Raw genomic sequence first — 101145 nt, forward strand, 5'->3', positions numbered from 1 at the left:
GAATTTACCCGTAATGTCTAAAAACATAAATATATTTCCTCACAACTTTCCATGATCTTTACCACACAGGTGGGCAGATTATCTTACAGAAAACTATGAAAGGTTTTCAAAGAAGGAAACTGACAAATTGTTGGGGAAACATTTTTAAGATTAAAAAAAACACAGCAGTAAATATAAGTATTTAGTTGAGGTCATAAAAATTGGATGGAAGCAGATTGTTTTGAGTATGAAGGGAAAGACTGAACGAAAAAAAAATAAGAATGATTTCGATCTTCGAGTCATGCAAAGCTACTCTATCAGAACCCAATCATCAAAATATGGAAATAAGCATAAGTGGACGCCTTTAAACTTCCGTAACTTCCAAAGCTAATTCACTCTCTCCAAAAACAAGCTGTTCAGAATGTGAAATTTAAATAAAGAGAATCCCATCATTTCAGTTTGTATCTTTATTTAAACAAAAACAATACAAAGACAACATATCAAATCTTTTTTAATAAACCTTAGATTTTATTTCAGCAACATGTTCCACAAAAGTCAAACCCAACTGCAGAAACATCCCACAGCTCGTTAAATGTATTAATGACATGATTCCCAAAGAAAATGAGGGTTTAAAAAGTAAATATGAGGAAGCTTTCACCACTGTGAAAGGATGTGTGAGTAGAGTTTCAAAGTTTTTCTCAATGTAAAATTTCTTTTTCCAACTAAAAACAAGGGTGTCACCACCTGTGTGATCTCATTTTATGCCCCTCCCCTTTTTTAAAGATATATTGTCTGATTTTTGCATTTTACTCTCGTTTGAAACATTTGGATTAACCACAGCTGAAGTTAAAAGACTGAGTGATTCTTTTCTTTTTCTTTTGGTTGTCTCATGTGAAAACCCGGCCTGCACTGCACAGAAGTCAGATTTTACTGTAGCCTTGTGTGACGACAACACTTGAACTAAACACAATCAGCCACAGCCTGAAAACCAGCTGAATGTTTGCTATGACATCAAGGAAGGACTTTAAAAGTGTGTGTTGGCAATAAAAGAAAAAAATCAAAGTGGGATGAGAGTGCTTCTTTTGAGTACTGCTTTGTTTTTGCTTGTTTTAAATATTTTTTTTAAAGTTGAACAATTTATTTACTGGCAAAATAAAGACAAATGTTTTCTTCCTACTTCCAGTTGCTGTAAAATTTAATGCATTTAAAGAAATTACTTGAGCTTATTGCTTCAAAAAAACAACCCAAATGACCTCAATTTAACACGAGTGGGTTATACTCGGGTGTTTATTTATCAAGAAGATAAATTACAAGGACTTGATGTAGTTTGCAGACTTATTCTGCAGTTCAATTTCCTGAATTTCCTGGAGGAACCCACCCGAGGGATTAATAAAGTTTCATCTAATCTAATCTTACTTCATATTAAGTTAATTAAGAAAATGGTAAATAAACAAATGCAATGTCACAGTGAATGACCTCGATTTTTTTATTTAAGTTTTTTTTTAAAATAAATCTATGAGAATTTATGCTGAATATTTACATTTTAAGAGATGGTGTATGGGCCACAATCATGTGCTCCATACACCACACAGTTACAGGAACACTGGGTTTATTAATGTTCCAACAACCCTCAGTATAAACACTAACTCTGAGTTAATAAACACTACACAAGTCTCAGGTCAAATGGTCTTTTGCTTACTAAACCTTTAAAAACAAAGACTAGAGACCAGCAGGGGGTCATATAATGACACCTGTTATATGCATATGTTTCTACTAAACTATATTTTGCACGTAGATTATACTTTTTATCCATAACATTTATTTTTAAACTTGTTATTTTGCAGATAAATTGTGTTATTAAAGGACAAGCTCTCACTGCAGGATTATCTGTGGATCAGCTGCCTCTATCCTGTCCATCCTGCTCACTCCCAACAAACATCAACTCCTCTGTCTTTGGCCTCACCTCCTGTCTCCAAACCATACATCACAGCAGGTTATGAGAGCTTCTCTTTTACTCTCGCTATCACTACCTTTCTGTCATAAATCACGTCACCCCTGACACCCGTCTACACCCAGTGCATCTAGCCTGCATCTCCTCTCCACATCTCCTGTGCACTGTCCATGACAGAGATTTTTTTTTTCATTTTACTTTTTTATTTGTAATTTCACTAGAATTAACCTACCTCAATGTTTCGTTTTAGTTAACTAGGATAACCTTCCTTGTCGTTAACTCAGAGTGATGGACGAGTTTTTGAACTGTGAACAGCTAAAATTAAATAAAAAGTTCAGAGGAAACTCTATTTTAGAAAAATAGCTGACAGAGATTTTACAGTTTTGTATAAATGTTAAAAATATTTTAAACTTTATTACACCCTGCCTCTCGCCCTATGACAGCTGGGATGAATGGATGCATGGACATGAGTACATGTGAGCATGTGAGCCAAAAATAAGGGACTATTTCTTTAAGAACTAAAACGATATATTCGGCTCTTCGGGGTGTACATTACAACCATCAGATGTTGTCGTTTGGATAACTGTTGCCTAAGACCATATATCCTTCTTGTAAATGAGGTTAAATGTCGTGTTTTATAAACATCCATTCTTAAAAAAGAGCGTTCGCGCACATTTCTCTGAAGAGGGAAACGCTAATTTCGTTTTGCACCCCCATAAAGCGGTGGTATCGTCCACTCTCGCGGAAACGCCGGCTCCAGCCAAAACTCCGGCATAAGAGAAGCAGGTGGAACTGAGACAGTAGTCTGAGTGTGACTGAAAGTGGTAAGTGTTTAAAACAGTGCCCTATCAATTACCAGGTGTTGCCCCAGGCATCTGTCTTATATTTGCGTCTAATTATGATGCGAGTGATTTAAAGACTTGATGCGTGTTTGGACACATTAGCAGACGTTAGCAGAGCAGCTCTGAAACCCGCGGTGCGCCACTAATGTTAGCTAGCAAACAAAAGAGGTTCCCTGTGAGTCAAGTCTGACTCTCTGAAGAAAATGAAGGAGATAAATGTGGAATTTGTAATACGAATCATGTTTTTGTGACATTTAAGTGGCGACAAAATGCGACATCCTGGCACGAAGTCTATTAGTCATTCTAGCCTGGTTAGCTAACGTTAGCATCAAAGGCGGAGACCCGCAGCAGTTTGGATTTTAGCCCAAAGTTTAAAGTTTAACAGAGTCCAGACCCTTAACAGACTTTTTATTCAATATGTACCTGTGTCTTGTGCTTTAGGTGTGTGTGGTGGAGGAATGGTGACGTGTGTTTCCCACAGAGCTTTTTAAACTGCTTCTGCAGCAGTGCTGTCGTTACCATGTTTATTTTTAACAGTTCAAACGCTGGAAAAAGTTCGCGTTTAACGTCGCAGACACTGCAGCTGCGCGACAGTTACGTTTGGTGGTTTTTGTTGAAATGCAAACGTGACAACGCCTGTTTTCTTCCGAGCAGTGTCCTCGTTTTTCTGGTGAGCTTTTATATCAAGTCTGAACACGAAAACGGAAATTTAGTGTGATGAGGCAGTCCCTGTTTGCTCCTTCCTTTTAACCAGCTATGCAGGCCGAACCGAACAAAAACAGTGTTTCCGAACTGGCCCATTTCAAACTCCAACAATGGCGTCACCATTCATTTTAACAGTACTCAAGTGAATTTTGTGCATTTATGAATCGTACTTGTGACAGCTGCTGCGATGGCACACTCTGCCTCTCCACACATCTCCAGGAATCACTTCATTGTTGTGTATGTGTCTGGGATCATGTCAACATGGGATCATGTCTACATATGATCCTAAACTTCCAATGGGTCCTATACTTAAAGGCTGTGGTTCCTCAGTGCTGCCCTGAGACAAGTCAAGGTGTCCCCTGAGATTTTTGCATCAACGAAACATTGTAACTGCACAAAGTACTAAATGTCATTTCAGTTGACCTCATTGGCCTGATTGATAGTGAGGAGATATAATTGAGCAGCTGGACTTGTGATGTCAGCAGCCTTCAGCCCGAGTTAATCTGTTAATGCTAATATAGTGAGCTAATGAGGGCCTTGGAAACTAAACATCCTTTTATAGAGAGACTTCACCTGCTTTAAAAGGGTAGAAGAGAGCTGCGTCTGAACCAGAGGCAGCAGGAATCTACACTACATAAACAAAATTTCTAGGCTGCCCACATAATACACCCACAGGAGCTGCTCTGCCATAGAAACCCATGTCATGAAGCTCCCAGTGTACAGTTTACATGCTGATCTTAATGTCAGAGGTTTTGAGGTCTGCAGTTACTGAGTCAGCAGAACATATGTGCTTTACACCTCAGCACGCAGCGATCGCACTCTAACTTTACATGATCTACCACTTTGTGGATTAATGATTCCTGAACACGTCCACTTTACAATAATACAGCTGACTGCAGAATATCTAAAAGGGAAGAAATTTCACCCACTGACCTGTTGCAACAGTGGCATCCTGTTTCAGTAGTACTCAATTTCTGTTAATTCTTTAGAACGACCCATTCTTTCACAAGTCATTCTAAAGGCTGACTGCATGGCTGGGTGCTTGATTTTATACACCTGTGGCTATGGAACTAAAAACACCTGAATTCAAAGACTAAGAGGTGTGTCCCCATATTTTTGACCATACAATGTATGTGTTCTTGTGTGATAAGAGGATTGATGCAAGTCATACTTTAGTGGTGCTCATTGTTCTTAAAATCAGCTAACATTGCAATCAAAAGAAGTGATGATATTTGAAATGAGAGAGTATGACATGGCATTCTGCACATATGAAGACAGCCAAGTCTTAATTTTTGGTTTGCTGTTTGTTTTGCTTTGGCACAAAGGCTTAAAATCACAGCTCTAAAGGCAGAAATCGGTTCTTTCCTTGAATTTCTGAACGTTCAGTTGACCGTAAGGCCAGGAGGGCAACTGCAATGAAACTTCAATTAACAACGACGCACAGATATGATCCGAATGCCTTGTCTTTGGAAATCTGCTGATACAAAGTACTCACATCATGCCAGTGTTAAATAAATTTTCTTCAATCTTCATTTAAATCTTGAAAGTAGTTGTAAAAAAAAAAAAAAAATTAATAATAATAATTCTAGTGTTGTTATTTTGATAATTTCATAAATATCTTGAAAATGACTCAAATTCATATTAGCAGAATGAGAGAACACCACACAAATCCAAATATTTTAGAGACTTCAAGCATCTATCATTCTGAATGAACCTGAGCTGCGCTCCTGAGACTCCATTCATAGTCACAGTATCAGATATTTACCCTAAACCGTTCTGGTTTACAGAAACTATAAAAAAAATTTGGATCTCATCTGAGGTCTTTGACCTATGATCAGATTTTTCCTCTTGGTTTCAAAGTGATGGTGGTGTTAGTAATGCCTCGCATGTGTTTTGGCTGATGCCTTCGGTCTTCCTTGGCTGACATTCCCTGAATGATGCTGAGTCAGTGCTTGTGTGCTTTCTCGTAGGAAAAGTCCTGGCAAACATCAGCACGCTGTCAGAAACGCTGGACAAGCTTGTGAGTTTTTGTGTTGATTTGTGTGTAGCAGACAACGCCGGTGTAGTCCGGCACGTTTACAGTGATAATACTGCTGGACTTTAGCGTACAGCATCCATCAGCTTATCGGGTGCTGTGCAGACTTTTTTTTTTTTTTTTTTTTTTTTTTTTTTTTAAACCAGTTTTCTGTTTTATTCCAGCATTGCTTAGATTTGAATGGACAAGGCAGGCAGAAGTATACAGGTACAACCTCTCACACATCTCATATATATCTGTGTGCTGTTATTTTTTATTTATTTTTTTAATCATAAAAACGTTTCACACCATGAATTTCAGTTTACTTCTATTTTAACAGGGAAGGGTAATAGAAAGATGTGTAGAAATAGAAGTATGTTTTTAAAAAACACAGGCGTTGATTTTTATTAAATTTTTTCACACCTACCACTGCAGAAGGCAGCTGCTTAAAGCCCAAAGATGTACTGATTTGCTACTGACGTTAAACTAATGAAAGAACACAGAACTTAAAAGTCCAGATTTTTGACCCAAGATTAGATTAACTGATTGTTACACTGCGTCAGCGCTCCTCCAATACTTGTTCCATAATTGGCCGTCTCATTTCAACAGTTACCCTTTCAGATAATTCAGTAATCAAAGTGTTTTGAATGTTTTGAATGTTAGAATACCCATCATAGATGGAGGAAATGTTTTGGGTATGAAGCATACAAAGTAAAGCATTTCTGTAAATGTACTTGAGTTGTTGTAGCTGCTAAGATGGCTCAGTCACTCCAGGGTCAAACGGATGTTTGACTGTTGTCTTTGCTCTGTAAATGTAGCCCAGCTAGTGAAGCCCAGTAAAGGTGCCGTGATGCCTGTGAAGAAGAGGAAGCTGCCTGATGCAGATGATCATGAGCAGAACTGTAAAATTACGAGGTAAACAGATCTATCTGCTCACACTGAGGGTGTCCTGTGTCTGCACCGCTAACCTTTGTCTTCTATCCATCCTATGTGCTTCTTGAACCTTTATTGATTACCTTGTGAGTTCGATGCTCTCTCAGCCGGGTGTAGGCTTTCTGAGCCCTTCACCTTCTCCTCTTCTTCTTCATTGTGTATTAAGAGTGTAGATGAATGCTCATGCTGCAGTCACAGTGAGGATGTAGCCAAAACGCATATCTTCACACATGTTGTGAGTTATGCTCCTTACTAATCGAGGCACTCAGCACATACTTGTCATCTTAATCAGCACTGCCTCAGTCTTCAGGACTGTAGGAGAGTATCTAAAGTGCCACTTTATTAGGTACCTTTGCTTTATTCTTGGATATAAATGAGGTGGATAATCCATCAGTGCCTCAGCTCTGTACATCATAAATGTCCGTGCAGACTTAATTTCAGGTTTTTAATGAAATATGGTGACAGTTTGAGTCTCATGTGAATAATCACCCGAGCCATTTGCATACAGCAGCATCTGATCTGACTTGGTAGCAGTTGATTCTAAACTGGCTGGCTGACTGGATACACCAATGTTCTTGGAGAACATCCAGCTGTGAGGCAGCTGTGGTAACCACTGAGCCACCGCGCTGCCATTAATCTGCAGGAAATACTGACAGGCTGTTTTCTGAGCCACTTTACCCTGTTCAGAGTCAGAGGTGCTGGAGCCTATCCCAGCTCTCACAGGGTGAAATCCTTTGTTGTATTTTTGCTTTGACTGTAGTCCAGCTGTTGTATAGCTGCCATGTAACAACCTCCTGAAGTTATGGCTGCACATTTATCTTTAAAATGTTTGGTCTGTGCTGAAGTTTTACCCGACCTCTGATCCGCGGTCCGAGGTCAATCAACACTGACAAGCCCTTTTCCAGTAAGAAGTGCCTGGCCTGGTTCCACAAGTACGCTGCCCCCGACAAGGTGTTCGGCCCAGAGGCCATGGAGAAGTTCTGTGAGGACATCGGCGTGGAACCAGAGAATGTAAGTCAGCAGCTTGACTCTTAGTCACTCTGCATGTCCCTTACCTGATGAACTCCTGACCATCAGGAGTCATAGGGTAACACTCAGAAAAGAGACTGTGAGGCACTCATGATGTGAGAATGTTTTATGGAGCTTTATTTTAGCAACAAATGTTTTTTTCTGTGAAAAATAAAGATGGTAGGAAACAAGCTTTCTTACACTTGTTTGAATCTCCTCTTTCTTTCCTGCAGATTATCATGTTAGTTTTAGCGTGGCATCTAGAAGCAGCAAACATGGGGTACTTCACAAAAGACGAGTGGCTCAGGGGAATGACGATATTACAGTAAGAAATCTTATTCTTTCAGTTTATTTGTGGTTGAGGTTACAAATACGCTTAAATGTGTTTTCGTCTACATGCAGGTGTGACTGCACAGAGAGATTACAAAGTAAACTTGATTACCTGCGCAGTGAGCTCAACGATGCTGCGACCTTTAAAAATATCTACAGATACGCCTTTGACTTTGCCAGAGTGAGTCTATTTATTTTTTGTTATTATTTGGAAGTTAAGCCTGTAAAAATCCTTGAGCATCATTTTGTAATATGTCTGCAGTGTTTGTGCTCCTGACTTTGTGATTGTTATGAGGAAAAGTTGGAATAAAAATAATAATTTAAAAGCGCCAAATTACCACAAAATAGTTCCCTATGGGGTGACCATGTTTTAACCGGGAGGAGCAGATGCTACATTTAAACTCTGAGCTTCTGAAAAGATTTGGTGTGGTGACCATAAATGAAGCTTAACTTCACCAACACAGGCTTTCAGATCAAGTCTCTGAATTCTGACTCTGAGCTTGATGCAGTGAATCTCCCTGCTGATGCAGCTGGATTTTTTTTTTTTTTTTTTTTTTTTTTTTTAAATAACCATAAATGAGGGAGTGTCTTTTCAATTTCAGTGCAGCAACCGTGCAGTTAGGTTTAACTGTTATGACTAATGGGATTGTGGGGGAAACACTCATCAGCGCATTCATGGGATCATAAGAGATATGAACTGCTGCACTTATTACTGAGCTCACTCACTGAGTTGCTTCTGTCCTCAGGATAAGAACCAGAGGAGTTTGGACATGGACACGGCAAAATTAATGCTGGCTCTGCTGCTGGGAAGGTCATGGCCGCTCTTCCCAGTCTTCAGCCAGTTCCTGGAGGTAAATCTCATTGCTCTGATAAAGGAGATGTGAAATCAGCTCATCTTCAAACAGCTCTTCACTCCTCTCTCTGGGTTGTTTCCTCACGGTCTCCCTCCCATTAATGTCTCCCACAGCAGTCCAAGTACAAGGGATTGAATAAAGACCAGTGGTATAATGTTCTGGAGTTCAGCCGGACCATCAACCCAGACCTCAGTAACTACGATGAGGATGGAGCTTGTGAGTACCACTTGTACTAGGAAAATAGTGCAGGCCTCTCTTACAGAGCTGCTTCAAGGCGGGAATATAAACCTGTATGAAATGTCCAAACATGGAATAGGATGTGTTGGCCAGTTATCGCCCCACCTGGACCATCCAGGGCTTTGGTTTGGGAATGGCCGCTGTCGCACAGTTTGTCATAATACACAAGAACACATCTGGATCGGTTCACACTCTTAGGACAGAAGGATGAGCATGTTATAATTCTGGGGGGTCTTCTGTGATGGCTCACTCATTTCTGTGAAAGGAAATCTAATATCTGTCCATCACTTGTAGTCCAAAATGCCACAGCAGTCCTGATGTTAATAAATTTACACCAGCTTCCCTCCATTTTTGTATTGATTTTAAGATTCTTTTATTTTCTAAGTTTTAAATGGCCAGCTGTTTAAGCAAACTTTTCAACATGTATAACTGCAAAAGAATGTTAAACAAGCATTTCAGTTTTAAACCTTAAAATGGCTTCATGTCTTCACTGAACAGTAATAACGTGCAGGCGCACCTTTGTCTATATTTACGGGTTTATTTGTTTTTTGCAGGGCCGGTGCTTCTAGACGAGTTCGTGGAATGGCGAAGAAGTTGGTCAGCTTCATAGCATTAACAGCCACAAAAACAAAAGGATGAAGAGGGAGAAAACTGAGAACCCGGGAAGGAGTCTGGAAAAAGGTTTCATCCACACATACACAGAAATATGGAGTACAACCTCGTCCCTGTGGACCTTCGAATCCCGTTAGAGGCGCCTGTGCACCATCGTCCAAATGCTAAGAGGCCTTCCTCCTGCTGAGAAGACTTTTTTTTTTTTTTTTTTTAAATGGTGTTAATTTCAAGAAAAGAAACTGTCAGAGGGAAAATGAACTGAGAAGAGCTGTGGAATTTATGTTAAATGTTATGGTTTTTTTTTTGGTTTTTTCCCCCCCATTTTTGTGTCTTGTTTATAGAAGTTTTGACAGTAATAAAAAGGAAATGGAAATTCATCAAGCTGCAGAGCCCAGGTTTCATTCGCCACTCCTGCACCGTGTTAACACACTAAGGCATGCAGAAACTGGTCAGCCTGAAGAAATTTACCATTTCTTTTTTAGGTGTCAGTCCAGCAACCCCTGAGCAGATACAGCAGTTATCCCTTTACCTCCTAATACTTCTTATTAGACCACATCCTGCCAGATAACCAGCACCTAACCTGCTAGAAGCAAGTCTCACCACTCTACAGCTATCCTGAAACCCCTCTGGGCAGTTAATTTAGTGAATGCTTTAAAAAAACAAACAAAAAAACAACAACAACTTTAAAGGTACTTTCTAAAATTACCAGCTGCAAATGTCAACTAAAACTGTGACCAGCAGGGGGAGTTGTTTCCCCAGAGCTCATAATGTTTCACATTTCTTCTTGGACTTCTCCACATTTACTCATGAGACTCTTTTACCGCTGTAAATAAGAATATATTCTTGGCTGGTTAACGCTTACTGTTCATGTTGTATGCCTTGCACGGTATAATCTGGGCCCTACAACAAATTTTGAACTGCACATCAATTTAGAATGTGTAAACCAGCGGTACCCAACCCCCGGGTCCATGAGTCGTTTGGTACCGGGGTTGTTGGGCTCGGGTGTGAAATTAATGGTTTTCAGGGTTTTTATTGTTAACTCTGTTTCCCTGGGTTTTTTCCCATGTTGTAGTTGTGTCTTATTTTGAAAGAATTATTTACGCTTTACCGTAGCGACCAGAGAGCGTTAAGGGGCAAAGAGGAGGATGTTACTCTCAATGTTGTTGGTGCATTTTAGGAGGATGCTGCTAATAAAGTTGCAAAATTACACAGTTAATTTGCGTTTATTATTATATTTACAAAATAACAGTTTTTGTCTTGATCGTATCATTTTATTTGTTGTATTTATCCGCGACACCTTAAAGGCCGGTCTGTGAAAATATTGTCTGACATTTAACCGGTCTGTGGCGCTAAAAAGTTCAGGGACTGCTGGAGTAAACGGCCTGCCTTAATAAGTGGAAGATTAATCCTTAATTAAGAGAGCAGGGAGAGTCAACTTATTTCCCCCCCAAACACAAACTAAATTTACTATCTGACATCATGTCCTGTTTTATACATGAAAGCATAATATCATAATGATTTAATCATTACAAGTAGCGAGGACATTCTCAGAAGCGGCAAGTAATTTACTCACATTTCATCCATACACAAGTCACAGTTTAACTGCTCACACTTAAAGGACTTCATCTACCTCACATACATGACCAGTTAACCTAACATGGATGTCTTTAAACCAGGCCGTGCTCTGAGGTAACAGCGTTAACCTCCATTCACGCCCATGCTGCCCTATTTCAGGTGTTGTGCCTGCACCTTGTGACCTCTGGTCCATATGCTCTGTCTTATGCTGTTTTACTTTTTCATAGTTTAGAGATTTGCCCCTATTGTCCTTCAAAAACCATCAGGTGTCAGTCTCTGCAGAAACCTGGGTGATGGGAACAAGCATTAGTGCAGGAAGGGTTCTCATTAGTTTCAGATGTCACCACAGTCCCAATAAAAATGCACACAGACATGGCACGTACCACTTCAGTTTCAAGATTCCTTAAAATACCTATTTTCCTTGACTTGACCCAGGCTGGTGGATCTAAACTTCATCTGAACAGATACACCCGTATGACGGCGTACAAGTTAAAATCATTGACCCGAGCCATATGTAAGATTAACTTACTTGTTGTGTCACCTTGTGGTACAAAGTGGTATTACAAAAGTGAAGCTTAGTTCAGCTTCAGCTGTAATCTCATCAGCAGGATGCAGAGATGATCCAGGATGAAGTCATAGCATTACTTTGATGATGGCTTTAGCTTTTTTTTTTTTTTTTTTAATTTATGCAAAAATTGATTCCCAGATATAAAAAGTGCGTGTGCAGATTCACCCGTCAGACCTCATAAAAATACAGTGTCCAGTCTTAGGGTATGTATACATCGATCCCACACCCAACATATCAGGTACAGGTGTTCATCATTTCAGTTCAGCCACTGGGAGATGGCTGTTCTGCTTCGTTCAGGTGTTTACAGCATAACTAATAACTTCAAAACATGAAAGTCCTTTTATATTGTACATTTTTGCAGATTTTCTGAGAAAATCAAATCAGTGCAACTCAGATCTGCAAGTAAGCATGAGTGGAAATTATAATATATATAGTTATAATGCAAATATAACTTATGACAAGTTATAAGTTTGTGGCGCTAAATGTGGCGACCCTTCCAAACAAAGTTTGTAGAGCTGGACTCGACTTGAGCCATGGTGTTGTCATTATTTTGTCCACTCTCTGTAGCATCTATCAAATGTCCATGTGGAAGTTTGACGTCTGCTCACTATCCTTCTTCCTGTTGACTCTGGTCCAGTGGCCCTGTTGAGGCTGCAGCCATGATGGCGGAGAGGCGCGTCAGAGAGACGGAGCGCTGTTTGAATCTGGGGGCGGGGAGAGGAGCGTCGGGGCCAGGGTCTGGAAGGTGGCCGTATCGCTGGCCGTCCTCGTCATACTGGTACAGGCGGATGACGCGGCTGCGGCGGGCTGGCCGTGGTGGGGAGGGCGGCAGCGCTCCTTGATCGGTCACCTCCTTGTTTTTGCCTCCTGTCGCCTCATCTTCACTTTCAAAAGTTGACTTTTCAGAATCTCTGGAAATCTCCGTCTCACCATCTTTCTCCTCACCGGCCGCCGCCGCCGCCTCCTCTTCCTCCTGCACCATACTCCTCTTCACCTCCCTGCTCTCGCTTCCATGTTTGTCCTCCTCATACTCATCTGTTTCACTTTGACTCTCTCCATCCTCTCCTATCAGATACAAGCGACCAAACCGGCTCTCTTTCTCCCCCTCTTCTAACTCCTTATCACTGCCTTTATTTCTGTTCTCTGTGCATCTTCCATCTTCTTCCTCCTCCTCCTTGTAGTCACATCCTTCCAGATATGCAGTGGTTTCTGGTGGCTCGTCTTCCTCTCGTTTGTGCCGGAAGCTTCTCTGAGGTTTGGCAGGAGGAGACAGGTTAGGCGCAGAGTTGTTGTGCACCACCTGGTCGTTTTCAGAGGCCGGGTTCTCGTTCGTGGGCGGCAGGGTTGTCATGCTGACCTCGGGGCCGTGGTCGGTTGTGTCGCTTTGGCGCTTTCGTCCTCGTTTTGGTGACCGCAGCTTTGCCCTGACTGCCCCTGAACACCTGAGAGGAAAAAACAGACCTTTAATGTAAAAAGGGTCAGTCCACATGTGGTGTTCTCATTGGCTCACACTGAGATTATCTAGTGTTTGCATCTTTCTCTATACTTGTTTAAAAATACATTGATTCCAATGCTGGTGATTTAGCTTGGGTTAAAACTTCTTCAAGAGGCACCAATAATGACGTAAGTCCCTGAACTCACCTCAGAACATGAGTCCTGCTCAAAGCTCCAATGCTGAATCCCAACACAAAGGTCAGCAGCACTGATGCAGCCACAGCTCCTGCAAACAGCTCGGCTGAAACACCTGCCTGCTTCGCCTCCTCAGACCCAGCATCCCTCCTGAACCTGAATGCAGCACAGCTGCTGCTTTGCTTGTATTCTCCCAGTTCCTGAAGGTTTTGACCATCGTGACCGACGTGGAGCTCATACGGCCACAGTGTAGTACCCTCTGTGTGCTGCAGGAGGCAGTAGTACAGGCCACTGTGGAGAGCACTGGTGTTGGGGACCAGCAGGCTCCCGTCATGGTGCATGACGACGGGGTCCAGTTTACCATGGGAACCAGGAGTGTGGAGGTCTCCAAAGGGGGTGTGCCAGTACTGGACCACACCTGCATATGAGAGAAGAAGCAGCTACAGGTGAGGAGTAATGATTTCATGAGTACCAAAAGAGAGAGAGTGTCACAAAAACCTTTCCTTTGTGTCTCACGTGGCAATGCTGCAGTTCCTCTTTCATCCACTCGAGACTGGTTCCAACATAAATAATAAATAGAATCCATCCATCTTTTATAAACAGTTATGGTTTATCGGTATTGAAATGGGCACAAAGCTATGGCTGTAAGCACAGAAGCTCCGCCCACCTGCTTTTCAAACCCTCTGTTTGTGAGGGGTAGCTGGTCAGAAGAAAGGCGCCTTGAAGGGGAGGAGCTAAACAGCTGCTTTTTTTTTTTTAAAGAAAAATTGAAATAAAGGCCTTTCTGTTTTAAAAATCATTGGTTACATTTCATAAACATGATAATCAACAGTAATAAGTGGGACACCACCAACGTTCAGTTCAGTGAAAGTTTTCTCTCATGTCAGAGCTGCTGGTGTCAGAGACCCAGAGAGACACAAATTTTCTGATTTATCAACCAAAAGAGACAAAAAACAGAGTAAACATCTTCAGGTGTGTTAGTTTGTGTTAGCAGCTGGATGCGTGTTCGAATGTTGGGTGTGTGGTGGAGACAACAGCTCTTATATGCTCCAGGGAGGCCGGCCAGGTGCACTAAATAACTCCACCTACTGAGAACCTGGAACACAACACAGAGGGACACACAGCAGGCGCAGTGGGCAACCCCATCCACCTACTACACCTGTGTTTTACAGTGAACATCTGTAAGCATTATCTGTGTTTTGTGTAGTTGCGTCTGATTCACAAACCAGCTATTTAGCAGCTATACTTGAATAATTAAAGTTTCATTGTTAGCCAAAATTATTATAAAGTGTTATCGCTTTAGATTCCTTTAGATTGGTTTCTATTAATGTACAGTCTGAAATATTTACAGCAGGAACGTGACCGCTTTCTACATTTAACAGAAGTCAGCGTTTGCCTTCAGAGAGCAGAGAGTGAGATGGAGTCTTCACTCACCTAAGTCCTTTCCATCTCCACAGTGTAAAGTCAACTCCACCTCTGGATGACCTTTGACCCGGCAGGTGGGGGCCACAGTCAGAGTGCCCTGGCCGGTAGCTCCTCTTCCTGGATTGGCTGGGACGGCGAGGAAGGCTGTGAAAGTTAACCACCTGGTTAACATTTTAAACCTGCAGAGGAAATAAAAGTCAGCTGGTTTTTACAGTTTGAGGGCAGTAAAATACACGAGTATGTGATCGCACATGAAATTAAATGTATGCTTCTTTAGTGTCCAAATTCAGTCTAAAAACAGCAGCCAGTAAAAGTACAACGATTCAAGTTAGGAAGAAAGTGGAGCTTGTAGATGCAGAACGGAGCTGAAAGAAAGTGACCTGCAAGTCAAAAGAAGAGCAGCTGAGAACATTCCCAGCTTGTGGTAAGAAGCTTTTAGTTTAGAAGGTAAATGCAAACAAGGGCGAAAAGCTAAAACAGCTTGTTACAGAAAACAGCCAGGATAAAATAAAGACTACTGTGAATCGTGTATCGTGCAAAGTTACTGTGGCAAGATCCAAAAAAAGAAGCAGTCCCATTACTTCCATCAAATTCCTGCTCTGACGAGTAAAATACTTGAGTGAGCTGTAAATTTAATTACAACAAGCATCTTGGCCGCACCATATAAGATGCATCAGGAGTATATCAAATTGTGAGTCATGCAAAACCACTCTGTTCTGTTAAAGGTGTAACAGGAGTGCTTGTAAAGGACTTTACTGTCATTTCTATTCAAAGTCAGCTGTTTAAAGTGATGATTCAGGTTTTTTACTCACAATAAAAGAGCACCTGAACACATCACAGGACCCCTACAGCTTTAGGAGAAACAAGTCAGTGCGAATAAATCAGATGACAAACCGTCCACAGTGAGACAGTATTTTAGAAAATACCTCAGTTCTGCTCTCAGCCTTTTTAAATTATTTTATGAGGTGAACTGTTGAGTGAGTTGGTTCACAGCAAACTAACTCAAACCAAAAAGAGTGAATCTATGAGTACAGTTTAAATAAAGCAGCTAAAGTAGAGCCCACGTGTTTCATATTTACCTGATGTGGTTCCTTCCTAATGTGGTCGTGTTATCCCTTTAAGTCTGATCTCGTGGCTCTGATGCTCGTGCTGCTGCTACAGTTTCCTCCAGCAAAGTGTAAAGTGCAGTTTCTCACATGACTCTGTGGATGTCTTCTGCTGTGATGGTGTTAAAGATTAATAACGTCACACTGACAGTGGCTTTGTTTTCACCTGCCTTCTGTACGACCTGCACTTCTCACACAACTTCAGAATAACAGTAAATGGACTGTGAGGTCAGGGAGTACCCTAACCCCTTTAACGCCATAGTGTTCTCTTTCTCTCGAATTTATGTTCCAAAGTAAGATAGTCCATTATGAGTTGGGCTTAAAGGTATATAGATATAGAATAAAGATGCAGTTTTAAATTGTAAACATTTTACATCTGGTAAGGTGTTGAACAGAGCTGCTTTAAACTGTTTTACTTGCTATAAACAAACACAGAAAACAGGTAATTATCTGCTTGTGTTATTTCTCCCTGTGCAGACAGGTATCTGCCTGTGGTTGATTACACTGATACAGTACATGTACGCACCACCTCCTCGGATATACAGAGTCTTGATTCTTTGTACCACTGACCTCTATTTTATAAACACAAATGGACGGCTCCCCAGAAAGTACTAAAAGTAAGCTGGGAGTACACCTAAACTCATAACAGTTCATTCTGGCCTTAGCAAAAGTGTCTTCAATCACAGATTAATTGCTGGTTATTCACATTTGAGTGTGGGATACTGGACCATGCTAAATAAGATGTGCTAATCTGAACGAGCTGGGCTGAGGGTACCTATGAAACATGAAATAGGCCAAGCAAAGCCTAAAACTGTATAGAAGTAAATCTGAAGAAAGTAATGGCAGCACAGAAGAGACTGTGATTTGAAACCTCTTTTAAAATAAAGGGTTTACTGAAGATGAATAGCACAAGCTGTGGAAACAAAGAAAAGCAACACCTGGATATGAGTTTGTAATGAATCCAGTGCCTCAGTGTGTGTGAAGCTGCAAGAACAATGCAACAACTTCAGGCAACACGCATCAACTTTCTCTTTTGTAAAATCACTGAGGTGACAGTACTCACAGGTGTTGTGGAAGAATGTAGCGATACATCTGAAACACAAAAGAGAGGTTTAAAAATGAAGGTGGAGCAGCGAATCCACCAGTTGGAGGAGTTTGTGGCAAAAAGAACGGAGAACCAGCAGCCTTGGAGAGAACACCAGGTGATGCCTGACTACACAGCTCAGGTGATCTGTCACACACACCTACACCAAGTCTATGGAAACTTCTCTTGAATTAAAAGATAAAAAGAATGTGGTAAAGGACTCACTAATGGTTTTTATGAGGAAGAAAGTTATGCATGGTCTTTGTAGGTCATATTACTTGCTAGTTCTTGCTTTATTTTATTTTATCTGTTTCTGTTGTGCTACCTTTTTCTGAAATAATTTGCTTAACCTTGTAGGGGTTTGTCTTTGTGGTCTCTATTCTTTTCATGAAGGCATTTTAATGACACGGGATTTATTGATTAAATAAAACTTCAATTAATATTGCTAAAATGTTCATGTTTATTATCAGCAATAGTAGTAGTAGCAGTAGAAGTAGTAAGTATGATGCATGTGTTTATGGTTCTCTCATGTCAATTACTGGAACAGACACCAGAGGTCAGCGTTGTTTAACAAAAAGCTCAGAAGGAACGCGTCTATGAATAACTTACAACTTAAAACACAGTAAGACGTTTTTCTTGTTTAAAATTTTAATTGTAAATAATTCCGTGATGAAAATCATCTGATCTTAATTAATTTATCACCTGCTGTTACTGAATTTGTTTTAATTTGATTTAATTTCACAGTTTTTAATGGTTATTTCTGTGTTTTGTTTACAGCGTTAAGATTTTTTGTGTAAAGTTAACAGGTTTTTTTTATTTGTTTGGTTAGTTTATTAGAATTAGGAGGGTATTCCTTATAATTTTTGTGTAAATTTTACAGTTTTTTTTTAAATATATTTGTACTTTTTTCTTAAAAATAAACATTTTTTCCAAAGTAAAGTTGACAAATTCTTTTTTTTTCTCTGTATTTTTTGTAAAATTGCTAGCTTTTTAAAAACAGTCTTTTTTTTCTTGTAACTTTGCTTGTAAAGTTTAATTTGTAAGTTTTTATCTCATAAATGTGCCACCCCTCCTCAATCTCTACTTCGATTTAGCGCTTTAATCCAAAAATGATTAAAGGAGAGAGGAGTGGTTTGTCTGAGCGGTACGTGAACGCATCTCCTCCCTCGGTGAAGGCGGGCTGGTCGGTGTGACAGCAGCAGCGCAGAAGCTCCTCCTGCCTGTTTCTGTGTGGTTTTTATTTTTAGGGTCGCAAAGTAACCAAAAGAAACGTCCTCACATCACCGAGCTGACAGCAGGGAGAACACGCCAAAACCACCCGTGAAAAGAGCGAGAGACGCGGAGTGAAGCAGCCAGGGAGCCCGAACCAAAACACAACCATTTCCAGGTGAATATAATTAGTTACAGCTAACTCGGTGCTGAAATGCAGTTACGTCTGCAGTCGTAAATCACTCTGGAACTCTTATTAAATAGTTTTTGGGTTGTTGTTTTTTCATGCAAATATATTTTATTAAATTTGCCGCTTTTTTCCTTAGCAAACGGGACGCAGAACTGTTGGAGTCTGCGTTAAAATAAGAAAACGCTGGAAAAAGATGAATATTGTGCTACAGAGCTGCCCTACAGCAAAGGGCTCTCTGTATTTGTTCACGCTTTCGATTTCCTCGCCTTCACTAAGATCACAAGATTTAGGAATAATAAAAAAAACTTCGAGCAAAACTTCATCTTTTAAGCTAGCTAGCTTTCACATACACATCCGGCGCGCCCTTCAAAATAAAGGCAACGATTAAAAATTGTTGCAAGATTTTGAATGGGTTTAGTAGTGTAGCTCGTGGTATAAGACTCGACTATAAACAAAAGATAAAATAGAATAGAAGTGTTTGCGTTGTGTAGTTTCAAGAATAACGAAAGAAACGTTTAGGGATATTGTAAGTCATTTTGATGGTTAACGTTTGAGTTTCCGGTTTGATTTTAATCTCTCTCCGGGTGTCTTTACAAAGCTGTAAACATCGAAAGTCTTCATTAATGTCATCTCATCTGAGGCAGAGTGAGGCAGGTGGACTGTGGTGCAGATTATTGTGAAAATTCTTCACCCCACACGCATTTTTGTGATGTCACATGATATCACACATCATGCGATGTTTCAACATCTGCTTTGGGCTGTTTGTGTCACACATCCGTTGTGTGTTCGTGCCCGCATAAAACCACACCCATGTCTGGCTGGTATTGGTCTTATTGCTCCATGGTTAAAGCTCTCTGTCTGTAGATACCAGGGGTTAATCCAGTCACGTCACAGCACAGTAGCTTTACAGCTGCTGGAAGGAGGAAGACGAGCAACCTGCAGCTGTTATTAGCAGACTGATGTAAACAGATGTGTTCGAGTCTTTAAGGTGTTTGTCCTGAAACGGCTGCAGACGCTACACCTAATGAAATATGTTGTCTTTCCTTCACCTCTTGCATAAACCTGTCAACAAATTGACTTCTTAAGTCTGAGTTTAATAAATTGCATTGGTTAGCAGATTCCATTGGGTGACAAATTAAAGGAAAAACCCCAAACCTCTAAACCAACTTTTTAATTTTTGGCTCTCCACTATAAAAGTCCTGAAAATGAGGGTTGATTTGTTAATAACTCACCTGTTTGAATTTCAATATATATATAGTTAGGAGCGTGGCTGTTTTGACTGACAGGTGTCCGATCAGTGTCTGTTAGACCTCACCTGAGTGACTCAAAGGCTCCTGTCGACTGTGTGAGTGTGTTTGAGAGGGTGTAATTGGTGACTTAGGGAGCATTTGTAAAGCTTTCCTTGCCTCCTGCAGTTATCTGATAAATATTGGGTTTTGTTATGAGGTACGGCCCACATTTTTATTCTTGGGCTCTTTTACAGTAGCTTTGCACTATTCGTAGTTCAAATGAATGCTTGTATGTGTTGCACTCAGTTTTTTTGCAGCCCTTCACTTCATCCTCTGTGTGAAACAAATAGTTTGACTCTTTCACCTGTTTATTACCACCTTTTTGTAAACAGGGTAGGTGATAAAGCCCAAGCCCTCTTTTAAATAGACGCCCTTATAGCAGTCTGAATAAAACAATAAAGGCACAAAGATGAAAGAGATGTAAAACAATAGAAAATAAATCCATTCAGATAAAAATAAATCCAAACAGGGCAAGTTGGGTTTTTTTTTTTTTTTTTTTTTTTTTTTTAAGATTTATTTTTAGCAATTTATCTTGAGGGGGAGTGACACTTGGGAAGTACTCTGGACCGAACTCCAGCTTTTGGTATATGGTGTCAGCTCAACCAGGTGAGCAATAGTGGCACCTCTGGGCTTGAATGTCTGTGTGGGATTGGGGGGCCTGCACAAAGATTAATCTGTGCACAGAGCCACAGTGATCTAATAAAACTCAGCCCGAAGTTGCACCGACTGGCCCAAAGTGGACGACCCCTCAAGCGTTATGAGCTCCATCTGCTGATTCATAAAGTCTTGCTATACTGGTTTTATTGGCGTGATCTAGGGCTGCCACAAACGATTATTTTGATAGTCACTAGTCACCGATTATTTTTGCGATTAGTCGACTAATCAGATCATCATCCATTGGATGTAAAACGTACAGCTTATTGCACCAGCAGCATCTGCTCTTATATAACTATCATTAGCTTACAGCTTTAAGTGTTTAAGGTGCTAACTAAAAATAAAGACAAGATGATAGTTTATTCAATTTTAATGAAATTTGCAGATTGTTTCGGTGAAGTTTAATAAACTCCTTGCTATCTAAAATATAACAGGACACCGGAGTATATTCTCCAGCATCTCACACTTCTGATAATCAGCTGTCTGCTTGACGTTTATTCAGCTGTGTAAAAACTATAACTTTAATCTCAGACAAACCGATTTACTCAGGAACAAATAAAATACTAAAAAAAACGCCAAACAATAACATTTTTAATTTATCTAAGTGACTTATATACGTTTAACCTGAGTAGTGAAAGATGGCGGTGGGTTTGAAAACGATTTGCCGGGAGTCCGGTGTTCTCACCGGCTCTAGTGACCTTGCCCCCGGCTAGCTATCGAGCTGGTGGGTAACAGACGTCTCTGAAAACGTCGGAGCGCTTTTGAAAATATGCGGTGTCCTGATAAACTGAGCAGATATTTGAGGTTTACACAGCTACATTCTCACCTGAAAATATGTTAAACGTTTAAGAATAATAAGAGTAATATTAACACTAACTAGCTGCCGCCATTGTTGGAAACTGATGTCCTCTTTTGACATCAACGTTATTTTAGAGGATTTATAAGCCAGCTTTCTTCTGATTGGATGCCACTTACAAAGGGTAAGTGTGAACAGCTGGTGGGTGGGGCTTCTGTAGGGGGGGAAAACGGTCTGAAACCGAGACTCTAAACTTTTGTTGCTCCTTTATGGCAGAAATCATAATAGGTTATTTCAATCAGCACTGAGATTAGTTATTTATCTTACACATGAAAAATTGTTCTTTTAATTAAGAGGATTTCCATTAATTCAAATTCTGCTGGGTTGAGATTTTTATGGAGGGACCAGGAAGAGGATGTGATGAAATGAGAGCATTACTACAATACCAACTGCAGCACGATAATTATTTATCTTTATTATCCTGTTTAATATAAATATTCAATGAAAGCCAAGGTTGTAAATCAAATTCACATTTAATTGCACAGCTGTACTGGTGTGTACTCTGCACTTCAGTGTGAATGTCTGCCACCGTAACAGGATATAAACGTACATCACCTCTGCTTTATATCATCACACCTTACATTTTAATGTCCTTAGAAACAACGTGCTGTCTCTTTAACACATTTACATTCATAAAATCTGAATAAACTTGATGAAGTCACGTAGGAAAACCACCTCAAAACAGGAACTTATATATAACTACATTCATTTTGAGGAACAATGACAGACCCCCAGAAACAAAAGTAGTATTGAAACATTTTTTACTTTCATCTTCAAGTCAAATAACTGCAAATCAACTGTTCATGCAAATCAGTGGAGACGCCATCTTATTGGTGATCAATCTGTTATTGGTGCCACTAAGTTGCCACGACTTATTAAAAATGGCTGTAAATACGAGACACAGAAAATCGCAGCGTCCCCCTCCTCCCATCAGGCAGTGAGTCATTGCTCAGTAATGCTGCTGAAGAAGGTCACAGTGGTTTCTTCTAAACAGACGCTCGCTCAGATCCACTCAGGGTCTGCGTGCTTCCCTTCAGAAATGTTTACTGGCTGTTCTTTTTCACTCTGTCGTACATTTGATGTTTATTCTTACGTTCGCTCAACCTTCAGATGTCTTACGAGCCGTTTTCTGTAGAAGCGCTTCTGAAATTTAAAAGCTCTGCAGATAAAACCCAAGTAATAAAGGTTCATTTCAGCTGCATTTAAAAAGCAATAAATAAGTTCATGTTAGAGGATCTAAAAATGTAAAGTTATTATTTGCATGATGTAAGTTCAGTATTTTTATATTTCTCAAACTTTATTCTTTTTGTCTTACTGGTCGTTTTACTGTTTTTTGTTTTTTGTCACGCGTCATGCGAACTTGGCTTAACTGTATGTTCATGTTTGTCCACATGAATATAAAGGTCTTCAGTTTAAATCTTGAAATATTTAAAGTGTTTTGAGATTTATCAAAGTCATTTTACATCCATAAGTGTGTCACGTTTAGTTTGTAGTTAGTAAATGTTGGCAGGAGGACTCTGTGTGCTGATGACGGGAGGAAACGGGGACGTTTAACAAAAGCTCCTGAGACACGGGAATGAACTCCGGTGAAATAATAGTTTGTAACAAACAAAAACGAGGGAGAGTAAGATAAAACGCCGGCCCTGACAGAGGCGCTAAGGCACAACAGAGTTTAGACTACATTTAGAAAAAAAAATTAGATTGCTTTTGTAGAATAAAGTCAAAAATAACGTTGAACATGTATTCTTAGGGGAAAAAATCTAAATGTGAAGATTTCTGTTGTTTTTTTCTCAAAGTAGAATTACGACTTTAATCCCGAGATTTCGACTTTAGTGTCAAAATGGTCGATAATATATTTTATTCTTAATCTGGCCCTAATACTCCATCGAGTGGGAAAAGCACAAAGGAGGAGCCAAGTTTCAAATAAAACAGGAAGTAAACTAAAACGGAGGCTGTGCACTTGTTCAGTGTTTTCTGCATCATTCGGGAAATCCGTTCTGTGGCTGTGTTTATTGAACCAGACCACCAAGCAGGAATCTAATTTGTTGGGGGAAACACACGCGCTCATTATTCTGCTCTGTTCAGCATCATCTCCGTGTTTATTGGCCTTATTTGACAGTGATATCATTACAAATGGGCCTGATGATTCCAGTGAAGAGTCTGCATGGGAGCTCAGTCTGAGCAGAGGTAGATTCATGTCAGTCCAGTAATTTTCATACATGCATGACATGCGCATGTCAGTTTTCATAACTGTGGCATTGTTTTGAAGGCTGATTGTCCTGCCTGTACGTGTTGTTTAGCGTCTGAGTCTTTTAATGCGACTCAGTTCTAATGACTTTATTTGTTGTTTTCAGTTTTATTGATTTTCTTATTGTATTCTTTTAGCTGTACAGCACAGTTGTTTCTGAGTGTCCTTATAAATAAGGTGACTGTCACAGTTTGATGCTTATCCCATGCCCCGGCTCGATGAGCTCCTGGGTTTCGGCACCACTGTGACACAAAAAGGACCCGAAGCACACAGCTGTGACCCTATGGAAATGGGGAAGGCATGACCAGGTGTTGAAGAGCACCTGTTTTGATCAGCCTGTCCTGACACCACACCCTGAACCCACTGATCCACCCCTCCCCTGCAACTGAGCCACAAACCACGCCCTGCCACAGTGACTTATTTTACCTGGTAGTCACTTTTTAAAAACAAAAAAAATCTGCCTTTAATGTATCCTGAATATCTGAACATCGCAGTACTAAGTGGCATCTGCAGCATCTGCAATGAATACAGTGTTTAATTGAGGAATGCTTTCAGCTGAAGTCCTGTGGTCAGTCCTTCTCTGTAGATCAGTGTGAGAAAACATGCTCTAACCTCAGTGAGTCACTCTGAATCTGGATGCAATCCCGTTCCTGGAAAACAAAATAAAAATATTCCTTTAGTGCTCAGCAGGCCTCTGGTTTCTCCACCTGGGAAACAAATCACAGCCCTTCCTCTTTTTGTCTCACTTTTTATTTATCTGACAGGAAGCTGAAGCTGCTGTTAGGACGTTTTTGGTCAGATCAGGCTTTAATGTCACTACACTTTCACACAGGCATGAAACTTTGATCGTGTATTTACTTTGCTGCCGATCCGTAGTCAAACATGACCGCCCGAGTTTCTGTTTGCTATCCTGTCACATGACTGGTGATGATCTGACTATCTTGTGTGTGTGTGTGTGTTGTGCATGTTTAAGGAGTTTTAAAGAAGTACTCCCTTGTTATTACTCCTCATCCACAGCTCTGTGTGCAGTGTGAGGCCTTGAACAGGATCAGGAGACACTGAGGCTTCTTAGAAATCTCTGACTGTTTTAATGGGAAATATAGAAGATTAATCAGTCGTTATGGCTTTTTATCATTAATAAGAGGTTTTTTGTTTTATTAAGAATACAGCCCTTCCTGCACACTCACACACCCTCCTAAAACATGACTCGTGATGCTAATCATGCTGCTGTTGGTTTAGGGTTGTATAGTGGCTAAATAGTTGGTTTTGCCTCAGATGGTAAATATATTGTCCATGTAATTAGATTATGGTGAAGTCTCTTCCTTTAGACTGACCTCTAAATTCAGACAGACTCATTTGATGTGTTGTGGTTGAAATGAAATTCAACATAGTCAGATATGTTTTTGATACTATCTGAATTCACTTACTGTAACATCAACAATCTGTCTGTGCAGTAAGTGAAGGCGGTTATTGATTGGATGTGTCAAGCTGCGATTCCCCATTCCACGGTCATATGGTGTGAACAGTCATTTCACATAAAACTGTAATATTAGAACAATATAAAGAGGTTCAGTACGCTACACAGACTGTGTGTGTGTGTGTGTGTGTGTGTGTGTGTGTGTGTGTGTGTGTGTGTGTGTGTGTGTGTGTGTGTGAGTGAGGAATAAGGTCAGTAAGACCAAAGCCTGCAAGGGAAGGGAGCAAACCTGTGAGTCAATACGACATGGCATAATTACAAGTGAATGCAATGGTGATACTGTTTTCCAGTCTTTTCATGTTTTGCATATGCTGATAAATTTCCCAACACTTCATAGGAGGCTAACTAATTAAACCCCTTATCCTTCCTCACAGCACAGCCCTCTGATAGTGAGGAGTCAGTAATTATATATCGTGTAAATGCTGTTTGTGCTTCATTGTAAAGCATTTTGTTTCTGTGCAGGAGGATGGCGGTGCCGTACGAGGGTCAGTCTTTCTCTGCTCTGAGGAGGCAGTGCCAGCATAAAGGAACTCTGTTTGAAGACCCTCTGTTCCCCACCTCCGACCAGTCTCTGTTCTACCAGCGAAATCAAATTGGGCGAGTCACCTGGAAAAGGCCAAATGTGAGTGAAAATAATGTTTTACCGAGAGGGGAAGTAGTAGTGCTGCACAATTATTCTGATACGTATTGTATACATGTGGAAAATAATAATAATGATGACAGATGATATTTTGCAAAGTGAAATCAGTCAGGTTAGCAGTATTTTAAAAAATATATTTTCTTTGATGGTTTGTATCACGTAACAGGCCAGAAATCAAACATGGTTGTGAGGTCTGTTTCAGTGTCTTTAAATATCAGCTACAGCTGCTCATATAACCCCGAGATGAGGTATAAAAGAGAATAAGCCCTCACAGAGTCGTTATAAAAGGGGAAACTATCCATAGAGGCCAGCCCTGCTTTTAGTCACACACTTTAAACATGTTTATTTCTGCTGAAAAGGTGGTCATTTTAACATGGGAGCTATGGGGACTGAGTTTCTTATAAAGGCAGCCTCAAGTGGCCACTAGAGGAACTGCAGTTCTCAGTGTTTGCTGCTTGTTTCCATCTTTTACAGCTCAGTGGGATCAGCTGCATAATCATCCGCGCTGGCGATCTTTTGTAGAGCTCTTATTTTATGCCTGTGTGAAAGAAGAACACAGTAAACTCAAAGAAGGTGGAGAGTTAGTGATACATCAGAGACGAAGGGTCAGCTGTTTATTCACGGTGGAGACGGACAGAGGCAGTAGGCTGGGAATGGCGGCGGTGATCATGAGACAAGGCTCCATATAAAGAGAGGAGAGGTTAAAGCGGCTGAATGGGAGAGGAATTCATGGAATTTCAAGCCAACAGCAAGGAGTTGTGTGTGTGTGTGTGTGTGCGTGTGTGTGTGTTCATGTTGTAAGCAGTTTCTGGTAGTTACTGAACAAAAGGAACTTGAATTTACTTTTGTATTGTGACCGGTGTGAAGTGCTTTACAACTGGTCGTCTTCACACTCACCCTGAGCAAAAAGCACCTTCTGTGAAGCTTTTGACTGAACTGTTCCTGTTAAATACAACTGTGACTAGGGCTGGGCCATATTATACCGTTCACGGTAATACCGGTACAATGATGGATTGGATTTACATGTATATAGCGCTTTTCAAGGCATCCAAAGCGCTTTACAATACCACTATTCATTCACTCTCACATTCATACACTGGTGGAGGCAAGCTACGGTTGTAGCCACAGCTGCCCTGGGGCAGACTGACAGAAGTGAGGCTGCCATATCGCGCCATCGGCCCCTCTGGCCAACACCAGTAGGCAAGTAGGGTAAAGTGTCTTGCCCAGGGACACAACGACCAGGAGAGAGCCCAGGGATCGAACTGGCGACCTTCCAGTTACAGATGCGATTCCCAACCCCCTGAGCCACGGTCGCCCGACAATGTTAGGCAACGATAAGAAAATGAAATATTGAGATAGAATATGGGTAAAACGTGCATGCGCAGTGCCTTTGTTTTCAAAGGGGAAAAGCAGATTGTTGAGTGAAACGGATGAACCAGAATTGGTTTTTAAAAATGGTGCAACTTCACTGGTTTGGTGTTTGTCCGTCAGATACAAAACAAAACACATTTTTTTTTGTAGAACATGCAAGCAGGCCGTCGTTATTACCGTATTTGTCGGACTAAGGTGCTCGTAAATCTGGGAGTAATCTGGGTCCTAAACTCTGTCTTCTTCAGGTCCCAAAGTCAAACGAACACACAGCTTCACTGAGAGTTAAAAACTGTCTACATTCTTTCATCTTTAATAAAACGATCAGCGTTGCTGCTTTACCAGGTGTAACTATGAAGTTTAACATCCAGGCATTCGTGAAAACAGAATTTATTACATTTAACGGAGTTAGAAGTTAGCAGGAAGTTAGCTCGCTAGTTTTGCTAGTTACCTAAACATGATGTAGCATGTTCTGACTGAGAGATTTCTGAAAAAATTCATACGTGCAGCTCTGCTGTCACTTCCAACATAAATGAAGACAGGAAACTAAACAGCAGTGACGTTTGTAGGGTTACTGAAGTTGGGCTAGCTGGTATATAATGATGTGCTACGTCAGACCTTCCCAAAGTGTGGGGCCTGCCCCCTAGGGGGGGCGCAGAGCCATTGCAGGGGGGGGCGCGGCATGAAAAGGGGAAAAAACAAAACGACGCTTGGACGCTGCTAGCACGGGGCGCCCACACAAACGCAAAGCAGGAGATGAAGCATCGCTGAATATGTTTCCAAACCAACTTCATTCTAAGCCAAAGACTAGAAAATATGGTGAAGCATGTCTTCCCTTTGGCTTCACCTGCACAGGTGCCGAGGTAGGTCTCCCTGCAGGATTGGTTTTCCCTGCATCGAGAGCACGCGCTGGGCTCTCCAAATCACGGACAAACAGCATCCCACATACTTGATTTTTAGTTCACAAACACTTGTTGTAATGACTAACTACTCCTGACATTTTGGAGATGTTAGCTCTTTATACAGTAAAGTTACAGCGGGATACGAATAATATCAGGCTGATCCTGCCACGATTTGTTCCCTCGGTTCAAATCACGGACAAACAGTATCCCAGCTGTTTATGTTTTTAAACCTATTTTGCAGAGGGATTGAAAAATGCATTGATAGCAATGTTGAATATTATTACACAGGAAAAAAACAACTACACGTAAAATAATCACACCGTGACGCCTCTGCCTTTCTAAATAGAGGGACAGTAACTGCGTGTGTGTATGTAAGCGTGTAAAACCTGAAGATAGTCAGATTGGCAGATAGAGACAAAATACTGTTATTCTGTAATTCATCTCCTGTAAACGATAACGTGGCGCACAGCGTGACGTGGAAAAAGGCACATACCTTTAACGTTACGTGACGAACTCTGTATTCCTCATCCACAGGCAGTTATTTGCAAACCTCCAACAACTTCTCTGCGTGACTGAAGTCAGTCCAGGTCACACTGCGACTGTTTGCAGGAAGGTTGAGTCCGATCAGGCAACCTGTGGAATCACCTTACGATCAGAAGTGACCGAGAGTGTTCAAAACGCTCAAGCTCTCCAGAATGTGAAAAAAATCAGTACAGCTTTCCTGTTTTTACTCGTGTGACTGAGACATTAGCTTGCTCTGATTTAGGAGGTAGCTTTATCAAGCTAAGTGTGCCAAGTGTCTGATGATTTTCTCTAGAGCCAATTTAATACAAGTTTACTCGGCTACCGTTATCTCAGGGTGGTTGTCTGCACCTCATCATTGGACCACGGTGGTGATTTGTGCGCAGCCATTTTACTCGTTGCAGGTTTCTGCTAATGAAGAAAAGGCGTAACCGTTAGCTTCATACAGTTTTTGCTTGTGAGAATTTATATTTCCTTATTTATGGTCATCTCACATATGTGACTGAGCACAGAAGCTCCACCCACCCATTGTTAAAACCTTCTGTTTTCAAGAAGCAGCAAATCAGAAGACAGTTGGCTTAAAGGGAAGGAGTTAAAACAGCTTGTTTCAGATTAAATGAACTGAGGGGCTTCACCAAGACAGAGTATGAGATAATGAGGATCATTTAAAAGTGAACAACGTTTTTTTATAGACCTATTATTACTTTTGTAATGTGGTGGATAAATGTCAAATGTTGCCTTAATTCCATGTTGGATTTGTTTAGGATCCTTAAACTGCAAAAGTGCCTCTTGTCAGAGGCTTTGAGTCAGCCCCACTGCACCTTAGGAAAGCTTTATGCAGTGGAACAGCAGCTGTTTAAGTTCAGATGCTGGCTGAACATCGTGCTCGTAATGGAATTGTTGCTTAACAGATTTCCAGCCTCGCTCTGCTGCTGTGTACAGAATCCGTGCTCGGCTTTTCACGTTAATAATGCTGAGTCAAAAGATTCATTTCTTTCTTGTCTTGTGATTTTTTTTTTTTTTTTTTTTTTTTTCCTTGACCTGCATAAAATCTAAATGCACTGCTCTTTAAGTGCTTCTCATTGAGTCTTATTTGATTAAATGTGTAATTTTCTGTCTTCCTCTAGGCTTGTAGTGTATATACACTATGAAAGAGTGATTTCTGTGTATTGCGTATGCTTTTACTGTTAATTATTCATGCTAAATTATTAAACAGAGCACTTAAAGCATTTGATCAATATTATTGATTTGTTCAGGGAGTGGAGAGATAAGGGAAATATTTCTTTGGTTACACCCTAAACTTAACCCTGACTTCTCTGTGGTGTCTCGTGAAACTTTAGCACTCAATATCAATGCTTCAGCTCCAGCACTCAAAAGACAGCTGTATATTTAAACCAGTGATCATATCAAGAGCTTATTATTTCAAGCTCTATAAGGCAGCAACCTCGAGGGTTAAAAAAAGTGAAGTGCCCCAGCCTGCAGTTCCTCTAACGTCCACTTGAGGCTGTGTTCAACAGAACGGGTCAGTCCCATATTAAAATGTCTCACTTCAGAGCAGAAATAAACAAGTTCACGACCTGGTACAAAAACTAGCTTTGGTTTCTGTGGATAGTTTTCAGCTTCAGCTCTGGGAGGGCTGAGCTGTCTGTCAAATCATCTGCTGTGGCTGCTTTGATAAAGGTGCTGATGCTAAGCAGGTATAACAAAGTGGATCTGTCGACTGAGTTTGTGCTGTTGGTGAAATTATTATTTTTGCTTCCTGTGTAAAAAGTTTGTGCATCAGTTTTAAATGATAATGAGTATTTATTTATTTATTTATTTATTTTTTGTTTGTTATTTATCACTAATCAACAGCTTTCTGTGTCTGTGCTTATGGGCTACGGATGCCACTCGTTAACCAAGCTAGCTAGTGCTTACGGCTCAGGTGTGGTCACATGGTGGTGACTAAATGTCGAGTTTGTGCCAAGTCATTTCCTGTTTACTGTTTTTGTCAGTCTGTTTGTTTCGGTCAGTTTGACTTGTTTCTTTTTGTAGTGTTATGTTCTCGCTGTTGTGTCCCCTCCCTGTTAGCTAACACCTGTTGACACCACCTCATCGTCATGTTTCCAGGCTTTGGTAAATGGATTGGTTCTTGTATAGTACTTTTCTACTTCTACCCAAGAATACTTTGGCATGCAGACTGGAACAGCCAGCGATCGAACCACCAAGCGTCCAAAGCTGTCTTTACATCCTTTAGATACAGTCTGTGGCTTTTACTGACCTTTCTACACTGGAGTTTACAGCACTATAATTTGCCAGCATTTTCTTTTTTCATAAACATTTCTGATGTGGATCTCTCATACTGCTTTTATTCATTGTGAGTATGTTAATGTCTTTAAAATGCCACTGAGAGGCTTATTGACTGATACTTGCTTCACTTTCCAAATTTCTGTTTAACAATTTAGCTTTGAACTAAAGAAATGTTAATAATGAGGTAATAAGTTAAATAAAAGAAATCATTAGTTTAAAATCAGAATAGTTCGCTTGTCCAGCATCCTGCATGTTACATGGTTGTAAGCTTTTTTTTTTTTTTTACCTCTAATTCTCCTGAATGCATGAAGTAAATGCACAAATACACAAGTTAAGATGGAGAAGCAGCGTTTGGTGGCTAGAGGTGAAACACGAATCAAAAATGGCTCCTGCACTGCTAACTTCTATAAACAGATGATACAGACGTAGGCAAGTGACCTGAAGGTTTCTGCTCACATTTCTAGTCCATGTTTGAACTCCACGTGGAGTCGAAAAGAAGCGCTGCAGCACTCAGGATTTAACAAGCAGTTTTAATTGAAAGCGTGTGGAAGTAAATTATTGTTCATGTAGGCGATGAGGTGTGTGGAATGATAAGGATGGCGAGGAGGTGGTTCATGGCGTGTTAATATTATGTTGACATGCAGATAATGATGGTCGCGGTCGTTGGGTAAGGCAGTTACATATCAAAGGTTATTTAGTGATTCAAAGTTCATCTTTGAATCGTAAATTAGAAATGTTTCCGTCTGCGTCAGTGATCGAATCGGGAGATACAGACGAGGAACACCGCCCAGATAATTTTGTACACGCCAGTATGTGTTGATGTTTCGGGCAAATCGGTATGATGTCATAGATTTACAGCTTAATGGAAAAATGCTAAAGCACGGCTCGTGCTGCAGTGGAAGAGCAGCAGAGTTCGTATAAAGATGAAGCTGTGGTGCATTAAAGCGTCAAAGTGAGGACTTTGATCCCTGAGACATTTTGTGTCCTGCAGTGATGCAAAAGTGAAGAAGGAACTATTTTTTCACTCTTTGAATTTCTCACAGTGCTCTTACTTTTAGAGTAAAGTTCATATTTGAAATTAACCATTTGACAGTGTTAACTGTGTATTAAAAGCACTTTTAGATTCATCATTAAAGAAAACTTCTCCCATTTTTCTTTTTCTTTTATCTCTCTTTTTTTTTTTTTTTTTTTTTTTTTTTTTTAAATTTCTGTGAGGGTTCTCAGTCATCCAGGTCATCGTAGTCTAAGGAGCTTGCAAAGAAAAGCGTCTGGACTTCTTTAAGTTGCTTGAAGATGTTTCACCTCTCATCTGAGAAGCTTCTTCAGTTCTAAGGTCAAATGGCGGAGAGTCCCAACCTCACATTACAAGAAAAGAAGGCCGTCGCTTCCCTGAGCAAAGACCACAACATCACTATTTTACCAGCTGATAAGGGAAGATGCACCGTGGTCCTAAACACTACAGATTACCACACAAAGATCACTACTCTCCTCAGTGACAACAATACCTATGAAACCTGAAAGTGAGACCCCACAAGCAGCTACAAAAAGAAAGTTATAGCTTGCCTTCAAGACCTTGAGAAGGACAAAATCACTGACCGGCTTACATATCACCGCCTTTACCCAGGGGATGCCATACCCTACATTTACGGACTTCCTAAAATCCACAAAGAAGCTGTCCCACTCAGACCCATGAGCAGCATAAACTCAGCCACTTACAACATTGCTAAACACCTTGCTACCATCCTTGCACCTCTCGTGGGGAACACCCCACACCACATCAAGAACTCCACCGACTTCACCGACAAGGTCCAGAAACTTACCCTGGATCCAGATGAAACCATGGTGTCCTTTGACGTAGTCTCTCTCTTCACTTGCATACCCACCACGGAGGCCGTGGAGACTGTCAGAAAACGACTACAAGAAGACAGCTCCTTGGAAGACAGGACCAACTTCACACCCGATCAGACCTGCACACTGTTAGACCTCTGCCTCACCACTACATATTCCAAATACAACGAGGGTTTCTACAGACAAAAACATGGCTGTGCCATGGGCTCCCCCGTGTCACCTATTGTAGCCAACCTTTACATGGAGGAAGTGGAAAGGAAGGCTCTTGGCTCTTTCAAAGGAAGAGTACCCAGCCACTGGTACAGATATGTAGACGACACCTGGGTCAAAATCAAGACACAAGAAGTGGAATCCTTCACTGCGCACATTAACGCTGTGGATAAGAACATCAAGTTCACCAGGGAAGACACAAAGGACGACTGTTTGCCTTTCCTGGACTGCGCTGTGCACATTGAAGAGAACGGCAACCTCTACATCGAAGTTTACCGGAAGCCCACACACACGGACCAGTACCTCCTCTTTGACTCCCATCACCCTCTGGAACACAAACTTGGGGTAATTAGGACCCTACACCACCGGGCAGAACATGTTCCCTCTAAGCCTGAAGGAAAAAAGAAGGAACACACACATGTAAAGGAAGCACTCAAAACGTGCGGCTATCCTAAATGGGCGTTTTTAAAGTCAGCAAAGAGGCACAGAAAAGAAGACCAGACACCAGCGAGGGAGGATAAGAAGGACAGACGCAACAACATTGTCATCCCCTATGTAGCCGGTGTATCAGAGAAACTCAGGAGAGTTTTCTCCAAGCATGACATCCCGGTGTATTTCAGACCCAGCAACACGCTCAGACAGAAACTGGTTCACCCGAAAGACAAAACGCCAAAACACAAACTTAACAATGTGGTGTATGCTGTACAGTGCAGCGAGGAATGCCCAAACCTCTACATCGGAGAGACCAAACAGCCACTTCACAAGCGCATGGCACAACACAGAAGAGCCACCTCCACAGGACAAGACTCAGCAGTCCATCTGCATCTTAAGGATAAAGGACACTCTTTCGAGGATGCCAATGTTCACATTTTGGACAGAGAGGACAGATGGTTTGAAAGAGGAGTGAAAGAAGCCATCTATGTCCACTGTGAGCGACCATCTTTGAACAGAAGCGGTGGTTTACGACACCAACTCTCTGCCATCTATAATCCAGTTTTGAGATCCCTTCCCAGACGCCTTAACGCCCACTCACATCCTGGGCCAGCTGACCTCAGGAATTCGCATGATAAGGTGGGGCCAGGTTTCACAATGAACACACCCGAAACTCTGGCTGATTGGGACCCACACCCAGTTTCCCACCTTGGCTCAGGCGATTAGAGGATCATCAGGGGGTCCTTTTGTCCCTCTGTGGGGGGAAACTCCCACTAGGTTTATTAAGAGGTGAAACGTCTTCAAGCAACTTAAAGAAGTCCAGACGCTTTTCTTTGCAAGCTCCTTTGACTCTTTTTTTTAATTTTTTTTTTTATTTTTAATTGATATTATCTCTTTTGAGTTTGTATGGATGACTCACCTGCTGCAGGTTAAATCCTCTTACGGGTACAAATAAAGGAACCTGATATCACACCGTGCCCTTTTATGAGAGTGTGGAGCGTTTTCAGCATCGCTATCTTGGTGTTTTGAAACCAGGCGCGACAGGGGAAGGCTAGCTCTGGCAGTGAATCCGAGGGACGTGCTCATTGGCTAACAAGCTATCAATCATAACTCTTGGTTTATAAACTCTGACTCTAATAATAATCATAATTAACTAAATGACCATCATGCTTTATTTAGTATGATCTCAAACTCCTCAGGATCGTGTTTACTGACGTCACAGAGAGAGAGGCAGCTGAGGCTCATTTCAACATCGACTTCAGCGCCACCAAAGTCTGTTGGGGACCAGAAGAGTCTCCCCCTGGTGGCCATTAAAAAGAATGCTGTTTTTTAAGGCACTTCTGCACTGGCTTCACTTTTCAGACCTGGAGGGCGACATTCATCTTTTATACTGTCTGTTTCCGGGAGAGGTTCTTACCTCTCTGTGACTGGATCTCTACCCAGCACCTGCAGAAGGTGGAGAGTTGCATTCAACTATGCTGAGGCTGCAAAGCAGACCAAGGACCACCATCTGTAGTCAAACTGCAGTCAGCCCACAGGATGGAGAGCTGACTGGAAATGGAGCTGAATATTAGACCTGTTATCTCTTGTCCCAGAGAGCAAACACATATACATCCTCCATCTTTCTCCTCTTCCATCATCTCAAATACAGTCTTAGGGAAACACTGGATCTTTACTGTCTGTGCATGTATAGTAGCTATATGCACTAAAAGTGGCCTTTAATTTGGAGAATGCACACAGTAAAGCTTTCTTCCTGCCGTGGGCTGGCTCTGCTCAGATCTGCAGTACACAAACATACTGTTTTTAATCCATTCTACACCAGATATAAGACCCTGAGAGGCTAACTTTGTGGAGCCATGTGTACATTTGTCTCTACATACAGTTAGTGGTCTTCCTGGGCGTGTGCTCTGGTTTATCCCACCTCTATCATTTGGCTGCCGTCCCGTTAGTCTGCCTCTGTGGTTTGTTTGGCTTTGAACCCTCAGAAGAGACTTGTAGTTAATCGGGGAGTGATTTTACTCTGTATTTACATTATGATGTTTGACCGAGTGCTCCGGGTAACGCCCCGCTTTACGTTCATCCACACCTGGCAGCTGTCCTGACCACATCCGCCTGCTGTTTTCCAGAGAGACACTGCAATAAAATAGACAGTATAAAAAGATTCAAACCTGGATTAAATTATAATACGGTTAGAAGTGGATTAATTGTGCCTGTAAATAAGAAGATGAGGATAAGTATTAACTTTACAGGGGCCGTGATGGTTCCTGTACAGCTGCCTGTGGGTCCGATTTTATGAGTAATCAGTTACAGAGTTTTGAGTGTATGTAATGCCTCTAAGGAAGAAAATTAGTTTATCAACAATGATTTGTCTCATCTTTGCTGTTCCAGGAGTTGACCAGCGACCCCCATCTGTTTGTGGACGGCATCAGCGCTCATGACCTGCACCAAGGTCAGCTGGGAAACTGCTGGTTCGTAGCCGCCTGCTCCAGTCTGGCCTCCAGAGAAGCTCTATGGCAGAAGGTGAGAGAAGGAAGAACAAAAGCTGCACTCATTCCAGAGATTTTTATAGACGTGGTGGGAAAGGCTTTATAGGAGAGAGAAGGCATTGGTCCCACACTCCTGTGGCATCCAACTCCCAGGATACAATGCAGCCGTGGCTGTTGTGAGGCACACGGGGGCTTTTCTAGAGGGCTCTTAAATAAAGGCCTAAACTGTTGCAACAACAAATAATAATAATCCAGAAGTCTGACATTTATTAATCCAAAGGGGAAATTTCATTTGTTAAAGGTGCTCAAGTGTGAGTGTGAAATATAGAAAAATATAAACTGCAGTATGTGCGAAACTAAACAGTGAGTGAGGATGATCCAGGTGTTACAGGTAGGAATGATTTGGTGCATCGTCGAGCACTGTGAAGACAGCATGCTCCTGTCTGACGCCATCCTCAGTCATAAAATGATGTTTCAGCTCTTATTTCCAGTCAGGTTGATTTTAATGAAGTTTTTACAGCAAAACTCACAAAAAAGCAGCTGCAGAATATTAATATTTATTTTAAACACGTTAGATACGAGGCCTGACATGGGATAAAAACATGCAGTTTTAAGTGTCCTGTATCATTAATGCACTTCTACAATTTGTAGCATATCAGAGTATTTTAAAATAGATTGAAAATTCAGAATTGTGAAGGAAAAAATGTGCTTGGTGATTTAAGTAAATGCTATATATAAAAAAAATAAATAAAGTAAAAGTAAATAATTAAACATTCATTATTGTAATGTCTAATAAAAATAGAGGGAAAAGGGAGAAAATGAAAATAACTGAATTAAATTTATCTCGATAGTTTATAACTTTGTTTTTTTTCATGTTATCTGAGCTGAACTGAGAGAAGGAGGCTCTAGTGTGTGTGTGTGTGTGTGTGTGTGTGTGTGTGTGTGTGTGTGTGTGTGTGTGGACATGTGTGGAGAAGCTTGTAAGATTATTGTGAGTGGGTGTGTTGCCTTTAGTTGTGTTTAAGCAGCACTTTGTGTAATCTGAGTGATTTTTCTTATCGATTAGCTGCTAATGGAAGTTCTCTGAAACTGAAACCTCCACACCAGCCATGAACTGAGTCTTGAAGAGGAAAGAGCTTACAAGACTAGGGCTGTTCCTGCTGACTAACATGCTCATCATTTAAACTGGAGAAAATCATCTGGCTTAACGCAGGTCCATAAGTGAGACAACGTGAAACGGTCTAAGATGAGCGATTAAGTGCTGTCCGTATAAATGTTTATGAAATAAGGGACGAGGGAAGCGATGTTTCATGACTTAATCGATTAAAGATTACATCTCCAGATGAAACTGTGCTCGTGAGATATCTTCAGTTCATAGTTTTATATCCTCGACCACACAAATATCCTCTGCTGTTGTGTTATCACCGGTTTACTGAGCACACGAACAGGACTGCACACGTCTCCCTGCTCCGGGATATGCCGATAGTTTCTGATATTTTTGAGAACATCAAACTGATTTCTCCCTTTGGGCATTAAACTAATCGGATACTTTTTCAAAGATTTGATCTAATACGCCCAATCTCGAACCATCTCGTGATAAAGATTCCTTCCAAAAATATTCCAGGATGCAGATCTGGATCAAACCCCATCTTTGGTAATGCTCGCATGCAGGTCCATCCATAACTGTTGGAGCTTCCTGCTAATAAATGCCAAACAAATCCAAATGCATGCAGCCTTTGGTGTCGGAGGTCACCGATGGAAGTAACATCTGTTGTCCATAAGATGGCGGTATAAACTGATGAACAGATTTGCTGTGGGTTGCAGACAAAATGACTTAGCCACATGCTTAAAATCCAAAATGTTGTCTTAAATATTGAGATATAAAGTGTGTTTACTTTCTGCTGCTTTGAGGGAAAGATCACCACTGTTCTAGAAGTATTTAATTAGGCTGCTTTTATTCTTTTTACCATTAAATCAACACTTTGTTACACATGAAAAACCTGTGTAACCACACACACACACACACACACACACACACACACACACACACACACACACACACACACACACTTGCTGCCTCCTGCTTCCTCTCTGCTCTCAAAGGGCCTCCTCTCAGCCTCCTAGTTTTCCATCAACTGGAGGGAAAGTGAAGTCTGTTTTAGGTGTAGTTGCCTCTGTGGAGCACCCAGTTGTCTTGACACCCTTCAAAGGTCCGAAAACAAACAAAACCGCTTCTGTGGTGACGACAGCAAAGCACACGGACGCTTATACAACAGTTACTGTTGTGTGAAATGATGTGTTTGTGTCGCACACAGAGCGTGGAAGTGTTTCAGTAACACTTAACATAAATAACACATTTATAATTAATAAAGTTAAGGTCTTAGTTTGGGAACTGTTAAATATCGCCAAATCTAAGACTGCCGCTAGCTGTTTAAATCTGAAACAATGTTTCCTTCTTTGTGTTTGATTGAAATGATTTATTTTCACTTTCTGATGATTTGCCTGTTGAGACAGATTCTCTAATAACAGCTTTGCTTCCAGGAGCTAACAGCCACACTCCCTTTCAGTTCTTTCTCCTTAATGTTGAAATCCTGTAAGACACGTTAAGGATTTAAAAATAAATAAAGGAGGGGAGGGCCTGAAAATGAAGATTAACTTTAACAGCTTAGCTTAATACTCCCGGAGACTCAAGTGGACAAAAGGCAAATAGACTTTTCCAGAGTTTTGCTGTAGTTTCAGCCACACGACCTGGATGGACTCCTGGCACCATTTACACAACTCTGTTCTCTTGCTATAGAATTTACACAAAATAGTACATAAAGAAAAAGCATCATATTTATCAGCTGTGCTTCTGTTTTTTAAAAAGGAAATTTCTTCAATCTATTTACTGTGGTACAATTTTCCTGTGTTTTGATTATAAATTGCACTTTTTAAAAAGTAAAATAAGAGGAAGAAGCTCTAAAGTTACTTAAAAGTTGTTCAACTTGATTTCTCTTTAATCATAAACAGAAAGTAAGAGCGAAACATTTTGAACCTAAATGCAGAGGTTGAAATCTTGAGGTAAAACTGTCGTTTTTCTTAGCTGCAAATGTTCACCCTGGAAGATTGTGACCATTTTTTAAAAGTAGCTGCCGTTATTTTTCAAATGAGTGAATCCAGAGGGCAAAATGTTCGAGTTATCTGCTACAATGTCCAGTTAAAAGGGTGCTTTTTTTTTTTTTTATTATCTTGTGATGCAAAGATTACAGTGGTTAGGAGGCATGAAAAGGAAATGTCAGAACTGTCAAAAGGAAAAACAACTCGACTCAACTTGCAAGCTTCTCCCAGCTCTTGTTGTTGGAATTGTTGGAGAGAAAGCCCCCATCATTTTATTGCTAAGCCTGTTTCAGTAATGTGGAAAGTTTGAGTGGAACCACAGTGGGAACTATTGTAAGCCAAGACCAGATACTGTAGAGCAAACCAAGACACGCTGGAGTTTTTCTAATCTGTTTCCATTCATTCGCAACAGAGAAACACAGAGAGGAGGAAGCAGGATCACACAAGTTACAACACAGACCTCTAACCTCTTCAAACAATTAAATATACTGTTATAATGGTGGATTTATAGACACACAGGTGTAGGAAAACTTGTAGGAAAATCAGCAGAACTGTAATAAAGATTATTTCTGATCATTTATAAGTAGGTTTAATTTACTTTTTTAGTAAACGTGGCAGAAGGTGACAGTCTAAAAGTCCAAAAATGTGTAGTGGGCACATATGGGAAGAAGATGGTGTGACAAACAATCTAAATGAGGTTCAGACGAACGAATGCAAGAACACAAATTCCTGTGTTCCTAGAAAGCTCGACTAGTCCTGACAAGCAGCACAGCTCAATCTGGCAGCGAGCAAAGAGAAGCTAAACGCAGAAAACACTAATGAGGGCGGAGCAATTATCAGGAAGGGAGGAAGTAGAGCTGACAGGAACAGACAAGTACCCACAATAACAAAATAAAACAGGAAATGACCTGATAGAAATTTAAAAATAAAATAGTTTGTTTATCAAGCGGCTAAACAGGTGTAGAGTGCAACATGTAAACAGTGGGTGTCTTAACTATGACCCATTGTGCTAACGTTAGTAGACTCCCTCAAGGGCCCATTTTGAGCAGGGAAAACACTGCTGACCATGGCCTGAGTTTCCAGTAATGCGGTCAGTGCACAATCCCTGTGAGTCCACACTGATCTAAAAGCTCTGTTTCATTTAGGTTTCTGATGCTGGATAAAGTTGTGGGCGGAGTTTTACTTATCTAAAGCCTTACTTGTAGATATGTCAATGCTAATTAGAAAACTCAAAAACCAGTTTTATTTTTCTCTCTCATCTACCTGACACTTTGAGTTTCTTTCTGATTTCTCAGACTTTTTATCTAATTTGGTGCTCAGCTAAAATAATTATTGTGAGCAATTTAATTTTAACATACACATAGATGCTGAAAATGACAGCCTCAACACAGCATTCAATCTATAATTAGACTCATTTGGCTTCTTTTAAAAAACTAAAGAGCCCACCCACACTTTGATCACACTCTGGAGCTTTATCTGAAGATCCAAAGAGTGTTTAAATTATAAACAACCACAACCCCTCCTTTGTCTGATCATTTGTTAAAAACATTTACATTTACAATAATGAATTGCAAAGCGTGGGGAATAAATTTCATTACAGTAGATGTCTTTCTGAAGTGCTGTAACTACGTTTAAGTTCCTCCACTGTTGCCTCCTTACATCCTCACTGTGTACGACTGTCCCCACCCTCGTTACTTCTTTCCTGCTCAGTAACACCAATAAAAACCAGCACCAATGAGAACACACACGGCTTTCAGTGGTTATTTAATTGGCGTCACACCATTGATCTCTGTTTCTATCAGCAGGCATGCAGTGGAAATATTTGGTTATCTATAGAAACAATGAAAGGAATAAGAAACAACGAAACAACAACTGCAGCAAGTCAACAGTCACAAAACAAAGTAATCGACATGTTGTTAAAACAGTCAGCTGATCATAAGTTGTTTTTGTTTTTTTTAGTGTTTTTATTCAAAGGTAAATAATTTCAGAAAATTTTAGAGGTTCTAAAAACTGTCAATATTTATTATATGAAACCTAATTAAATAATCTAGTAGATAGACCTGCGAGCATCAGTAACATTGTATTTAGCATAGTTTCAATAGCAAAACTTCTCAGATGTGATACATTGTAACAGAAACCAGCATTGATACACTGAATGTTTCTGATTGTTTACTGGAGAATGTTTGGAAACTCATATCACCACGTGGGCTTCAAACCAGTTAAAACATATGAAAAGTTTTCTTTGTACCTATACTTTGATACCAGGCTCTTCATCTTGCTTGATATCTTCTATAATTTTCTAATTTAGTTGTTTTTTACACACTGACAAATGGATCTTATGTCTGTGAAATAGAGAAACCGGACTGCATCCATTGGGGTGAACTGTCCCTTTAATTAGCACCAACATATATAAAAGCATATTAAGTGTTAATTCAGAGCATTTGTTTTCTTTCTCTTGTCATTGTGTTCGTTTCAGGTTTTATTTTCACAAAAAATGTTGCTTTTGTGTTGAAATACTTGCTTTAAAGCATGTTTTTGGTGTTTATGTAACTTTTGTTGTTAAAAAAAAATCAAACCGGCGTCTTACTTACACTCAAAGATAGAAAGAGAGTTACTGTTTAACTAGTTCGAGGGAGAATATTTAAGCTCATCTATCTCTGATTGGTTGAAACAGAGTTGTCAGGTTTTTCTAATCAACAGTAAAACAATGGCTGATAGAATAGAAATTTTTAAAGGCTTCTTCTAGACTCTATCAGGATTCTACTGGCACTAAATAAAAGTCATTTCTCTGTCGTGAACTCGATCGAGCAGTTGAGATTCGCCGCCTCGGCCCCGTCCTTGAGAGCAAGCAGGAAGTACATGACCTTCCTGACTTTGGCGAGCTCTGCAATCCTTTCGCCGAATTCCTGCATATCCGCCTCCAGGCACTTGAGCTGCGAGTCCTCGGGGTCGCCGGCATTACGCCAAAATGTTCCAATGGGCTCCAGCAGCTGCCGGGTCATCAGGTTGGTGAGGTCGGGGGTCCAGTGCTGGCAGATACCGGTGATGGTGACGCGGCCGTAGCCGGAGAGGGAGAAGTACCAGCGGGAGAAGTTCAGCTCCTGGATGGCGAAGTCCAGCCGATACACGGCCTCGTAGGGCAGAAGCAGACGCTCGCCGTCCTGACGCTTCTGCCCTGACCGCTGCAGGGAGGACACGCGAAGGCGCATCATCTGCACAGGAAAGAAGCACACAGGAAGTCAGTTCATGTTTGGTTTGGAGGAAACTTTCAGTCTGGGTGCCGGTATCAGTCTCTGATAAGACTCATAATGACGGGAAGGTGATGGGGCTCAAAGGTTTGTGCATTTGTGTCAGAATAAGCAGTGTTTTTAAAAGAAAAGCAGATGAATGGCACAAACGGATGATGTGCTCTCTGGGCTATTTTATACAAAGTGCCGTTCACACCTATAAAATTAAAATTATGAGTCTGCAGTTTTATCAACTATTATCATTTTTTTAAAATATTTTGTGCAACTCCACAGAGGAGATGATAGTTGAAGTGTCACAGGCACTGCTGCTCTATTTTTAAAATGTTTTAAAAAATGTTTAAAAAATAAATAAATTGTTGACTGTAAAGTTAGTGCGGCTGCTTTGATTGGCAGGCTTGCCGACACAGACTGTTACAGCTGATTGTTACACATCTGCTAATGAACACACGCACTGAACTGGACCTCTCAGCTGTGCCTTTTGGAGCATATTTAATGGAATTAGCCAACAAAAGATATGTCCTGTTGTGCTGTTTGAGGAGTTCACTGTGACAGCCACACAGCTGAGTGATCACACGTCAGTCTGATGGGACTTTTGTGCATCTTTGTTACCATCACACACTTGACCTTTTACATTTTGCCCCGCCACATTATAATAATTAAAAAGAGCTAAAGTTACACAGAAAATGAAACTTTATATGAAATAAACATTAAAAACCGTACTTGCTCTGATCCAGCTGCACTTTATTCTGAAATTTTCATCCACACATTGTGCCAACAGACTTTTCTGTTTTGCATCTGAAGTTGAGAAGTAAAAGCCTCACCTCTGTCAGCGCGGTGTCTTCTTTGAATTCCAGCACAATCGTGTTGGAGGGAGATTTGGCCTCATCAGCGTCCATCTCTAAGGTTTTATTCCTGGGATAAGCAGAAAGGAAGAGCCTGCCTGTGTGGATGGATGCTGTGAGAGATGAAGCTCTGATGGAGTTTCTAGTCTCAGCCTCTTTTCTTCTCTCACTCTATTCTCATAGGCTCCTCTCCCCCTCCTCCCTTCCCAACAGTTTCCATCACAGTGTACCACTTTCTCATTTTGTCCCATCTCCCCCCTGGAGCCCACTGGGTAGTTTGGTTGGGACGTATTGATTAGCACGAGGGGGCAGGAGAGATGAGATCGATGCAAACATCTGATTATTGTGACAGTAACGGTCACATTTGTTAGTCGTCTGGTTGTGCAGCCAACCCTGCTCGGGTTATTTCGGTTGTCCAGCCTGAGTCAGACGTTCCTGCAGAAACTGAACATTTCTGCAGAATCACACAGGTCAGCTGTTTGTAAAGCAGTTTATATTTGACATGAACGCTGAAGCTAACACAGAACAGCTGAGAGCATTTTCTGTAGATTCGTTTTTCTCTACAGACTGTACAAAATGTTTGAAAATACTTTTTGAGGTCTTTTTTTTTTTTTTTTTTTTTTAAGGTGTTAAGCAGGCAGGTGATGTGTGAAGGTGCTAAGCAACAGGAAACGCTGCTGACGTATGACAGGGAACGGTGGGAGTTTCCTGAGGGCTTCTGGGAGCCCGGCTCGTCTTAGCTCAATGGATCGCTTATTTATTTATATCACTCACTTCACTGGGGAGTGTGTGTGTGTATGGATTATGTCAACGTGTTGTCAGCTGGGGTTTCAGCGCAGGATGTGGATGGATGACGTTCGCTCGTTAAAAACTTTAATCCTGAGTTGCTCCTGTTAATCAGAGACGCTTAATGTCATTAATGGGAAACGAGTGAAAATCGCTCGTTTCAATCTTTTTCTGTACGTGTTTGTAGTGTGGAGCTGTTGTGTTTATCTACATTGTTTTTTTGTTTTTTTTTTTAATAGAAAGTAAAGATGAGAAAATATATTTTACATTAGAGAACCCACAATCGCTCCCTGTCTGCACCTGAACACGTTTTTAAACACTGTTATGTCCACATACTGTTTGTTTAATATGTGGCTTACATTTAAAACAGCCTTCAAGGACATCACCTGTAAAATAAATAACGCTGTAAGCAGCGATGGTCAGTCGCACCTTTGAGCTGCGGTCCTGGTGTTTCCTTTGGGCGTGATTGAGGTCTGGCCCTGGATTCTAATTGGCTGTTGAACAAACGAGTTATAAAACTCCCAATGTCACAAGGTGGCGCTGAACCTCATTTAACGTTGACGTGCAGATGTTTCCAGGCGTGTAAAAGGCCTGAAAATGACCAAAACGGCATCTGTGGGCGACTTCCTGTTGGATTCAGGGCGCAGATCCCCGGGAGGCTGCTCCCCAGATATGACACAGCTGAGCACACCGCGGTTACGTCTGAGCTCGAGTGGGGTGATGACCATGGTTTTTATGTTTTTTCTGGGGGGGGGGGTTTTTTTCAAAGGTGATTCCTGACTGGAAGGATCAGGAGTGGGACAAAGACAAACCGAACTCCTACGCCGGGATCTTCCACTTCCGCTTCTGGCGGTTTGGAGAGTGGGTGGACGTAGTGATCGATGACCGGCTCCCCACGGTGAATGGACAGCTGGTGTACTGCCACTCCAACGACAGCAATGAGTTTTGGAGCGCGCTGGTGGAGAAGGCCTACGCCAAGTAAGCACTTCCTCAGATCAGTAACTGAAAACAGCAGCTAATAAAAACAGAGGATATGAAGAGGCAGGAAGAAATAAAATCACTTAAATATTTTACAGCTGTGGAAAGAAAAGAAACACTCGAGGAAACTCATGTTGAAGAAATGACTCAGGAATACACAAATGCATTAGAAACTGACCCAAGGCTCTCCAGTGACATAAAAACAGGAACTGAAATTAAAGTAATTTAGCTCAGAACCAATAACGCGATACATGGAGGAATTTTAAGAACTCTGATTGGATGGGGTTTTTTTCCTGAAACATACAAACAGGTGAGGTTGTCCCAAAATAAGGACTGACACCTTAAACTCTGAAGGAAAGTGTTCCCACAAACTAACATAGGACAGGAAGTCTCTTTGCACAGCTGTCGCCATCTGGTGGACTTCAGATAGAACGCAGGTTTAAGCCACCTCCACAGTGGCTTCATTTTTCCCACTCGGAAGCTACGTTCATGTCTTACAAGTGCTGAAACCTTCTGATTACAAGGTGCAGCCAATCAGAAAAGGGTTAGTTTAAAGGGGGAGGAGCTAAAACAGCCCTTTTCAGATGAAAATGGGCTGAGGAGCCTCACAAAGGCAGCATAAGATAAAGGAGGATTAATGTGAACTGAGTCCGTGAATGAGTCCAGTATAAAGTTTCCTTCTGTGCTTTTAGAGATGAAATCTGAGGGGTCCGATTTTTAACTCTGACATTTTTCCCTTAAACTCAGGGACCACCACAGCAGATCTGTTTTCTCATCAACAGTGAAATTCAAACAGGTGCTGATGTGATCCTAGTTTAACATTTCACAATGTTAACGTCAAATTGATTAAATATAAATTTTACTCCCTGTAATTATGTTTCATTAGCAATAAAAAATGAGGGCATGAATCCCTGACTCTGTTGTAAATCTGGACAGTTACTTGAAAAGCAGAATGAGACTCAAACGTTTGTTTATAGTAAAAATAAATGTAAATGTTTGTGTGTTTTCCAGGATGTACGGGTGCTACGAAGCTCTGGATGGGGGCAACACGGCCGATGCTCTCGTGGATTTCACGGGAGGCGTGTCCGAGCCGATGGATTTGATAGAGAACGGGTACAAACAAGACGAAGAGAAGCAGCACGAGCTGTTCGAGAGAGTCCTGAAGGTTCACAACAGAGGAGGCCTCATCAGCTGCTCGATCCGGGTAAGGACACGTCAAACGCAAACCCACGCCAGCCAAACGAATTCATTCATCTTCTCGACGTGTCGTTCCAGGCGACCACTCAAGCGGACATGGAGGCCAGGCTGGACTGTGGCCTGGTCAAGGGCCACGCCTACGCCGTGACGGACGTCCGCAAGGTGAGGCTGGGCCACGGCCTGCTGGCCTACTTCAGGTCAGACAAACTCAACATGATCCGCATGAGGAACCCCTGGGGGAAGAGAGAGTGGAACGGGCCGTGGAGCGACAGGTGAGGAAGAGAGAAATCCTTTGAACAGGTTCTCTTGTTGAGATCTGTGGTGTGATACAGATGAAGCGTTTGTGCCTGTTTGCAGCTCTGAAGAGTGGCAGAAGGTCAGTAAGAGTGAGCGGGAGAAGATGGGCGTCACTGTGGAGGACGACGGAGAGTTCTGGTGAGTTTTAGTGCTGCGCTGCCACCTGGTGGCTCTTTTTCAACTTTATCTCACAGTAAATCATACCAGTCCTTTCTCTCCTCCTCCTGCAGGATGACATTTGATGACTTCATCGCCAACTTCACCGACCTCATCCTGTGCCGTCTCATCAACACATCCTACCTGAGTTTACACAAGACCTGGGAGGAGGCGGTGATGCGGGGCTCCTGGCACCGCCACGATGACCCGCTGCTCAACCGAGCTGGGGGCTGCACCAACAACAAGCACTCCTTTCTCCAGAACCCGCAGGTGTCTCATTTGTTCAGAGTTTCAGGTTAAAATTCATCCTGTGCGTTTATGACTGTGTGCATGTTCGTTTCTGTGTGTCGCAGTACGTGTTTGACGTGAAGAAGCCGGAGGATGAGGTGCTGATCTGTCTGCAGCAGAAGGACCGCAGGGCCACTCTGAGAGGGGGGCGAGGAGAAAACCTGGCGATCGGCTTCGACATACACAAGGTCAGATATTCATGGGCGTTGTTATAAAATGTCCAGGTCGTTTGTATTTAAAGGACGGCTGTGGCTGTATTGGATTCAGTCATTTAAACTGGAGTGAAAACTTCTGCTGCTTCCTGTTCAGGTGGAGTTAAACAGGACGTACCGAATGCACGTGACCCAGCAGAAGGTTGGCGGCAGCATCTACATCAACTCAAGGTCTGTCTTCCTGCGCATCGACCTCAAAGAGGGCCGCTACGTCATCATACCCACGACCTTCGACCCCGGCCTGGAGGGAGACTTCCTGCTCCGCGTCTTCACCGATGTCACCTCAGACTGCAAGTACGCGGCACACGTGGTTTAGCTCGCCATTTTTAGAAATTTTCTTCTGTTTCTATTAATGTAGGCGAACAGTAAAGACGGCGGACGGCCTCCCTGCTGCACTTTCAGGGGAAAATAAACTCTTGTTTTCCATGCTGGGAACTGAGAGTGAGGGGAGATCTTTGGGCTTCCTCTCAGTTCAGACACGCAGCCAATAAAGACTTTATGAAAACAACAACACATGAAAGCATTAATTATCATTCTGTGTGTACTCAGCGTTGCACATTTAAACACTGAACCACAGAAATGGATCTTCCTGTCTGTCCCGCAGGGAGCTGACTCTGGACGAGCCCCAGAAGACCTGCTGGTCGGGGATGTGTGGTTATCCCTCTCTGGTCACTCAGGTCCACATACTGCAGGCTGACGGACTCGCTGCACAGGACTCAGACGGAGGTAAATGCTTCTGTTCTTCACAGGAAACCTTCCTTACACCTTAAAGACTGTATATAAAAGATGGACGTAACCACCGCGATCCACTCAGGCATGTTTGTTTGGCTTTGTGAGAACGATTTGGGGTATTAGACTTTTACCGCAGATCACGGCCTGATGATTAATCAGCTTTTGAATTCAGTGGCTTCCGATCATAAAACCGGAAAACTCAGAATAAAGTGGTTTAAAGTCCTGTTATAAATAAATGTTTAAAGTGTGGTGAGACCTGCATGCGATGCGTTTAGGGGACATCTGTAAATTGTAGCTCAGAAACATCATGAAATGTCCACTGAAGTGTTGATAACTCAACTGTGTCTCTCCAGCGTCGGATCCTTACGTGATCATTCGCTGCGAAGGACAGAAGGTCTGCTCGCCGGTCTATAAAAACACGTGCAGTCCCGTCTTCGACACCAAGGGGCTCTTCTACAGGAAGAAAGCAAACCAGCCAATCGGCATCGAGGTTTGTAACACACAGAAGTGTGTGTGTGTGTGTGTGTGTGTGTGTGTGTGTGTGTACATTTAAAGCGCTGACCTTCTGTCTCTCTGTGTCTCTCAGATCTACAACAACAACGTGCTGAAGGACTCCTTCCTGGGTCAGGTGACGCTGCCCGCCGAACAGGGAGAAATAAAGAAAACGTTCCACCTGAAGGACAAGGGCGATCGCCGTGACAACGACCTCTCTGGTACCATCACTGTTGCGATATTGACGAGCTCGATACTCACCGGTATCTAAGATTTGGAGCCGGGAAACATTTCTGAAGTTCCACAACGCCCGGAAATGTCTCACAGACATATCCATAGACTGTAAGTAAAAGATGGATGCAGCTAACGAAATGATATTTCTCAGCAGCATGATCTCATCTACACAGCCTGAATTTTTGTAGTCCATTTTAAGGATGCTGTAGTCCTTGAAACAGGCAGCAGAGAAAAATCTAATTCCTTTGAATCCTCATGAATTCTCCACATCTTTCCTCCTTTTCCCTCCTTCATGAAAAAAACCACAGGAGGGAATTTTTTGAATCTAACAGAGACCAAAAGTGTTTTTAAAAAGTCCAAATACCCACTTCAAAAAGTTTCAACTGGAGGCTTCAGAAACCAGACACGGCAAACCAATGGATAACATGGCTGTGGCTGCTGCCATCTTTCTTATACGGTCTATGGAATATCCTGAAAACGTCAGAGTTTGATTGTAAAAATTTGTTTACACTTTCACGTTTTCTTTTTCCCCAGATTTAACTTTCTGTCAGCAGCTTCTCTATGTCAGTTTTTATTAGACAGTTTAATGTGTTTTATCTTTAATTTCCACGCGTTCATTCCTGACGGCCGAGGTGAACTCTGGTCGCGTGCTCTCGCTCGTTATGAAGCTAATACTGTTTACGTGTCATCCTCGCACAGGACTCTGTGTTTGTTATTCATGGCAGAAACATGCCAAAGATTTTTAAAATCTGCCACTTCATTATTTGTACCAGCAGTCTGTAAAATATCCGGACAGCAGACATGTTCAGACGTGCATGAGATTATCTACCTGCAGCAGGTTTGTGCCGCCTGCTGTCGTCTCTTTGTAAAACTGTCCCAGAGTCACTTTAATCTTAGTTGAATATAATAATGATTTTTTTTTTGTGATGTTTCATTATAGATTCAATTTAATCTCAGTGCTCGCTTCGCACTTCATTATAACGCCTCCCTAGTTATCGCGACCCTGAGTTGGAGAGCAAGGTCTCAGCTCAGTATTTTTAGGGTTTGTTATTAAAGTGCTCAGTGAGTGTAGATCACTCGGTAACACTAAAATGACCACTTTGTCCATCTTTGACTTGATGTGTGTAGACCTGTGGATGAGCTGTGTGCTCACAAACCCGCTGAGACCACTGAGTGAGGGGGCAGCTGCATTCTTTCTAATGGCCAGCAGAGGGCAGCCACTCTCCTGTGAGAATGCAGCCCTGCTTGAGTTCATGGTGCCAGTTATTTGTTTATTTTGTGATTTACGGCCAGTATTAGGGGGGGGAAAAGCAGAATAAACACGGTGTTCAGGTGTGCAGTAGGCTTTCTGATTACTGCAGAAGTCAGAATCACAATTATTTTAGCCTTTAATCTCAACATGACTGAAGATCTGGGCTCCTTTGGTAAACTTTGACCCTGGTCTTTCTACACCATTTACTCTGGGTGTAATCCATATAGTCAAACTTTCTATTACTTCTATTTATATTACTCCTTCTGGCCTACAGTCATCGGGTAGTGTCCGATACCAACATTGTCCTACAAGATGATTAGTTATCAACAAACGCGCACTTCTTCAGATCGAGATCGTCTTGTGTACTTTTACAGTTTTTTGCTTTCAACTTTAAATCAAATCCAGATGAACCCAAGTGAAATGAAAAGGAGGTGAAGGGGGCACAGGGTCAATTGGCAGGGAATGAGCTTTTAAGTTAGTGTAAGCTTTTATGGAGCATACCACTTTAAAGGAAAGGGGTGTGTTCAATTTATAACAGGATAAAAGGAGAGCTTTGAGTAGATGAACGGCTCGATTATTCTGGTTTCAAGACAGACAATGAAATTCAGTTGCATGTCTGATATCCTGTTTCTCACCTCCACAAACGGGGTTCTGTCCATCTTTGATTACAGTCGATCTGTTTCAGTGCTGTTCAGTCTGATGTAATCAGGCCTGTAAGAAGCTTTGTTTCTGTCTTATGTTCAACTCCTGCAGTGTCTGATGGTCGTTTAAATAAAGTTTACTTTTAAAAACTTTCCCTTTGTGTGGTTTGATGGAGGCACTGCACTAAAGTTGTGCTTCATAAAAATCCCACAGCCTCACTTCAAACTCACTGATCATCACAAAAGCCAGTTTGCCGAGTACTGCATGTGTCCTCAAACTACATTTAAACTCTATAAATGTATCTCTACGAAAAAAAAATAGAAATTATCGTGTAAAAGAAGTTTAAAATAACTGATCAGCAGTGTTTATGTAGGATTTACTGTGAAATCTTCACGTGATGTTTTCAGTTTCAGCTGTTCAAAACCTGCAGCTCCAAATGAAGTTTAGAAATAAAACCCCGTTTTTGTGTCATGTGATATCACAGCCACACCTGCTTTCATTTAATGACCCATAATAACAGAAACAAGCATCAGTACTCGTGATGTGTGATCCCTTTCTAATATCTCACTGTAAAAATGTTAAAAGTACATTTTCAATACCATGTGGTTTGATCTGCTGATCAATAATGAACCTCTTTTTCCCTTTAAATCCATTTGCTACCAGGCTCACCATGACCGTCTTGCATTCAGTTGCCTTAAAGTGTTTTCCAGCCCCGGATCTCAAAATGCTGGAAAAATAAAGTGAAATAAAAAGCAAAAAATTTGGACTTTTACTCTGAATATTTCATGAGTTTCAAAGTTTTCCTGGCTTGATTAAAATACACCAAACCAGCTGACTGTGAGGAGTTCATCTGGGAAGTGTGGCTATTTTCACTGGAATGAACAAACACGGAAAGCAGAACAGATCCAGGTGAAGGAATGATAATGAGACACGGAGGCTGTTTTCGAGGAGATGCCGGGATGTCGGTTTTAATAACTTAGAAAACATTTATGTTACACCAGTACTACGGTAACAGTACAACAGAGAAATGGAAGGAGCCGCAGTCACATCCAGTTTGAACAGTTTAAACAGCTTCGGCGGCCGACACTCAGCACATCGCGTTCAGTGGAATGATTTCAGACTAGAGGCGTAAAAAGCACATTTTAACCTGCCCTTAATGCTAAACAGGTGAGTGGAGGGTCAGCAGAAGCTTTTACTGACACACGGGACTGAAAATTAATATCACTGCAGTTCAGCATGGAGGGGATTTTCCAAAACCCACTTTAAATCCAACACAACATGATAATGAGACAAACCGTCCCGCAACACCTGAACAAGCACGGAAAGTACCTGAAAGAATATTTACCAAGAGAGCTGGCGGTGAGCTTCGGCCATGAGTGAAGTATTAACCTCTGTTTTAGGGAACAGAGGTTCTCCAGCAGGAAGCTAAGCCTTTTCTGAAGCTCAGGAACAACAATAACAGTAATATCAGCTTTAAAAAGGATTTTAAAAAAAGACTAAATAAACCATCTGCTCGCATGTGAGAACCTCCCACTGTTTGCATCTTTATTATCTTCAGCTCAGATATTTTGGATTCTTTGACGGTTCATTTAAAAATAAAAATGTCTCAGGCATTTCCCGTCTGACGTATCGGCGTCTGTGCTGTTCAAGAGCATCACTGGACACCGATTATTCTGTGATGTGTTTAAAGCAGAAAAATCAAATCTTTCGTGAACGTCGAAAGCTTCAGACTTTGACCAAGTAAACTCTGTTCATAAAAAGAAGAACCAACAGGAAACTTTATTTTAAAAACATGAAATCTTTTTGTCTTTCCTTCCGTTTCTGCTGCCAGGTCTCTGTAAAGGAACTTTTTGTAAATTCCTGTATTTAAAAATAGTTTCAAACTTTTTTGATTTAACCAAAGCTGAAAGAAAAGAGATGCTGTGACTTTGTCCATTAAAGAGTTTCAGTTCAAGGTGAACTGGGGCTGCACTTTCCTGTAATGCCACTTTTATGCCACAAGTGAGTAAGCGTAACCTTTATTTAACCAGGCAAGTCATTAAGAACAACTTATTTACAACGAAGGCCTGCGGGAGTCAAGTGGACACGGTGGTTTAAAAAAAAACCCAAAAACAACAAACAGAAGCACACGTCTGAAAACATCTCAACACAACTGCCAGTAAAACACTGCCCCCTGCTGGTGAAGTTTAGTTACATGTAGCAGAGGGTCATTACAAAAAGCACCTTTAAAGGGTGCTGTTTGTAAAACTGTCAGTTTAGAAATACTAATAAAAGTTAACAGCACAACGTAAAGATGTAACAGCTGCGACGTTAGCCTTGTTCTGAGCATGACCGCTCCTGCCTCTGACTGTAACGTCCAACCTGACAAGAAGTAGCTTTGCTCAGACAGGCGCCTTGTTTTCTGTGAGTCAGTATTAACGCTCAGGTTTGCGTCTGTCATGATGGAAGCGGACTCAGTGGCCTGTGTAGTTTTTACACATCACACCTTAAAAAATATTCAAAGCTGAAATCATGAAATCATCCAATCAGAACCGAATCATCAGGGCTGAATTTATCAAACCACTTAAAGAGAAATGGATAATCTGTATAATGTTACAGAGAGAGGATATCCCTCATATGGTCATCTGTGGCAGAGATGCCCCACCCACATGCCATTCACGATGGGCAGCCAATCAGAAGAAACTTAAAGTGGGCGGGGCAAAGACAGCTCATTTCAGATACTGGAGCTGAACTGAGGCCCAGTGCCAGATGAATACAGATTATTATGAACTTTGAATCATGCAGAACAGGCCCGCTGTGAGCCATCAGCCATTTATAAGGTCTCAAAGCAGATTCATCGTGATGGCTGTGAGGAAACAATAATATACTAATGCATAAAAAAACAAACATGTTGACTGGGTTTGTACTTTTCCATGTATTTCCTCCTGTTGATATAATTATGCATTATAACTATATTACACTGAATTATATTTAGTATTTGAGTAAAATTAAATGATTTTAAAGTATCCAAAAACAGCTGCTCTAAACGTTTTTACACCTCTAAGAGCATTTTGAGGTGAACTCTGAGTAGTTTGATAAACGCAGGCCTGAAGTTTAATCATCATCTGAACTCTAAAGAAAAACTTTTCAGTGCCAAAAAAAAGTCTCGGTAAGGTCAGCGGAAATGTTTGAGTCCAACTTTTAAAGGTGAGCTTGGTGGAAATTTAAAGATAAATGGAGCCTCTTTTCATTAACAGCAGGTTAAAGCCCTGACAGTGATTCGACTGTGTGCGACGGTTAAACAGAAGCTGACGGAACAAAACTCTGATTAGTGATCGGTGTTCGTTTTCCTCCCCTGAGCCTCGGTCAGAAATGAAGATTTGTTCCTCCTTAAAACGAGGCGTTCAAACTGTTAAAACGCTCCGGAGACGCGGGGCGGGACTGAGCCGTGAGACGGGGTTTTACTGGTGAACGGGCTCCACGCTGCTCTGATGGAACTCCGCTGCGGAAACAAAAACCGCTGGTCGCCGGTCGATCTGCAGGTCGCTCGCAGCAGCATCTCTCCTCCTCTCCTTCGTATAGAAAATATAACACTATATTTTACAAGAGGACTAAGAGAACAGAACGTCTATTATCTTACAAGGAACAGGCAGAGTATGTACAGCGAACGCGCCGGCACGAGGACGAGAGGAAGCCAGACACTTTGGATCCGAAGCGGTGACGTGGAGACGGAGCTCGCTACAGATTCAGAGTCTATATTTACAACAACTTCTAAAAAACTTTTCAGCGCCGGGACCTCCGGACGATTAAAAAAGTTCCAGGATCGGTTAAACCCGGTAACAGAAATCTGATTTATTTGGTTCCTCAAAGCCTGGATTAGCACAGTCAGTGTTCACAGACAGCACGAACAGTTTAAGGTAACACAAAATGAAACGGCAGACGTTCCCTCTTCAGTCATAAACTCTCACATTAGGGCAAAAGTCAACTTTTTCTGTTGAGCTTTTAATAAACAGATCACAGAGCAGATGATGCTTTGTGACCTTTAACCCCTGGAGCTCTCCGTCACCCTAACCTCAGGACTTTTTAAAAAAATCCTCCCAAATCCCAGCGGAGGACAAAATCATCACTGCAAAAACTCAGTTTGTACTGAGAGATGTCTTGTTTTGCTGGGTTAGAATGAGGCTCGTGACTGAGGCCTGGCAGGTAAAAGCAAAGAAGAGGAAGGAGGTGAAAATATGAGCTGATTATAGAGGGCGATGAAGGCCGGCGGCCGGCTCACGTCATTCATAGCTGTTTAAGGACCTTTTTCTTTCCTACAAATCTGTGCAAATTAATAACAATGTGAACTAACTGGAGTGAATGATTCAATCGGGAACGCTGAAGGATCGAGACAATCGACCAATCACAGCCGGACATCATGTATCGTCGGTTACACTGAACGTGTAGCCGTGTAGATCTGACCTTAGAGCTGCTTTGAAGAACCAAATTATCTTTGTGGAGCACAAACTGTTTAATCCGACTTTCAGTTTTATCTGAAAGTGTCGGTTTCATGGACCAGCTGCAGGCTCTGATTATTTTTATCTCAAATAATTACATTTTCTGGGGGCATAACAGGCAGCTTTTTTTCAGTAGTGGTGTTTCATTTTTAAATGTCAATATTTAATTTCTAACTTCATTAGAAATTTGAAAAGTTACATTTATTTAGTGTAATTAACTTCGTCGTCCACCTGCAGTTCCTTCGTAGCTCACTGCGGCTCTGCATCCCACACTGAGAATCACTGTTTTATAAAATATCATTAAATAATGATTAACCAGTTTTCTAAATCCTAATATTTATATATAAAAGTTTTGTCCAAGCGACACTTCAAACCCACAAATATTCAGCCTCGAGAGAGTTTTCTCCGACCGTCACCTGATCCAAAGTGCTCGCTTTGATGCCGACGCCCTCCTCGGTGCCGGCTCATTAAGTGCTATGAGAATGATGAAGTGCTTTAAGATGAAATACACGACAGACGAACCGCCGCCCCCAGCTGTGATGGTGTCACACGGACCTGTCGGGTGGACGGTGAGGTGGAGCCATCCTGCTGCCGGGAGGCGTCAGCTCCGCCCGCCTGCCCGCTATAAAAATGGGTAACCATGAGTTTCTGTTCCAGCGTGTAACTGTGGACAATTGCGCTCTAACACAACACGACGGCGAAGAAGAAGAGTGAGGAACGTGAGTCAGAGTGAGATCCGGGCAGTGGGCGGGAGGCTTGAAAAGAAAAAGCAGAACAAAGAAGCGAGCGTTGTGCACGCACACAGCCATCATGACTGCAGACTGTTCTGGACAGAGTCTCGGGAGTCCCTCTGTTCCTCCTCCTCTCCCTCCCCCTCCTCCGGATGTGAGGGACCGTTGTGCCTGCCCTGCCTGCCCGACCCTGCAGCGTCTCTGGGCTCTGGGCCTCTGGAGGTCCGATGTCCGTTTGGCGGAGACAGGCTGCGGCCCCTCGCCTTTTCCTGAGCGTCGCTGTCAGCTCTCCTCTCCCCCGTTGAAGATCTTTTGGTCACCGTCTTCTGTCTCCCATCCTCGTCGTCCTCGTCCTCCTCTTCATCGTCATCTGAGTCGATGCGGTTCAGTCTTTTGCGGACCGGACGATCCTCCTCCGATGATGACTCAGAATATGAGTCGTCGTCCTCCTCGCCCTCCTCCTCCTCCTCGTCCGTCGAAGGCCGCCGTTTCTTCAGCATCTGGGCGAGCCGTTTGCGCCGCTGCTGCGACAGGATCTCTCTCCTCTTCCCCCTCCCCATCTTCTCCAGGTCCTCCTCTTCCTCTCTGTGTGTTCTCTTTAACCTCCTCCGCTTGTCTCTCTCCTCCTCGGCCTCCTCTTCCTCCTGCAGTCTCCTCTTCAGCCGCCTCCTTCTCTCTCCCTCGTCCTCTTCGTACCTCCTCCTCCTCTTGTCTCTCGTCCTCCTTGTCCGGAAGTCTTCCTCATGTCTCCTCCTCCTGTTCACTCTCCTCCTCTGGTCATCCTCCTCCTCGTCTTCATAATCGTCCTCCTCTGAATCTCTGGAAGAAGCCGACACTGAAGGAAAAAAAGACAGAAAAAGTCATTATGAACAAAAATCAATGACTCCTAAAATCAACAAAAGGTAAACATTTGCTTATTGATAGTTATGATACTACCACCTGCTGACTTACTGATGGATAAAGTAAGATATGACATTTTTTCCCCATTATGGAGATAAATCTGGAAAACATCGAGCAGATTTCTCCTTAAGGGCGACTGAGCTGATTAAAACTCGTCCTTTACGCTCTGATGGTGACTGACCGTCGCTGTAGTCGCTGGAGAGACGCTCCTTGCGAGGCCTGCCGTGGCGCTTCACCTTGTCCTTGTTGGCGGAGGCTCGCGAGTCGTCCGACGACTCCGACGTTTCACGGTAGTTGACTTGTTGGCGCTGGCCCCGCCTCAGGCCCCGCCTTTTTTTGTCACTGTTGCTGTCCGTCATGTCGCTGAACTGATCCGAGTCTGAGAGACCAACAACCAACAAGTGAACTAGTTATCAGTCAGCACTGAGACACCTTTCCATCTGTCTCCCTCTCACTCACACACATGTAATCTGTTCCTATCTGAACCTCCCCGGCTCTCCCCGCAGATCACAGTCCACAGAAACTCCGCTGACAGATGAGGTCAGGCAGAACTACTCAGAGCCGACCCCCGATGTAATCCCACCTCCACCTTTAAACCATCCGTCGCTCCCACTGCACACCTGACCACTGCCTCTCTGTACTTGTGCATGTTCTGCATCACCCTCACTTCGCTCTTGGCTTCCTCATGCAGCAGCACAGCTTCTCGCCATCATCTGTTTTCTCCAGATCAACAAAGACACAGCGCAGCTGCTTCTGAGCTTCTCTAAACTTCTCCATCAACACCCTGAAAGCAAACATTACATCTGCAGAGCTCTTTCTCAGCATGAAGCCAAACTGCTGCTCACTGCCTGCCTATCTCACATCTCCCCTGTTCTGGAAAGTAGAGGACTCCAGGATTGTGTTAAATGTGTCGTTATAATTAACTATATTTATAGTTTTCTGATAATTGTCTTAATATTTATTTAATCTACTGTTAAACTTCTTTATTCCACTAAATACACACAACTCAGTCTGTAATAAAATCAATCAATCTTGCCGTCTCACCCATCTCTTCCTCGCTTTCCTCCTCTTCCTCGTCGGAGGAGCGTCTCCGCCGCCGTCTCAGCCGCTTCCTGCCCCGCCCACGGCTCCTGCCGGGTCTGTGTTTAACCACTCCTCTCAGCGCCTGTCTGGGGCGAGTTTTGCTATCCCAGCTGCCGGCATCACTGCCCGCGTCTTCGTCTTCCTCCTCTTCATCGTCGTCTGCTCCGGATGCGCCGAAATCTTCGTCCTCTGAGCTGTTGAGAGGAAGAGGGGGATAAATAAGCCGGCAAACAAGATGAGTGAGAAATCTGGAGAGAACCCGCTGTGTCACCTGTTGCTGAGCATGAACTCGTCTTCGCTCTCCGCCGCCGTGCTGTCGCTCTCCAGGTCGTTCAGTCTCCGCTTCTTCCTGTTCCGTGCAGCGTGAGTCTGGCTTCTAATTGGCCGCTGACTCTCCTTCCCGTCCTCTGACAGGCTGGTGGGGAGGTCTTTGCCCCGCCCCGCTCCTGAAGCGAGAATAATGCACGTGAGTGCTGAAAAATCGACTTTGGGTGAAAGTAAATGAAAGCAGACCGGATGTTCTCATTTATTTCATCTGTTCATCCTCAGTGCACCCCCTCAGCTCTTCCTGTCTCAAACAAGCTCCTCCCTCTTTAAAACTGCTTTTTTATGATTGGCTGCCCCTCATAAACTGCCAGACATGCAGTCTGAAGTATTTGTACATACAGTGATTAAAATAATCCAAAATTTGAAAGTCAAAAGAATAAAACTGTGCTAAGAATGTAAAAGAGAATAACATTCATATGAAGACACTTTGATATATAAACCATGTGAATGAGTATTTAACTGGGATCTAAAAGAAGGCCTTACTGGGCCTGCAGTTCCTCCACTCACCTCCACAGAGGTCCCTGAAGTCCTCCTCTATGGCCTCATCAATGGCATCATCAAAGTCATCAAACCTGGAACAAAACAGCTGATTGAAGCCTCTTTCTGTCATTTCACTTTTTCCCCCCACGTGTGCGGGTCATTAAATCATCCTGCAGGCAGCGTTATAAGAGCCTGGTGGCTTGCAGAGGTCAGCAGCCAGAAGCATAACCCTTCCACCCATCACCAGAACTCACAGACACACACGAAGGTGTCGTCTTCGTGGCTTCTGCTCATTGGAACGATGCATAAATACAGCCACCATATTGCCTCCCAATTAATGTAAATCAATGACGGCAGAATTTTCAGCCGGTTTATGTTGATAAACTGAACTAAAAGTAGTTCTAAGATTTTCTATGTTTTTTTTAAATATTATACTTCAACAACTGAGAGTCAACTGTAAAAACCTCCTCCAGCACCTTGAACACCCCCAGGCGACACCCACCTGTAGCTGATGTGCTTCCTGGTCCTGGTTGATCGCCTTCCGAGGTTTTTGCTCTTTTTGGAATCCTTCTTCTTCGCAGACTTCTCCTCTTCCTCCTCATCTTCCTCCTCATCTCCCTCCTAGGACACCAAACAACGTTCTTTTAAATGCTCCACAGTAAAATCTAAACTTCTACAGATTTAAGATGCAGAAGATGAAACACAGTGTTTATGTGAAAGCAGGAGAAAACAGCGACACTGGAGCTAGAAGCCGTGTTTGTTGCATGTTGATTGTGCCTCACATACCTTAGTAACAGCTTTGATTGTTACATTTGTTTTTTGGCACTTTTGATTTTTTTTTTCAAACATTTCAGTGAAGAGAAAAATTCTAACAAATGCAGATATTTAATTTCCATAGTCTGAGGCAAAAGGAAGTGGGCGGAGCATCATTCCAATGAAGTGACGAAGAGGCCGTGCTCTTCATGTACTCACAGGGATGATGTTCTCCACACTGATTCCTACGTACACCAGCCGTTCCCTCCTGACAGATAAGAACAGAGAAGCTGTGTCAAACTTTTAATGCTGATCGCAGCATTTTCATCCAAACGTGTGTGTGTGTGTGTGTGTGTGTGTGTGTGTGTGTGTGTACCTTCTCTCTGCTCTCTCCTTTTTCTTCAGAGCGCTGTCCAGATTCTGCAGTTGTTCCTCCAGTTTCTCACACAGCAATTTCTGAACAGAGGAAAAACAAACCACCGCAGCTCTGTCACTCTGTGATCTATAAATTATACACTGATGTCGACTCATCTTCCTCACCTCCCTTTTAAACTGTTTACACAGTAAGCCAAGCAGATGGGCTGGTCTAAGTGAAACTACTATGCTTTTACATATTTTCTGGCAAGCATACACCATTATGACAGATACTCATAACAAACGTGGACCCAGTGTCAAATAAAAAGCTTCAGCCTGCTTTAAATGCTTTGTTCCAGACAGTTTTTTCTACACTTGGATCTGTATGATGTCAGCAAACACGGATCCTCCTTATATGGTCATCTCAAGTTCACAGCTCAGGATGTGACCATGGAGGCTCTGTTTACGAGGGCCAGCCAATCGAAACAAAGTCTCAAAGTGGGTGGAGTTAAAAGGGCTTGTTTCATGGGGCCGTTACGATCGCCACATCTGCTGGTGCAAACTGACTGATGCCATTTTAGCCTCTTTATTTCTGTGATCTGCTGCGTTGTGCCGACGCCGGGTTGAAGACACGAGTGTTAATGACACAGAAGCTCAGCGAGTCTCAGGTTACAATGAGGGAGGTTTCTTTTCTTCCAGTTTTAATTCTTCTCCTCTTTTACAAAAGCTGATCTGGAGCTTTTGTCTGAGTGGTGAACAACACAGTGAGTACTCGCACCCCAGCACTGGTAAACTGGTATGTAGCTGCCACAGTCAGCATACAGAGTGACCAGTGTGGCAGGCATACTGAGGCCCTCAGTGTGAGGATGAATTAAGGAGAATTATTTCAAACTGTGACTCATGCAAAGCTACACTGGAAGGATCCAGGCTTTTGTTAACTGGGAACTTGTTAATGTGGCGTTTATACTCACTCTTCGTGAGCAAGCATCAAGTATCAGTACAAAACTGCTTCCTCCTGTCAGTTATCTGAACCATAAACAGGACTTTGGGAGTTATATTCTCATCAGCAGACATGACGGAATCAGTCCATCCCCTCAGTGTCACACTTACATGTTGGCAGGGGGGACAGAACCACTCTCCATCAGGGATCAACATGAGAGGCGGCCGCAGACAGGCAGTGTGGTATCCACTGTCACAGGAGTCACACAGCAGGATCTAAGGACAGACACACACACACATTAAACTCCACACAAACCAGCAGAGATGACAGCTTCTATCATTTATGGTTTTATTCAGAGAAAGTTATCAAACATCTGCTTTGCAGCCTCTGAGTTTCTGTTTGTGTCTCTGTGATTTAGACATTATTACAGAATTCTTTCAGAGTGCAGCTGGAACTGGTGACAGTTTACAAACAACATAATAAAAAATGAAAAGGTTTCAGCAGCATTTTAGGTTCTGCACAAAACTATATACTCAAAGTAAAGAGACACAGACCCTCAAATTATTTTTAGAAATGACTTTAAGGAAACACGATGCATGATGGTGAAAATGCTCAAGTTGGAGTTTGATAACGGGGCGTCACAAACTAATGAGTGACGTCATTCTGGCTACAACCATCTGGTCTGCTGACCACACCCCCATTGACCTGCTTCTAAAACTGCCTCCATCCTCCAAAAAAAACAAAAAAAAAAGACTTGCAGAAGATTTTGGGATGTTGGATTTCCTCCCACTCAGACTCCTGAGCATTAAGTCAGGATTATACTCCCACACACGTGTGCACACAGACCGCAGACACCTTAAACAAGTGTCTTCTAGTGTCAGCACAGCCTGGAGGATGAGCTCTCACGTTTATGTTCTCATGATGAGTTCAAGTCATGAGGACTAAAGCAGAACCGGGCGCAGCGTCCAGACATCTCTGTATCTGTAAGCACTCACGCGAGCGCACACTCACCAGTTCGGGGTGGTTGGGCAGGCAGCAGTGAGTGCAGGCGTCCTCGCTGGGAATCTCCTCGGATTTATACGATTCCTCCTCTGAGTCGCTCCCTCCTTCGCTCTCCTCCTCTCCCCGTTTCCTCCCCCTGTCCTCCACCTCCCCTCCCTCATTAAGTTTGCGCCTCTTTGTGCGTATGTTTGACCACCGGGGGCGCCGGTGCCTTCGTTTACCCTGGAAGTACAGAAAGCCAGAGGGAGAACGAGATGGTCACAGAGACGAAGAAAAAGAGCAACAAGGTAAAAATGACCTGACAGGAACTGTTACCCTTCGCTTCCTTATCTGCTCGACGGGTTCAGTTTTTTTGTCTTTCTTCGTAGCTGAGCTCTGCTCCTCTTCATCCTCTTCATCCTCATCCTCCTCCTCTTCTTCCCTCGTTCTGGTGGGTAGTGCATGTTTTTTCTGTGGGTTCTTCTTCTGGCTCTCAGCCACCTTCGAGCTTGGCCTGCAGGTTGGCAAAGCAGATGATCTTCAAGAAAAGAGGTTTAGATGGGATGAATTTATCGTCACAATCAAACCGACTGCAGCTGAGAATAATGGACAAAAATAAACAAACATTACTGTGTAATCCCCCAGCTTCGTGGATTTTACTGAACACATACCTGCAGATCCTCGCAGACCTCCTCAGCGGCCTCCCTTCCTCTTGCGTCTCCAGCTCCCTCCCTTTCTCCTCCTCCTTCATCGCCTTCCCCTTCAGCTTGTTTCTCCGGTGGGGAGGAATCTTGATCTTTAGCCTGATTCCTTCCTTCTGGAGCTCAGAGGAGGCTTCCTCCAGCAGTCCCTGCCGCTCCTCCGAGGCCTTTGCCTTTTTCTGCTCTGCTAACCCACCGTTGACGCCCTCCTCCTGGTCGTCCTTTTTATCCTGTTGGTCCAGTTTCGGAGGTGAAACAGAGCTTCCCGATTCTGCCTCCGCTTGTACTAAAGTTCTTTCATTCTTCACTCGGTCGTCTTTTTTTAATCCCTCTGCCACACTGAACACAGACACCTCCCTGCTCCTCTCCTCCCTCTCATCATCCTGCCCAGTTTTCTTCTCCTTGTCCAGCTCGTCTGTGGTGTTTTTACCCTCATTTTCTGCTGTCTGCCTCTTGGGTTCCTCTGCATTCTCAGACAGCGAGGAAACGCCAACAGAGTCCATTTTTGTGGGTGCCGGAGCCTCCGTTAGTGCATGAGGAGGAGGGGGAGGAGGGGGAGGAGAAGAAGTGGCAGCTCCCGCTGGTGTCTCCCCTTCTGTAAGGCCCTTCCTCACCAACACTGACTGCCGGCTCCCTTCACGTTGTTCCTCCGCTGCTCTCAAGTCCCGGAGGTCTGAATTTGGCCCGTTTTGTTCCTGCTGCTTGGCACCGGGCGCTCTGTGACGCTCAGATGGGCTGCGGATGACTCCTACGTGACCCACCACCTGACCTACTACCCCATTTTGCCCATCTTTGTGCGGCAGGAGCAAGGCTCTCCCATTGGTGAGTTCCAGCCTTGATGCGCTGACGACCAGATGCGGCTGCGAGGCAGATGAACCACCAGGGGGCACTAAAGAGTTAGACAGCTTGGCCTCCCTTCCGTGACCGTCCTTGGCGTGGATCACTGACGGGTTACAGACAATAATACTGCTGCTGTTGGTCTTGTTCAGGTGATTGCTGTGGAAGCTTTCTGCCAGCTTGAGCTCCCTCTTCTTCAGTGGTATCTTGGCCTGCTGGCTGCTCCTGACGACCGCTCGCTCCGCTTCCTCTTCCTGTTTAGCCACGGGCGCCATGACAACAGACACTGTGTTCCTGGGGGCGTCGGCGTCCCTCGATTCTGATTTGATGACTGTGGTGATGGTGCTCACGCGGTTATCAAAGACAGACGGTTTGAGGAGCGTCTTCTCCTCCTTCACCTCAGCATCAGCGTTTTCCTGCTTGATGGGCGGCGGTGTGAGCTCCTCCTTCACCTCTGCAGAAAGAAAAAAGGTTTTAAAGATGCACGCAGTTAGGTTGGTTAGGTAAATTGGCGACTGGCGACCTGTCCAGGGTGCACCCTGTCTCTCGCCCTATGGTAGCTGGGATAAACTCCAGCCTCCCCGCAACCCTGACAAGGATAAGCGGAAGACGATGGATGGATGGATGCAACTCATTTTGATTCTTCAGTCTCTTTCGGGTTGCTCGTATTTTGTTTTGGTCATTTTGTATGTCCTTGTTGGGCATTTAGTGTGTCCTTTTAATGGTTTTGCTAGTTTTGGATAGTGGATGGAAACCTGAGGCAGTTTCTTTCACCTACATACCTGGCCTGGTTTGTTTTTCTCTGTTTTGAGGGTCAACCTTCTTGCTGTCAGCATAGTCCTCTGAAGTCTTTGAGGCCTCAGGGTTGGTGCTTCTGATCGTCTCATCCCCTGCATCAATATGAAAAAAATACAATAGTTTGAATCAAACGTTTGTTTATTATAAAGGACAGAAAAAATCTCAACAATTTTTGCCGTTAAAATTGCTTCTGTAGGGTCAAATAATAATTTTTTTTTTTTTGTGGTGAGATGCGGGATTTTATACATTTTTAGACAAAGATCAGCTGCTGTGGACTCAGATTATTTGTTTTGACCTGTATTAGTTGGATTTGAGATTACTCAGTATAATTTTTGCCTCAATGGAAGTTATCGTTTCGCTGTTGTTAAATCAGGAATCTCTCAGGTTTTGGTTGCATGTTTTTTTAGACATGAAGTGTAACCTTCAAATGATTTTGAAGGTTTACTCCATTTAAACTATACGGTTATTACTACCATGCATTTACAAATCCTCTGTTATCCGATTGTGGCTCAAGAGTTGGGAGTTCACCTTGTAATCGGAAGGTTGCCGGTTCGAGCCCCGGCTTGGACAGTCTCGGTCGTTGTGTCCTTGGGCAAGACACTTCACCCGTTGCCTACTGGTCAGAGGGCCCGGTGGCGCCAGTGTCCAGCAGCCTCGCCTCTGTCAGTGCGCCCCAGGGTGGCTGTGGCTACAATGTAGCTTGCCATCACCAGTGTGTGAATGTGTGTGTGAATGGGTGGATGACTGGATATGTAAAGCGCTTTATGTAAAGCGACTAGTAAAGCGCTATATAAATACAAACCATTTACCATTTACTCTGTGCACTGATTAAAACTCAACTATATAAACTCAATAATCCAGCGTACCAGCTTCTTTCTGTCCAGGGCTGGCACTCCTGGATCCAGCCTGGTTCTGGTCTCGTTCCTGATTGTGGTTTGGATCAACCTGAGCCTTCAGCAGCTCCAGAGCCTCTGCCAGGTCGTTGCGAGTCCTGAGAGGATGGGCGCACATAAGAGTGTAAGCAGAAAGACAAACATGAGACAACCTACATAACTTTAGCTTGACACAAAAGTACAACCTAACGATGCACTTCCAGGTGGATCCGTCCAGATCGTCCTGCTCCTCCGTGTACAGCCGGATGTTCTGCTCCTGGTCCAGCTGAAGCCAGTACATCAGGCCCTGCCGGTCCCGACCTACAGGCTGCAGACGCATCTTCTCCGGGTCCTCGTCGTTGACCGCCGTTTTGAACTTCAGGTTTTCGTCAAACTGACACTCGCAGAGGTACTGAAGAGTGGAGAACATCAGTGTAGTTAGCGCCTTGTCTGGAGAAGTTTCAGCCTTTTATACAAACTAAAGTAGGGTGTCATACTTTCAGGATGCTGGACTTGCACTCCATGGACATCTCCTGGTAGCCCTTCTGTTCCAGCTCCCATGCCCAGGTGCTATTCAACTCCTGGCAGACCTACAAGAAACAGTGATTCTGTTAGGATCAAGCTTTCAGTTTTAACTGCGTCCCTTTACCCACTGACTGACACGTTACCCTTCCTTCCTGACTCCTGAGCTCATGTCAAACTCTCACCTTAGCCAGGTATTTTTCCCAGCGGTCAGCAGACACAGACCTCCCCAGTTTCCTGAGCAGCTTCACATGGAGCTCCACGAGTGGTTTAGGAACTGGAAAACACAGACAGGGCGATCAGAAACACGACACAGTTCATCGTAATGTTCCAGAACCAGTGTCAACAAACATTCACCCCACTGAAGTGGCCTCGCTGTGTTATTCTGGTATCTGAACCTGATCTCTCACTTCTCTGTGTGCCATTTCTGAGCTCAGTCACTCACAAACTGTCGGATAGTGCTTACATTCTTATGGCATGTTGACAAATTGTTAAATTATTTTATTTCTCAGCAGCCAAAGAAAGTGTTTAACACAAATGTTCCCATTTTTTTATTAAGAGGGTGAAATATGCACTAACCATATCTGCAGAAAAATCCTTTAGACAAATCAAAAGCAAGAAGATTTGTAGTTTATGCTAACAACCAACCATAGCTGAATATCAATCTAAACAGGACCACCTGTAAACTGTGAAAAGACAAAAACAGCTCCTTTGACTGGCATGTACCACTTCAGATGTAGGGGGGGCTTTTTAATTCATTTTTATCAAAAGCTGCGATAAAACCAGGCTCACCCGAACAAATACACTGCTCACTGGGCCAGTTATCATATATGGCAGCTTCATTTTTCTTATCACCTCTGCACAGAAACTCAGTCCAACTAATAAATATTTACTGTGTCACGGGTACAAAATAAATGAGTAAGGCAGCTACTTAGTCGACTAAATGCTTGATTTTCAGGGAATATTTCAGCCAACTGTCAGCCCATCACATCAGTGGGTTAAAAGCCATAAACTGAGATTCTAAATGAAACATTATTACAGTTTTATTTCATTAGTCTGAAGAGTGGCTTGGCTCGTTTCACTTCACGTCTTTGTCGTTTGAAACTGTTTAGTTTTTATTAATTTCATTCTTTTTTATTATTGCTGTCAGAGCCATGCTGTATGTTTGTGTCACAGATCCTGCCACCAGTAGGGGGCGCAAGAAAGTTGCAAATAAGGCAGAAGTATTTAATCAGCGAGTTTACCTGAGACAGGTGCTGCAGGAGAGAAAGCACACTTTTTAATGTTTAATTCTTTGAGGTATGCTGAATCACACATTTAAATAAAAAAATAAAAGAATGAAGATCTGAGATTGATTGAAGAAGGTAAGCATTAAACTATATTTAAATTATATCTGGATTTAAACTGTGGAAATGCTTCATTCATTTTGGCCATTTCATTTTCATTGCATGCTTGAAAAGATGTCCTGCTGTCACAGTAGGGACCATTTACTTGGTCATTAAAATATGGTCGAGTACTCTTCAGGGACTACATTTAACTGGTTTAATCATCATTACATTACAAATAAAAACACACTCTAAAGGCAGACAACTCACAGACATCCCAGACTCAATAAAACTACCAAGACTCAATCTAAGGATGTTTATTTTTCTTTTTTTTTAGCAATTAAATTTTAGTCAACAGTGATGTTGTTGCTTTATGTCAGCGGTACTAAGTTTAATTAGCACGATTTCTGTAGGGAAAATAAAGAGTTTGCTATTACTATCCCGTTGACCTTTATCTTACTCAAATTCAACTTGGATCCTTTTTTAGTGTTAATGATTAATTTTTTTTTAAATGTGGAATGTGAGTACAGTTACCAGGTTTTCCTCTTTCTGTGGAATTCCACACCATTTTTAATCCCCGGGCCCACTTATTACACTTTATTTAACTATACTAATACTTGTACTTATTCACTGACTTGGTTTTAATTTTCTTAGCTGCTGAAACTGAAGAGTTTTCCAGATCTCAAATAAGTAAAATAATCTTTGTATTATTATATTGAGACAATGACAGGCTCTAGTTTACAAAAGTTAGGTGAGTCTCAGGAGAGATGTTTGGCGTAAAAAGAGAAGCGCAGATCTGTGTGCATCTCAGCTGAAAAACAGAGATGATCAGCAAAAATAACAGCACACTCACATCACACCATAACGACAAACTTTTGCTTCCATTCATGTCTACTGTGTTTGCTTAGCAAACACGATAAGCATGAATGTTCTTCACATTTCAACACTAAACCTGTAAAATCCATAGTTTGCTTATTTTCTATGTTATAAATACTTTATAGTTAAATATATATTTAAATATAGTTAACTGTGTGTGGCTCTAAACATGTTGCTATTAACAGTTTAATATGAATAAATGGTAGGGTAGGTGTAATAACTTCACCTTGTCTGTGAATAATTTGTATTTTTTTCCATTTAACTGAATATGTGAACTTTTAAGAGCACAGTGTCTTTTTGACTTTCTAAGACTGCATTACAAAAATACAAATAACCATATTTTAGCTGCAGTTAAATACAGAATAACATACTATATTAAATTCTAAAACTACCTCTCAGCACTATTACCGTGTCCCACTTTGCCCCACAAAAAATATGCTTTGTCTCACATTTAGTTTGTTGGGTTCTGCTTCTGTTAACCGTTTGTGTAGACTAAATCTATTTATAACTTTATTATGATTATATTATTATCATTATTGTTATTATTATTTGGGAACTCAGAAAAGAATGGGGATTAGGTCAAATCCAGCATTAAGACATATTAAACTGGGCTTTATGGAAGTCCTTAAACGCCTGTGACTCGTTGTGTGGTCTAGTGTGAGGCTTTTACGCAACTCCAAAATTTGGGGGAAATTCCAGTTTTCTCTGTTGGCACGGTAAACTGACAAAAAAAATCCCAGAATCACATTTAGAATTCAGATTAGTAATGGTTATTACTTATTTCAACAAAAATATCAGGGATACATTACTGATGACTACCATGGACATTTTAGTTCTTATGTTTATCTGAACGCTATGGGCTAATTATACGCTAGTAAGCACTAGATCTAACGGTCATTTAAAGTCACCAGCGAAGAAGAAGCGATTTACAAAGCTACTCATTCGACAGATATAATCCTGAAATGGATGTTTATTAAATCCTAACGTGGTGTGTTAAGTGTAGCGGTAAGTCTTCTACTTTTATTAAAAGTTGACGAAATAATTGAAGCTAACTAGTTAGCAATGGCTGGAATCTGCGCCTTCTGCGCATGCGCACATTTAACAGCCTTTCACTAACGGCCAAAAAAATAACATCCAGTGTTTTCAGCTAACGTCGCCGCTGTGCGGTGACAGCGGTCTGAAATAGCCACTAAAGCTGTAATACATACACACAAACAGCACCAATAACCTACTGGACACTGCTGTCAATTCAGCCCGCCTGCCAGTGAGGCAGCCGGTGAAAAATTACACCTGACAGCGCTCCGGAGCGAGCTGGTTGGCTGTGTGTGTGGTCACTGCTGCATCATGGCTCCCACATCAAGTTTAACGTGAGCGGATCAATAGCAACCTCGACACAATCATCGATAACCTGTCACCTGATATCAACTAAAACCCCGCGGGACCCCGGGCCAAATGTCGTGCCCCCGGTCTCTTTCACCTAACTTCAGCACAGAGTCCAAACTGTTAAATTCAGAGCGTCTGCTAGCTCTATGTTAGCACGCCAGTGTTTTCCAGCTGCCCGAACGTTTCCTCGGAAACTGGGGAGTCGGACTCGATTTCTGCGAGGAGAAAAGTGGCTCTAACCGGGACCCGAAAAAACGCCACAGCCGATCTGAGCTGCCTAAACTCTCGGTGTGATGCTGTCCTGCTGGGCCATAGACACACACACAGGCGCACACACTCCAGTTTTCGTCATCTTCATCGCGACCGTGACGAGGATGGTGATGGTGGTTGTTGTGGTGGTGTTGGCCCCCTTCTTTGGCTTCAAGTGTCGCAGCTTTCCAGCACTTCTTCGCCCCACCGCCACCACCACCACCACCAACACTACCATCAACCGGGCTCTCACCTGTAGTCGTGTCCCGTAGATATCTCTCCATTTGCGGGAAAGTCATCTCGGGCAGATCCAGCGCCGCTCCGTACCGCTCCAGGAACGAGCAGACCTCCGCGAAGCTCGGGCAGAGCGGCGGGCCGGAGCTCCTCAACACCGCCGGAGCAGCCATCTTTCCAGGCGGAGAGAAACAGGAGGGGAGGGCTCGGCTCGCTGCTGGGATGCGACTGTGTGCGAATGAAATGAATGGAGGGAGCGAAGCGTCGACCGGCGTCAGGCTGCGCGGAGGTAGAGCGCGGAGCTTCCGGTCCAGACTTTCACAATAAAACATCCAGGTTATGAAACAGACAAAATACATACTTGTCTGAAAGGTTTGAACTTATTCTGTCCCAGGGCCAAAATATCAAACACAATTTACAATAAAACCACGTTGAGAATCTAAATAAAACGAAACATGGTACAGAGTTGCACTGTTACATTAAAAGACACAAAACGAGGAGTTCTGTTAAAAAGAAAATAGCAAAGAGGTCAAATAAAGAGATGGATGAATAAAATGTTAATATGATACAACAGGGCGTTTAATAATTAGAAATCTTAACAAATAGAAGCAGGTGTGGTATGAGGTGATAGAGATTTCTGCCCCCTGGCAGCAGAGCCGAAGTTTCTCCAGGAAGAGGATTATTCATTTATCATTTATAGCGGTTCATGATCTCAGTGTCTACAGTTTACTAAAACTAAAAAGCAGGAATGAAAAACATTTTTTTAACTTGCTGAATTTAAAAAGAAAAAATGACTGCAGTGAAAGTGAAGTGAACCGTAACACCAACAAAAGAATATAAAAGAAAAGAAAACACACAGGAAATGTATTTTGTTTTAGTCTGTGTCAAATTTATCAAACAAAATTAAGCCCGAGAAGGGGGATACATGTGTGTTTGAGACAGATGTGGGTCTCTATTTACATCATCTGTTCCATTCACATCTGGCATCTGACTCATGTTATGACTGAAGAAATAATAAAACGGAAGAGTGATGACGTCGCTCCAGAAAGCGATACTAAGCTGAGAAACAGAACAAAACAAATCTCCAAAAAAGTTGATTGTGTTCATCTGGACGTAGCGTTTTGTGGGAGAAACGTTTCGTCACTCATCCAGGTAACTTCAGTCTCAGCTGACTGCAGGTTTCCCCAAACTTATAAACAGTACATTTGCATAATGACTGAAACCAGCCCACTGAAGGAACAATGGGCTGGGAGGTCAGTTCCTTAATCTTAATTATGCAAATTCTCATGACCTTTGATCAACAACCACTGACCAAAACCCACCGATCAAAGACCACTGATTTTCACTATCCTACCCTGGAACACCACCAAGCCATTGGTTCCGATATGTGGATGACACCTGGGTGAAAATCAAATCTCAGGACGTACCACAATTCACGGATCACATAAACTCGGTGGACCGACACACCAGGGAGGATATGAAAAGTGGCAGGTTAGCCTTCTTAGACTGTGAGATTTCCATCAGTAATGGGGGACATCTAAAAGCTGACGTGTACCGTAAACCTACACATACGGATCAGTATCTAAGGTTTGACTCATCATCCACTGGAGCACAAACTGGGTGTCATCAGGACGCTACAACACAGAGCGAACACCATCCCCACAGACACAGCGGCCAGGGAGGCAGAAGAACAGCACATCAAGAAGGCCCTGAGTAAATGTAGTTATCCCAGCTGGACTTTTGTCAAAGCTGGAAAGGCTCCTAAAGAAAGCTCCAGCCGATCCACGAGAGAAGGACAACCGCTGCCCAAGTGAAAACCTGTAGTGATCCCATACGTGTCAGGAGTATTGGAGCAGTTGAGACACATTTTTTCTAAACACCGGGTCTCTGCGGCTTTTAAACCCCAAAACACGCTGCGCCAAAAATTGGTCCACCCCAAGGAACAGAATCAACTTTTTGGAGATTTACTTCCCTGGATGATTGAGAATGCATCAAGAAAAACAAAACAAAACAAAAAAACCTATTTAAAAAATACAAAAACAATAACTCATACCCATTTTGATGAACCAGCTTCTTATTTGCACACCTTGGGAACATATTGGCCACTTTATGATCTCAAAGCACCCACACAACCTCATGATTGCTGTGCTTATGTTTTAAAATCTTAATATGCTTTATTCTGTTTATTTTGCATTGTTGAATTTCAGATTCCAATAAATTATAATCGTATTATTACTAAATATGTGTATTTAAATTATTATTTTATTATTGTTTACCTTAGTAAGGTCAATGTCTTGATACGTTACATTGTATTGCACTAAGCTATTTTAAAAAATCGGTTTCCTGTGTGGTTTTAGGACTTTTCCACCTTTTGGGATTAATAAAGTGTTAGTTATCAAAAACGTTATATCGATAGTCACTGAAAGAGAGCGGACAGTTGAGGGTTTCTTTTTCCCTCCAGCTTCTCGGTTATGTTTTCTAGTGTAACATCCTCCCATTTCCGGCGCATTTGTGCCCATTTCACTGCAACTTGACGCAGCTGGAGAAGTTTGGGAGGACCGCGGAGGGCAGAACGAGAATCCCCAGAATTCATAGCGATAGACCAACATCAATATGACTTCAAAATGGTTTTCGTTCTGACGTCCCAAATATTTCCAGAGCAGAACAGCTCATCTCAGATGGCCACACTTCAGAAGAGGCGCAGGCGCGAACCGGGAGCTTGACGCAGGCACAGGATCCCGGCCGCTCCTCATCACTCTTCTCCACACTTCAGCTTGAAGAGCTGCTTGTTGTTGCGTTTCTATGAATCAGTGTTTTTCCTCTTTGCCACAGAGCTGCTGCATGCTGCGCAGATCCACAGTCACGCCGCCCTGGAGGATGCTCCCTTTACGGGCTCCAATCTGAGCCGGAAATCCCAGCTCAGAAACAACAAATCGTGCCGGGGAGGAGGGAAACTCCAGGGTTGATTAAGACTTTTATAATATCATCATTTCTCTAAATGAATATCGTGACCAAAATAATTAACTTTGCTGACGTTACTGGATACCTAATATAGAAAATTTGTCGAGGAAAAGAAAAAGAAAGGACGACAGGTGGCGGTATAGGTGATACTCAGTCACCTGTGTGTCTCTTTTGTTGGCAAATTAATCGCTCTGAAAGCTGAAGAGAGAGTTTGTGGCCACAGCGCTACAACAGATAGACAAAAAGAGCAATTACACGATTTTAAACACGATATTATAATTTTAACTAGTAAAATAGCAACAAGCCAGCATTTAAACTGTGCCACAGCCTTCATCCGAAGGCTCCCTGAGTGCAAACATTAGGGACCAGTCACCCTGTTTGAACACTAATTTTTAAAGTTATGTTCAAGCTACACATGAACCCATCACAAACACACTGAATACCTCCATTCAAAGCACAGACACAGATGAAGGCAATCATGCCAGACTTTTTAAATAGAAAATGGGAAACAAGAGGGAAGTCGAACTCTTTTATTAATATCTTTATATTCAAGACTCAAAGGGATTAAAATAAAACACCAAATTTACTAAATCAAAACACAAGCTGCAAAGATTCAAGCAGAGAAAGTGTGTTTTAATTAAATTCTATTCAATTTTATTTATACAGCTCCAAATCACAACAGCAGTCACCTTAAAGTGCTTTATATTGAAAGGTAGACCCTACAATAATACATACAGAGAAAAACCCAACAATCATATGACCCTCTATGAGCAAGCACTTTGGCGACAGTGGGAAGGAAAAACTCCCTTTTAACAGGAAGAAACCTCCAGCAGAACCAGGCTCAGGGAGGGGCGGGGCCATCTGCTGCGACCGGTTGGGTGAGAAAAGGAAGACGGGATAAAGACATGCTGTGTTTTAATGACCGGCTGCTCTGTGGTTAGCTCCTGTGAGGGACCCAAGCAGTGAGGCTCAAGGACAAAGTGTGGAAGCTAATTAGATTTTAATCAGATAGAAGAGTTATGAGAAAAATTCCCCAAACTATGAAGAAAAGTAGTTGTTAAGTGAACAGGTTTAAAAATGAGGTCAACCAAACACAAAGGAGGGGAAGCTTACACAGCAACTGTATATAAACCTGAACAAATGGACATATTAAATTAACAGATAATAAAACATGTGTTCCTTTATATCATATTTATTACAACCAGAACATTTTTATTACAACTCGTTAACTGCAGATGCTCTGCAGGGTTTTCCTTCCCAGATCCTCTGCAGTTAACGAGTTCTTTGGAGCTCGGAGAAAACATACAAAGTAAATATGATTGTTTTAATTAAATGTGTGCACTCCTCCTAGAAAACTGAATATATTATATGAAAACCAACAAATGCCTTTAGTTATATCAGTGTTCAAATAAAAAGTCATAATGGATTCTAAACTGTGTGCAGCAGTAAGTATAGTTTCCTAACATCACGTGCATATAAAGATGTGTGTATATGATTGTGTGTAACAGCAGCAGGAATAGGTTTGGTGCTGAAGTGTCTTCACTGTGCCGAGACTCTGCGCTGCCGTCCTGATGTCAGAAGAGAGGTGTTAGTCGCTGTTCTGAGAGCAGCATCGTCTCCCAGGTTTCCAGCGGTTTGTGAATGTCTCCTGTAAAGCTTTGTTTCTGGTTTATGCGCAGAGATGGTTGTGAGCATTCACACTTATGGAAAAAAGCTTAATTTTCCATCTGATATCAGCTACTTTAAAGCTTTTACTGAAGATATTTTTGTGCCCTAAATTTTTGTAGCTGAGGTGCTCTGATTTATGTACTCATACATTCTACGTGTAATTATTGATGACGGGGTGGGAAAAAATGAATAAACTCGGTGAGGGCTCATCAAACTTTGTACATTTGTGTCATGTACATCAGTCCTGCTGGGTGTCCGTGTCTTAATCAGCAGCAGCAGGCCTGCAATTTAAAATGTAGTCTTTCACACTTCTTACTGAAGCAAACTGAAGCTCATTCTGCTCTCTTTTTATTAAAAACAACTTGACCTCTGACCTGGACCTTTGTAACAGCACTGGTCTGTATGCCTGCTGAGCATGCAGGGACTGTCTACAAAGTCCAGCACTGAAATACATCACAGATGGCTGCCCCAGCCTACTTCTTGCTCAGTGCTTGCTTATAAGGGGTCATTTGATTGTAGCGTGTTCTCTGTATTATTGTAGGGTCTTTACCTTCATTATAAAGCACCTTGAGGCGACTGTTGAATGAATAGCTTAAGAATCAACCAATAAACACAGTTTTAGTCATTTGCATGACTTCTGGAAACAGAAGTTTCACGATCCCTCGGAGAGTGTATAAAAGTTAGTGCTGCATCCTCTGGATGAGCACCTAACTCTGATGTGTGTAGCCTGCAATAAATTTAAGATCAGTGACTATTTATATATCAGATAAAATACTTCTACTACTATATATCAGATAAAATACTACTAAGAGAAAGAAAGAAAGAAAGAAAGAAAGAAAGAAAGAAAGAAAGAAAGAAAGAAAGAAAGAAAGAAAGAAAGAAAGAAAGAAAGAAAGATTTTTCAGCAGAGTTTGCTCGCCGATTGACTCCCGAGCTACAAGTTACAAAATCCCGCGCTGCACTTGAAGGCAGCAAGAGATCGGAAAATTCTGAGCCAACGTGAAGGCATCACGAAGATGAACGGAAGGAGTTTTGAGTCTTACAGGAAGAGGATTGATTTCGAAAGTTGTTTTGTTCTATCTGTTGAATGCCTGGCGGCCACACCGCCGAGCAGCTGCGCTGGAAAGCACCTGAAGTGATTCCCGCTGCACACAGCCTCCACCGCGACCATGACGCTTTGATACACACCTGACGGAAGCAGCAGCAGGTAAGCGCGGGTTTATGATGTGTGCCAGCTTTGAGTAAATCACAGCTTCGTTAAAAGTCACTCTACCGTCTGTTTATGCCGCTTCATCGCTGTTAGCCACCCCAGCCGTCGGGGGTGTCAAACTTGCGACCCGCCGGCCAGAACCGGTCGTTTTCGGTCCACCGGCGGTTTTTAAAGTGTGAAAGTGAAAGTACAATTATTAATAAGTCCATATTTTTCATTATGGTGATGCATTACAGAGGAGGGAACGTGTCTGGAAGGTTGGAATTATTGTTAGATGGAGACAAACAGGTCAAAAATCATTAAGAGATTTAAAAAAACAACAGCAACCTTGTTTAGATACAAAAACTCTACATTTAAAGGTTTTCTGTCCTTCCTCTGTGACATTAAATTCTATCTATAGCTTTATAAGGTACACTTTTCCATTTGTTTATTAATAGAAATGTCAGCCAATCACATGGCAGCAGCTCAGTGCATTTAGACATGTAGGACCAGCTGATTTTCAAACAGCATCAGAATGGGGACTTAAAAGTGACTTAAGTGACTTTGAACGTGGCATGGTTGTTGCTACCAGACAGGTGGGTCAGAGTGTTTCAGAGAGTGGTCAGAAAATGAGAAAATATCCAGTGAGCGGCAGTTTTTGGAGTAAAGTGGTGTCGCTGATGGCAGAGGAGAATGGTTGGATTGCTTTGAGCTGATATGGAGGTAACAGTAACTCAAACAACAGACACGTGCTACAGCCAAGATAACACAGAAGCACATCTCTGAATCCACAGCGCGTCGGAGCGCGCGGCAGATGGGCTGCAGGGCCAGACCACAACCTCTCGGTATTTTTGGTGCATCGCTGTTGCTTCAGTTTCCTGTTCTCAGCTAAGACGACAGTTCACACGGGGCACCGACGTTAAACAACAGAAGGTTGGAAGGAGTGAGTGTCAGTTTCTGCTGTGGGTTTCAGATGGTCGGGTCAGAATTTGGCATAAAGAACAGTATGGATCCTGCCTTGTGTCAGCTGTTCAGGCTGCTGCTGGTGTGATGGTGTGGGGGATATTTTCTTGGCACCAACTGATCATCACCTAAACACTACAGCATACCTGAGTGTTGCTGCTGACCACACCCACCCCTTCATAACCACAGTGTTACCTTCTTTTTTCAAGCTCTTAAGACACGCGGCAGGAAACAAACTCCAACCCTGATTTGTATTTTTTTAAAAGTGCCATGGAGATTGACATGAGGTTTTGTAACACTGTCATTAGCGTCAGGTATATTTAGCCTGATAAAACTTACTTCCCAAGTACAACAATTCATGACAAATTGAAGTACTCTTCTTGTATTTTCTAATTCTGCTTCTTTAAGCTTTAAAACCTTTGGAGGGACGTGTGTTGTTATGCAGTCGTCTTTCCCACTTCAGATCAGGTCGGGTCTCCTGAACTAAAACATGTTTGACGCTCCGGAGTTACGTAGTCAGCCCATCTTTGAGAATAATGAAGACTTTGCATTAAAAATGAAGAAAACAAACAAGTAAAGCAAACAAAGCAGGCCGATGATGTCGTGGGAAGATGATCACGAGGGGTTTTGAAATCCTTCTTTATTAAAATCAGGCTTCGCTTTACTCCACGAGTCTGAGGTTGCACAGCTGAGGAGCAGCGGCGCTGGTGGCTGAAGTGGCCTGTACCTCATGACTCATAGTGACTAATCTTAATCTTTGTTCATGGCATGACGCTGTGGATAATAACCGTGAGGCTCCAGGCTTTAACAGAAGGTGATTTTAAAGAGCTCTGTGCTGTTATGTTAATGACTACAGTTCTCAGCTTAACCAGACTTCCAAGAAATGCTCATGATGAATATTTAGATCAGGAGGGAAACTGTGGATGTAAGAAGGACTGGCACACACGGTGAAGACAAAGAGGCTGTGTTGCTTTACTTAACAGAGGTCTGTGTGTTTTCCTGCTATTTTTGACCCTTTGACAAGTGAAACTGTGTGCGAGCTTCAGTTTATTAAGAGGAAATTGTTGGAATATTTGTTCAGTAGAGCAAAATGAAACCAATATCCCTGTAGAGCAGTTTGCTTTGCAGACAGAACCCGTACCAAACACACTACAAGATCCAGAAAACGCCTGCTGTCACCGTGAATCATGGAGGAAAACATCGACATGACTGTCGGTGTCTCTGAGTGCCGGCTTTAAGAGCTGAGCATGAAAACACTGCTGAGGGTCTGAAGTGATGCTCACAGCTGAGCCTCGTTCCATAAACATGTTGAATTTACGCCGAAGGTCACTCGGAGTGGCACAGCCTGACTGTTCCAGCCTGTTTAATGCTTTTCTACAGTTGATAAAATAAAAAATAAAGGTGCCCAAAGATGGAAGATTGAGTTCAGAGGGTCGGCCTCAATAAAACCCTGTCCAGCAGTTTCTCGCCCTGCACTGGATCCCCTCAGGGATCGATCGTCAGAGCTGTCGTGGACCAAGAGTTGTCTTAAAGTATGTTGACAGCTCGCTGATTATGAGTTTTCTGCAGGAAGTGGAGCAGGAACGTGGCCTGACCTTCACTAAGTGGTGTGAGCGGTTTTTCCTCCAAAGACCAAAGAAATGTCCAGTGAGGAGGCTCCTTCATCCTCCCCCTGCGCCCATTTCGGTTCATGTGAACCAGCAGCTCTAAATAATCGAGACAAGAAGTCAAAGTTTGATTTAAATACAGACACTTTAGATAAAACGGTAGATCGGCTGTGGTTTGCCTTTCATTTTTAGCAGATATTCTCAGTACTGCAGATGGAGCGTGTCCTTTCTGTCTGTGATGATTTTCTTTTCCCGTAGATTATCCCAACTTTAATCTCTGTGACTCTGAGTAATAATAGAGTTTACACAAATTATCTGAATCTGCCACATGACTGGCTAATTTGCACGAATGCACATGGAGCCGTGATCCTAATAAAGTGCTCACGGAGTGAACACTGACAAACAGGAGAAAGTGGAGTTAAATAAAGCTGCTGTTGGCGAACAAAATGAGCAAAACCTCATTATGGAATCTGGAATGTCTAATTAAAGACTAATACAGGTTATTATGTTAGTGCATTATTTAATTATGGCTGCGTTAAAGCGATATTAGGCAGCGAGCTGGGAAATTAAGTAGCTGCTGTAACAGGACACGTTCACCTCGTGTGCTGCTTTGCATCGCTCACATTAAATTTGCCTGGCAAAAAGGCGACGGGAACTCGGGGAACATGTCAGAGCCGTGCAAACTCAATTTAATATAATATATAAAGGCCGTTTTCACAGTTACAGGCCCTCGAGGTGCACGGGTGTGGGTCGAAATTTGACAGTTTTTAATTCGTAGTTTCGAAGCATGTTTCACACCCTCGTAACTTCAGAAGTACAACAGATAGCCAGATGAAAACAAGCCCACACTCAGCGTCTCAGTGTAAAGCCAAAAATATTTTGTTTCGAGCAAATTTTTCTGTAACCAACTTTGATCATTAATATCACAGGATATGTCAAAGTTTCTGAATATCTGCTATTTCTAAAGACATCAGTACCCAAAAATACTGCAAAACATTTGTGAAAATGCATCAGATTTAAGCCAAACGTTTTCATAGTATGAAGGTAAAACAACCAAAGTCATGGCACAGAGCGAGCTGATTCCGCATTACCTCTGTGAGACGTGCTAACGGAGATGCTTGTTGATTTGTGTCAACAGGTAAGAGCAGAGCATAGACATGGCCATTGCACACGTGGCTACGGAGTACGTGTTCAGCGACTTTCTGCTGAAGGACCCGAACCAGGCTCGATACCGCAACGTTCGAACGGAGCTCGCCGTGGACAAGATCGTGACCTGCGTGGCCGTGGGCCTTCCCCTCCTCCTCATCTCTCTGGCCTTCGCTCAGGAGGTCTCAGTCGGTGAGTGAAGCCGGGGGAACGAGCAAAGTTGGCTCCATGACGCAGGTGACTGTGTGATAGTTAAATGTTAGGTGGTAATCTCATGAAGAAGAGTTCATCAGAAGTCACAGAATCCAGCCTGAATAGCCTTTAAGAGACTCCAGCTGCACATCTGTACGCGCCACTGTCATATTTCTAATCATAGAAACGTTTTTGTCAGTTTTCTTCTCCTAAAGCTTTTCATTTATTCATTTTCTGTAGTTTTCCGCTTCTAATCACTGCCCCGTGATGTTTTTCAGTGCGTGTCGGCTAACAGACGGTTCTACCCTATTCATAAATATCTTCTCCTTAAAACACTTCCATTTCCTCTGACGCTGCTTCTGCTTACATGTGGCCGTTTTTCTGTCCTCGCTTCTTGGGTTTACCTGCAGTTTTTCTTCCATGCTGCTCTTAAATTGTGTCCGTACTTTGGTGGCAGATGCAGAAATTATGTTCATAGATAAAGGAAATGGCACAGGTGTGATAAACACATACACATTGGTTTATAAAAAGATTTCCTGTATAAAATATGAGGTCAGTTGGGCTTTTTAGCCTCTCGGGTAGCTTAGTTCCTCGGATCTTGTCTGTGTGGGTCTAAAGTGGTCTAAAGATCTGAACTTGGAACCAGTCCACATGTCTAGGTGTCCATCGGGAAGATGCTAAACTCCAGGTGTGTTTGAATTTGTCTTACAGCAGCATGAAAACACAAGTTTCAGACAAACAACAAATGAATGTTTAAAAGAGATGAAAGAACCTACAGAAGGCCTTTTATTCATCGCCTGGCATTTCTGACAGAACGTCTCCTGAACCAACCAGCTGGCGTCTCTAACGCCGTGTGACTGATGTTTTCTTCAATTTTATTCACAGTCATGTTTAAAAAGCCTCACAGTCTTAACTCGAACCTGTACGAGTCCTGTCTGGGTCACTTCATTCTGTGAGAAATCTTTCTAAGAAATCCACTCAACCACAGACAGATCTGGTCTTGCAAGAATCCTGATCTGTTTCCAGGAAGTATACTGTGGACTTAAGGTTATGCCGTGTCACTCGTGTTGATTCTGACCCTGCTGCTGGGGCTTATTTCATGTCTCCATGTTTCTCTCAGGTACTCAGATCAGCTGCTTTGCTCCGACTAACTTCTCATGGAGGCAGGCAGCTTATGTGGACTCCTTCTGCTGGGCGGCCGTGCACACGCAGACTCTACCTCTGTGGCTGCACAAGGTACACACACAGTGCTACAGTTACTGAAAAGGTGTAAGCCATCTTAATCTCACTGTGTTTGATTCAGAGTGAAAGGAAAGCTTTCTGACGTTCACAGGCAGCCTCGGGTTTGAGATTTCAGGGTGTGGTTCGGATATTTTTAGTAGGGTGCATTCTGAGGACTGTAATGGGCGTGCATGTTTCCTTACATACCTACAACGATCTTTCTATAATGACACCGGATAAACCTGCACAAGAAACTGACGATCAAACAGCTGATCGTGCACAAAAGCACAGTTAACCCTCAGAGCTTTGCTTTCTGCCTTTCAGCTCATTCTGTCGGGTTTGAAACGTGAGTCTGCTCTACCAGTCCTCTTCATGGTTCAGGTTTTTGTCGTTAATGAGAAAGGGCATACCCATATCTTTCTTTTGTTATGATTCACCACTTTTTTGGGGGGGGTTTGTGGTTCTTATGTCACTCAGTCTGTAGTTGGTTTCATTTCTAAGTAAAATCCACTGGAGTCTGGAGCCTAATCACAGAGAGAAGCTTAGATTCAAATCAAACTATCGGTTCGCCTTCACACTTTCACTCTTGGCTCATTCCCTCTCTAAATCTGCTGATTTCTTTTTGTTTTTCATTTAAAAATGTTTGTTTGTTTGTTAAAATAAAGAGTTGATATTAAGTGAGTGTGATCGCCATGGGAAACTTTGTTTCCACCCTTTTTAATTCACTTTATTTTTGGAGACTACGTGGAGGCATCCACATAAAACTGTCACTTCTTAAAAAGGCCACATTTTACACCCAGTCCAAGTGATCTGTCTGTGATCTGTCTGTCATAGTTTCAATAGCAAAATGGAACTGTATTAATATCTGTCACCTAAAGAACAGAAACAAGCTGACACTCAATATAAGAGCATCAATAAACAAAAAGGCGAGTTTTGAGAAGTCTCTTAAATGTTTCATAAAAAGGTCGATGTGAAGCTCAGAGCCTTCAGCCCACAGTGAAGGCTCTGAGCCCAGAGGCGTGGAGGTTGGGCGAGGGATAGAAAGCAGACGCGTGGTTGGGTGCAGCAGGTCAGAGGGGTGCTGAGGGGTCAGTGGAGATTTATGAGGGTGGGGGTGATATGTGCCCAGAGCTAAGAGCCTGTTAGAAGGTGAAGGTTTGGACAGAGTGGAGATCTTTCAGGGCTTTGCTGGAAATCCCACTGCAGTAATCGGGCCGGCTGGCTGAGGGTCTCTGCTACAGAGCCAGAGAGAAGATTAAACATTTAGTGAATAAACATTTCAGTTTATTCACATCTGTTTAATTTCTTAAAGCACTTGTAAACTTTATGGTTTATGATGTGAGATACTACTCCACAGTAAGACCAGAGAACTGAACACACACTCTCTCATTTCTCTATGAAAGTGAAACTGTTATCTCTGTCTGTTTCATCAGGCATTAGTTTATCAACGCAAACACCAGCATAACAGCAGCCTCGGTGTCAGTGTGTCAGCTGTCCACACCTTTCTTTTATCAGCAGTCGTATTTGTGGAAACGTCACCGCTAATGTGATTGTTTATGTCTTATTTAAAGCTCTGCTGCCTCCTCTCCTGTGTCCTCTCTCCAGTTCTTTCCTTACATCCTGCTGCTGGTGGCCGTGCTCATGTACGCCCCGGCGTTGTTCTGGAGATTTTGCGCTGCGCCGCTCCTGCAGTCTGACCTCGCCTTCATCATGGAGGAGCTGGACCGCTGTTATAACCGCGCCGTCACTCTGGCCAAACGGATGGCGACAGCGGAGCAGCCGTCCGCTGACAGGTACAGCACTTTACAGCCAACAGGGTGGGAAGGATGCACTTCATTGTTTGGGAGCATGGCAAAAAGCTTCCAATCAGTGGAATAACTGTTGCATCCACTGGTCTGACTGTGTGTTTACCAGCAAATCCATAAAGAACCAGCACGACCTCACTTTAATCTGCTCTTTCTACCCTTTCTTCCCACAGCGATCCCACCGAGGGCTGCTTCAATTACCCAATGGTGGAGAAGTTCTTGATGACCAAGCGCTGCTCGCGGAAGCTGATCATTTACTACTTCCTGTGCCGCGTTCTGACTCTGCTCACCCTGCTCTGCGCCTGCGTCTGCCTGGGCTACTACCTCCGCCTGGCCTCCACTACAGACGACTTCGGCTGCAAGCTGCGTGTCGGCCTGCTCGAGTCAGACACCGGCGTCCCCGACAGGGTGCAGTGTAAGCTCATCGCCGTGGGAGTCTTCTCCTTGCTGAGGTATTTTCCTGAGCTTTGCATTGAAGAGTTTATGCATCAAAAATCAGAATAAGCTTTGATTTGTGCTTTACAAACAAGTTTACCTGTGGTGCAATGATTAGATCTGAACTCTTTTGCTTTCAAGAATAGTAAAAACTGAAATTCATTAAACTGGGAATGGCAGACTGCAGGTACCAGGCAGGGGGTTAAAAAAAGTGGCATAAATTGCAGTTCCTCTAACGCCCACTAGAGGCTGGCTCCAAAAGAGGAGTCAGTCTCCAAAAGACACATTTTTGACACATTTCATTGGATAAAAAGAGTTTTTTGTTGCCATTATGCCAGTAGGTTGGTCTTTTGGGATACTTAAGGCCTCCATCTCTCTGATTACTCTTCTCAGCTTCGTAAACTTGATCGTCTTCGCCACGTTGATTCCAGTTGTGATCTACGCCAGTCTGCGTCCCCTCTACTGCTATGACCACGCCCACTTCCTTGAAACCTACCAATCACTGCCCACTGTGAGCGTCCTGCCCAAACCCGGTGGCCAATGTGACGATCTCTCGCTCTACCTGCTCCTACTGGAGGAGAACATCAGTGAACTGAAATCCTACAAATATATGAAGGTGTGTATTTTAAAGCATCAGAAATGACAAACGGCCGAACTTTGTCTGTGTTTAAGTGAAGTTGTTTGACCATAAAATCAAATCATTCGTACATGAGAAACCAGATCCTTCTGTTGTGTTTGGAATAGTTACGTTGACCCGATTTCCCTCTTTATGTCCCATTCTCCCATTTCATGTGTTGTGATAAAATCCCACATTCTGATTGGCTTAAATAGATGTTGCACAAGAAACTCGGGGCTAAAAAAAAGGCATCGTGGCTCTCTGACTATGTGAGCATATGAATGAGAGCATGAAACCAAACATCATCCTTTTATGCCTGTTAGAAGAAAACAAAGTGCATATGACTCCTTCACATGTTAAATGCCAAACCTCTCCCAGTTTACCCTTCATTGTCAGAAACTGTCCCACATAAGCATGCTCTTTGTCCTACATGTGGTTTGGTAACTCTAATACTGGGAAAAAATATCTCAGAAAGTTGTTTCAGTTCATCTGGATGGAACATTTTCATTGTGAGAAGCGTTTTGATCACTAAGTCTCAGCAGACCTTATAAACAGTATTATAAGAGTGTGACTTTTATCATCCACAGTGCCGTGATCCATTCCCTGTGAATAGCCCACATGACCACTGACCATTTATGATGACGCTCTCGTGGTTCATTGTTATGTAATCGCACTGGTTTCTATGGTTACGCAACGTTAGCGTTTATAAGGTTGTGGAAACGTGCGGCCAGTTGAGGCGCGGATGAGTGAGGACACATTTCTCCCACTGAAAGCGTTGTGCAGGTCCAGAGAATCAACTTTGTGGTTATTGGACATGCATGAACACATAAAAAGTACTGCAAACTGAATTGGAGGCACATTTTTAGCTTTCTTCATATATGCACTTGTGTTTTGTTGTGGTGTTCCTGCAGCCCTGCCGGGTTTAAATAAAGCATGTTTTAGTATCCTACATGGTGCGTTTCTTCCCTGACGATTTCTGGCCGTAGGTGTTGGAGATGTTGAGGAGACGAGGCGAGCACGCCGGAGAAAGCTTCGACCCCATGGGCCTGCTGCAGAATCTCTGCCTGGTGAAGATGGACAACGTAGACGGGTTGAAACCCACCAGTGCTTCAGCGATGCCTGATAACGACGAGGGTCCAAACTCGTCCAAAGAAAACTGCAGCAAGACGGAAACGGAGATGAAAGGTGAGAAAAGAAACAGCTTTGAAATCTCACTGGAAGGAGTCGGTGCTCTCGTAAGGATGTGGATGAAAAAGTATAATCTGACATCACAGTGGTGTTTATTTACCGGAGGGACAGAGAAGCGACAGACTGCAGGTTTCTGAGGAGATGATGGTTCAACCAGCAGAACCAGTTCCCTGCGATTCCAGAATATGAATAACAGCTGCAGTTTCAAGGCTTCAGCCTCAGGTTTAATATTAAAGTTGTTACAAATAGAAGAATAAGTTCCCACTCGAGCTCTTTGGAATCTGGCAGAGAAATCTGATATTCTTCAATGACCCAGTCAGTACTTGATCTTTTATTAAATACTAAATTGTAAGTTGTGAACAGTTGACGCAGCACTGTGAACTCTGTTTTTACAAACCTCTACAGACAGGTTTTCAGGTCCATTTCAGTAACAGACGGGCTTATTTGTGTGTTTTTAGAGCTCAGACCTCTGCTGCAAGAGAACAGCGATGCAGCAGGAAGCGGCGACGGAGGCGTTCTCCGACAGAGACCGATGTGATGATTCAGCGTGGGATTAACAAACTCAGACTTTAAATCGTTTTCTTCAGAGGAGAGAGGATGGAGAGTGTGTTTTTTGTCTGTCCGGTAGATCGTGGAAAAATGGCAGGACGCTGGAGGATGATTGGCTAAAACTCCCGATGGTACTGATTTCGACTTCCTCTGAATTTTTTTTTTTTAAGGACAATTTCAAACACTACAATCCTGAAAGCTTAACTTGGATTTTTACATTTTCTGACACACAATCACTGAATATGGAGCTCCTGAAAGGTCGCACTGGGAACATCTTTCCTCCTGACGATGCTTTTATGTTCCCGCTGACGTGTTTTGGTCCAGCCTTCGTGTATTATGTAATGTATGCATTGCTCATTTACACAGCCACTTCCCGAATGCAGAACTTTATAAAAACATCTGTTTATAAAAACACTGTGACCCGGTTCCACCTCTGCTGCCTCGGTCGCCCTTATCTGCTCCCTGTGAGAATCTAGCTTCCTGCAGGGTCGTTCGTTAGGATTTTTATGCATAAACAAAGCAGGGAATCAGAGCAATGCAAGGTTGTTTTCTTTCTGTTGTACATTCACGGTTCTCGCTCTATCTGCTGAAAAATCTCCCAGGACTTCATCAATAAGCCAAAAAATAAGCCTGAACAACCTCAATGACAGATTCAGACTTAAAAAAATATATGTGTGTGTGTGTTCTTTTTTTTTTGGCCTTTGCTGTGTCTCAGGGTGTTTAACAGGCTTAATGCATGGAACATCTTCATGGACATAGTGTCAGAGTCTGATAAACCTGCGCTTTGGGCCACAAAAACACTTCTAGTTGTCTGTGTGAAAACAGCCTTCAGTGACCTCGGTAAACACTCTCCCGATGGCCTTGTGAGCTCAGCTGCAAGGTTCAGGCTATATTTAATAAAACGTGAAATTCTTTTTGTAAATTATGATCGTTTATCCTGTTGACTTGTCAGTCTCAAGTCGTGACACAGTCAGTTCTGGTCCTAACTGATCACGTCGTGTTTCAAAAACAGTCATTTCAGGAGCTCCGTATGGTTCCATGATTATCAGACAAAAGTTTACCTTCCAGTCAGGGTCTCGTTCACGAGTGAGAGAAGAAGGGAGCGTCTGTGGAGACCTGAGCGTGGAATCTTTTCCACCCTCATCGTGACCGAAGTGATGAGCTTTCTCTTCCTTTAGAGACCAGACGAGGCGCTCAGAGGAGAGCCGCTCCTCCTCCTGCCACTAAAACTGCTTTTAAAGTCAATATTGTCAGACTGATTGTTCCTGCGAGCTGCCTTAGTGGGAGAACGAGTTTTTCATGCGATTGTCAATCACATTTCAAGTCAACGTTAGCGCTTTAAAGGAAAATGAAAATGAAACTGGAATCATTAAAAGGTAGCTAACTCATGAACATGCAGTCCCAGTATTTGTTCAGGGTTTGGCTCCCCAGACTGATTTCCTGCTTAAGAACTGAACGTTTTTCTCATGTGTGGATGTGATTAAACTGTCCTTTGCATGTCAAGCTACAAGAAAAAGAGGTACAACTGCATGAAGCTTGGTTTTGTGTACATATTTTTTAGGTTACGAGGTTTTCTTTGTTTAACATAGACGTAAATAATCCAAAGTCAGGTTTTAGGTTTTATCGCTGTGAGAGAACTCGTGTAAATCTCTCAGATGTTCAAAAGTCTTGATCTGGAAATCAACTCGTCGTGTCTGCTGGGGGATCTCAGGGATAAAATCCTCTCACTGGACTCTGTGTGATCGTCGGTTTTTGTGTTTTTAAAGTGCCTGTGGAACTTTTTTGCATGCATTGATGAAACTTGTTCTCTTCACTCCACACCAGTGACTGTTTTCTGAACTTGTTTGTGTTTTGAATGTCATGGCTGAGTATTATTGGGATTCAGATTTGTGCAATGTGTAAAGAGAGACTTGATGTTGTTAACGTTTCCTGTGTTTCTGGATTTGAAGTGAAAGTTTGTTCATTCGTAAACACGACTGCAGTGGTTAAAACTGACCTCACCATAAACTGTGTGTGTGTTGTGTGGGTGGGTCGGGGGCTTGAGCAGATCTATACAATGCTCAAACACATGGTGCTATTTACATCCTTAAACTCGTGCTGTTTGGTGGCCCAATCTGACCTCAGGGGCCAGACCAGTTGTTTTTTTGTTTTTGTTTTTCTTCTTCTTCTTCTTCAATCTGAGCTGCAGGCAAGATTGTTAAAAAGCTGCGCAGAAAAAGGGAATATTTACTGAGAGAAAGCACGCATAAACAAATAATTTGTAATTATACAAAGACTCCTGACAAAAAAGAAAACTGAGGGGAAAGAAGACAAAAAGGAGCTCAGAGCAGGAGAAAAGACAAAGTACAGGGGAGAGCATCATAGAAGCCGTCAGCATCTTAGACCTGTTGCAGCATAACTATGGGAGGTTTCAGGGTCACCTGATCCGAACTGGGAAGTGGTTCCACAGAAAGCTGAAGGTTCTGCCTCCTGAAACCACGAGTAAGGCCTGCAATCTGAGAGCAAAGTGCTCCGTTGGTTAATATAATACTACAAAGTCTTTAACATATGTCTGTCATGGCTGTGTGCAGGGAGAGAGGATCCAAAATGCAGGACTCACAAACGCAGAGACAAAAAGTTGAACTTAAACAGCTTTATTTCTGTGCACAAACTGAACTGGGAATACAAAAAAACTAGCAAACAGAACAAACGGGGGTGGTATGAAGGTACGATGCAGACACTAAATACAAGAGGTTTACAGAGCTAAGCGGAAACAGCTGGGAGACACGGCTGACGCTGATTACACTGACGAGACAGGGAGAGCACAGACCTACAAAGTAAAACAGGAAGTAAACAGACGAGACACAGAACTTAACAGCCGCAGACTAATTAGCAGACGTAACATCGTGGACAGACAGAGGGAACACAGAAAAGTGGGACCAGGGGAGGCACAGAACAGAAACCTACCAAATGGCAAATCTTAATGGAATAAACAATCAGAATAAACAAGAACATAATAAAGAAACACAAAACACTGAATCACCAGACTCAGGACCACCACAATGTCAGGCTGATTTTTCAGATTATTTCATAGGACTGCAGCGTGAGGACCTCTGACTGTGGGACAGGATCTGTGGGAATTCCAGTAATCCAACATGTCTATTAAATCACCGTGAGACACCCAACCTTCATGTTTCAACAACATGAGATAAACATGATTCCCATGAATGTGCGTCGTGCTTTTGATATGAGCACCTCTGCTCCATTAACCTCCAGCTTACTCACCAGAACAGATTCAAACTTTTACTAAAAATGGATGTCCAGTGATATATTGATGAATTATGATGCTGGCGAGTGCACTGTTTTACTGTGGTTGGACCTGCCTTTGATACTGTCGACCATCATATTCTGTTAGATAGACTAAAACACTGGGTGGGTATATCAGGAACTGCTTTGGAGTGGTTTAAATCCTATCTGTGTGACGATCCTTCTCTGTGGCTACCTCCAAGTTCAGGTCCTCTCTCGCTTCTCTTGCCTATGGTGTGCCACAAGGTTCTGTCTTGGGACCCTTACTATTTTTTTGTTGTATTTACTCCCTCTTTAGGAGATTCTCAGCACTTTTAAGGACATTTCGTATCATTGTTATGCAGATGATATTCAGCTATATATCTCCTTTAGGCCACATGATGTTTCTAAACTTCAAAACTTGCAGAGATGCTTAGATTATATCAAAGGTTGGATGGCTGATAATTATCTTCGACTTAATGCTGAGAAAACAGAAGTCCTTGTCTTTGCTCCTGATAAATTTGTACCTTTGGTAGTAAAAGATTTAGGCCCCCTCGCTTCTTTTGTTAAATCTTCTATTAGGAATCTTGGTGTTACATTTGACTCAGCTCTGTCCTTGGATATTCATGTTAAATCTCTGGTCCGCTCCTGTTTCTACCACTTAAGAAATATTGCTAAGCTGAGTCCTATTGCGTCACGTTCTGAACTTGAAATGATTATACATGCTTTTTCATGTTTCGTGTTGTTTAGACCATTGTAACTCGTTGTGTATCTGTCTAAGTAATGCTTACTTGGAACGTCTGCAGGGTGTTTAAAATGCTGCTGCAAGGCTTTTGACCAAGGCTTCCAGGTACACCCATGTCACTCCCCTGCTGATCCAGCTGCATTGGCTCCCCATTAAATTCAGGGTCCATTTTGAGATTATAATTCTGACCTTCAGGGCTCAGCACGGACTACCTCCAATTTACATCAGTGATCTTCTTCATCCTTAAATTCCCAGCAGGTCCCTGAGGTCTTGTGACCAGGGCTTGCTGGTTGTCCAGCACACCACATTAAAAGAAAAGGTGACAGAGCTTACTTTACTTTAACCATTTTATAGATTTTTGTACATAAATAATTTCCAGCCTAAATGATGCAGAAAAAAAGTACATATTCACATCTGAGCTTAATTTCAGATTGATCTGCTGAAATGTTCATTTTACATTTCTTTTAAAAAAAATGTTCACACTATGAAATTATATTTATAACAGGAAAAATTCTAAAATAATAGTTTTGATTCAAATAAAATTGCAAACTTTTATTCAACGAATTCAAACCATTTTTTTCATTAATTGAGTTGCTGTTACTCAAATGGTACTGCGCTCTCTGATTGGCTTACTGGTGACCGCGTGTGGCGCTTCGAAGAATGGCACTTTTCCTCCGGAGTTTTGCAGAGGTTTTCTTTGGGAATATGTAGCACGTTTTAACCTTGAAGTGCCCCACCCCTTCCGTCCCTTGTGTATCTTATCTTATCTGTGCTGTTTGCCACGTTTATTACCTGCCTATAAAGCTGACCTGCTTTGACTTTTACATTTTAAGGTAAGTGGTTTAGAAGCTCATTTACACAACTCACATGTTTTTCTTCCGAGCGTGACGGGAAAATGCGCAGTGACATAAATTATTCAACAGGGGGCGCTGATATTTGGTTACATTAGAATGACCATTATGTATATATTTTTTAATGCGTTTGGAGTTTATGTGTTGAGGAATTGAGGAAAAATATGTATATTGATAAAATAATAACTTTTAAAAAACTACAAAGAGTTCTTGTGTCCAGATTAATGAGTAATTTTGGTTCATTTGCATTTTCCTCTTGTGGTCATTAGATGAGGGGGGTGATTGTAATTTTCAAATGGTGTGTATTTGTGTAGCGCTTTACTAGTCCCTAAGGACCCCAAAGCGCTTTACACATCCAGTCATCCACACATTCACACACTGTTGGTGGCAAGCTACATTGTAGCCACAGCCGCCCTGGGGCGCTCTGACAGAGGCGAGGCTGCCGGACTCTGACCACCACCAGTAGGGTGAAGTGTCTTGCCCAAGGACACAACGACCGAGACTGTCTGAGCCGGAGCTCGAACTGGCAACCTTCCGATTACAAGACGACCTGCCAACTCTTATATAAAAATATTCTGGTTTATTAAACTAAACTATAATTTATAGTATATTTATACTCTATAGCACGTGTACTAACACGTGCATGTGCGCCGGACCCGCGTGATTTTGCTGTCTTTAGCAGGTAATAAACTCCCGCCAAAGCAAAAATTCGCTCTGAGTGAATTCAGTCGTTGTTAATGAGTAAATTTTTAGAGTGTTTTTATTTGGATTGTTTTCTGGTTGTTTGTTGCACTCGGACATGTTCACAGACGTGTTTTCGTGAGCAGCGCTGTTCATACTCCGAGACCGTAGCGGGAAACTGTTGGTTGCCTAGCAGCAGTTAACGAAAAGACCGGAAGTCACTGTGCTTCAACTCGAAAACTTTTGCATTTATCCTCTTTTCCCCGAGTATCAGACAAACTCGTTTAGCAGCGTGCTTGACCTTTGAGTTAGCTGAACTTCCTGGTGGTCTGTTGGTGGATTTAAGGAGGTTAAATGGATGAAAAAAGTTATCTTTCAGCTAGCTCTTGTTGCGCAGATGCAGCAATGCATGATGGGAAATTCTCCCGGTATTTGTAAAGCTAAATAACCTTATGGGGCTCTGTTGGAAACTGCTTCATGTGTATATATAAATAGTGTGTAGTCCCAGCTTCCTACAGACTGTGTTTGTGTTGATTGTGAGATTGTGAGCACCGTGAGTGTGCACGGTTTGTGTGTGAAACACTTCCCTATGCGTGAGCTGGAGAACTCATACTTACCTGGTAGGAGAGATACCATGATCAAGAAGGTGATTCTCTCAGGCCGAGGCTCAGCCATTGCACTCTGGCTTTGCTGAAAGCCTGCGAACTCCCCAAATGTGGGAATCTCGACTGCATAATTTCTGGTAGTGGGGGACTGCGTTCGCGCTCTCCCCTAATCATATGTTGAAAAGAAATTGTGGCGACATTTACGCTTACTATGAAGAACCAGGTCATTTAACATGTGTATATGAAGATGATATGACTGATGTGGAGTAGCGTGCAGTTTCCTCGTTTCTCCGCTAGAGGCCGGTAGAGCTCTGTAAATGTTCAGAGACGTCACAGATAAGATAAGAAGAACTTTATCCCGAGGGAAATTACTTTGTCATACACATGCTCAACGCAGCAAGAGAGACAGAGGAACAATATATACAATAAGAATACTAGTATACAGTAATCTAAGGAGCTTGGAAAGAAAAGCGTCTGGACTTCTTTGAGTTGCTTGAAGATGTTTCACCTCTCATCCGAGAAGCTTCTTCAATTCTAAGGGCCAAATGGTGGAGAGTCCCAGATTTAAACCCAGTGGGAGTTTCCCCCCCCAAAGAGGGACAAAGGACCCCTGATCCTCTACCTAAATATGATTAGGTAGAGGATTATGATTAGGACTCTCCACCATTTGACCCTTAGAACTGAAGAAGCTTCTCGGATGAGAGGTGAAACATCTTCAAGCAACTCAAAGAAGTCCAGACGCTTTTCTTTCCAAGCTCCTTAGACTACGATGACCTGGATGACTGAGAACCTTCACAGACAGTATACAGTAATATACAGTAGGAAGAATTGGATTAACTAACTGTTAGTAACATATAACTAAATGGTAAGGATTTACAGCTTCATCATCTAGACGAGTGTCACTTTTAACTTTGCAGATATTGTTCTCAGATATTGGACTCCAGGTGGCCTGTCTGGTGGATTTAAATCAGGGTCGCGTGTGTTTGTTATCTTTTAAATGCAGTGCCTGGCCACATTCAGTATTTAAAGTTAGTATTTCTGTAGGAGTGCTCACTGGATTCAGATTCTTATTGTTCAAAGTGCTCTTTGGAAGTGAAACGTGTATATAAGTTTAAAAACAAAGAGCTCTGAGGCAGTCACCTCAAAGTTGAGGTGGATGTGACAAAGCTGCAGATTTCCTGTTTCGTAGCTATGCTGTTATTTGCTGCTCTGTGTTGTTTTTTACTGTTAAAAATAAATGTTATCTATTGAGGTTTTGCTGTCATGTGACTCATCATGACACGTCACTTTGGGTGTGTGAAGTTGTAGGGTCAAAAATTAAGACCTTAGTCACACAGGTCTGGAGACGACCCTCCAGTCTGAGTGGTCGCTGAAAGACCTACGATTGGGTAAATGTGTATTCCCTGGTTGGCAGGTAGATAGAAACCTCCTTGTGTTAGCTTTGGTTGCACACTGTTGCGGTTCTGAGTAGTTTGCATGCAGGACGCCAACTTGTCTGCAAACACTCGCCAACTTCTCCGTGAGCAGTAGTGAAACTGAAAAGTGAGTGTTTGCCTTCACAGTAAAACCTTTTTAACGTGCAAGTGTTTGCAGACAAGTTGTTCGGGTCGAGAAAATGTTGCATACCTTTGTTTAGCGTCCTTACATGATTTGCTGATTGCTAAAATCAGTATTTTTTGACATGTCAGGGTGATGATATGACGACACTCCCTCCTGCAGCCAGCTGAAACGTAGCCACGCCACCTTTATCTGGAGCGCTGATGATGTATCCGATGATGTCATTTGCAAATGGCTGTCTATGTTAGCAGATGAGCTACAGGTGTTTGTTATTTGGTACATGCAGTTCACCCATGTTAGCAGGGACCATAGAAATGTAGCAGGCATGCTGTATAAAGCGTATAAAGAACCAGCCCATGTACCATAATAGTTATTTGTTGTGTTGTTAAAGAAGTTCAGACATTCAGTGGTGTGTTGTGCTGTCAGCCTTCTTTATCTAATCATTGGATCTCTGGCATATGCCTTTCACGCCACCTCTGTCACCCTAAGCTGTTAAAAACTCAAATGTCCCCTGTGCACTTTACGCTGCCTGACATTTGACCACAATGAAAAACAGTCGATTTGTCCTCTGTATATCTCAGCATGGAGGTCAGAAGCCAGAACCTGCTGGAGGAGGCAAAGCTCCAGGTGGGTGAATCGCAGCTGGGGAAAAGTGGCTAAAATGCATGTGAATACAGTAGGGCTGCCACAAACGATTATTTTGATAGTCGACTAGTCACCGATTATTTTTGCGATTAGTCGACTAATCACATCATCATCCATTGGACATACAGCGTACAGCTTATTGCACCAGCAGCATCTGCTCTTATATAACTATCATTAGCTTACAGCTTTAAGTGTTTAAGTTAAGTGCTAATTAAAAATAAAGACAAGATGATAGTTTATTAAAGTTTAATGAAGTTTGCAGATTGTTTCGGTGAAGTTTAATAAACTCCTTGCTTTCTAAAATATAACAGGACACCGGAGTATATTCTCCAGCATCTCACACTTCTGATAATCAGCTGTCTGCTTGATGTTTATTCAGCTGTGTAAAAACTATAACTTTAATCTCAGCCAAACCGATTTACTCAGGAACAAATAAAATACTAAAAAAAAGCCAAACAATAACATTTTAAGCTAAGTGACGGCAGTGGGTTTGAAAACGATTTGCCGGGAGTCCGGTGTTCTCACGGCTCTAGTTAGCCTAGCCCCCGGCTAGCTATCGAGCTAGTGGGTAACAGACGTCTCCGAAAACGTCGGAGCGCTTTTGAAAATATGCGGTGTCTTGATAAACTGAGCAGATATTTGAGGTTTACACAGCTACATTCTCGCCTGAAAATATGTTAAACGTTTATTTTGTGACCCGGAAAGAATAATAAGAGTAATATAAAAACTAACGAGCTGCCGCCATTGTTGACAACAGAGCTGGGCTGTGCTGGGACGGAGCTACTTCTTCTTCTTCGGGGTTTAACGGCAGCTGGCATCCTTGTACATGCAGTGCTGCCATCTTCTGTTTCAGTCCGTTATTACACTCTTAAATCCTGCTACTTATTCCTGCGTCTTTTGTGATCTTACAAAGCTTCAAACAACGCGTCGACTATTAAATCAGTCGTCGACGATTTTGATAGTCGACGTAATCGTGACTAGTCGACTAATCGTGGCAGCCCTAGAATACAGTACGGAGTGGGATTTCTGTAGCACATGTAAACATGAATACAACAGAACAGCCAGTTAATCACACATCAACGTTTTTGGACTGTGGGAGGAAACCAGAGGGCACAGGAGGAAACAGACCTCAGACAACCAACGTGTTAAAAGTCAGAAATGTTCTTGCTGTGAGGCGATCGTGGTAACCGCTGCAAAGATGGCCTGTCTAAAGCTGAAAGATGGCATAGATAAAATATAAATATAAGCCAGAGTGAGACTGCAAAGACAAAAACACGAGTGCATATCTGTGTCAGCCTCAACCTCACAAATGAAGCCGACACAGAAGTGCCAAAAACTGCAGTTCCTCTAACAGCCACCAGAGGATGTCTCCAAAGTGAGCCGGACGCCGCAGACTCACAGACGCAGATTCCACCCAGACAGCAGAAATAAACACGCTGGTGTAAGAGTATTTTTGGCCCGTGGTTCACCGAGTTTCAATCTTCCCATTTTTAGAAGGTTTCCGATCTGCATTCAATTTTTATGGTCCAAAGGGACACTTGAGCTCCATAAATACATTATTTTAAAGTTCTGTCCACCCACTTTTAGTTGATTCCTTCCAACAGTGATATTATAGAAATTTGATGTATGGAGCTATTAGGACAAATCAGCTGATATGTGCATCTAACAAAGCTTGCTATCATTAGTTGATAGGTTGGAGCTCCACTCTCTCATATAAATATATTCACTGGTGGGTCTAAAAAACCCAGCAAACAGCAGCTCAGACACTAATGTCGACGCTTTACAATGTGGACACCACAGACCCTCAGATATATATTTATATAGTCTATGGTTTATAAAAAATAAATGCAGAAATGGAATTTTTTAAAAAGTTGAAACTTGTAAAAGCCCACAGAGAGACAGACATGCTAATTAACCATAGAGCGAGAAGAACAGCAAGGTTCAAAGTTTGCTTTTGAATCGCCGCTCCTCCCACAGCGGCGGCCAGGTTCTCGTGTAAGATGCACACTAACCTGCTCAAGGCCACCGCATCCTTTATCTGTTTAACTCTTTGCACAAAGCAACCCAGTGTCACTTTCTTTCTGCACTTCCCACGTTACGCTAACCTGTGAGCTGTGATGAAGCATGAGCCGGATGAGCTGCTGACGTTCATTATTAAACTTGTGTCCGATCATTAGGAACATTTTTGACTCAGTCATGCAATGAGACTTTGCAAGATTCAAACCTTCTTGAGATGAAGCTATAAACTAGCTTTTTAGCATCAGTATGAGAGTGAGCTGTGCACAAACATTTAATTGTTGAGCATTATTGGATGTTTTGGTTTGGTTTTTTAATGCATAAAGATAAACCAGTTTGTGATGCTTCAATTTTGCGCTTTCATTGCTACGCCCAACCACTTCTTGTATTCTTTTTATACAGAAAAACATCTGCAGACAGAGTTCCTGCTGCTTCAGATGACATCTGTGTCTCTCTGTGTTCCCTGGGTGAGGCAGCAGCAAGTATTCAGAGAACAATGCTGCACAACATGCGAGGAAAACGTAAGAAAAAGTCTTTTGCTTCCAGCTTTCTCTCCGAGCAGAGAAATTTAAGTTGAATCACGGCTTAGCCACGCTCTTTAACTCTTGCACGGTGATTTTTCATGCACGTTGTCGTCCTCCCCCACCATCTTCTGTCTCTGCTGTGTTCACTGCATGAGTGAGCAGCTCCCCAAACCTCCCACCCACCCACATGCTCACTGTTTCAGAGAAGACGAGGCTCAACTTAAGTAGATGTTCCGCCTTTTGGTTTTTGGACCGTCAAAAATAATCCGTCTGGTCCCTTTTTATGCCGTGATGTCAGGTCCTGTTTAGAATTTGAGGGGTTTTTTTCATGTTTGGGTGCTTTGTGTCTGTGTTACTCACTTCCTGTTTATTTTGGTTAGTTAAGTTGTCCTGTGTTTTCCCTCCTTTGTGATTGATGGACCCGCCCTCATTAGCTGCACCTTGTGCTTCACCGTATTTCTGTTTTCTTTAACTTCTCATTGGTTGTCATTCAAGCTTATTTTCATATTCAAAGATCAAACTGGTTTGTTGGTCATTATACTGGTCAAACAGCCTCCACAGTCACCACAGTCTGCACTGAGTGATCTCAGTCCAGTAGGGCACTGCTGGCATGTTTTAACAGGAGGTTTGCATCATTGTGCAGCTCATGAATAAGTTTCCAGCACTTTGTCAAATTAAGGAAAGAATCAAGGGACAAAAAAGGGCCCAACGTGGTATTACCCAGGCATCCCTAATATAGTGGCAGGTGAGTGTATATACTGAGAGTCTAATTGGAAACAGGAGTGACAAAAAAACAAGTGAACCTGAATAGTTTTAAGTACTAAAGGAAAAATACAACGAAAGACAGGAAATAAACCTGAGATTAAAGTGACTAATAATACAAAATAAAACAGGAAATGATTCAATAGAAACTCAGAAATGTGACAAAAGAAACTTTCAGGTTATTTTCATCCCCAACACCTAAGCTGTTAATCGTTCATTTACAGAAACTTTGGAAATACAGAAACAGATCATTGTTACTCTTTAGTGTGCTCAACTTTCAGCAACATTTGAAATAACAGCCGCGCAGCTCTGCAAGCTGAGGAATGATTCTTTTTTAGCACCTCCATACCGTTTGGTTGAGCAGCACCACGAGTCCATCCAGGAGTAGGATAAACAAGTAGTGCGAACAGCTGAGAAGATCATTGGAGCCTCTCGTGCCTCCATCACAGACACTTATCGCACCGGCTGCATCCACAAAGCCACCGGCGTTGGCGAGGACCCCACACACACTCCTCAACCTGCTGCCTTCTGGCAGTGAGGTACCGGAGCATCAGGGCCCTTCCTGAACACTCAGTGACTGGACTGAAACACACACACATCGATTCATACACATCACTAGCAAGCATTTATCTGCAGAATCTCACACACACACACACACACACACACACACACACACACACACACACACACACACACACACACACACACACACACACACACACACACACACACACACCGAGTTAGTTTTTGCACAGTCTTTTGCACATTTCTGTTGCACTGTATCGTTCTGTTCTGTCGGCTGTTGCACTGTCTTTGGTTTTTCTTGTTGCAATTCTTGCACACTTGCACTTTATGTAGCCCTGTGTTGATCGTCTGTCACATGTAGCACCATGATCTTGGAGGAAGGTTGTTTTGTTTCACTGTGTGCTGGACCACTGCGCATGGTTGAAATGGCAGTAAAGCTGCTTGACTTGACTTGAGATCTCAACAAACCGTGTGTTAGTCTGAGGAATCGCTGGCTCGTCACTAATTCTGAAATTTTCAGATGGTTTCAGCACTGATCGCATGAAGGACGAATGTTCGCTGGGATGACCTTACGTGGGCGTTTCCTTAACTTATTTACGCCGTTCGCCGTCTCAGTAACTGCAGAAACATGGCTGTTATTTCAGCTGCTCTTTGACTTTCGACAACGACGTATTAACACGTCTGGTTCTGAGCAACATGTTTCATGTCAGACTCGCGCCTGTTGACTTCTCTAAACACGAGCTGATCTCTACATGGGACAAGCGATGAAAACGTTGTACAGTCGCACGTAAAGCGTAGCAGCTGCTCACCCTCTGAAACAAACGTTCTGCCTCTGCTGCTACACAAGTACCTAAGAAACATACGTGCATGGTGCAAAGACGCTTCACAGTGATTTCAGACTCTTCAGGTTCACAACTGCTCGCTCAGACGTGTGGGATTTGACATTAAGATTCACCAAACGTTACGATCACGTGCAATACTGTGCAAAAGTCATGAGCCACCCCTCATTTCCTTTTTCTCAACGCCACACTTTAAACTGGTTCTACAAGGCTTCCCGAAGGTCTTTCAAAATGTTAGTTTTACACACATAAAATAGTAAATTTGCATAATAAGGGGATTCCCAATGAGCTAAGAGCCCAAAATATTTGCACAGTGTGGGGTCGGTCCAAAAAAATGAGGAAAGTGGAAAAGTGGAAGGCAAAAGAAGAAGTGCTAGGTCTAAAAAACTATCTAGAGCAGATGAACAGTATCTCAAAGTCATGTTCTTAAGAAATAGGAAAAAAAGTCCAACAAAGACCTGAGAGATGCATCTGGACCTCCAGCTGATCCACATAATCCACATTGGAAACTTTTATTTCAAATCAAAATCAGTATGTACGCTCAGTAGTTTATATCTTAAAAATTACGTGCCAGAGTCAGACTGGGTCTTGAATTGTCAAATGGCTAATGAGATTTATCTAAAGTGTAATAATAAGTTAATGTGTTCCAGGTTTGGCTTCTCATAGCCACCTGGGAAAGTTTTTCCTTGGATTTGAAGATATCTGCTGAACTAATCAGAGAAAATCAAAGTGTGGAGCTGAGCGTAATCAGCAGGTAAATGTCAGGATATGTTGATGCGTCTTTGTGATGAAGCCCAGTGATAGTCTGTGTTTATGCTAGTACACCTGGAACTTTGTTGAAATGACATAACATTTTGAAACATAGCTTATTAAATTGATTTTCTAATTAATAAGCATGAGGCAGCACATTCAACAAATCTAAGAATATCTAAAAATAATTTGAAGAACGGTCAGAGGACGTGAAGAACATGCGGGGTTTGATGAAGACGTCCTAACAGGAGCAAACCAGATGATGCAGCAATGACAAAGAGGAGAGAGGAGCCATAAATACACACATGCTGACTCAAAACAACAACAACCAGAAGTCCCAAGTTCTGGGGTTTATTGCACATGTTTGGATTTTGGACCTTATTATTAAACCGTTCAGACATTTGAAGTAAAACTGAGAATGTGACATTTTTGATCACTTGAGCACCTGAGCTCTTAAAGGAGTCTAATATTCTTATTTTGATCAGTAACCTCAGCTTTATCAGTAACCCCGTCAGTCCTGCTCCTAAGACTCAGTTGAGGTTGAGGCAGTTAGTTGAGGTTAACTGGCCTCTGCTGAGTCTGTCACATGTGGGTGCTGAAACGAGAGTGTGGGCAGGCCGCTGGGTCGTCTGCTGAGCTGAGGAAGGAGGGAGAATAAATGTCAAAAGATGAAGATGGTATCGTTATACGATGGCAAGACAGATGTTGTCTGTCTTTCAGATTTGCTGTTTTGATTAACCTTTTAACGACTAACACGTGCTGAGCTGCTTTGTTTTCTTTTAAATCTAAATAGTAGCTTCTGATGATGGCGGCTCGCTTTAGATCGGTGCTTCTCCAAGCAGGGTCCTGCATGAGGGGTGTCGCATCTGTGCGCAGGTCTCTTGATTTAAAAGAAGGTGACGAAACTTTAAATATCCTGCAACAACAACCGTTTGCAGCAAATGCAGAAAAAAATAGTGTGAAATAGGAAGCAATGGATAAAATCTAATTAGCATGTTTCCTGTTTTCATGACTGCAAGATATTTTTGTGTGTTTACCGTGTAACGAGTCAGTACAGAGAGGAGGACACAAATGCAAGAAGCTGTGGTGAAATCCAAAAACCCCCCCACAGCTTTATGTGCTCATGCACATAAAAACTAAAGGGAAGGCACACAGGGGACAAGGAGCGGGTACAATCAGGCTAAAAAATCTGGTAAGATTACACACGCGTGCACGCGTGCACACAGATAACCCCTGAACTATCCAAAAACTCAGAGGTCAAGTTGGGCTAGAAATTGAGCTGACTGAGAACTAAACTGAGGGTAACTGGGAAGTATGAGGGTAAGGGCACAATAAAAAAAATATGTGATATCATTAGGAAGACGGAACTAACAAGTTCCAGGAAACGAAAACGATAGCAGAGAACGTGAAGCTCTGGCTCTGTGGACTTCCAGATCCTTAGGGGGCGCTCATGAGGCAGTCCAGGGATGAATGAGGCCCCAAAGAGCCCCAGATAGTAAATTTCGTGGGGTAGACTTACGTTTGGCAACTTCAGTTATCTTCTTCTTGACAAAATGGGTTGAAACATTAAATAAAGCTCAATTTGAAGAGTAAGAGGAATTAGCAGAAGGCTGAAGTTTTATGAGCAAAATGTAAGGCTAACCACTTTTTCACCCAATGGCTGCATTAAAAACACTCAGCTCGAAGCTTGAAAAGCAGCACTTCACAAACCAGTGGGTGACATCGTGATGCTACATCCATCTCTTACATACAGCCTGCCGGTCCTGGGTTTGAATCCAGTTTGTGGCCTTTCTATGGCGTTTGCTTCAGGTATCTCCGATCACTCCAGCTTCCTCCCACAAACAAGCATGAGGTTAGGTTAACTGGTGACCTTAGATGTTAATGTGAGTGTTACTAGGTATTTGTCTCTATGTCTCAGCCCTCCAACAGCAAGTCAACAGGGGTTGACTTCGGGTTCCCCCCACTTGTGACCCTGAACTGGATAAGTGGATGGGTGGATGTGGTGGATGTGATGGAGGTAAATGGGTTAAGACCTTCATGGTACCAAATAGATGACTCGTCCCCGTTTCCTCCAATTCTTGACTTTTTAATTGGCAGCTGTTTAAAAAAAAAGGTGCAGTTGTTTAACAAGGCATGTGTGGCTAAGTCGACTGGATGATTAACCGGCGCTGCTCTCACTAGTCTTCACCAGGTCTGCTGTTTCGGAGAGGTTAGCGCTCTCTGTCACTCCATGGCAGGAAGATGTAAACAGGTAAAGTAAAGCCTCAGCTCTGGAGGACTGTGACCTACAAAAAAGACCATGGTGGTTAAACATTTAAACATTTAACCGCTCATCCACGCAAAGCTACACTGTGCTGCTCGTGATTGTCAATGCTAACATGCTGCTAGCACCGCTAAAGTTAGCCACACTCAGTGTCAGCCACATTTAAAATAAGGCCTGCCCATGGAAGCATGCGATTACTGGTTTCCATTAGACTGTGCCCAGTTTTTACTGTTTCTTAATTTTTGAATACTGGATTAATTAGTTATTTTTTTCACTAGTCAGACATTTAAACAAACAGCAAAGTAGTTGTTTAATGCCCTCCTTCTCTCTCAGGTTCATTTTGTGCCATTGCTGCGGTGCGTTAAGGTGCTGCAGATAAGCACCAGCAACCATGATGAAACCACATCATTCATTCCAATTATATCTCTTACACCTCTCACTAAAAATGCTCTAATGGTTTAAAAAAAAAGACGAATTTGAATCCCGTGGATTCTGGTGATTGTAAAAAATTAAGAATTAAAATGATTTTTTTAGTTGTTAACAGGATGTTGTACCCCTTTATTTGAACAGGATATGAACAGGAAGCTGACAGGGAGCTCCTAGCAAGAGTGACTTTTCTTGCAGAGCAACACACACACACACACACACACACACACACACACACACACACACACACACACACACACACACACACACACACACACTTCAGTAGGCGTGAACCTGAGACTGAAACTCGCTCTGAAAACCCCAACCAACTCAACTGCAATTAATCAGCTACAAGCCACACACATGCAGAAGCAGGTTCTCATGTGCGCGCGCACACACACACACAC

At 42.5% G+C, this 101145-nt stretch overlaps 5 protein-coding genes across 11 annotated transcripts; 3 read left to right on the forward strand and 2 right to left on the reverse strand.

Moving 5' to 3' along the window:
• Nucleotides 1-2661: 2661 nt before the first annotated feature.
• On the forward strand, nt 2662-10681 carry LOC308401656 (DCN1-like protein 5). 5 transcript variants are annotated; one of them, XM_080889975.1, is made up of 10 exons: nt 2664-2754; nt 5448-5497; nt 5677-5719; nt 6310-6406; nt 7270-7435; nt 7666-7757; nt 7835-7943; nt 8509-8613; nt 8730-8832; nt 9408-10681. In XM_080889975.1, the coding sequence occupies exons 4-10, from the start codon at nt 6342-6344 to the stop codon at nt 9461-9463; spliced, it is 696 nt and encodes a 231-aa protein (XP_080746101.1). In that variant the 5' UTR covers nt 2664-2754; nt 5448-5497; nt 5677-5719; nt 6310-6341; the 3' UTR covers nt 9464-10681. The 5 variants fall into 5 exon arrangements, with proteins under 5 accessions (XP_080746102.1, XP_080746105.1, XP_080746101.1 ...); XM_080889978.1 differs by having other exon boundaries at nt 7330-7435; XM_080889976.1 differs by lacking the exon at nt 5677-5719 and having other exon boundaries at nt 2662-2754.
• Nucleotides 10682-18022: 7341 nt separating this feature from the next.
• Nucleotides 18023-50076, forward strand: LOC308401522 (calpain-5-like). Its single transcript, XM_080889782.1, has 13 exons — nt 18023-18239; nt 25238-25397; nt 35375-35506; nt 44214-44422; nt 45434-45626; nt 45698-45891; nt 45977-46054; nt 46147-46342; nt 46426-46548; nt 46670-46866; nt 47177-47298; nt 47658-47794; nt 47891-50076. Exons 2-13 carry the CDS (start codon nt 25242-25244, stop codon nt 48065-48067), a joined length of 1914 nt encoding a protein of 637 aa, XP_080745908.1. The 5' UTR covers nt 18023-18239; nt 25238-25241; the 3' UTR covers nt 48068-50076.
• On the reverse strand, nt 39256-44158 carry ompa (olfactory marker protein a). The gene is made up of 2 exons (XM_080889783.1): nt 42638-44158; nt 39256-41780 (listed from the first exon to the last, which is right to left on the reverse strand). Exons 1-2 carry the CDS (start codon nt 42710-42712, stop codon nt 41349-41351), a joined length of 507 nt encoding a protein of 168 aa, XP_080745909.1. The 5' UTR covers nt 42713-44158; the 3' UTR covers nt 39256-41348.
• Nucleotides 50077-53402: 3326 nt separating the features above from the next.
• Nucleotides 53403-68999, reverse strand: rsf1a (remodeling and spacing factor 1a). 3 transcript variants are annotated; one of them, XR_013972406.1, is made up of 19 exons: nt 68765-68999; nt 64864-64955; nt 64654-64746; nt 64363-64568; nt 64151-64275; nt 63269-63376; nt 61620-62940; nt 61285-61486; nt 60979-61191; nt 60138-60242; nt 59050-59129; nt 58893-58941; nt 58423-58541; nt 57948-58012; nt 57385-57559; nt 57075-57307; nt 56212-56409; nt 54955-55965; nt 53403-53475 (listed from the first exon to the last, which is right to left on the reverse strand). XR_013972406.1 is itself a non-coding variant. In XM_080888622.1 (18 exons), the coding sequence occupies exons 1-18, from the start codon at nt 68916-68918 to the stop codon at nt 55208-55210; spliced, it is 4296 nt and encodes a 1431-aa protein (XP_080744748.1). In that variant the 5' UTR covers nt 68919-68999; the 3' UTR covers nt 53403-55207. The 3 variants fall into 3 exon arrangements, 2 of the variants coding, with proteins under 2 accessions (XP_080744748.1, XP_080744749.1); XM_080888622.1 differs by having other exon boundaries at nt 53403-55965; XM_080888623.1 differs by having other exon boundaries at nt 53403-55965; nt 61285-61462; nt 68765-68998.
• A 5429-nt stretch (nt 69000-74428) lies between these two features.
• Nucleotides 74429-86301, forward strand: LOC308401170 (pannexin-1-like). The gene is made up of 8 exons (XM_080889287.1): nt 74429-74581; nt 78272-78471; nt 79592-79707; nt 81298-81485; nt 81671-81949; nt 82326-82548; nt 83535-83733; nt 84195-86301. Exons 2-8 carry the CDS (start codon nt 78291-78293, stop codon nt 84272-84274), a joined length of 1266 nt encoding a protein of 421 aa, XP_080745413.1. The 5' UTR covers nt 74429-74581; nt 78272-78290; the 3' UTR covers nt 84275-86301.
• The last annotated feature ends 14844 nt before the right edge of the window (nt 86302-101145 follow it).

The sequence above is a fragment of the Rhamphochromis sp. 'chilingali' genome (assembly GCF_963969265.1).
Source record: "Rhamphochromis sp. 'chilingali' genome assembly, chromosome: 8".
Taxonomy (NCBI): domain Eukaryota; kingdom Metazoa; phylum Chordata; class Actinopteri; order Cichliformes; family Cichlidae; genus Rhamphochromis; species Rhamphochromis sp. 'chilingali'.

What these genes read in the sequence shown, in the direction of transcription:
- ompa (XM_080889783.1), bottom strand. Translation starts at nt 42,712, where the DNA reads ATGGACGCTGATGAGGCCAAATCTCCCTCCAACACGATTGTGCTGGAA. An exon ending in AAGACACCGCGCTGACAGAG is followed by an intron (nt 41,781 to 42,637) that starts GTGAGGCTTTTA and finishes TTTCCTGTGCAG; the next exon opens with ATGATGCGCCTTCGCGTGTC.
- LOC308401522 (XM_080889782.1), top strand. Translation starts at nt 25,242, where the DNA reads ATGGCGGTGCCGTACGAGGGTCAGTCTTTCTCTGCTCTGAGGAGGCAG. An exon ending in TCACCTGGAAAAGGCCAAAT is followed by an intron (nt 25,398 to 35,374) that starts GTGAGTGAAAAT and finishes TTGCTGTTCCAG; the next exon opens with GAGTTGACCAGCGACCCCCA. An exon ending in TGCACAGGACTCAGACGGAG is followed by an intron (nt 47,299 to 47,657) that starts GTAAATGCTTCT and finishes GTGTCTCTCCAG; the next exon opens with CGTCGGATCCTTACGTGATC.
- LOC308401656 (XM_080889976.1), top strand. Translation starts at nt 6,342, where the DNA reads ATGCCTGTGAAGAAGAGGAAGCTGCCTGATGCAGATGATCATGAGCAG. An exon ending in TCGGCGTGGAACCAGAGAAT is followed by an intron (nt 7,436 to 7,665) that starts GTAAGTCAGCAG and finishes TCTTTCCTGCAG; the next exon opens with ATTATCATGTTAGTTTTAGC. An exon ending in ACGCCTTTGACTTTGCCAGA is followed by an intron (nt 7,944 to 8,508) that starts GTGAGTCTATTT and finishes TTCTGTCCTCAG; the next exon opens with GATAAGAACCAGAGGAGTTT.
- rsf1a (XM_080888622.1), bottom strand. Translation starts at nt 68,918, where the DNA reads ATGGCTGCTCCGGCGGTGTTGAGGAGCTCCGGCCCGCCGCTCTGCCCG. An exon ending in GGGAAAAATACCTGGCTAAG is followed by an intron (nt 64,747 to 64,863) that starts GTGAGAGTTTGA and finishes TGTTTCTTGTAG; the next exon opens with GTCTGCCAGGAGTTGAATAG. An exon ending in CTCCAGCGACTACAGCGACG is followed by an intron (nt 55,966 to 56,211) that starts GTCAGTCACCAT and finishes TTTTTCCTTCAG; the next exon opens with TGTCGGCTTCTTCCAGAGAT.
- LOC308401170 (XM_080889287.1), top strand. Translation starts at nt 78,291, where the DNA reads ATGGCCATTGCACACGTGGCTACGGAGTACGTGTTCAGCGACTTTCTG. An exon ending in GGAGTCTTCTCCTTGCTGAG is followed by an intron (nt 81,950 to 82,325) that starts GTATTTTCCTGA and finishes TACTCTTCTCAG; the next exon opens with CTTCGTAAACTTGATCGTCT. An exon ending in GACGGAAACGGAGATGAAAG is followed by an intron (nt 83,734 to 84,194) that starts GTGAGAAAAGAA and finishes GTGTGTTTTTAG; the next exon opens with AGCTCAGACCTCTGCTGCAA.